This window comes from Pristiophorus japonicus, unplaced genomic scaffold (genome assembly GCF_044704955.1).
Source record: "Pristiophorus japonicus isolate sPriJap1 unplaced genomic scaffold, sPriJap1.hap1 HAP1_SCAFFOLD_29, whole genome shotgun sequence".
Lineage (NCBI taxonomy): Eukaryota > Metazoa > Chordata > Chondrichthyes > Pristiophoridae > Pristiophorus > Pristiophorus japonicus.
This window is the reverse complement of record NW_027252668.1, coordinates 4,702,154-4,846,332: the sequence shown is the minus strand read 5'-3', so window position 1 is coordinate 4,846,332 and position 144,179 is coordinate 4,702,154. Positions and strand designations below refer to the sequence as shown.

Below are 144,179 nucleotides of genomic sequence, written 5' to 3'. Positions count from 1 at the left end.
GACTGAGGGGAGAGGGCTCACGGAGCGATGGGGAATGGGACTGAGGGGAGAAGGGGCGATGGGGAATGGGACTGAGGGAAGAGGGCTCAGGGGGCAATGGGGGGAATGGGACTGAGGGGAGAGGGCCCAGGGGGCGATGGGGAATGGGACTGAGGAGAGCGGCCACTGGGAGCGATGGGGAATGGGACTGAGGGGAGAGGGCCCAGGGAGCGATGGGGAATGGGACTGAGGGGAGAGGGGACGATGGGGAATGGAACTGAGGGGATAGGACCCAGGGAGCGATGGGGAATGGGACTGAGGGGAGAGGGCCCAGGGGACGATGGGGAATGGGACTGAGGGGAGAGGGCTCACGGAGCGATGGGGAATGGGACTGAGGGGAGAGGGGGCGATGGGGAATGGGACTGAGGGAAGAGGGCTCAGGGGGCGATGGGGGGAATGGGACTGAGGGGAGAAGGCCCAGGGGGCGATGGGGAATGGGACTGAGGAGAGAGGGCCCTGGGAGCGATGGGGAATGGGACTGAGGGGAGAGGGCCCAGGGAGCGATGGGGAATGGGACTGAGGGGAGAGGGGACGATGGGGAATGGGACTGAGGGGAGAGGGCCCAGGGAGCGATGGGGAATGGGACTGAGGGGAGAGGGCCCAGGGAGCGATGCGGAATGGGACTGAGGGGAGAGGGCCCAGGGAGCGATGGGGAATGGGACTGAGGGGAGAGGGCCCAGGGCGCGATGGGGAATGGGACTGAGGGGAGAGGGCCCAGGGCGCGATGGGGAATGGGACTGAGGGGAGAGGGCCCAGGGAGCGATGGGGAATGGGACTGAGGGGAGAGGGCCCAGGGAGCGATGGGGGGAATGGGACAGAGGAGAGGGCACAGGGGGCGATGGTGGAATGGGACTGAGGGGAGAGGGCCCAGCGGGCGATGTGGGAATGGGACTGAGGGGAGAGGGCCCAGGGGGTGATGGGGAATGGGACTGAGGGGAGAGGGCCCAGGGGGCGATGGGGGGAATGGGACTGAGGGGAGAGGGCCCAGCGGGTGATGGGGAATGGGACTGAGGGGAGAGGGCCCAGGGAGCGATGGGGAATGGGACTGAGGGAACAGGGCCCAGGGGGCGATGGGGAATGGGACTGAAGGGCAAGGGGACTGAGGGGAAAGGGCCCATGGGGCGATGGGGAATGGGACTGAGGGGAGATGGCCCAGGAGGTGATGGGGAATGGGACTGAGGGGAGAGGGCCCAGGGAGCGATGGGGAATGAGACTGAAGGGAGAGGGGACTGAGGGGAAAGGGCCCAGGGGGCGATGGGGAATGGGACTGAGGGGAGAGTGCCCAGGGGGCGATGGGGAATGGGACTGAGGGGAGAGGGCCCAGAGGGCGATGGGGGGAATGGGACAGAGGAGAGGGCACAGGGGGCGATGGCGGAATGGGACTGAGGGGAGAGGGCCCAGGGGGCGATGGGGTAATGGGACTGAGGGGAGAGGGCCCAGGGGGTGATGGGGAATGGGACTGAGGGGAGAGGGCCCAGGGGGCGATGGGGAATGGGACTGAGGAGAGAGGGCCCAGAGGGCGATGGGGGGAATGGGACAGAGGAGAGGGCACAGGGGGCGATGGCGGAATGGGACTGAGGGGAGAGGGCCCAGGGGGCGATAGGGGAATGGGACTGAAGGGAGAGGGACCAGGGGGTGATGGTGAATGGGACTGAGGGGAGAGGGCCCAGGGGGGGAATGGGACTGAGGGGAGAGGGCTCATGGAGCGATGGGAAATAAAACTGAGGGGAGAGGGCTCAGGGGGCGATGGGGAATAAGAATGAGGGGAGAGGGCTCAGGGGGCGATGGGGAATGGGACTGAGGGAAGAGGGCCCAGGGGGCGATGGGGAATGGGACTGAGTGGAGAGGGCCCAGGGGGTGATGGGGAATGGGACTGAGGGGAGAGGGCCCAGGGGGCGATGGGGAATGGGACTGAGGGGAGAGGGCCCAGGGGGGGAATGGGACTGAGGGGAGAGGGCTCATGGAGCGATGGGGAATAAAACTGAGGGGAGAGGGCTCAGGGGGCGATGGGGAATAAGAATGAGTGGAGAGGGCTCAGGGGGCGATGGGGAATGGGAGTGAGGGAAGTGGGCCCAGGGGGCGATGGGGAATGGGACTGAGGGGAGAGGGTCCGGGGAGCCATGGGGGGAATGGGACTGAGGGGAGAGGGCTCATGGAGCGGTGGGAAATGGGACTGAGGGGGAGAGGGACCAGGGGGCGATGGGGAATGGGACTGAGGGGAGAGGGCTCATGGAGCGATGGGAAATGGGACTCAGGGGAGAGGGCCCTGGGGGCGATAGGGAATGGGACTGAGGGAAGAGGGCACAGGGGGCGATGGGAAATGGGACTGAGGGAAGAGGGCCCATGGGGCGATGGGGAATGGGACTGAGGGAAGAGGGCACAGGGGGCGATGGGAAATGGGACTGAGGGAAGAGGGCCCAGGGGGCGATGGGGAATGGGACTGAGGGGAGAGGACCCAGGGGGTGATGGGGAATGGGACTGAGGGGAGAGGGCCCAGGGGGGGAATGGGACTGAGGGGAGAGGGCTCATGGAGCGATGGGGAATAAAACTGAGGGGAGAGGGCTCAGGGGGCGATGGGGAATAAGAATGAGGGGAGAGGGCTCAGGGGGCGATGGGGAATGGGACTGAGGGAAGAGGGCCCAGGGAGCGATGGGGAATGGGACTGAGGAGAGAGGGGGCGATGGGGAATGGGACTGAGGGAAGAGGGCTCAGGGGACGATGGGGAATGGGACTGAGGGGAGAGGGCTCACGGAGCGATGGGGAATGGGACTGAGGGGAGAAGGGGCGATGGGGAATGGGACTGAGGGAAGAGGGCTCAGGGGGCAATGGGGGGAATGGGACTGAGGGGAGAGGGCCCAGGGGGCGATGGGGAATGGGACTGAGGAGAGAGGCCACTGGGAGCGATGGGGAATGGGACTGAGGGGAGAGGGCCCAGGGAGCGATGGGGAATGGGACTGAGGGGAGAGGGGACGATGGGGAATGGAACTGAGGGGATAGGACCCAGGGAGCGATGGGGAATGGGACTGAGGGGAGAGGGCCCAGGGGACGATGGGGAATGGGACTGAGGGGAGAGGGCTCACGGAGCGATGGGGAATGGGACTGAGGGGAGAGGGGGCGATGGGGAATGGGACTGAGGGAAGAGGGCTCAGGGGGCGATGGGGGGAATGGGACTGAGGGGAGAAGGCCCAGGGGGCGATGGGGAATGGGACTGAGGAGAGAGGGCCCTGGGAGCGATGGGGAATGGGACTGAGGGGAGAGGGCCCAGGGAGCGATGGGGAATGGGACTGAGGGGAGAGGGGACGATGGGGAATGGGACTGAGGGGAGAGGGCCCAGGGAGCGATGGGGAATGGGACTGAGGGGAGAGGGCCCAGGGAGCGATGCGGAATGGGACTGAGGGGAGAGGGCCCAGGGAGCGATGGGGAATGGGACTGAGGGGAGAGGGCCCAGGGCGCGATGGGGAATGGGACTGAGGGGAGAGGGCCCAGGGCGCGATGGGGAATGGGACTGAGGGGAGAGGGTCCAGGGAGCGATGGGGAATGGGACTGAGGGGAGAGGGCCCAGGGAGCGATGGGGGGAATGGGACAGAGGAGAGGGCACAGGGGGCGATGGTGGAATGGGACTGAGGGGAGAGGGCCCAGCGGGCGATGTGGGAATGGGACTGAGGGGAGAGGGCCCAGGGGTGATGGGGAATGGGACTGAGGGGAGAGGGCCCAGGGGGCGATGGGGGGAATGGGACTGAGGGGAGAGGGCCCAGCGGGTGATGGGGAATGGGACTGAGGTGAGAGGGCCCAGGGAGCAATGGGGAATGGGACTGAGGGAACAGGGCCCAGGGGGCGATGGGGAATGGGACTGAAGGGCAAGGGGACTGAGGGGAAAGGGCCCATGGGGCGATGGGGAATGGGACTGAGGGGAGATGGCCCAGGAGGTGATGGGGAATGGGACTGAGGGGAGAGGGCCCAGGGAGCGATGGGGAATGAGACTGAAGGGAGAGGGGACTGAGGGGAAAGGGCCCAGGGGGCGATGGGGAATGGGACTGAGGGGAGAGTGCCCAGGGGGCGATGGGGAATGGGACTGAGGGGAGAGGGCCCAGAGGGCGATGGGGGGAATGGGACAGAGGAGAGGGCACAGGGGGCGATGGCGGAATGGGACTGAGGGGAGAGGGCCCAGGGGGCGATGGGGTAATGGGACTGAGGGGAGAGGGCCCAGGGGGTGATGGGGAATGGGACTGAGGGGAGAGGGCCCAGGGGGCGATGGGGAATGGGACTGAGGGGAGAGGGCCCAGAGGGCGATGGGGGGAATGGGACAGAGGAGAGGGCACAGGGGGCGATGGCGGAATGGGACTGAGGGGAGAGGGCCCAGGGGGCGATGGGGGAATGGGACTGAGGGGAGAGGGCCCAGGGGGTGATGGGGAATGGGACTGAGGGGAGAGGGGACGATGGCGAATGGGACTGAGGGGAGAGGGCCCAGGGAGCGATGGGGAATGGGACTGAGGGGAGAGGGCCCAGGGAGCGATGCGGAATGGGACTGAGGGGAGAGGGCCCAGGGAGCGATGGGGAATGGGACTGAGGGGAGAGGGCCCAGGGTGCGATGGGGAATGGGACTGAGGGGAGAGGGCCCAGGGCGCGATGGGGAATGGGACTGAGGGGAGAGGGCCCAGGGAGCGATGGGGAATGGGACTGAGGGGAGAGGGCCCAGGGAGCGATGGGGGGAATGGGACAGAGGAGAGGGCACAGGGGGCGATGGTGGAATGGGACTGAGGGGAGAGGGCCCAGCGGGCGATGTGGGAATGGGACTGAGGGGAGAGGGCCCAGGGGGTGATGGGGAATGGGACTGAGGGGAGAGGGCCCAGGGGGCGATGGGGGGAATGGGACTGAGGGGAGAGGGCCCAGCGGGTGATGGGGAATGGGACTGAGGGGAGAGGGCCCAGGGAGCGATGGGGAATGGGACTGAGGGAACAGGGCCCAGGGGGCGATGGGGAATGGGACTGAAGGGCAAGGGGACTGAGGGGAAAGGGCCCATGGGGCGATGGGGAATGGGACTGAGGGGAGATGGCCCAGGAGGTGATGGGGAATGGGACTGAGGGGAGAGGGCCCAGGGAGCGATGGGGAATGAGACTGAACGGAGAGGGGACTGAGGGGAAAGGGCCCAGGGGGCGATGGGGAATGGGACTGAGGGGAGAGTGCCCAGGGGGCGATGGGGAATGGGACTGAGGGGAGAGGGCCCAGAGGGCGATGGGGGGAATGGGACAGAGGAGAGGGCACAGGGGGCGATGGCGGAATGGGACTGAGGGGAGAGGGCCCAGGGGGCGATGGGGTAATGGGACTGAGGGGAGAGGGCCCAGGGGGTGATGGGGAATGGGACTGAGGGGAGAGGGCCCAGGGGGCGATGGGGAATGGGACTGAGGGGAGAGCGCCCAGAGGGCGATGGGGGGAATGGGACAGAGGAGAGGGCACAGGGGGCGATGGCGGAATGGGACTGAGGGGAGAGGGCCCAGGGGGCGATGGGGGAATGGGACTGAAGGGAGAGGGCCCAGGGGGTGATGGTGAATGGGACTGAGGGGAGAGGGCCCAGGGGGGGAATGGGACTGAGGGGAGAGGGCTCATGGAGCGATGGGAAATAAAACTGAGGGGAGAGGGCTCAGGGGGCGATGGGGAATAAGAATGAGGGGAGAGGGCTCAGGGGGCGATGGGGAATGGGACTGAGGGAAGAGGGCCCAGGGGGCGATGGGGAATGGGACTGAGTGGAGAGGGCCCAGGGGGTGATGGGGAATGGGACTGAGGGGAGAGGGCCCAGGGGGCGATGGGGAATGGGACTGAGGGGAGAGGGCCCAGGGGGGGGATGGGACTGAGGGGAGAGGGCTCATGGAGCGATGGGGAATAAAACTGAGGGGAGAGGGCTCAGGGGGCGATGGGGAATAAGAATGAGTGGAGAGGGCTCAGGGGGCGATGGGGAATGGGAGTGAGGGAAGTGGGCCCAGGGGGCGATGGGGAATGGGACTGAGGGGAGAGGGCCCGGGGAGCCATGGGGGGAATGGGACTGAGGGGAGAGGGCTCATGGAGCGGTGGGAAATGGGACTGAGGGGGAGAGGGACCAGGGGGCGATGGGGAATGGGACTGAGGGGAGAGGGCTCATGGAGCGATGGGAAATGGGACTCAGGGGAGAGGGCCCTGGGGGCGATGGGGAATGGGACTGAGGGAAGAGGGCACAGGGGGCGATGGGAAATGGGACTGAGGGAAGAGGGCCCATGGGGCGATGGGGAATGGGACTGAGGGAAGAGGGCACAGGGGGCGATGGGAAATGGGACTGAGGGAAGAGGGCCCAGGGGGCGATGGGGAATGGGACTGAGGGGAGAGGACCCAGGGGGTGATGGGGAATGGGACTGAGGGGAGAGGGCCCAGGGGGGGAATGGGACTGAGGGGAGAGGGCTCATGGAGCGATGGGGAATAAAACTGAGGGGAGAGGGCTCAGGGGGCGATGGGGAATAAGAATGAGGGGAGAGGGCTCAGGGGGCGATGGGGAATGGGACTGAGGGAAGAGGGCCCAGGGAGCGATGGGGAATGGGACTGAGGAGAGAGGGGGCGATGGGGAATGGGACTGAGGGAAGAGGGCTCAGGGGACGATGGGGAATGGGACTGAGGGGAGAGGGCTCATGGAGCGATGGGGAATGGGACTGAGGGGAGAAGGGGCGATGGGGAATGGGACTGAGGGAAGAGGGCTCAGGGGGCAATGGGGGGAATGGGACTGAGGGGAGAGGGCCCAGGGGGCGATGGGGAATGGGACTGAGGAGAGAGGCCACTGGGAGCGATGGGGAATGCGACTGAGGGGAGAGGGCCCAGGGAGCGATGGGGAATGGGACTGAGGGGAGAGGGGACGATGGGGAATGGAACTGAGGGGATAGGACCCAGGGAGCGATGGGGAATGGGACTGAGGGGAGAGGGCCCAGGGGACGATGGGGAATGGGACTGAGGGGAGAGGGCTCACGGAGCGATGGGGAATGGGACTGAGGGGAGAGGGGGCGATGGGGAATGGGACTGAGGGAAGAGGGCTCAGGGGGCGATGGGGGGAATGGGACTGAGGGGAGAAGGCCCAGGGGGCGATGGGGAATGGGACTGAGGAGAGAGGGCCCTGGGAGCGATGGGGAATGGGACTGAGGGGAGAGGGCCCAGGGAGCGATGGGGAATGGGACTGAGGGGAGAGGGGACGATGGGGAATGGGACTGAGGGGAGAGGGCCCAGGGAGCGATGGGGAATGGGACTGAGGGGAGAGGGCCCAGGGAGCGATGCGGAATGGGACTGAGGGGAGAGGGCCCAGGGAGCGATGGGGAATGGGACTGAGGGGAGAGGGCCCAGGGCGCGATGGGGAATGGGACTGAGGGGAGAGGGCCCAGGGCGCGATGGGGAATGGGACTGAGGGGAGAGGGTCCAGGGAGCGATGGGGAATGGGACTGAGGGGAGAGGGCCCAGGGAGCGATGGGGGGAATGGGACAGAGGAGAGGGCACAGGGGGCGATGGTGGAATGGGACTGAGGGGAGAGGGCCCAGCGGGCGATGTGGGAATGGGACTGAGGGGAGAGGGCCCAGGGGTGATGGGGAATGGGACTGAGGGGAGAGGGCCCAGGGGGCGATGGGGGGAATGGGACTGAGGGGAGAGGGCCCAGCGGGTGATGGGGAATGGGACTGAGGGGAGAGGGCCCAGGGAGCAATGGGGAATGGGACTGAGGGGAGAGGGCCCAGGGAGCGATGGGGAATGAGACTGAAGGGAGAGGGGACTGAGGGGAAAGGGCCCAGGGGGCGATGGGGAATGGGACTGAGGGGAGAGTGCCCAGGGGGCGATGGGGAATGGGACTGAGGGGAGAGGGCCCAGAGGGCGATGGGGGGAATGGGACAGAGGAGAGGGCACAGGGGGCGATGGCGGAATGGGACTGAGGGGAGAGGGCCCAGGGGGCGATGGGGTAATGGGACTGAGGGGAGAGGGCCCAGGGGGTGATGGGGAATGGGACTGAGGGGAGAGGGCCCAGGGGGCGATGGGGAATGGGACTGAGGGGAGAGGGCCCAGAGGGCGATGGGGGGAATGGGACAGAGGAGAGGGCACAGGGGGCGATGGCGGAATGGGACTGAGGGGAGAGGGCCCAGGGGGCGATGGGGGAATGGGACTGAAGGGAGAGGGCCCAGGGAGTGATGGTGAATGGGACTGAGGGGAGAGGGCCCAGGGGGGGGAATGGGACTGAGGGGAGAGGGCTCATGGAGCGATGGGAAATAAAACTGAGGGGAGAGGGCTCAGGGGGCGATGGGGAATAAGAATGAGGGGAGAGGGCTCAGGGGGCGATGGGGAATGGGACTGAGGGAAGAGGGCCCAGGGGGCGATGGGGAATGGGACTGAGTGGAGAGGGCCCAGGGGGTGATGGGGAATGGGACTGAGGGGAGAGGGCCCAGGGGGCGATGGGGAATGGGACTGAGGGGAGAGGGCCCAGGGGGGGAATGGGAATGAGACTGAAGGGAGAGGGGACTGAGGGGAAAGGGCCCAGGGGGCGATGGGGAATGGGACTGAGGGGAGAGTGCCCAGGGGGCGATGGGGAATGGGACTGAGGGGAGAGGGCCCAGAGGGCGATGGGGGGAATGGGACAGAGGAGAGGGCACAGGGGGCGATGGCGGAATGGGACTGAGGGGAGAGGGCCCAGGGGGCGATGGGGTAATGGGACTGAGGGGAGAGGGCCCAGGGGGTGATGGGGAATGGGACTGAGGGGAGAGGGCCCAGGGGGCGATGGGGAATGGGACTGAGGAGAGAGGGCCCAGAGGGCGATGGGGGGAATGGGACAGAGGAGAGGGCACAGGGGGCGATGGCGGAATGGGACTGAGGGGAGAGGGCCCAGGGGGCGATAGGGGAATGGGACTGAAGGGAGAGGGACCAGGGGGTGATGGTGAATGGGACTGAGGGGAGAGGGCCCAGGGGGGGAATGGGACTGAGGGGAGAGGGCTCATGGAGCGATGGGAAATAAAACTGAGGGGAGAGGGCTCAGGGGGCGATGGGGAATAAGAATGAGGGGAGAGGGCTCAGGGGGCGATGGGGAATGGGACTGAGGGAAGAGGGCCCAGGGGGCGATGGGGAATGGGACTGAGTGGAGAGGGCCCAGGGGGTGATGGGGAATGGGACTGAGGGGAGAGGGCCCAGGGGGCGATGGGGAATGGGACTGAGGGGAGAGGGCCCAGGGGGGGAATGGGACTGAGGGGAGAGGGCTCATGGAGCGATGGGGAATAAAACTGAGGGGAGAGGGCTCAGGGGGCGATGGGGAATAAGAATGAGTGGAGAGGGCTCAGGGGGCGATGGGGAATGGGAGTGAGGGAAGTGGGCCCAGGGGGCGATGGGGAATGGGACTGAGGGGAGAGGGTCCGGGGAGCCATGGGGGGAATGGGACTGAGGGGAGAGGGCTCATGGAGCGGTGGGAAATGGGACTGAGGGGGAGAGGGACCAGGGGGCGATGGGGAATGGGACTGAGGGGAGAGGGCTCATGGAGCGATGGGAAATGGGACTCAGGGGAGAGGGCCCTGGGGGCGATAGGGAATGGGACTGAGGGAAGAGGGCACAGGGGGCGATGGGAAATGGGACTGAGGGAAGAGGGCCCATGGGGCGATGGGGAATGGGACTGAGGGAAGAGGGCACAGGGGGCGATGGGAAATGGGACTGAGGGAAGAGGGCCCAGGGGGCGATGGGGAATGGGACTGAGGGGAGAGGACCCAGGGGGTGATGGGGAATGGGACTGAGGGGAGAGGGCCCAGGGGGGGAATGGGACTGAGGGGAGAGGGCTCATGGAGCGATGGGGAATAAAACTGAGGGGAGAGGGCTCAGGGGGCGATGGGGAATAAGAATGAGGGGAGAGGGCTCAGGGGGCGATGGGGAATGGGACTGAGGGAAGAGGGCCCAGGGAGCGATGGGGAATGGGACTGAGGAGAGAGGGGGCGATGGGGAATGGGACTGAGGGAAGAGGGCTCAGGGGACGATGGGGAATGGGACTGAGGGGAGAGGGCTCACGGAGCGATGGGGAATGGGACTGAGGGGAGAAGGGGCGATGGGGAATGGGACTGAGGGAAGAGGGCTCAGGGGGCAATGGGGGGAATGGGACTGAGGGGAGAGGGCCCAGGGGGCGATGGGGAATGGGACTGAGGAGAGAGGCCACTGGGAGCGATGGGGAATGGGACTGAGGGGAGAGGGCCCAGGGAGCGATGGGGAATGGGACTGAGGGGAGAGGGGACGATGGGGAATGGAACTGAGGGGATAGGACCCAGGGAGCGATGGGGAATGGGACTGAGGGGAGAGGGCCCAGGGGACGATGGGGAATGGGACTGAGGGGAGAGGGCTCACGGAGCGATGGGGAATGGGACTGAGGGGAGAGGGGGCGATGGGGAATGGGACTGAGGGAAGAGGGCTCAGGGGGCGATGGGGGGAATGGGACTGAGGGGAGAAGGCCCAGGGGGCGATGGGGAATGGGACTGAGGAGAGAGGGCCCTGGGAGCGATGGGGAATGGGACTGAGGGGAGAGGGCCCAGGGAGCGATGGGGAATGGGACTGAGGGGAGAGGGGACGATGGGGAATGGGACTGAGGGGAGAGGGCCCAGGGAGCGATGGGGAATGGGACTGAGGGGAGAGGGCCCAGGGAGCGATGCGGAATGGGACTGAGGGGAGAGGGCCCAGGGAGCGATGGGGAATGGGACTGAGGGGAGAGGGCCCAGGGCGCGATGGGGAATGGGACTGAGGGGAGAGGGCCCAGGGCGCGATGGGGAATGGGACTGAGGGGAGAGGGTCCAGGGAGCGATGGGGAATGGGACTGAGGGGAGAGGGCCCAGGGAGCGATGGGGGGAATGGGACAGAGGAGAGGGCACAGGGGGCGATGGTGGAATGGGACTGAGGGGAGAGGGCCCAGCGGGCGATGTGGGAATGGGACTGAGGGGAGAGGGCCCAGGGGTGATGGGGAATGGGACTGAGGGGAGAGGGCCCAGGGGGCGATGGGGGGAATGGGACTGAGGGGAGAGGGCCCAGCGGGTGATGGGGAATGGGACTGAGGTGAGAGGGCCCAGGGAGCAATGGGGAATGGGACTGAGGGAACAGGGCCCAGGGGGCGATGGGGAATGGGACTGAAGGGCAAGGGGACTGAGGGGAAAGGGCCCATGGGGCGATGGGGAATGGGACTGAGGGGAGATGGCCCAGGAGGTGATGGGGAATGGGACTGAGGGGAGAGGGCCCAGGGAGCGATGGGGAATGAGACTGAAGGGAGAGGGGACTGAGGGGAAAGGGCCCAGGGGGCGATGGGGAATGGGACTGAGGGGAGAGTGCCCAGGGGGCGATGGGGAATGGGACTGAGGGGAGAGGGCCCAGAGGGCGATGGGGGGAATGGGACAGAGGAGAGGGCACAGGGGGCGATGGCGGAATGGGACTGAGGGGAGAGGGCCCAGGGGGCGATGGGGTAATGGGACTGAGGGGAGAGGGCCCAGGGGGTGATGGGGAATGGGACTGAGGGGAGAGGGCCCAGGGGGCGATGGGGAATGGGACTGAGGGGAGAGGGCCCAGAGGGCGATGGGGGGAATGGGACAGAGGAGAGGGCACAGGGGGCGATGGCGGAATGGGACTGAGGGGAGAGGGCCCAGGGGGCGATGGGGGAATGGGACTGAGGGGAGAGGGCCCAGGGGGTGATGGGGAATGGGACTGAGGGGAGAGGGGACGATGGCGAATGGGACTGAGGGGAGAGGGCCCAGGGAGCGATGGGGAATGGGACTGAGGGGAGAGGGCCCAGGGAGCGATGCGGAATGGGACTGAGGGGAGAGGGCCCAGGGAGCGATGGGGAATGGGACTGAGGGGAGAGGGCCCAGGGTGCGATGGGGAATGGGACTGAGGGGAGAGGGCCCAGGGCGCGATGGGGAATGGGACTGAGGGGAGAGGGCCCAGGGAGCGATGGGGAATGGGACTGAGGGGAGAGGGCCCAGGGAGCGATGGGGGGAATGGGACAGAGGAGAGGGCACAGGGGGCGATGGTGGAATGGGACTGAGGGGAGAGGGCCCAGCGGGCGATGTGGGAATGGGACTGAGGGGAGAGGGCCCAGGGGGTGATGGGGAATGGGACTGAGGGGAGAGGGCCCAGGGGGCGATGGGGGGAATGGGACTGAGGGGAGAGGGCCCAGCGGGTGATGGGGAATGGGACTGAGGGGAGAGGGCCCAGGGAGCGATGGGGAATGGGACTGAGGGAACAGGGCCCAGGGGGCGATGGGGAATGGGACTGAAGGGCAAGGGGACTGAGGGGAAAGGGCCCATGGGGCGATGGGGAATGGGACTGAGGGGAGATGGCCCAGGAGGTGATGGGGAATGGGACTGAGGGGAGAGGGCCCAGGGAGCGATGGGGAATGAGACTGAACGGAGAGGGGACTGAGGGGAAAGGGCCCAGGGGGCGATGGGGAATGGGACTGAGGGGAGAGTGCCCAGGGGGCGATGGGGAATGGGACTGAGGGGAGAGGGCCCAGAGGGCGATGGGGGGAATGGGACAGAGGAGAGGGCACAGGGGGCGATGGCGGAATGGGACTGAGGGGAGAGGGCCCAGGGGGCGATGGGGTAATGGGACTGAGGGGAGAGGGCCCAGGGGGTGATGGGGAATGGGACTGAGGGGAGAGGGCCCAGGGGGCGATGGGGAATGGGACTGAGGGGAGAGCGCCCAGAGGGCGATGGGGGGAATGGGACAGAGGAGAGGGCACAGGGGGCGATGGCGGAATGGGACTGAGGGGAGAGGGCCCAGGGGGCGATGGGGGAATGGGACTGAAGGGAGAGGGCCCAGGGGGTGATGGTGAATGGGACTGAGGGGAGAGGGCCCAGGGGGGGAATGGGACTGAGGGGAGAGGGCTCATGGAGCGATGGGAAATAAAACTGAGGGGAGAGGGCTCAGGGGGCGATGGGGAATAAGAATGAGGGGAGAGGGCTCAGGGGGCGATGGGGAATGGGACTGAGGGAAGAGGGCCCAGGGGGCGATGGGGAATGGGACTGAGTGGAGAGGGCCCAGGGGGTGATGGGGAATGGGACTGAGGGGAGAGGGCCCAGGGGGCGATGGGGAATGGGACTGAGGGGAGAGGGCCCAGGGGGGGGATGGGACTGAGGGGAGAGGGCTCATGGAGCGATGGGGAATAAAACTGAGGGGAGAGGGCTCAGGGGGCGATGGGGAATAAGAATGAGTGGAGAGGGCTCAGGGGGCGATGGGGAATGGGAGTGAGGGAAGTGGGCCCAGGGGGCGATGGGGAATGGGACTGAGGGGAGAGGGCCCGGGGAGCCATGGGGGGAATGGGACTGAGGGGAGAGGGCTCATGGAGCGGTGGGAAATGGGACTGAGGGGGAGAGGGACCAGGGGGCGATGGGGAATGGGACTGAGGGGAGAGGGCTCATGGAGCGATGGGAAATGGGACTCAGGGGAGAGGGCCCTGGGGGCGATGGGGAATGGGACTGAGGGAAGAGGGCACAGGGGGCGATGGGAAATGGGACTGAGGGAAGAGGGCCCATGGGGCGATGGGGAATGGGACTGAGGGAAGAGGGCACAGGGGGCGATGGGAAATGGGACTGAGGGAAGAGGGCCCAGGGGGCGATGGGGAATGGGACTGAGGGGAGAGGACCCAGGGGGTGATGGGGAATGGGACTGAGGGGAGAGGGCCCAGGGGGGGAATGGGACTGAGGGGAGAGGGCTCATGGAGCGATGGGGAATAAAACTGAGGGGAGAGGGCTCAGGGGGCGATGGGGAATAAGAATGAGGGGAGAGGGCTCAGGGGGCGATGGGGAATGGGACTGAGGGAAGAGGGCCCAGGGAGCGATGGGGAATGGGACTGAGGAGAGAGGGGGCGATGGGGAATGGGACTGAGGGAAGAGGGCTCAGGGGACGATGGGGAATGGGACTGAGGGGAGAGGGCTCATGGAGCGATGGGGAATGGGACTGAGGGGAGAAGGGGCGATGGGGAATGGGACTGAGGGAAGAGGGCTCAGGGGGCAATGGGGGGAATGGGACTGAGGGGAGAGGGCCCAGGGGGCGATGGGGAATGGGACTGAGGAGAGAGGCCACTGGGAGCGATGGGGAATGCGACTGAGGGGAGAGGGCCCAGGGAGCGATGGGGAATGGGACTGAGGGGAGAGGGGACGATGGGGAATGGAACTGAGGGGATAGGACCCAGGGAGCGATGGGGAATGGGACTGAGGGGAGAGGGCCCAGGGGACGATGGGGAATGGGACTGAGGGGAGAGGGCTCACGGAGCGATGGGGAATGGGACTGAGGGGAGAGGGGGCGATGGGGAATGGGACTGAGGGAAGAGGGCTCAGGGGGCGATGGGGGGAATGGGACTGAGGGGAGAAGGCCCAGGGGGCGATGGGGAATGGGACTGAGGAGAGAGGGCCCTGGGAGCGATGGGGAATGGGACTGAGGGGAGAGGGCCCAGGGAGCGATGGGGAATGGGACTGAGGGGAGAGGGGACGATGGGGAATGGGACTGAGGGGAGAGGGCCCAGGGAGCGATGGGGAATGGGACTGAGGGGAGAGGGCCCAGGGAGCGATGCGGAATGGGACTGAGGGGAGAGGGCCCAGGGAGCGATGGGGAATGGGACTGAGGGGAGAGGGCCCAGGGCGCGATGGGGAATGGGACTGAGGGGAGAGGGCCCAGGGCGCGATGGGGAATGGGACTGAGGGGAGAGGGTCCAGGGAGCGATGGGGAATGGGACTGAGGGGAGAGGGCCCAGGGAGCGATGGGGGGAATGGGACAGAGGAGAGGGCACAGGGGGCGATGGTGGAATGGGACTGAGGGGAGAGGGCCCAGCGGGCGATGTGGGAATGGGACTGAGGGGAGAGGGCCCAGGGGTGATGGGGAATGGGACTGAGGGGAGAGGGCCCAGGGGGCGATGGGGGGAATGGGACTGAGGGGAGAGGGCCCAGCGGGTGATGGGGAATGGGACTGAGGGGAGAGGGCCCAGGGAGCAATGGGGAATGGGACTGAGGGGAGAGGGCCCAGGGAGCGATGGGGAATGAGACTGAAGGGAGAGGGGACTGAGGGGAAAGGGCCCAGGGGGCGATGGGGAATGGGACTGAGGGGAGAGTGCCCAGGGGGCGATGGGGAATGGGACTGAGGGGAGAGGGCCCAGAGGGCGATGGGGGGAATGGGACAGAGGAGAGGGCACAGGGGGCGATGGCGGAATGGGACTGAGGGGAGAGGGCCCAGGGGGCGATGGGGTAATGGGACTGAGGGGAGAGGGCCCAGGGGGTGATGGGGAATGGGACTGAGGGGAGAGGGCCCAGGGGGCGATGGGGAATGGGACTGAGGGGAGAGGGCCCAGAGGGCGATGGGGGGAATGGGACAGAGGAGAGGGCACAGGGGGCGATGGCGGAATGGGACTGAGGGGAGAGGGCCCAGGGGGCGATGGGGGAATGGGACTGAAGGGAGAGGGCCCAGGGAGTGATGGTGAATGGGACTGAGGGGAGAGGGCCCAGGGGGGGAATGGGACTGAGGGGAGAGGGCTCATGGAGCGATGGGAAATAAAACTGAGGGGAGAGGGCTCAGGGGGCGATGGGGAATAAGAATGAGGGGAGAGGGCTCAGGGGGCGATGGGGAATGGGACTGAGGGAAGAGGGCCCAGGGGGCGATGGGGAATGGGACTGAGTGGAGAGGGCCCAGGGGGTGATGGGGAATGGGACTGAGGGGAGAGGGCCCAGGGGGCGATGGGGAATGGGACTGAGGGGAGAGGGCCCAGGGGGGGAATGGGACTGAGGGGAGAGGGCTCATGGAGCGATGGGGAATAAAACTGAGGGGAGAGGGCTCAGGGGGCGATGGGGAATAAGAATGAGTGGAGAGGGCTCAGGGGGCGATGGGGAATGGGAGTGAGGGAAGTGGGCCCAGGGGGCGATGGGGAATGGGACTGAGGGGAGAGGGCCCGGGGAGCCATGGGGGGAATGGGACTGAGGGGAGAGGGCTCATGGAGCGGTGGGAAATGGGACTGAGGGGGAGAGGGACCAGGGGGCGATGGGGAATGGGACTGAGGGGAGAGGGCTCATGGAGCGATGGGAAATGGGACTCAGGGGAGAGGGCCCTGGGGGCGATGGGGAATGGGACTGAGGGTAGAGGGCACAGGGGGCGATGGGAAATGGGACTGAGGGAAGAGGGCCCATGGGGCGATGGGGAATGGGACTGAGGGAAGAGGGCACAGGGGGCGATGGGAAATGGGACTGAGGGAAGAGGGCCCAGGGGGCGATGGGGAATGGGACTGAGGGGAGAGGACCCAGGGGGTGATGGGGAATGGGACTGAGGGGAGAGGGCCCAGGGGGGGAATGGGACTGAGGGGAGAGGGCTCATGGAGCGATGGGGAATAAAACTGAGGGGAGAGGGCTCAGGGGGCGATGGGGAATAAGAATGAGGGGAGAGGGCTCAGGGGGCGATGGGGAATGGGACTGAGGGAAGAGGGCCCAGGGAGCGATGGGGAATGGGACTGAGGAGAGAGGGGGCGATGGGGAATGGGACTGAGGGAAGAGGGCTCAGGGGACGATGGGGAATGGGACTGAGGGGAGAGGGCTCACGGAGCGATGGGGAATGGGACTGAGGGGAGAAGGGGCGATGGGGAATGGGACTGAGGGAAGAGGGCTCAGGGGGCAATGGGGGGAATGGGACTGAGGGGAGAGGGCCCAGGGGGCGATGGGGAATGGGACTGAGGAGAGAGGCCACTGGGAGCGATGGGGAATGCGACTGAGGGGAGAGGGCCCAGGGAGCGATGGGGAATGGGACTGAGGGGAGAGGGGACGATGGGGAATGGAACTGAGGGGATAGGACCCAGGGAGCGATGGGGAATGGGACTGAGGGGAGAGGGCCCAGGGGACGATGGGGAATGGGACTGAGGGGAGAGGGCTCACGGAGCGATGGGGAATGGGACTGAGGGGAGAGGGGGCGATGGGGAATGGGACTGAGGGAAGAGGGCTCAGGGGGCGATGGGGGGAATGGGACTGAGGGGAGAAGGCCCAGGGGGCGATGGGGAATGGGACTGAGGAGAGAGGGCCCTGGGAGCGATGGGGAATGGGACTGAGGGGAGAGGGCCCAGGGAGCGATGGGGAATGGGACTGAGGGGAGAGGGGACGATGGGGAATGGGACTGAGGGGAGAGGGCCCAGTGAGCGATGGGGAATGGGACTGAGGGGAGAGGGCCCAGGGAGCGATGCGGAATGGGACTGAGGGGAGAGGGCCCAGGGAGCGATGGGGAATGGGACTGAGGGGAGAGGGCCCAGGGCGCGATGGGGAATGGGACTGAGGGGAGAGGGCCCAGGGCGCGATGGGGAATGGGACTGAGGGGAGAGGGTCCAGGGAGCGATGGGGAATGGGACTGAGGGGAGAGGGCCCAGGGAGCGATGGGGGGAATGGGACAGAGGAGAGGGCACAGGGGGCGATGGTGGAATGGGACTGAGGGGAGAGGGCCCAGCGGGCGATGTGGGAATGGGACTGAGGGGAGAGGGCCCAGGGGTGATGGGGAATGGGACTGAGGGAACAGGGCCCAGGGGGCGATGGGGGGAATGGGACTGAGGGGAGAGGGCCCAGCGGGTGATGGGGAATGGGACTGAGGGGAGAGGGCCCAGGGAGCAATGGGGAATGGGACTGAGGGGAGAGGGCCCAGGGAGCGATGGGGAATGAGACTGAAGGGAGAGGGGACTGAGGGGAAAGGGCCCAGGGGGCGATGGGGAATGGGACTGAGGGGAGAGTGCCCAGGGGGCGATGGGGAATGGGACTGAGGGGAGAGGGCCCAGAGGGCGATGGGGGGAATGGGACAGAGCAGAGGGCACAGGGGGCGATGGCGGAATGGGACTGAGGGGAGATGGCCCAGGGGGCGATGGGGTAATGGGACTGAGGGGAGAGGGCCCAGGGGGTGATGGGGAATGGGACTGAGGGGAGAGGGCCCAGGGGGCGATGGGGAATGGGACTGAGGGGAGAGGGCCCAGAGGGCGATGGGGGGAATGGGACAGAGGAGAGGGCACAGGGGGCGATGGCGGAATGGGACTGAGGGGAGAGGGCCCAGGGGGCGATGGGGGAATGGGACTGAGGGGAGAGGGCCCAGGGGGTGATGGTGAATGGGACTGAGGGGAGAGGGCCCAGGGGGGGAATGGGACTGAGGGGAGAGGGCTCATGGAGCGATGGGAAATAAAACTGAGGGGAGAGGGCTCAGGGGGCGATGGGGAATAAGAATGAGGGGAGAGGGCTCAGGGGGCGATGGGGAATGGGACTGAGGGAAGAGGGCCCAGGGGGCGATGGGGAATGGGACTGAGTGGAGAGGGCCCAGGGGGTGATGGGGAATGGGACTGAGGGGAGAGGGCCCAGGGGGCGATGGGGAATGGGACTGAGGGGAGAGGGCCCAGGGGGGGAATGGGACTGAGGGGAGAGGGCTCATGGAGCGATGGGGAATAAAACTGAGGGGAGAGGGCTCAGGGGGCGATGGGGAATAAGAATGAGCGGAGAGGGCTCAGGGGGCGATGGGGAATGGGAGTGAGGGAAGTGGGCCCAGGGGGCGATGGGGAATGGGACTGAGGGGAGAGGGCCCGGGGAGCCATGGGGGGAATGGGACTGAGGGGAGAGGGCTCATGGAGCGGTGGGAAATGGGACTGAGGGGGAGAGGGACCAGGGGGCGATGGGGAATGGGACTGAGGGGAGAGGGCTCATGGAGCGATGGGAAATGGGACTCAGGGGAGAGGGCCCTGGGGGCGATGGGGAATGGGACTGAGGGAAGAGGGCCCATGGGGCGATGGGGAATGGGACTGAGGGAAGAGGGCCCATGGGGCGATGGGGAATGGGACTGAGGGAAGAGGGCACAGGGGGCGATGGGAAATGGGACTGAGGGAAGAGGGCCCAGGGGGCGATGGGGAATGGGACTGAGGGGAGAGGACCCAGGGGGTGATGGGGAATGGGACTGAGGGGAGAGGGCCCAGGGGGGGAATGGGACTGAGGGGAGAGGGCTCATGGAGCGATGGGGAATAAAACTGAGGGGAGAGGGCTCAGGGGGCGATGGGGAATAAGAATGAGGGGAGAGGGTTCAGGGGGCGATGGGGAATGGGACTGAGGGAAGAGGGCCCAGGGAGCGATGGGGAATGGGACTGAGGGGAGAGGGGGCGATGGGGAATGGGACTGAGGGAAGAGGGCTCAGGTCACGATGGGGAATGGGACTGAGGGGAGAGGGCTCACGGAGCGATGGGGAATGGGACTGAGGGGAGAAGGGGCGATGGGGAATGGGACTGAGGGGAGAGGGCCCAGGGAGCGATGGGGAATGGGACTGAGGGAACAGGGCCCAGGGGGCGATGGGGAATGGGACTGAAGGGAGAGGGGACTGAGGGGAAAGGGCCCATGGGGCGATGGGGAATGGGACTGAGGGGAGAAGGCCCAGGGAGCGATGGGGAATGGGACTGAGGGAACAGGGCCCAGGGGGCGATGGGGAATGGGACTGAAGGGAGAGGGGACTGAGGGGAAAGGGCCCATGGGGCGATGGGGAATGGGACTGAGGGGAGAAGGCCCAGGGAGCGATGGGGAATGGGACTGAGGGAACAGGGCCCAGGGGGCGATGGGGAATGGGACTGAAGGGAGAGGGGACTGAGGGGAAAGGGCCCATGGGGCGATGGGGAATGGGACTGAGGGGAGAAGGCCCAGGGAGCGATGGGGAATGGGACTGAGGGGAGAAGGGGCGATGGGGAATGGGACTGAGGGGAGAGGGCCCAGGGGGCGATGGGGAATGGGACTGAGGGGAGAGGGCCCAGGGAGCGATGGGGAATGGGACTGAGGGAACAGGGCCCAGGGGGCGATGGGGAATGGGACTGAAGGGAGAGGGGACTGAGGGGAAAGGGCCCATGGGGCGATGGGGAATGGGACTGAGGGGAGAAGGCCCAGGGAGCGATGGGGAATGGGACTGAGGGAACAGGGCCCAGGGGGCGATGGGGAATGGGACTGAAGGGAGAGGGGACTGAGGGGAAAGGGCCCAGGCGATGGGGAATGGGACTGAGGGGAGAGTGCCCAGGGGGCGATGGGGAATGGGACTGAGGGGAGAGTGCCCAGGGGGCGATGGGGAATGGGACTGAGGGGAGAGGGCCCAGGGGGCGATGGAAAATGGGACTGAGGGGAGAGTGCCCAGAGGGCGATGGGGGGAATGGGACAGAGGAGAGGGCACAGGGGGCGATGGCGGAATGGGACTGAGGGGAGAGGGCCCAGGGGGCGATGGGGTAATGGGACTGAGGGGAGAGGGTCCAGGGGCTGATGGGGAATGGGACTGAGGGGAGAGGGCCCAGGGGGCGATGGGGAATGGGACTGAGGGGAGAGGGCCCAGAGGGCGATGGGGGGAATGGGACAGAGGAGAGGGCACAGGGGGCGATGGCGGAATGGGACTGAGGGGAGAGGGCCCAGGGGGCGATGGGGGAATGGGACTGAGGGGAGAGGGCCCAGGGGGTGATGGGGAATGGGACTGAGGGGAGAGGGCCCAGGGGGCGATGGGGGGAATGGGACAGAGGAGAGGGCACAGGGGGCGATGGTGGAATGGGACTGAGGGGAGAGGGCCCAGCGGGCGATGTGGGAATGGGACTGAGGGGAGAGGGCCCAGGGGGTGATGGGGAATGGGACTGAGGGGAGAGGGCCCAGGGGGCGATGGGGGGAATGGGACTGAGGGGAGAGGGCCCAGCGGGTGATGGGGAATGGGACTGAGGGGAGAGGGCCCAGGGAGCGATGGGGAATGGGACTGAGGGAACAGGGCCCAGGGGGCAATGGGGAATGGGACTGAAGGGCAAGGGGACTGAGGGGAAAGGGCCCATGGGGCGATGGGGAATGGGACTGAGGGGAGATGGCCCAGGAGGTGATGGGGAATGGGACTGAGGGGAGAGGGCCCAGGGAGCGATGGGGAATGAGACTGAAGGGAGAGGGGACTGAGGGGAAAGGGCCCAGGGGGCGATGGGGAATGGGACTGAGGGGAGAGTGCCCAGGGGGCGATGGGGAATGGGACTGAGGGGAGAGGGCCCAGAGGGCGATGGGGGGAATGGGACAGAGGAGAGGGCACAGGGGGCGATGGCGGAATGGGACTGAGGGGAGAGGGCCCAGGGGGCGATGGGGTAATGGGACTGAGGGGAGAGGGCCCAGGGGGTGATGGGGAATGGGACTGAGGGGAGAGGGCCCAGGGGGCGATGGGGAATGGGACTGAGGGGAGAGGGCCCAGAGGGCGATGGGGGGAATGGGACAGAGGAGAGGGCACAGGGGGCGATGGCGGAATGGGACTGAGGGGAGAGGGCCCAGGGGGCGATGGGGGAATGGGACTGAGGGGAGAGGGCCCAGGGGGTGATGGTGAATGGGACTGAGGGGAGAGGGCCCAGGGGGGAAATGGGACTGAGGGGAGAGGGCTCATGGAGCGATGGGAAATAAAACTGAGGGGAGAGGGCTCAGGGGGCGATGGGGAATAAGAATGAGGGGAGAGGGCTCAGGGGGCGATGGGGAATGGGACTGAGGGAAGAGGGCCCAGGGGGCGATGGGGAATGGGACTGAGTGGAGAGGGCCCAGGGGGTGATGGGGAATGGGACTGAGTGGAGAGGGCCCAGGGGGCGATGGGGAATGGGACTGAGGGGAGAGGGCCCAGGGGGGGAATGGGACTGAGGGGAGAGGGCTCATGGAGCGATGGGGAATAAAACTGAGGGGAGAGGGCTCAGGGGGCGATGGGGAATAAGAATGAGCGGAGAGGGCTCAGGGGGCGATGGGGAATGGGAGTGAGGGAAGTGGGCCCAGGGGGCGATGGGGAATGGGACTGAGGGGAGAGGGCCCGGGGAGCCATGGGGGGAATGGGACTGAGGGGAGAGGGCTCATGGAGCGGTGGGAAATGGGACTGAGGGGGAGAGGGACCAGGGGGCGATGGGGAATGGGACTGAGGGGAGAGGGCTCATGGAGCGATGGGAAATGGGACTCAGGGGAGAGGGCCCTGGGGGCGATGGGGAATGGGACTGAGGGAAGAGGGCCCATGGGGCGATGGGGAATGGGACTGAGGGAAGAGGGCCCATGGGGCGATGGGGAATGGGACTGAGGGGAGAGGACCCAGGGGGTGATGGGGAATGGGACTGAGGGGAGAGGGCCCAGCGGGGGAATGGGACTGAGGGGAGAGGGCTCATGGAGCGATGGGGAATAAAACTGAGGGGAGAGGGCTCAGGGGGCGATGGGGAATAAGAATGAGGGGAGAGGGCTCAGGGGGCGATGGGGAATGGGACTGAGGGAAGAGGGCCCAGGGAGCGATGGGGAATGGGACTGAGGGGAGAGGGGGCGATGGGGAATGGGACTGAGGGAAGAGGGCTCAGGGGACGATGGGGAATGGGACTGAGGGGAGAGGGCTCACGGAGCGATGGGGAATGGGACTGAGGGGAGAAGGGGCGATGGGGAATGGGACTGAGGGAAGAGGGCTCAGGGGGCAATGGGGGGAATGGGACTGAGGGGAGAGGGCCCAGGGGGCGATGGGGAATGGGACTGAGGAGAGAGGCCACTGGGAGCGATGGGGAATGGGACTGAGGGGAGAGGGCCCAGGGAGCGATGGGGAATGGGACTGAGGGGAGAGGGCCCAGGGGGCGATGGGGGAATGGGACTGAGGGGAGAGGGCCCAGGGGGTGATGGGGAATGGGACTGAGGGGAGAGGGCCCAGGGGGCGATGGGGGGAATGGGACAGAGGAGAGGGCACAGGGGGCGATGGTGGAATGGGACTGAGGGGAGAGGGCCCAGCGGGCGATGTGGGAATGGGACTGAGGGGAGAGGGCCCAGGGGGTGATGGGGAATGGGACTGAGGGGAGAGGGCCCAGGGGGCGATGGGGGGAATGGGACTGAGGGGAGAGGGCCCAGCGGGTGATGGGGAATGGGACTGAGGGGAGAGGGCCCAGGGAGCGATGGGGAATGGGACTGAGGGAACAGGGCCCAGGGGGCAATGGGGAATGGGACTGAAGGGCAAGGGGACTGAGGGGAAAGGGCCCATGGGGCGATGGGGAATGGGACTGAGGGGAGATGGCCCAGGAGGTGATGGGGAATGGGACTGAGGGGAGAGGGCCCAGGGAGCGATGGGGAATGAGACTGAAGGGAGAGGGGACTGAGGGGAAAGGGCCCAGGGGGCGATGGGGAATGGGACTGAGGGGAGAGTGCCCAGGGGGCGATGGGGAATGGGACTGAGGGGAGAGGGCCCAGAGGGCGATGGGGGGAATGGGACAGAGGAGAGGGCACAGGGGGCGATGGCGGAATGGGACTGAGGGGAGAGGGCCCAGGGGGCGATGGGGTAATGGGACTGAGGGGAGAGGGCCCAGGGGGTGATGGGGAATGGGACTGAGGGGAGAGGGCCCAGGGGGCGATGGGGAATGGGACTGAGGGGAGAGGGCCCAGAGGGCGATGGGGGGAATGGGACAGAGGAGAGGGCACAGGGGGCGATGGCGGAATGGGACTGAGGGGAGAGGGCCCAGGGGGCGATGGGGGAATGGGACTGAGGGGAGAGGGCCCAGGGGGTGATGGTGAATGGGACTGAGGGGAGAGGGCCCAGGGGGGAAATGGGACTGAGGGGAGAGGGCTCATGGAGCGATGGGAAATAAAACTGAGGGGAGAGGGCTCAGGGGGCGATGGGGAATAAGAATGAGGGGAGAGGGCTCAGGGGGCGATGGGGAATGGGACTGAGGGAAGAGGGCCCAGGGGGCGATGGGGAATGGGACTGAGTGGAGAGGGCCCAGGGGGTGATGGGGAATGGGACTGAGTGGAGAGGGCCCAGGGGGCGATGGGGAATGGGACTGAGGGGAGAGGGCCCAGGGGGGGAATGGGACTGAGGGGAGAGGGCTCATGGAGCGATGGGGAATAAAACTGAGGGGAGAGGGCTCAGGGGGCGATGGGGAATAAGAATGAGCGGAGAGGGCTCAGGGGGCGATGGGGAATGGGAGTGAGGGAAGTGGGCCCAGGGGGCGATGGGGAATGGGACTGAGGGGAGAGGGCCCGGGGAGCCATGGGGGGAATGGGACTGAGGGGAGAGGGCTCATGGAGCGGTGGGAAATGGGACTGAGGGGGAGAGGGACCAGGGGGCGATGGGGAATGGGACTGAGGGGAGAGGGCTCATGGAGCGATGGGAAATGGGACTCAGGGGAGAGGGCCCTGGGGGCGATGGGGAATGGGACTGAGGGAAGAGGGCCCATGGGGCGATGGGGAATGGGACTGAGGGAAGAGGGCCCATGGGGCGATGGGGAATGGGACTGAGGGGAGAGGACCCAGGGGGTGATGGGGAATGGGACTGAGGGGAGAGGGCCCAGCGGGGGAATGGGACTGAGGGGAGAGGGCTCATGGAGCGATGGGGAATAAAACTGAGGGGAGAGGGCTCAGGGGGCGATGGGGAATAAGAATGAGGGGAGAGGGCTCAGGGGGCGATGGGGAATGGGACTGAGGGAAGAGGGCCCAGGGAGCGATGGGGAATGGGACTGAGGGGAGAGGGGGCGATGGGGAATGGGACTGAGGGAAGAGGGCTCAGGGGACGATGGGGAATGGGACTGAGGGGAGAGGGCTCACGGAGCGATGGGGAATGGGACTGAGGGGAGAAGGGGCGATGGGGAATGGGACTGAGGGAAGAGGGCTCAGGGGGCAATGGGGGGAATGGGACTGAGGGGAGAGGGCCCAGGGGGCGATGGGGAATGGGACTGAGGAGAGAGGCCACTGGGAGCGATGGGGAATGGGACTGAGGGGAGAGGGCCCAGGGAGCGATGGGGAATGGGACTGAGGGGAGAGGGGACGATGGGGAATGGAACTGAGGGGATAGGACCCAGGGAGCGATGGGGAATGGGACTGAGGGGAGAGGGCCCAGGGGACGATGGGGAATGGGACTGAGGGGAGAGGGCTCACGGAGCGATGGGGAATGGGACTGAGGGGAGAGGGGCCGATGGGAAATGGGACTGAGGGAAGAGGGCTCAGGGGGCGATGGGGGGAATGGGACTGAGGGGAGAAGGCCCAGGGGGCGATGGGGAATGGGACTGAGGAGAGAGGGCCCTGGGAGCGATGGGGAATGGGACTGAGGGGAGAGGGCCCAGGGAGCGATGGGGAATGGGACTGAGGGGAGAGGGGACGATGGGGAATGGGACTGAGCGGAGAGGGCCCAGGGAGCGATGGGGAATGGGACTGAGGGGAGAGGGCCCAGGGAGCGATGCGGAATGGGACTGAGGGGAGAGGGCCCAGGGAGCGATGGGGAATGGGACTGAGGGGAGAGGGCCCAGGGCGCGATGGGGAATGGGACTGAGGGGAGAGGGCCCAGGGCGCGATGGGGAATGGGACTGAGGGGAGAGGGCCCAGGGAGCGATGGGGAATGGGACTGAGGGGAGAGGGCCCAGGGAGCGATGGGGAATGGGACTGAGGGAACAGGGCCCAGGGGACGATGGGGAATGGGACTGAAGGGAGAGGGGACTGAGGGGAAAGGGCCCATGGGACGATGGGGAATGGGACTGAGGGGAGAAGGCCCAGGGAGCGATGGGGATTGCGACTGAGGGAACAGGGCCCAGGGGGCGATGGGGAATGGGACTAAAGGGAGAGGGGACTGAGGGGAAAGGGTCGCGTGGCGATGGGGAATGGGACTGAGGGGAGAGTGCCCAGGGGGCGATGGGGAATGGGACTGAGGGGAGAGTGCCCAGGGGGCGATGGGGAATGGGACTGAGGGGAGAGTGCCCAGGGGGCGATGGGGAATGGGACTGAGGGGAGAGGCCCCAGGGGGCGATGGAAAATGGGACTGAGGGGAGAGTACCCAGAGGGCGATGGGGGGAATGGGACAGAGGAGAGGGCACAGGGGGCGATGGCAGAATGGGACTGAGGGGAGAGGGCCCAGCGGGCGATGTGGGAATGGGACTGAGGGGAGAGGGCCCAGGGGGTGATGGGGAATGGGACTGAGGGGAGAGGGCCCAGGGGGCGATGGGGGGAATGGGACTGAGGGGAGAGGGCCCAGCGGGTGATGGGGAATGGGACTGAGGGGAGAGGGCCCAGGGGGCGATGGGGGGAATGGGACTGAGGGGAGAGGGCCCAGCGGGTGATGGGGAATGGGACTGAGGGGAGAGGGCCCAGGGGGCGATGGGGGAATGGGACTGAGGGAAGAGGGCCCAGGGGGCGATGGGGAATGGGACTGAGGGGAGAGGGGGCGATGGGGAATGGGACTGGGGGAAGAGGGCTCAGGGGGCGATGGGGGGAATGGGACTGAGGGGAGAGGGCCCAGGGGGCAATGGGGAATGGGACTGAGGGGTGAGGGCCCAGGGAGCGATGGGGAATGCGACTGAGGGGAGAGGGGACGATGAGGAATGGGACTGAGGGGAGAGGGCCCAGGGAGCGATGGGGAATAGGTCTGAGGGGAGAGGGCCCAGGGGGCGATGGGGAATGGGACTGAGGGGAGAGGGCCCAGGGAGTGATGGGGAATGGGACTGAGGGAACAGGCCCCAGAGGCCGATGGGGAATGGGACTGAAGGGAGAGGGGACTGAGGGGAAAGGGCCCATGGGGCGATGGGGAATGCGACTGAGGGGAGAAGGCCCAGGGAGCGATGGGGAATGGGACTGAGGGAACAGGGCCCAGGGGGCAATGGGGAATGGGACTGAAGGGAGAGGGGACTGAGGGGAAAGGGCCCATGGGGCGATGGGGAATGGGACTGAGGGGAGAAGGCCCAGGGAGCGATGGGGAATGGGACTGAGGGGAGAGTGGGCTGAGGGGACAGGGCCCAGGGAGTGATGGGGGGAAGAGGACAGACGGTAGAGGACCCAGGGGGCGATGGAGAATGGGACTGAGGGGAGAGTGCCCAGGGGGCGATGGGGAATAGGACTGAGGGGAGAGTGCCCAGAGGGCGATGGGGGGAATGGGACAGAGGAGAGGGCACAGAGGGCGATGGGGAATGGGATTGAGGGAAGAGGGCCCAGGGGGCGATGGGGGAATGGGACTGAGGGGAGAGTGCGCAGGCGGCAATGGGGAATAGGACTGAGTGGAGAGGGCCCAGGGGCCGATAGAGGAATGGGAAAAGGGGGGAATGAGACTGAGGAGAGAGGTCTATTAGAGAGAGGGCGCATGGGGGCGATGTGGGAATGGGACAGACGGGAGAGGTCAATCAGAGAGAGGGCACATGGGGGCGATGGGGGAATGGGACAGACGGGAGAGGTCAATCAGAGAGAGGGCAGAAGGGTTGATGGCGAAGGAGCGGGGCATTTGACACGGGAGAGGGGCAATGGCGGAACGGGCGGGGGATATGACACAGGGGAGAGGGGTGATGGGGAATGGGGAACGGGTGGGGGATATGACACAGGGGAGTGGGGTGATGAGGGAATGGGGAACGGGCAGCGGATATGACACAGGGGAGAGGGGTGATGGGGGAATGGGCGGGGGATATGACACAGGGGAGACGGGTGATGGAGGAATGGGGAACGGGTGGGGGATATGACACAGGGGAGAGGGGTGATGGGGGAATGGGCGGGGGATATGACACAGGGGAGAGGCGTGATGGGGAATTGGGGAACGGGCGGGGGATATGACACAGGAGAAAGGGAGAATGGGGGAATGGGGAACGGGTGGGGGATATGACATAGGGGAGAGGGGTGATGGGGAATGGGCGGGGGATATGCCACAGGGGCGAGGGGTGATGGGGAATGGGCGGGGGATATGACACAGGGGAGAGGGGTGATGGGGATTGGGGAACGGGCGGGGGATATGACACAGGGGAAAGGGACGATGGGGGAATGGGGAACGGGTGGGGGATATGACACAGGGGGAGAGGGGTGATGGGGGATTGGGGAACGGACGGGGGATATGACACAGGGGAGAGGGACGATGGGGGAATGGGGAACGGGCGGGTATATGACACAGGGGAGAGGGCGTGATAGAGAATTCAAACAGGCTGCATACATCCTCCAACAGTTGAAAGAATACATAGAGCAACAATTCAACTTATCTAAAACCTGTATTAAGATCGAACAAAAGGACGGAACCTCCAAAGGACAATGATCCTTGGACGAGATCAAAAGGGTCTGGGGAAAAACGACCCGTATGAAAAATAAAGAGCGAACTCGATGGTCCCTAACCGTTATGGGACAGATTGACAGCGGAATGAAATTATAATGCGTTCCCAACATGATCAGGCCTGACCAGTACAAAGGACCAATTGCAAGCTGTTTGTGCACAGCTGCGACAGAAAAGACTTGAACGTGAAAAGTCAGAAGCGGAAGTTAAAGGTGAAATTAAAGAATGGAAAAAATCATTGGGTCAAGTGACAGTAATAGGAAAAGAAAAATGTATCGGTCCATTCCCAGGGTACCCATGTTTGGATAAATTAAAAGCGCAAACCCGAAGACACGACCAAGGAATAGGTACGGATTCTGAATCCTCTGGCGATACAGGGTCGGAGGATGAAGAATTAGGGGTGCGCTTTGCCCATTTTAAAAAAAGATGAGTTGTAGTCAAATCAGAAGAGACTGCAGATCAGGGCGGAACCAAAAAATCGAGGAAAAGGGTGTATGCAGAATACTTATTTCATGATCCGGCAGACCCAGAGAAAATTGATAAATGGTCCAAGGAATTGCCCAATCCAAAGAAAGGGGGAGTAAAAACGCGGGACCAATTGGACCCCTTAAGAAATATATATCAACTTCATCCCTAGGACGGAGTGCAAATTTTGACCATAATGGTGCCAAAAACACAGGGAAGAAAATTGCACGACAAGGTAGAAGAAGCTTTGGGGCAGGATGAGCAAGAATTAGACGCAGGATGGGAGGCGATTAAACACTGGCTGCAAGCCTTCAGTCCAGCTAAGACAGACTGGGGAAAAATTGCAGCGTGCCAACAGAAAGGAACAGAGGAGGTCCTGGAGTATAATGAGCGGTTTAGATGCACGTGGCTCGAACATTCGGGTATGAATAATACGGATGAGGAAATGGATGAACAAGTGTTTGGACCCCTGAAAGCAGCTTTCGTGGCAGGTCTAAAGCCAGAACTGTCCAAAATGCTTAAGGTAGTGTTACTGGACTGGGAAGGTAGTGAACTACCTTTGCAGCATTGGTGGATCGATGTAACCAATTAGATCGGGATATGGGAGCTAATGTCCGAGCTGTACAGGCTATGGGATGGAAATCCCAGGATTCCGATAAACAGTCATTAGGAAAATTATCCGGAAAATGTCATTATTGTGGGAAAGAAGGTCACTGGGCCAAGACGTGTAGGGCAAAACAGCAAGGTCATGGCTGGGGAAGAGGACGCAGCCAGGGATACAATTCAGCCAACAAACCAGGCTTGTCACAAGATAACGACCTTATAGAAGCATTTAAGTGACTGACAATACAACAACAGAAGGAGTTACTTGGGATAGCAAAATACGATTAGAGCCCGCCCTGGCCCCCCTCCTCGCACTAATACAACAGAGTGGAGATGGGCTAATATATATAACTGTGAGGGTGGGTGATAAGGATGTTGACTGTCTTTTAGACACAGGGGAGGAATTAACATGCTTACCCCTACAATATGGAGACTTTTTGCCGTTGGATGGTAGGGCACGTACAGCCTATGGAGTTGGGGACCATAAAATGGAAATTAAAAGGACAACACCGGTACTTATAGGGCTGGGTCCACATGAAATAACCACGCTGGTCTGGATAGTCCCAGTAGATCAACCTCTTTTGGGAATGGACGTTCTAATCCAAGTAGATTCCTTGTTGCATTTTGAGGATGGTCGGGTGACATGGTCAATTAGAACTTTGAAGAAAGAAGAATTGAAGGAACACCCGATATGGGCTAAAGATAAGAACGATTGTGGCCTACTCCAGATGGAGCCTGCGTCATTTACCAGGACCAAGCCTCCATGCACTAAACAGTATCCTATCAGTCCAACTGCCATCGCGGGAATCTTACCGGTTATTCAGCAATTGGAGAAACAAGGGGTGTTTATTAAAACGCATAGCTCCTCCAATAGCCCTGTGTGGCCGGTACAGAAATCTAATGAGACTTGGTGTTTGACTGTCGATTATAGGAAAGCTAACCAGTGTATTGATCAAAAAGCTCCTTTGGTCGCAGATTCCTCCACCATTTTTAATGCCCTCAAACCGGAACATAAATATTTCTCGGTTATAGATATGGCCAACGGATTTTGGTCGGTGCCTCTGGCACCGGAGGTTCGACAGTTTTTTGCTTTCACGGTCCAAGGGCAACAGTATACTTGGACCCGGTTACCGCAGGGTTTCCACAACAGCCCTACGGTATTACACATGGCTTTACAAAGCCATTTGCGAGAATCACCTCCCCGGTCATCCACAATCATCCAATATGTCGACAATATCCTGCTAGCTTCAAACACGGAAGAACAGCATGAACAAGATTTACGAGCTTTGCTGGACCACCTTCGGCTGAAAGGCCATAAAGCCAGCATCGACAAAGCACAAATATCCCAAGAAGAGGTTGTATACCTGGGACAAAAGATTTCACAAGGAAAGAGAGAACTTACCCAGGATAGAACTGCAGCCATTCAGGCTGCTAAAAAACCCACCACTATTCAGGAACAAGGTCTTTTTTGGGATTGTGTAACTTTAACAGAAATTGGATTGACTCCTTCACACAGCTTGCTCAGCCATTGAATGATATTTTAAAGGGGAAACGTGCCTCTAAAAAGCCATCACCCTCACTAAGGAAAAGCAAGAGGCCTTCCTGAGTTTGAAAAAGGCTTTGTGTTCGGCACCAGCTCTGGGAATCTCCGACAGTGGTAAGCCATTTACCCTGTTTGTCCATGAGAAAGAAGGATATATGACAGCTATACTGACACAAGAACATGGGGATCGGCAAAGACCTATTGGCTATTATTCGGCAAAGCTGGATGCAGTAGCCCTCGGATGGGGAAATTGCCTCAGGGCCATGGAAGCTACATGTCGAGCGGTAATGATCACTGCGGGTCTAGTCCTCGACCAAAAGCTGATTGTCAAGTGTCCCCACACCGTATATGCTTTGTTATCTATGAATAGAATGTTTCAGGTGACGGCAGCTAGATGGACCCGCTGGACAGCAGTTTTGGAAGTTCCTAATCTCCATATCGTCCGGGCCAGCCTGATTATCCCACAACTATTCTCCCGATGTCAGAATCGAGGGAGCAAGAGGGGGGGAGAATGTGAAGAGCATGACTGCGTGGAGATTTTAAAAGAAACAGAAGAAGCAACCTTAGCAGCAGAGGAGCCTCTGCACAACCCTGACCTCATCCTGTTTACAGATGGTTCCTCCTTTGTTGACAATGGTACCAGAAAAGCAGGATGGACAGTTACAACCTTATATGAGGTAGTGGCAAAAGGATGTTTACCCTCAGGAAGGTCAGCATAACAGGCCAAGTTAGGGGCCGTGTCAGAAGCATGTCGAATAGCAGAAGGACAGACAGCTAATGTCTACACAGATTCGCGTTATGCTTTTGGAGTCGCTCACGACTTTGGTCTGTTATGGCGGAAAAGAGGATTCCTCACTGCTGCTGGTACACCTATCCGAAATGGAAAAGAAGTCCGAGACTTACTGGAGGCCATACAATTACCTCAGGAAGTGTCCATCCTGAAGTGTAAGGCCCATACCAAGGAAAATACCATGGAAGCACAGGGAAATGCCCTAGCCGACCAGGCAGCTAAAGATGCCGCCTCACAGGGTGTTCCCACAGAAGAACCAACACAGATCTGCAGATTGAAAGCACTCAGGACTCTGACACGAGACCTTCAAACAATGCAAGGCGAGTGCTCCCGAGGGGAAAAATCGACATGGATTGAGGCAGGAATTAAGCTGTTGAAGATGGTGTCTGGAGACAAAGAATTACCGACAAGCCAGTCGCACCACAAGCACTTATCCCTTTTTTAGCCCGACAGATCCACACGTGGGGACACTTGGCCTCACAACAGATGACGGCACGGTTCCAGAAAAGCTGGTGGGGTTGGGGATTTAAAAAACATGCCCAGCTGGTAGCAGACTGCTGTGTGGTCTGCCAGAAAAATAATTGTGGACCCATCACGGTACACCTGTCATTTCCCTGTGCTTCCATGGTATTTTCATTAGTGTAGGCCTTACACTTCAGGATGGACACTTCCTGAGGTAATTGTATGGCCTCTCTTAAGTCTCTGACTTCTTTTCCATTTCGGATTGGTGTACCAGCACCCAACTGAGGCCCCCTGCCCCTGTCGGACCATTCCAGCATCTGCAGGTTGATTATATATCTCTTCCTCCATGCCAAGGATACACTAACATTCTTGTCATGGTCGACAGATTCTCTAGATGGGTAGAAGCTGTCCCAACTAAAAGAGCCACAGCCAATCACACTGCAAAGGTCTTGTGTAAGGATTACATTCCCCAGTGGGGAGTCCCGAGTAGCATTGACTCAGATCAGGGAACACACTTCACAGGTGCTGTCTGCCAAGAAGTCTGTAGGTTACTGAACATTACGTGGGACTTACACTGTCCTTATCATCCACAATCATTAGGACAAGTAGAGCGAATGAATCGAACTCTGAAAAAACGGCTCGCCAAATATCACCAAGAAGGAACACCATGGCCCCAGTTACTACCAATAGTGCTATGTAGTATTAGGGCAACCCCAAACAGAACTACAGGTCTAAGCCCATTTGAAATTATAACAGGAAGACCCATGACGTTGCCAGGAACTATCGATTTACGGAAACTTAATGAGTGACACTTTGTTATCATACTGTCAGAACTTAACCAATGCTATTAGTTCTGTTTCCCGACAGGTATCGGCAGCTTGGGGTAATCCACCCGAAGGAGGACATGACATCATCCCGGGGGTCTGGGTGTATGTGAAAAAGTTACATAAAGAACCTTTGGGTGCCAAATGGGAAGGACCTTACTAAGTGTTATTGACCACCCAGGCAGCTGTTAAAGTCCAAGGAAAGAAAGCCTGGATCCACGCTTCACACGTTAAATGAGCACCCACAAATGAAGCTGAAATCTAATAAGGACAATTACTTTTTTCCAAAATGTATAAATTTACTGTATTACTGACTGTAGGTATTCTAGGCATAGGCCTACTTCTTACTGGCCGACCCTCTGCACCAAAGGGAAATAGTAGGGTAGCCAGGGTATTACATGTAAATACATTTTTATATATGTCATACATTTATGCCAAACAAGGTAACATTTCTAGTTGTTGGGTGTGTGCGCATATTCTTATTCACTCAAAGGGAGGGATTCCCTTGAGGCCAGTTCCCCTGAATATCTCGGAAATGGCTGAGTGGATAATTAATCAAAACAAAACAGGCAATGCGTTTCAGGATACGGAAAACTGGGCACGTAAATGGAAGTCAGCAGGTTACAATCTGACTACCTTTGAAGGGGGATACCAACCATGGTACAATAATTTCAAACGGCCCCCATTTTTTGTTATCACTAATACAATGGGAATAGGAAGACCGGGGGAATCGGTCTGTCTGATTAGAAACATTAAAGGAGGCCAAAATATGGGGTATAGTAACTGCTCCCGGAATTATAATGTAATCAAGCCACGGAACCGTCCAAACTGGGCCGATGTGGGAATTGTTAACGTAACGGGGATTCTGAATAAAACAGATGGAAAAGCCTGGACAGGCCCCAGAGTGTTGCTGACAAAGAAACAGCTAACATTCATTGCCTATAATGGCACCTATTGGTTGTGTGGCCACAAGGCCTACCCTTGGCTGCCCCAGAATTGGATGGGATCCTGCTATTTAGCCTATATTGTGCCATATATGTATCATATAAAGTCACTGTCAGAACATTTACACCGTCCTAAGAGAGCTATCACAGAAACAGAGAGGTTCTTTGCCATTCTGATCCCCAGATATGGGACCACCAGATTGGCAAGGGAATCCATTAACATGGCATCCGTTGTGGAACGGGTAGCCAATGATACCTCAGAGGCCCTAGTTAAAATCAATGCAGAAATGGTAGCAATCCGCACAGTAGCCCTACAGAATAGACTGGCCCTTGACTACATCCTGGCTGAAAAGGGAGGTACTTGCGCCCTACTCGGAACTGAGTGTTCACGTAAATCCCAGATAGCTCCGAAAAAATTATCCACTTAGAGGAGCATATCCAAAAGGAGATAGAAAAACTTAAGCAACCCCCATCATTCACTTTGTGGAGCGGAGCCACTGAATGGCTAGGTTCAATAGGAACTTCATTGGTGGAAGGTTTAATTCTATTTGTTGTAATTATTTTACTTTTATATTGTTTGTTTATGTTGATTAAATGTAGTTGCGACCAGGCGGCTGCAGCTGTTGTCCCGCATGTGAGACACCTTGCAGGTCCCAGCAGACCGTCTGTACATGGCACAGGGGTACGTTATGCTGAAGGGAATGTTGTTTACTGGTTGGTTTAAGATATTAATTTGGATTCAATTGGAATAAGGTTAATTAACCTACTAAAACCAGACTTCCATTGTGGCCATGATGGAATTCGGATTGGTGTAAATTTGTGTGGAAGCTACTAGTCCGGACATGTGGCGAAACACATCAACAAATTTTAGAAGGAAACTCGATTAACATGTATGAAATTATTTTGTAGAATGTTTAACCAGTGATAGCTGATGTTTTATGATTCAGTTTGAGAAAGAATCAAAGGGGGGATTGATAGAGAATTCAAACAGGTTGCATACAGCAGTCTGTGAGAAGCACAGACTCCCAGTCAGAGCTGCTATGTGAGTGGGAGCATGTTGCATTAAGTCATCAATCAATTTGTCATTTTAGGACCTTTGGTAGCGAGCCAATTAAAGGTTAACAGAATAGCAATTGAGCCAATAAGGTCAAAGAAGGCGCCTTCTTTTCTGATCATGTATATGAACAGCCATTTTGGCCGTGTGTTCTCAGTAAGACAAAGGAACTGGCAATCAGCCAGAAGCTTGTTGCTGCTGCCAGAATAAAAGTTATGTCAAAACTACAACCAGAGTTCGCATTTCATTGAAAATTAAGAGATCTAACAGGGGAAAAGGGGGAATGGGGAATGGGGGGGGGATATGAGAGAGGGAAGAGGGACGATGGGGGAATGGGGAATGGGTGGGGATATGGCACAGGGGAGAGGGATGATGGGGGAATGGGGAATTGGTGGGGGATATGACACAGGGGAGAGGGATGATGGGGGAATGCGGAACGGGCGGAGGATGTGACATGGGAGAGGGACGATGGGGGAATGGGGAATGGGTGGGGGATATGACACAGGAGAGGGGTGATGGGGGAATGGGGAACGGGCAGGGGATGTGACACAGGGGAGGGGGATGATGGAGGAATGGGGAATGAGTGGGGGATATGACACAGGGGAGAAGGGTGATGGGGGAATGGGGAACGGGCGTGGGATATGACATGGGAGAGGGACGATGGGGAATGGGCGGGGGATATGACACAGGGGAGAGGGACGATGGGGAATGGGTGGGGGATATGACACAGGGGAGAGGGACGATTGGGGAATGGGTGGGGGATATGACACAGGGGAGGGGGATGATGGGGAAAAGGCGTGGGATATGACATGGGAGAGGGACGATGGGGGAATGAGCGGGGATATGACACAGGGGAGAGGGGTGATGGGGGAATGGAGAACGGGCGGGGGATATGACACAGGGGAGAGGGGGATGATGGGGTATTGTGGAACGGGTGGGCGATATGACACAGGGGAGAGGGGTGATGGGGGTATGGGGAACGAGCGGGGGATATGACACAGGGGAGAGGGGTGATGGGGGCATGGGGAACGAGCGGGGGATATGACACATGGGAGAGGGTTGATGGGGGAATGGGGAAAGGGCGTGGGATATGACATGGGAGAGGGACGATTGGGGAAAGGGTGGTGGATATGACACGGAAGATCGGGAATGGGTGGGGGATATGACACAGGGGAGAGGGACGATGGGGAATGGGCGGGGGATATGACACAGGGTAGAGGGACGATGGGGAATGGGCGGGGGATATGACACAGGGGAGAGGGACGATGGGGAATGGGTGGGGGATATGACACAGGGGAGAGGGACGATGGGGAATGGGCGGGGAATATGACACAGGGGAGGGGGACGATGGGGAATGGGCGGGGGATATGACACAGGGGAGAGGGACGATGGGGAATGGGCGGGGGATATGACACAGGGGAGAGGGACGATGGGGAATGGGCGGGGGATATGACACAGGGGAGAGGGATGATGGGGAATGGGCGGGGGATATGACACAGGGGAGAGGGACGATGGGGAATGGGTGGGGGATATGACACAGGGGAGAGGGACGATTGGGGAATGGGTGGGGAATATGACACAGGGGAGGGGGATGATGGGGAAAAGGCGTGGGATATGACATGGGAGAGGGACGATGGGGGAATGGGCGGGGATATGACACAGGGGAGAGGGGTGATGGGGGAATGGAGAACGGGCGGGGGATATGACACAGGGGAGAGGGGGATGATGGGGGATTGTGGAACGGGTGGGCGATATGACACAGGGGAGAGGGGTGATGGGGGCATGGGGAACGAGCGGGGGATATGACACAGGGGAGAGGGGTGATGGGGGCATGGGGAACGAGCAGGGGATATGACACAGGGGAGAGGGTTGATGGGGGAATGGGGAAAGGGCGTGGGATATGACATGGGAGAGGGACGATTGGGGAAAGGGTGGTGGATATGACACGGGAGATGGGGAATGGGTGGGGGATATGACACAGGGGAGAGGGACGATGGGGAATGGGCGGGGGATATGACACAGGGGAGAGGGATAATGGGGAATGGGCGGGGGATATGACACAGGGGAGAGGGACGATGGGGAATGGGTGGGGGATATGACACAGGGGAGAGGGACGATGGGGGAATGGAGAACGGGCGGGGGATATGACACAGGGGAGAGGGGGATGATGGGGGATTGTGGAACGGGTGGGCGATATGACACAGGGGAGAGGGGTGATGGGGGCATGGGGAACGAGCGGGGGATATGACACAGGGGAGAGGGTTGATGGGGGAATGGGGAAAGGGCGTGGGATATGACATGGGAGAGGGACGATTGGGGAAAGGGTGGTGGGTATGACACGGAAGATGGGGAATGGGTGGGGGATATGACACAAGGGAGAGGGACGATGGGGAATGGGCGGGGAATATGACACAGGGGAGAGGGATGATGGGGACTGGGCGGGGGATATGACACAGGGGAGAGGGACGATGGGGAATGGGTGGGGGATATGACACAGGGGAGGGAGATGATGGGGAAAAGGCGTGGGATATGACATGGGAGAGGGACGATGGGGGAATGGGTGGGGATATGACACAGGGGAGAGGGGTGATGGGGGAATGGAGAACGGGCGGGGGATATGACACAGGGGAGAGGGGGATGATGGGGGATTGTGGAACGGGTGGGCGATATGACACAGGGGAGAGGGGTAATGGGGGCATGGGGAACGAGCGGGGGATATGACACAGGGGAGAGGGGTGATGGGGGAATGGGGAAAGGGCATGGGATATGACATGGGAGAGGGACGATTGGGGAAAGGGTGGTGGATATGACACGGAAGATGGGGAATGGGTGGGGGATATGACACAGGGGAGAGGGACGATGGGGAATGGGCGGGGCATATGACACAGGGGAGAGGGACGATGGGGAATGGGCGGGGGATATGACACAGGGGAGAGGGACAATGGGGAATGGGTGGGGGATATGACACAGGGGAGAGGGACGATTGGGGAATGGGTGGGGGATATGACACGGGGGAGAGGGTTGAGGGAGGAATGGGGAACGGGTGGGGGATATGACACAGAGGAGAGGGGGAATGGGGAACGGGTGGGGGATATGACACAGGGGAGAGGGGTGATAAGGGAATGGGGAATGGGTGGGGAGATGACACTGATGAGAGGGGGAAAGGGGGAATGGGGAACGGGTGGGGGATATGACACAGGGGAGAGGGGGAGACATAGAAACATAGAAACAGAAAATAGGTGCAGGAGTAGGCCATTCGGCCCTTCGAGCCTGCGCCACCATTCAATGAGTTTATGGCTGAACATGCAACTTCAGTACCCCATTCCTGCATTCTCGCCATACCCCTTGATGCCCCTAATAGTAAGGACTACATCTAACTCATTTTTGAATATACTTAGTGAATTGGCTTCAACAACTTTCTGTGGTAGAGAATTCCACAGGTTCATCACTCTCTGGGTGAAGAAGTTTCTCCTCATCTCGGTCTTAAATGGCTTACCCCATATCCTTAGACTGTGACCCCTGGTTCTGGACTTCCCCAACATTGGGAACATTCTTCCTGCATCTAACCTGTCTAAACCCATCAGAATTTTAAACGTTTCTATGAGATCCCCTCTCATTCTTCTGAACTCCAGTGAATACAAGCCCAGTTGATCCAGTCTTTCTTGATATGTCAGTCCCGCCATCCCGGGAATCAGTCTGGTGAACCTTCACTGCACTCCCTCAATAGCAAGAATGTCCTTCCTCAAGTTAGAAGACCAAAACTGTACACAATACTCCAGGTGTGGCCTCACCAAGGCCCTGTGCAACTGTAGTAACACCTCCCTGCCCCTGTACTCAAATCCCCTTGCTATGAAGGCCAACATGCAATTTGCTTTCTTCACCGCCTGCTGTACCTGCATGCCAACCTTCAATGACTGATGTACCATGACACCCAGGTCTCGTTGCACCTCCCGTTTGTGGGAATTGGGAACAGACGGGGGATATGACACAGTGAAGAGGGGGGAATGGGCAACGGGCAGGGGATATGACACAGGGGAGAGGGGGAAAAGGGGAATGGGGAACGTGCGGGAGTTATGACACAGGGAAGAGGGGAAAAGGGGGAATGGGGAACGGGCGGGGGATATGACATGGGGAGAGGGGGAAAGGGGGAATGGGGAATAGGTGGGGGATATGACATAGGGGAGAGGGACGATGGGGGAATGGGGAACAGGTGGGGGATATGACACAGGGGAGAGGGGTGATGGGGGAATGGGAAACGGGCGGGGGATATGACACAAGGGAGATTTCACTTGAATGCAGTGGATGTGGTGACAGGATGTTGGTTGGATTTGTCCACCTCTCCTCACCCTTAGAGCCCCTGGATCAGCTGAAATATCTGCCGGCCTGATTTATTGCTGATCCACTTCTCCCTCTCTGAGGGAAAGCACAGTAATGTTCTGTCATACCACAGCAGCCAGCTCACTGCCTGCCAGAGTGGTGGGGGAAGGGAGCAGGGAGGGATCTCAGAGGCAATGTCTCCATCAGAGGATCCTGGAGACAGAATCGCAGACTGACACCCTTCACACACAGCGCTTTACTCTGTATCTAACCCATGCTGTACCTGCCCTGGGAGTGTTTGATGGGACAGTGTAGAGGGAGCTTTACTCTGTATCTAATCCTGTGCTGTACCTGCCCAGGGAGTGTTTGATGGGACAGTGTAGAGGGAGCTTTACTCTGTATCTAACCCATGCTGTACCTGCCCTGGGAGTGTTTGATGGGACAGTGTAGAGGGAGCTTTACTCTGTATCTAACCTGTGCTGTACCTGCCCAGGGAGTGTTTGATGGGACAGTGTAGAGGGAGCTTTACTCTGTATCTAACCCATGCTGTACCTGCCCTGGGAGTGTTTGATGGGACAGTGTAGAGGGAGCTTTACTCTGTATCTAACCCGTGCTGTACCTGCCCTGGGAGTGTTTGATGGGACAGTGTAGAGGGAGCTTTACTCTGTATCTAACCTGTGCTGTACCTGCCCAGGGAGTGTTTGATGGGACAGTGTAGAGGGAGCTTTACTCTATATCTAACCTGTGCTGTACCTGCCCAGGGAGTGTTTGATGGGACAGTGTAGAGGGAGCTTTACTCTGTATCTAACCTGTGCTGTACCTGCCCAGGGAGTGTTTGATGGGACAGTGTAGAGGGAGCTTTACACTGTATCAACCCCTGCTGTACCTGCTCTGGGAGTGTTTTATGGGATAGTGTAGAGGGAGCTTTACTCTGTATCCAACCCCTGCTGTACCTGCCCTGGGAGTGTTTGATGGGACAGTGTAGAGGAAGCTTTACTCTGTATCCAGCCCGTGCTGTACCTGCCCAGGGAGTGTTTGATGGGACAGTGTAGAGGGAGCTTTACTCTGTATCCAGCCCGTGCTGTACCTGCCCAGGGAGTGTATGATGGGACAGTGTAGAGGGAGCTTTACTCTGTATCTAACCCGTGCTGTACCTGCCCAGGGAGTGTTTGATGGGACAGTGTAGAGGGAGCTTTACTCTGTATCCAACCCGTGCTGTACCTGCCCAGGGAGTGTTTGATGGGACAGTGTAGAGGGAGCTTTACTCTGTATCCAACCCCTGCTGTACCTGCCCAGGGAGTGTTTGATGGGACAGTGTAGAGGGAGCTTTACTCTGTATCCAACCCCTGCTGTACCTGCCCAGGGAGTGTTTGATGGGACAGTTAAATGCTGTTGTTTATCATCACTCTCAGTAATGGTCACTAATATGTCTCTACTTATCTGTAGAATAACTCCACATAGCCTAGTGCTGTGCTTCAACTGCTGTGACCTTAGTCTCTTTATTGTAACTGCAGAGTGCCTTCACCGTGTGGTGACCAGCCTTTTATACAGCTCCTTCCTGGGCCTCCAATAGTTGCACCCTCTAGTGGTACCAGCGTATTATATACACAGAGTATACATATATGACAACATTCCCCCCCCCACCCCCACCGCCCAAAGTCTTTGATGCGAGTTAGTTAGAGGTTGAGGAGATCAGGATCTCTGCGCTCCCTGGTTGATCGTCTGAGTGTCATTTCTGGCATGAGTGAGTTGGTCGGGCCACTGCTGTCTTGCAGTGCTGTTGGTCTGACAGGACTGTTGGAGATGGTTTGATTTTGCTGATTACACCTGGTTTCCACTTGATCGTTAAGGTCAGGGTGGACTAAGGAGATCCTGGTTTTGAGTGCACGTTTCATTAGTAACTCCGTTGGGGCAACCCCGGTAAGCGAATGGGGTCTTGGATCAGCACCCGGGATAGGCAGGTTTATAAGGAGCCTTCCGTGACATGTTTCAAGCTCTGCTTTATGGTTTGGACTCTACTTGGCCGTTGGATGCGGGCTTGAATGGGGCAGACCTGACATGCTTGATGCTATTGCGGGTCATGAATTCATTGAATTCCGAGCTGGTGAAACACGGACCATTGTCGCTGACCAGAATGTTGGGCAAGCCATTGGTGGCGACCATGGCCCTGAGGCTTTCAATGGTGGCAGTGCATGTGCTGGATGCCATTATTACACATTTGATCCACTTAGAGTAGGCATCTACTACAACGAAGAACATTTTTCCTAGAAATGGGCCCTATAATCTATGTGGACCCTGGACTATGGTTTTGAGGTCCAGGACCACAGACTAAGTGGAGCCTCCCTGGGGGCATTGCTCAATTGTGAGCAAGTATTACACTGGCGCACGCACGACTCCAAGTCCGAGTCAATGCCGGGCCACCAGATGTGGGATCAGGCGATAGACTTCATCATGACTATGCCTGGGTGTGCACTGTGTAGATCGCGTATGAAGGTTGCCCTGCCTTTTTTTGGCAAGACAATGCAGTTGTCCCATAAGAGGCAATCTGATTGGATGGACATTTTGTCTTTACGACGGTGAAACAGCTTTATCTCGTCTTGCATTTCTCTTGGGACCACTGATCAGCCCCCATTGAGGTCACAACTTTTTAGAAGAGATAACACAGGGTCCTGGTTGGTCCAGGTCCTGATCTGGCAGGCCGTTATGGGTAACCCTTCGCTTTTGACGAGGTCCATGACCAGGGCACAGGTCTGCGGGTTGTGCCATTTCCACCCCAGTGGTGGGCAACGGTAGCCGGCATTGGTGCAGTTCTCAGTGCCTGGCCTGTGGCGGATCGTATAATCATAGGCCGACAGTGTTCGTGCCCACCTTTGGATTCACGATGAAGCATTGGTGTTTGTGCCCTTGCTTTCCGAAAACAGTGAGATTAGGGGCTTGTGGTCGGTTTCTAACTCGAACCTGAGTCCGAACAATACTGGTGCATTTTTTTTTACCCCATAGACACAGGCCAAAGCCTCCTTCTCGACCATACTGTAGGCTCTTTCGGCCTTGAATAGACTTATAGACACATATGCAACTGGTTGGAGTTTGCCCGCTACATTTGCTTGCTGTAAAACACACCCGACACCGTATAATGACGTGTCACATGCTAAAACTAGACGTTTACCTGGGTCATACAATACAAGCAACTTGTTCGAACACAGCAAGTTTCAGGCCTTTTTGAAGGTGGCCACTTGATTTTGGCCCCAAACCCAGTCGTCTCACTTGCATAGCAACTTGTGCAATGGTTCGAGAAAAGTGCTCAACCCTGGAAGAAAGTAATCGAAATAGTTGAGGAGTCCCAGGAATGAGCTTAGCTTCATTGCATTTCGTGATCTGGATGCATTCTTGATGGCCTCTGCTTTCGAGTCCGTGGGCCTGATGCCATCTGCCACAACCTTCCTCCCCAGGAATTCTACCTCTGCAACCAGGAAGAGACATTTGGATCGTTTCAGCCAGAGTCCGACTCTGTTTAGTCGACTTAAAACCTCTTGCAGGTTGTGCAGGTGTTTGCTGGTATCGCGACCAGTGATTAGGATGTCATCCTGAAATACAACGGTGCGTGGAACCGATTTCAACAGTCTCTCCATGTTCCTTTGGAAGGTGGCTGCAACTGAGCGGATCCCGAACGAGCACCTGTGATACAAAAATAGTTCCTTCTGTGTGTTAATGCACGTTAATTTTTTCGATGACTCAGCCAGCTCCTGGGTTATGTAAGCGGAGGTTAGATCCAGCTTGGTGAACACCTTTCCCCCTGCTAATGTTGCAAAGAGATCATCGGCTTTGGGTAGCGGGTATTAGTCCTGTAATGAAACTCGGTTGATTGTTACCTTGTAGTCGCCGCAGATTCTGACCATCTCCCTTTAGTACCGGAACAATCGGGCTGGCCCACTCGTTGAATTCAACTGGTGACATGATTCCCTCGCATTGAAGTCTGTCCAATTCGATCTCCACTTTCTCCCTCAACATGGAAGGGACCGCTCGAGCCTTGTGATGAACATGCCATGCCTCGGGGTCCAAGTGGATCTGCGTGCAGGCTGCACTTGCACACTCTCCACTTTGTCACCCTCGGCTGCTGTCCAGGCACAATCTTGCCAACCAGAGCAGGCGGGGTCCCAGTGGAGGGCTCCACATGCGGGAGTCCTCCCCTTTCCTAGTGGGGACTTGGCGTTGGGGGTTTGCATGGAGCAGTCCTATGCAACAAATCTTTAAGTAGGTTCACGGACTCCCAGGCTGCCTGCAATTTCTGCGGTCTGGAGGAGTCTGTGTCCCATGCATACGTTAAGTGTGAGAGGTTGTAGCCCTCTTCCAATTTTTGAAGGGACTGCTCCTCAATCCTTGTTTGTACTTCAGTCCCACGCTCCCGATCCTTGTTCACCCGGTGCAGAGGGAAGCGGGGCAGGTTGGAACGCCACCTTATAGGACTGCTCCTGGGCCTGGCCAAGGTGGCTATTAACAGGTCCGGGCAGATCAGTGGGACACCTTGTGGGGCTGCTCCTGGCCAGGCCAAGCTGGCCATTAACAGGTCTGGGCAGCGGGTAGGTTGGTGGACACCTTGTGGGACTGCTCCTGGGCTTAGCCAAGGTGGCCATTAACAGGTCCGGGCAAGTCAGAGTACCTCCTCGTGGGTCTACTCCCAGGCCTGGCCAAGATGGCCATTATCAGGTCCGGGCAGGTCAGGATACCTCCTCGTGGAACTGCTCCCGGGCCTGGCCAAGGTGGCCATTAACAGGTCCCGGCAGGTCGGTGAGTCACTTCATGGGACTGCTCCTGGGCTAGGCCAAGGTGGCCATTAACAGGTCCGGGCAGTGGGCGGTTGAGGGACCTGGCTGACTGCGTCTCTTCCATGGTTATGTTCACGCCCGGGTGTCCCTGGAGATGGAGCACACAGTGTCCATCGCCATGCTTGAGGTGTTCCGTGACCGGTGGGCACTGGAGTGATTTCACCACCCTCAAAAACAAAATTCTGATTTTATTTGTTGTTTCACTTAAATTGGGTTTAATTTCATTTAACTTGCGATTTATTGGTTGAGCTCTATTAAAGGGGGCACTTGCTGACTGGTTTGTTAGTGATGACCGAATTCAACATAAAAAGTGTGTATCTGAAGATTAGACTCCGGTATTCTATCCTACACCACCTGGCTTTCTGACTTTGACAGGATGGACACAAAAGGGTGAGTATACGGGCACTGGACCCTATAGGGGTGGATATAGGGGCACGGGACTCTATTGGGGTGGTTATAGGGGCACGAGACCCTATTGGGGTGGGGTTACGGGCACGGGACCCTATGGGGTGGGTATAATTGCACGGAACCCTATAGCGGAGGGTATAGGGCCACTGGACCATATAGGGGTGGGTATAGCGGCGGGCATAGGGAACACGGGACCCTATAGGGGTGGCTATAGGGGCGCGGGACCCTGTAGGGGTGGGTATAGGGTGCGGGACCCTGTAGGAGTGGGTATAGAGGCACGGGACACTATAGGGGTGGGTATAGGGGTATGGAACCCTATAGGAGTGGGTATAGGGGCACCAGATCCTATAGCGGTGGGGAAATGGGCACGGGACCCAATTGGGTCGGGTATAGAGTCACAGAAACCTATAGGATGGGTAGAGGGGCACGGGACCCTATAGGGTCACAGGGCCCTAGAGGGGTGCGTATAGGGACACAGAAACATATAAGGTGGGTATAGGGGCACAGGACCCTATAGGGTTGGGTATCAAGCACAGGACCCTAGAGAGGAGGTAAGAGGGCCATGGGACCCTATAGGAGTGGGTATAGGAACACAACACCCTATAGGATGGGTATAGGGCACAGGACTCTATAGGGGTGGGTAAAGGGGACACAAGACTCTATAGGGGTGGGTAAAGGGGGCACGATACCCAATAGGAGTGGGTAAAGGCCCCCATGAACGAGGGTCAGCAGACCTATAAGGTGATGTAACGGCACTGAGAATGCAGGGCGGCGCTTCTTGTTTTCCCCGCAACTGTGGGTCAGGGAGTGAATTCTGAGCATGTGAAAGTGAAAGTGATAGAGGTGAGTGAGCGCAGCACAGTACAGCTTCCTTCCCTTGGCACAGCACTGTGTCGCTCAGCACTACCTGGGACATTCTCACTACTTGTTGGAGCGGATTTTTGGACATATACTTGATGAGTATACGGGACCAAACATTTGTTTTATTTTCCCCTTTAATGAATTTTATAAGGGACAATACTGATGCATTATGCTTTATATAAAAAAAACAGTTAGACTTCAAGGTATGCTGGCCTTGAGTTATGGAGGTAGGAAAGTGAGATAATGAACACCGGAGAGTTAAGTGCTGGGTATGTTTGTTTATACCGGTGCCAAAAGCCTGCACTTGTTTATACTGCCCTGTCACAATGCAGGATGGTTTATATCAAAAGCTTAGCCTTCGATAGTAAAAGCTTTGTAGTGCTAAAGCATGTGTTGTAAAGTGACGTAATTTGTAAGATAAAAGAACTTCACTGGAGATACCAATTTGAGAAGCTGGTTAAAGACAGGGGTCTTTAACACTTCTCCCAAAGCTTTGTCTCCGATTTAATAAACCTCTCTTTATATATTATACAGTCTCGGAAATATTTTTCCACAACACTACTGGTGAGAGTTCGGGCAGAGTGTGAGGAGGGTTCACAGCTGGGTCTGTCTGGGTCCACCTTACTGCCCCATTCCCACCAGCTCCGGGTAAACCTGCTGCGTTCCTGTTGCTGCTCCTGAGGGTAATCATGGGTCAGGTACAGACATCTGAGCTCTCAAGGAGCAGGCTTCACTGTCTCCCTGTCTCTGTCCCTTCTCCCCACACCCGCCTGTCTCTCTATCCCTGCCTGTCTCTCTCCCCCTGCCTGTCTCTCACCCCTGCCCTTCTCTTCCCCGCGGTTACGTTCACGTCCGGGTGTCCCTGGAGATGGAGCACACGGTGTCCACCTCCACGTTCGAGGTGTTCCGTGACCGATGGGCACCGGAGGGGCTTTATCACCCCCAGAAACAAAATTCAGATTTAATTTCTTAAGTTTCATTTAAATTGGGTTTAATTTCATTCACCTTGCTGTTTATTGGTTGAACCCTATTAAAGGGGGCACTTGCTGACTGGTTTGTTAGTGATGACCGAATTCAACATAAAAATTGTGTGTCTGAAGATTAGGCTCCGGTATTCTATCCTTCACCACCTGGCTTTCTGACTTTGACAGGAGGGACCCTAAAGGGTGAGTATAGGGGCATGGGAAAATATAGGGGAGGGTATAGGGGCACAAAACCCATAGGGGTGGGTATAGGGACACGGGAACCTATAGGGTAGGTAAAGGGGCACGGATCACTATAGAGGTGGATATAGGGCACATGCCCATATAGGGGTGGCTACAGAGGCACTGGACCCTATAGGGGTGGGTATAGGGGCATGCAACCCTATTGGCGTGGTTATAGAGGCATGGGACCCTATAGGGGTGAGCATAGGGGCACGGGATCCTATAGGGGTGGATATGGAGGAAATGGACCCTATAGGGGTTGATATAGCGGCACGGAATCCTATTGGGGTGGGTATAGGGGCACGGAACCCTATAAGGATGGATATAGGGGCACGGGACCTTATAGGAGTGGATATAGGGGCACGGGACCCCATAAGGATGGGTATAGGGGCACAGGACCCAATAGGGTCATTAAAAGGGCACAGCACCCTTTTGGGGCGGATGCGGGGAATAGGACCATATAGGGGTGGGTATAGGGGCACAGGACCCTAGAGGGTTTGGAAGAGGGGCGCGGGATCCTATAGGGGTGGATATAGGGGCACAGTACCCAATACGGTTGAGTATATGGGCACAGGACACTATGAGGTTCGTATAGGGGCAGGTGACACTCTCGGGGTTGGTGTAAGGGCACGGAACCCAATAGCAAAGGGTATAGGGGCATTGAACCCCATAGGGGTGGGTATAGGGGCACAGGACTCTATATTGGGTGGGGGGTGAATAGGGACACGGGACCCTTTAGGGGTAGGTATAGGGACACAGAACCCTACAGGGGCAGAGCACCATATAGGGGCGGGTACGGGGAACAGGGCTATATAGGGTTGGGTATAGGGGCAGAGGACCCTACAGAGTGGGTATAGGGGCACGGAACCCTATAGGGGTGAGCTTAGGGGCACGGGACCCTATAGGGATGGATATAGGGGCACAGCACCCTATGGGGCGGGTACTGGGAATAGGACCATATAGCGGTGGGTATAGGGGCACAGGACCCTAGATGGGAGGGAAGAGGGATGTGGGATCCAATAGGGGTTAGTATAGGGGAACAGGACACTATGGGGTGCGTATAGGGGCAGGTGACACTGTAGGAGTGGGTGTAAGGGCACGGAACTCTATAGAGGTGGGTATAGGGTCACGGGACCCCATAGGGGCAGGTATAGGGGCACAGACCCCTATAGGGATGGGTCCGGGGGAACAGGAACATAGAGGGGTTGGTTATAAGGGCACAGGACCCTAAAGGGGAGGGAAGAGGGGCGTGGGATCCGAGAGGGGTTGATATAGGGGCACGGGACCCAATATAGGTGGATAGAAGGGCACAGGATTCTAGACGGGCGGATACATGTCCAAGGAACCCTATAGGGTGGGATTAGGGGCACAGGACCCCATAGGGTGTGTATAGCAGGCAGGACGCTATAGGGGCGAGCATAGGCGGCACGGGAGCCTATAGGAGTGGGTAAAGGGGCACGAGACCCTTTAGGGGTGGGAAAGGGGGCACAATACTCTATAGGGGTGGGTATAGGGGCCCCATGAACGAGGGTCAGCAGACCTATAAGGTGATATCTCTGCACTGAGAATGCAGGGCGGCGCTTCTTGTTTTCCCCGAAACTGGGTCAGGGAGTGAATTCTGAGCATGTGAAAGTGAAAGTGAAAGAGGTGAGTCAGCACAGCACAGTACAGCTTCCTTCCCTTGGCACGGCACTGTGTCGCTCGGCACTGCCTGGGACGTTCTCACTACTGGTGAGAGTTCGGGCAGAGTGTGAGGAGGGTTCACAGCTGGGTCTGTCCGGGTCCACCTTACTGCCCCATTCCCACCAGCTCCGGGTAAACCTGCTGCGTTCCTGTTGCTGCTCCTGTGGGTAATCGTGGGTCAGGTACAGACATCTGAGCTCTCAAGGAGCAGGCTTCACTGTCTCCCTGTCTCTGTCCCTTATCCCCTACACCCACCGCCCCTCACCCCCACCTGTCTCTCTACCCCTGCCTGACTCACTCCCCCTGCCTGTCTCTCTCCCCCTGCCCTTCTCTTGCCCGCGGTTGAGATGGAGCACACGGTGTCCACCGCCACGCTCGAAGTGTTCCGTGACCGGTGGGCACTGGAGGGACTTCATCACCCCCAGAAACAACATTCTGATTTCATTTGTTAAGTTTCATTTCAATTGGGTTTAATTTCATTTAACTTGCAGTTTATTGGTTGAGCCCTATTAAAGGGAATACTTGCTGACTGGTTTATTAGTGATGACCGAATTCAACATAAAAAGTGTGTGTCTGAAGATTAGTCTCCGGTATTCTATCCTACACCACCTGGCTTTCTGACTTTGACAGGAGAGACACTAAAGGGTGAGTATTGGGGCACAAGACCCTATGGGAGTGGGTATAGGGGCACGGGACCTATAGGAGTGGGTATATGGGCACAGGATCATATAGGGCTGGGTATAGGGACACGGGTCTGTATAGGGGTGAGTATAGGGGCAAAGGACCCTATAGGGGTGGGTATATGGGCACTGTATCATATAGGGCTGGGCATAGGGGCAAGGGACCCTATAGGGGTGGGTATAGGGGCACGGGACCCTATAGGGGTGAGTAAAGGGGCAAGGGATCTTATAGGGATGAATATAGGGGCACGGGACCCTATAGGTGTGGGTATAGGGTCACAGAACGCTATAGGGGTGGGTATAGGGGCACAGGACCCTATAGGGGTGGGTATAGGTGCACAGAACCCTATAAGGTGGGTATATGGGAACGGGACTATATAGGGCTGTGTTAATGGGCAACGGTCTCTATAGTGGTGGGTATAGGGACACGGGACCCTATAAGGATGGGTATAGGGCTCAGGACACTATATGGTGAGTATAGGTGCACATGACCCTATAGTGTGAGTATTGGGGCACGGGACACTAAGATGAATACAGGGAGCACAGGACCCTATAGGATTTGCTATGGGGCACGGGACTCTCTAGGGTGGTTATAAGGGGCACTGGGCCCTCTAGTGGTGGGTATAGGGGCACATGCGCCTATAGAGAATGCCATAGGGGTCACAGGACCATAAAGGGGTGGGTATATGGGCACAGGATCATATAGGGCTGGGTATAGGGGCACAGTACAGCTTCCTTCCCTTGGCACGGCACTGTGTCGCTCGGCACTGCCTGGGACGTTCTCACTACTGGTGAGAGTTCGGGCAGAGTGTGAGGAGGGTTCACAACTGGGCCTGTCCGGGTCCACCTTACTGCCCCATTCCCACCAGCTCCGGGTAAACCTGCTGCGTTCCTGTTGCTGCTCCTGAGGGTAATCGTGGGTCAGGTACAGACATCTGAGCTCTCAAGGAGCAGGCTTCACTGTCTCCCTGTCTCTGTCCCTTCTCTCCCACACCCACCCTCCACCTGTCTCTCTCCCTGCCTGTCTCTCTCCCTCTACCACTCTGCCTGTCCCTCTCCCTCTGCCTGTCCCTTTCTCCCCCCGCATGTCTCTCTCCCCCTGCCTGTCCCTCTCCCTCTGCCTGTCTCTCTCCCTCCACCACACATGCCCTCTGCCTGTCCCTCTCCCTCTGCCTGTCCCTCTCTCCCCCCGCATGTCTCTCTGCCCCTGCCTGTCCCTCTCCCTCTGCCTATCCCTTTATCCCTGCCTGTCTTTCTCCCCTGCCCTTCTCTTCCCCGCGGTTACGTTCACGCCCGGATGTCCCTGAAGATGGAGCACACGGTGTCCAACGCCATGCTCGAGGCGTTCCATGACCAGTGGGCACCGGAGGGACTTCATCAGCCCCAGAAACACATTTTTGATTTGATTTGTTCAGTTTCACTTAAATTGGGTATAATTAGATTTAACTTGCGGTTTATTGATTGAACCCTATTAAAGGGAACACTTGCTGACTGGTTTGTTAGTGATGACCGAAATCAACATAAAAAGTGTGTGTCTAAAGATTAGGCTCCGGTATTCTATCCTTCACCACCTGGCTTTCTGAAATTGACAGGAGGAACCCTATAGAGGTGGTTATAGGGGCATGGGACCTTATAGGGGTGGGTATAGGGGCACGGGACACTATAGGGGTGGGTATAGGGCACGGCACGATATAGGGGTGGGTATACAGGCACGGGAACCTATTGGGGTGGATATAGGGCCATGGGACCCTAATGGGGTGGGTATAGGGGCACGGGAGCCTATCGGGGTGGGTATAGGGGGCACAGGACCCTAAAGGGTGGGTATAGATAAGAACATAAGAATATAAGAAGTAGGAGCAGGAGTAAGCCATACTCCACCATTTAATACGATCTTGGCTGATCTGATCATGGACTCAGGTCCACTTCCCTGCACGCTCCCCACGGGATCCTATTGAGATGGGTATAGGGTACTGGACTATGGAGAAAAATTGCAAAGTGCTGCAATACAGCAGGACCTGGGGGTATTTTTGCATAAATCACAAAAAGTTAGTATGCAGGTACAGCAAGTGATCAGGAAGGCCAATGGAATCTTGGCCTTTATTGCAAAGGGGATGGAGTATAAAAGCAGGGAAGTCTTGCTACAGTTATACAGGGTATTGGTGATGCCACACCTGGAATACTGCATGCAATTTTGATTTCCATATTTATGAAAGGATATACTTGCTTTGGAGGCTGTTCAGAGAAGGTTCACTCGGTTGATTCCGGAGATGAGGGAGTTGACTTATGAGGAAAGGTTGAGTAGGTTGGGCCTTTACTAATTGGAATTCAAAAGAATGAGAGGTATATTATCGAAACGTATAAGATTATGAGGGGGCTTGACAAGGTGGATGTAGAGATGATGTTTCCACTGATAGGGGATACTAGAACTAGGGGGCATAATCTTAAAATAAGAGGCCGCCCATTTAAAACTGAGGTGAGGAGAAATTTCTTCTCTCAGAGGGTTGTAAATGTGTAGAATTCACTGCCTCAGAGAGCTGTGGAAGCTGGGACATTGAATAAATTTAAGACTGAGATAAACAGTTTCTTAACCGATAAGGGATTAAGAGGTTTTGGGGACCGGGCAGGGAAGTGGACCTGAGTCCATGATCGGATCAGCCATGGTCTTATTAAATGGCGGAGCAGGCTTGAGGGGCCGTATGGCCTGCTCCTGCTCCTATTTCTTAAGTTCTTATAGGACCCTGTAGGGTGGGTATAGGGGCAGGACCCTATACAGGTGGGTATATGGGCATGGGATCCTATAAGGCTGGGCATAGTGGCACAGGAACCTATAGGGGTGTGTATTGGTGCACGTGACCCTATAAGGTGAGTATATGGGAATGGGGCCATATAGGGCTGTGTATAGGTGCACCAGTCCCAATAGTGCTGGGTATAGGGGCACGAGACCCTATAGGGGTGTGTATTGGGGGACAGGACACTGCATGGTAGGTATAGGTGCACATGATCCTATAGTAGGTATAGGGGCATGGGACACTATAAGGTGGGTATAGGGGGCACAGGACCCTAAAGATGGGTAAAGGGGCACAGGACCCTATAGGAGTGATTATAGGGAGTATGGGACCCTATAGGGTGGCTATAGGGGGCATTGGACCCTATAGTGGAGGGTACAGGTGCACAAGAGCCTATAGAGAAGGGTATAGGGGGCTCGGGACCCTATAGGTGTGGGTATAGGGGCACAGGACTCTATAGGGCTGGGTATAGGGGCATGGGACCCTATAGGGTAGGTATAGGGTCACGGGATCCTAAAGGGTAGGTATAGGGTCACGCCTGCAGAAAAAAGTGTTTGAAGACCAGGCCCTCAAATTACCACCAAGCTCATGGTTTACAGGGCTGTAGTAATACCCACCCTCCTGTATGGGTCTAAGACATGGACGATGTACAGAAGGCACCTCAAGTCACAGGCGATATATCACCAACGATGTCTCCGCAAGATCCTGCATATCTCCTGGGAGGACAGGCGCACCAACATCAGTGTCCTTGACAAGGCTAACATCCCCAATATTGAAGCACTGACCACACTCGATCAGCTTCGCTGGACAGGTCACATAGTCCGCATGCCCGACACAAGACTCCCTACGCAAATGCTTTATGTGGAGCTCCTTTATGGTAAACGAGCCAAAGGAGGACAGCGGAAACATTATAAGGACACCCTCAAAGCCTCCCTGGTAAAGTGCGACATCACCACTGACACCTGGGAGACCCTGGCCGCAGACCGCCCGCGGTGGAGAAAGTCCATCCGGGAGAGTGATGAACTCTTTGAGGCTCGACACAAGGACCATGAAAAGGCCAAGCGCAGGTAGCGGAAGGAGCGCATAGCAAACCAGCCCCACCCACCCCTTCCCTCGACGAATGTCTGTCCCACCTGTAACAGGGTCTGTGGCTCTCGCATCGGACTGTTCAGCCATCAGAGAACTCACTTTGGGAGTGGAAGCAAGTCCTCCTCAATTCCGAGGGACTGCCTATGATGAGAGTCACGGGACCCTATGGACGTGGGTATAGGGGCACGGCACGCTATAGGAATGGGTATAGGGGGAACGGGACGCTAAAGGGTGGATAGAGGGCACAGGACCCTATGGGGTGGGTATAGGGTGCACGGAACCCTATAGGGGTGGGTATAGGGACATATGACCATATAGGGGTGGATATAGGGGCACCTATCGGGTTGGGTATAGAGGCACGGTACCCTATAGGGTTGGTATAGGGGGCACAGCAACCTATAGGAGTGGGTATTTGGGGACGGGACCATAAAGGAGTGGTATCGGGGGCACGGGACCCTAAAGTGTGAGTATATGGGTACGGGGCCCTATAGGATGGGTATAAGGGCATGGACCCAAAAAGGGTGGCTATATTGGGCATGGGACCCTAAAGGGGTACAGAGGCATGGGACCATATTGGGCGGGTATAGGGGAACGGGACCATATAGCAGTGGGTATAGGCGGCACTGGACCCTAAAGGGTAGATATAGGGACACACGACCATATAGGGGTGGATATAGGGGCACCCGACCCTAAACGGGTGTGTATAGGGGGCATTGGAACCTGTAGGGGTGGGTATAGGGGAATGGGCACCTATCGGGTTGGGTATAGAGTCATGGTACCCTATAGGGTTGATATAGGGGGCACAGCACCATATAGAAGTGGGTATTTGGGGACGGGACCATAAAGGGATGGCATCGGGGGCACATGACCCTAAAGTGTGGGTATATGGGTAAGGGACCCTATAGGTTGGGTATAGGGGCACTGGACCCTATGGGGTGGGTATAGGGGCACGGATCCTAAAAAGGGTGGCTATATTGGTCATGGGACCCTATAGGGGTGGGTACAGGGGGCACGGGACCTATTGGGCATTTATGGTGGAACGACAACTTATCGGAGTGGGTATTTGGGCACTGGATCCTATAGTGGTGGCTATAGGGGGCACAGGACACTATAGTGTGGGTATATGGGCACGGGAACCTGTAGGATGTGTATATGGGCACGGGACCCTACTGGGGTGGGTATAGGGGCACAAGATCCTATAGAAGAGTTATAGGGGCACAGGACCGTATAGAGGTGTGTACAGGGGGCATGGGACCCTATAGGAGTGGGTAAAGGGCTCATGAACGAGGGCCAGCAGACATATAAGGTAATGTAACTGCACTGAGAATGCAGGGCGGCGCTTCTTGTTTTCCCTGAAACTGTGGGTCAGGGAGTGAATTCTGAGCATGTGAAAGTGAAAGTGAAAGAGGTGAGTGAGCACAGCACAGTACAGCTTCCTTCCCTTGGCACAGCACTGTGTCGCTCGGCAGTGCCTGGGACGTTCTCACTACTGGTGAGAGTTCGGGCAGAGTGTGAGGAGTACTGTCAGAGGGTCAGTACTGAGGGAGCGCTGCACTGTCTGAGGGGCAGTACTGAGGGAGTGCTGCACTGTCGGAGAGGCAGTACTGAGGGAGCGCTGCACTGTCTGAGGGGCAGTACTGAGGGAGTGCTGCACTGTCGGAGTAGAAGTACTGAGGGTGCGCTGCACTGTCTGAGGGGCAGTACTGAGGGAGCGCTAGACTGTCGGAGGGGCAGTACTGAGGGAGCACCGCACTGTCAGAGGGTCAGTACTGAGGGTGCGCTGCACTGTCGGAGGGGCAGTACTGAGGGAGCGCTAGACTGTCGGAGGGGCAGTACTGAGGGAGTGCTGCACTGATGGAGGGGCAGTACTGAGCGAGCCTCCGCTGCACTGTCAGAGGGGCAGTACTGAGGGAGTGCTGCATTGTTAGAGGGGCAGTACTGAGGGAGCCTCCGCTGCACTGTCGGAGGGGCAGTACTGAGGGAGTGCTGCACTGATGGAGGTGCAGTACTGAGGGAACGCTGCACTGATGGAGGGGCCATCTTTCCTGTGAATTATTAAACCGATGGCTCTGTTTGCTCCCTCACAACACTTTTGGAAGAAGAGCAGCGGAATTCGCGCCAGTTTCTTGAGCAGTATGTAACGGAACCAACCAACGGGCAGGCTATATTAGATCTGGTCCTGTGTAATGAGACAGGATTAATAAACAATCTCCTAGCAAAGGATCCCCTTGGAATGAGTGATCATAGCATGGTAGAATTTCAAATTCAGATGGAGGGCGAGAAAGTTGGATCTCAAACCAGCGTACGAAGCTTAAATAAAGGAGACTACAAAGGTATGAGGGCAGAGTTGGCTAAAGTGGACTGAGAAAATAGATTAAAGTATAGGACGGTTGATAAACAGTGGTGTACATTTAAGGAAATATTGCATAACTCTCAAGAAAAATATCTCCAGTGAGGAGGAAATTGTTTAAATGAAACAATAGTCATCCATGGCTAACTAAAGAAAAAAAGTATGGTCTCCAATTAAAAACAAGGGCATACAAAGTGGCCAAAACTAGTGGGAGGACAGAAGATTGGGAAGCTTTTAAAAGCCAGCAAAGAACGACGAAAAAAATGATTAAGGAAGGGAAGATAGACTATGAAAGTAAACTAGCACGAAATATAAAAACATATAGGAAGTGTTTCTACAGGTATATAAAAAGGAAAAGAGTGGCTAAAGTAAATATTGGTTCTTTAGAGGATGAGACCGGGGAATTAGTGATGGAGAACATGGCGATGATAGAAACTCTGAACAAATATTTTGCATCAGTCTTTACGGTAGAGGGCACTAAAAATATCTAAACAGTGGATAGTCAAGGGGCTATAGCGGGGGAGGAACTTAACACAATCACAATCACTAAGGAGGTGGTACTCAGTAAGATATTGGGATTAAAGGCGGATAAATCCCCTGGACCTGATGGCTTGTATCCTAGGGTCTTAAGAGAAGTAGCGGCAGGGATAGTGAATGCATTGGTGTAATTTACCAAAATTCCCTGGATTCTGGGGCGGTCCCAGCAGATTGAAAAACTGCAAATGTAACGCCCCTATTTAAAAAAGGAGGCAGACAAAAAGCAGGAAACTATAGACCAGTTAGCCTAGCATCTGTGGTTGGGAAAATGTTGGAGTCCATTATTAAAGAAGCAGTAGCAGGACATTTGGAAAAGCATAATTCAGTCAGGCAGAGTCAGCATGGATTTATGAAGGGGAAATCATGTTTGAAAAATTTGCTGGAATTCTTTGAGAAAGTAATGAACAGGGTGGATAAAGGGGAACCAGAGGATGTGGTTTATTTGAACTTCCAGAAGGCATTTGGCAAGGTGCCACATAAAAGGTTACTGCACAAGATAAAAGTTCACGGGGTTGGGAGTAATATATTAGCATGAATAAAGGTTTGGCTAACTAACAGAAAACAGAGAGTCGGGATAAATGGTTCATTCTTGGATTTGCAATCAGTAACTAGTGGGGTGCTGCAGGGATCAGTGCTGGGACCCCAACTATTTACAACCTATATTAACGACTTGGATGAAGGGACCAAGTGTAATGTAGCCAAGTTTGCTGATGATACAAAGATGGGAGGAAAAGCAATCTGTGAGGAGGACACAAAAAACCTGCAAAAGGGCGTAGACAGGCTAAGTGAGTGGGCGAAAATTTGGCAGATGGAGTATAATGTCGGAAAGTGTGAGGTTATGCACTTTGGCAGAAAAAAAATTGAAGAGCAAGTTATTATTTAAATGGAGAAAATTGCAAAGTGCTGCAGTACAGCGGGACCTAGGGGTGCTGGTGCATGAAACACAAAAGGTTAGTATGCAGAAAGGCCAATGGTATCTTGGCCTTTATTGCAAAGGGGATGGAGTATAAAAGCACGGAAGACTTGCTACAGTTATTCAAGGTATTGCTGAGGCCACACCTGGACTACTGCATGCAGTTTTGGTTTCCATATTTAAGAAAGGATATACTTGCTTTGGAAGCAGTTCAGAGAATGTTCACTAGGTTGATTCTGGAGATGAGGGGGTTGACTTATGAGGAAAGGTTGAGTAGGTTGGGTCTCTACTCATTGAAATTCAGAAGAATGAGAGGTGATCTTACTGAAACGTATAAGATAATGATGCAGAGAGGATGTTTTCACTGATAGGGGATACTAGAACTAGGGGGCATGATCTTAGAATAAGGTGCCACCCATTTAAAACTGAGATGAGGAGGAATTTCTTCTCTCAGAGGGTTGTAAATCTGTGGATTCGCTGCCTGAAAGAGCTGTGGAAGCCGGGACATTGAATATATTTGTACAGAGATAGACAGTTTCTTAACCGATAAGGGGTTAAGAGGTTATGGGAAGCGGCAGGGAAGTGGACCCGAGTCCATGATGAGATCAGCCATGATCAGATTAAATGGCAGAGCAGGCTCGAGGGGCTGTACGGCCTACTCCTGCTCCTATTTCTTATCTTATCTTCTTATGTTCAATATTTATCCCTCAACCAACATCACTAAAAAAAGATGATCTGGCCCTTTTCATTGAATTAGAGAAATTTACATTCGAGAAGGCAGCTATTCGGCCCATCGTGTCGATGCCGGCCAACCAAGAGCTACCCAGCCTAATCCCACTTTCCAGCTCTTGGTCTGTAGCCCTGTAGGTTACAACACTTTAGGTGCACATCCAAGTACTTTTTAAATGTGGTGAGGGTTTCTGCCTCGACCACCCTTTCAGGCAGTGAGTTCCAGACCCACCACCCTCTGGGTAATGAAATGTCCCATCAAATCCCCTCTAAACCTCTGCCCAGTTACTTTAAATCTATGCCCCCTGGTTGTTGACCACTCTGCTAAGGGAAATCGGTCCTTCCTATCCTCTCTATCCAGGCCCGTCAAAATTTTATACACCTCAAATCTCCCTTCAGCCTCCTCTGTTACAAACATTGCTGTTTGTGGGATCTTACTGTGCGCAGCTTTGTTGCCGAGTTTCCACATGACAATAGTGACTAAACTCCAAAAGTGCTTAATTGGCTGTAAAGCGCTTGGAGACGTGCTGAGGTTGTGAAAGGCGCTATATAAATGTCTGATTATAGCGTAAGATGTTTGGGATTCCACACGGGCTGTATTCCTTGTGGGCTGCAGCACAGAAAACAGGCAATGACCAATCAGCAGCCCATTTTACCCCCCACCCCACCCCCGCAGGATATTCGCTTCCATTGAGGCCACCCAAAGTCGGAGATGAATTTCACCCCTCCCATCCGCCCAACCCTCCATGGTCTTCAGGGGTGGCCAACCAATGAATGATGGCGTAGGCCACACAAACAGACAGGTTGATGGAAACAGAGGGCCAAATTTCCTCAGGCTTTTCCTGCACCGCTGTGGTAAACGGGGCTTTGATCCGGCGATGGAGTGGGAGACACCCCGAGGGAATTTATCCCCATGGTAGGCAAACAGGCCAGCTCAGGCTGGTGGCTTGGTGTTTGAGCTTTGGGAGTTATGGAATTACGTGCTGATTCTAGCAATGCAAAAATACAAGTGTACGAATTCAAGGCAGTTTGTGCCACACTGACCTTCTGTCTCCACTTACAGATCCACAATGGCCAATGTCACTGAAGAACAGGATTTAAAGGCTCTGTACAACAGCAGTGGGCTGGGCGCGGTCATTCAGCAACTACAGTCAGACTTGGGAAAATCCGAGCGTATCACCCTTCATATCGCAGTGACAGGAGAATCTGGTACTGGTAAATCAACCTTGGTCAATGCTGTACAGGGTATTGGTGATGGTGAACCAGGGGCAGCTCCAACAGGGGAAACAAGAATGGAACCGACAATGTATCAATACCCGAACAAAGACATGGTCAAAATCTGGGACCTCCCTGGGATTGGAACCCCAAACTTTCAAGCCAGTGATTATTTGGAGCGCATTAAGTTTGAGCGATACGATTTCTTCAGTATCCTCAGTGTTACTCGCTTTACAGAGAATGATTTATTTCTGGCCAAGGAAATTCAGCAGAGGAAGAAAACATTTTATTTTGTCCGAAGCAAAATAGACCAGGACCTGGAATCAGACAAACGACGTGAGAAGTCCCGTTACGATGAGAACAAAACTCTGGAGAAACTTCGGAACGCCAGCGTGGAGAGTTTGAAGAAGGGGGGGATAGAATCTCCACAAGTCTTCCTCATGTCTGGTCGGAACCTGGAGAAGTTTGACTTTGAGAAACTGCAGGAGGTTCTGGAAGGGGATCTTCCTGCTCTGAAGAGACGAGCCTTTTTGTTGTCTCTCTCCAACATCACCTCATCCATCATAGAGAAGAAGAAAGAAGTCAAGATGGGTGAAATTTGGAAGGTTGCCCTTGTGTCGGCTGCTGTTGCCGCATTGCCGATCGTAGGACTCTTTAATGGGTTTAACATTAGTCGGCTGGTCCACTGGCTCACCTCCTGCCGCACACACTTCGGTCTGGATGACCATTCTCTCAGGAAAATGGCAGAGAGTGCAGGGAAGACAAGGGAGGAGATCAAATCCGCAGTAAAGTCCACGTTTGGGACTGAGGTGTCAGAGAAGAACGTCGAGAAGGGGCTGGAAGAGATTGAAAACAAGGAGCACGTGATATACAGATTTTTAAAATATGTGCCATTCCTTGGAGCTGCCTTCAGTGCAAAAATCTCCTACACCTCCAGCTCCACCTTGCTGGAGACGGCTGTGTGGGAGATGGCGGAGGACAGCAAAAGGGTGCTGAAGAAGACCTTCCCCTTATCGGACTAGAGGAAACAGAGCTGATCCACTTCCCAGCTCCTGATTGTCCAGAACACAGGAATACCCACATACACACTCTCAACACACACTCTCACACACACACTCATGCAATAATACATTCTCACACACAAATTCACTCACAAAACATACATACTCACTCACGATCATACATAGACAAACTCACACACCTCCATACTCAAAAATCTAATACTCACACTCTCACTCAGTCACTCACACAAACACACAATCATACTCAAAGACTCACACACATCCATACTAACACACCTCACACTCAATCATACACATAAACACACACGCTCACAAACACGTACACACACCTCACTCATACACACCTCACTCACACACTGATACTCAAGCTCCAACAAATATTCATCCTCTCATACATACTCACTCATAATCACTTACATTAATAATCACGCACTTATGCACAGACACACAGACAAACAAATTCACACACACAATGACATACACACAGATACATCATGTTGTTAAGATTAGCATGTTTGAATATCTCTGTAATTAACATTCAACAATCATTTTGGTGCATCAGAGCGGAGCCAGCTGAGGGAAAGACTGAGAAGCAGGGAGAATGAGACTCAACGAGAGAGGGAATGGGACACCGAGGGAGAGAGGGAATGAGACACAGGGAGAGAGGGAATGAGACACTGAGGAAGAGAGGGAATGAGACACTGAGGGAGAGAGGGAATGAGACAGTGAGGGAGAGAGGGAATGAGACACTGAGGGAGAGGGGGAATGAGACACTGAGGGAGAGGGGGAATGAGACAGTGAGGGAGAGAGGGAATGAGATAGTGAGGTAGAGAGGGAATGAGACCCTGAGGAAGAGAGGGAATGAGACAATGAGGGAGAGAGGGAATGAGACAGTGAGGGAGAGAGGGAATGAGACACTGAGGCAGAGAGAGAATGAGACAGTGAAGGAGAGAGAGAATAGGGCATTGAGGGAGAGAGGGAATGAGACACTGAGGGAGAGAGGGAACGAGACACTGAGGGAGAGAGGGAATGAGACATGAGGGAGAGAATGAGACACTGAGGGAGAGAGGGAATGGGGCACTGAGGGAGAGAGGGAATGAGACACTGAGGGAGAGAGGGAATGAAATACTGAGGGAGAGAGGGAATGAGACACTGAGGGAGAGAGTGAATGAGACACAGGGAGAGAGGGAATGAGACACTGAGGGAGAGAGAAATGGTTTACCCAGGATAGATAACTCACTATCTGGGCTCCACAAGAGTGCTGAGCTGTGAATGATCAGACTGTGTGTGGGGAGAGGGGATTCAATGTCTGCATTCTCTGGATATTTAAAATAAAAGTGCCCATGACTGGGGAGGGGGAAGAGAAGGGCAGATAACTGGCATCAATATGACTCCAAGTTGAAGGTTAGTCCTTAGCTCCACGTTCGACTATCTAACATGACATTCCTTGTCTTTGCTGCTGGATGTATCGAAGCTTTACTCCTCATCCTTTTATGTTGAAACACGGGAAGTTGTGAGAAAGAAAACCAGTACCTTTAACCAGCATGCTTTGGGAAATGGGTCAAGTTGCACAGCAAAGGTCCATGGGATGTGACTTAAAACGACCAGCACATCAGCTGGAAGCTGCAGCGACACAATCTATAGGGGGAAAGGGAGGTTTATGTTCTCTGCCTCAAGGTCTGCTCTACAAGTTCAACATCATGTGAAGGCCTTGGGACTGTAAGCATCCCTTGCCCTGGTGGGTGGGATCATCATAACTGCACAACCAGTATATAAAATGTCCGTCATAAGACATTAGGACAAACATCTCTCGAGCACAGAATTATACTGTAGAGGGCTGCAAGGTGGGGTTATTGACCAGAAACTTAACTGGACCAGCCACATAAATATTGTGGCTACAAGAGCAGGTCAGAGGCTGGGTATTCTGTGGCAGGTTTCTCATCTCCTGACTCCGCAAAGTCTTTTCACCATCTACAAGACACAAGTTAGTAGTATGATGGAACAATCTCCACTTGCCTGGATGAGTGCAGCTCCAACAACACTCAGGAAGCTCAACACCATTCAGGACAAAGCAGCCCACTTGATTAACATCCATCCACCACCTTAAACATTCACTCCCTCCACCACCGGTGCACCGTGGCTGCGGTGTGCACCATCTATACAATGCACTGCAACAACTCCCAAACCCGTGACTTCTACCACCAAGAAGGACAAGGCAGCAGGCGCATGGGAACACCATCATCTCCAAGTTCCCCTCCAAGTCACACACCATCCTGACTGAGAAATATATTGGCCAATCCTTCATCGTCGCTAGGTCAACATCCTGGAACGCCCTCCCTGACAGCACTGTGGGAGCACCTTCACCACACGGACTGCAGTGATTCAAGAAGACGGCTCACCACCACCTTCTCAAGGGCAATTAGGGATGGGCAATAAATGCCGGCCTTGCCAGCGACGCCCACATCCCAGGAATTAATTAAAATAATGCATTGCTTGTATTTAGGAGCAAAATTTATGTTTAATACATTGCATTTAATTGGTAGCAACATTTATGTTCAAGTAGATCAATAAAACTTTCTTCATCGACTCCAGTGACAGAACTCCTCATTTAATCGATACCAAGTGGGCGGGTAAGGATAAAGCTTACATATTGGTAGATCGAACATGGTACTGAAAGAGATGGGGATAACTTAGATAACCCCCGAAAATGGTCGTGGGATCGCCTTGGACGATTAATCTACACCCGTTTCCTTTATTGCTGGTAAATTGGTGCTGCCTGCAATTTGAAATGATTGCTATGTGCAGCCAGCGCTCTCCGCACTGTTTATTGGCTGCACACATTAGCAAGGATCCTGCTATCGCAAGTGCCTGGTGCTACTCAAAGGTAGCCTGCAACTGTGAAAGGGGAGGTGCATTGTGGCTGCAGGAAGTGGTGGGAGGCATTTCAGAAGTGAATCTGTGCTGTGAAAGAGTGAAGAATGGCTGACCATGCGAGAGAGCGTGTACCAAGGGTTTCTGACACCGCACTGCAGGCCTTGCTGGAGGAGGTGGAATGGAGGAGAGTTGACTCTATCCACAGGGGGGGGGGGGGGGGGGGAGGGATGGGCAGGAGGCCCTCCAGACACATGATCAGGAGGCAGTGGGAAGAAGCAGTGGGGAGGTCAATGCCAGCAATGTTGCTCCTGGAACCTGGATGCAGTGCAGGAAGAAATTCAATGATCTCACATGAGTAGTCAAGGTGAGTGAGTTCATCATCAAATGGTAAATCCTACCAACTACACCACTAGCCTCATCCACTACTCCATCCACTACACCCCCATCACCCTCCTCCCAATAATCTCCATCAATCTGTGCTCAACACCAACATTCATAGACTTTACCTCACCCTCACACAATTAGCACTACTGCAAGCCTTGCTCCCACAATTCACAGCTCGCACACACTGGTAGCTATTCAACCATGACAGTCACACCACCCAAACATATAATTAAAAGCCGGTTAGCCTGACATCAGTAATGGGGAAAATGTTGGAATCAATTATTAAAGATGAATTAGCAGCACATTTGGAAAGCAGTGATGGGATCGGTCCAAGACAGAATGGATTTATGAAAGGGAAATCATGCTTAACAAATCTTCTAGAATATATCCAATGAACTGGTAGAGTGGACAAGGGAGAACCAGTGGATGTGGTGTATTTGGACTTTCAAAAGGCTTTTGACAAGGTCCCACACAAGAGATTGGTGTGCAAAATCAAAGCACATGGTATTGGGGGTAATATACTGACGTGGATAGAGAACTGGTTGGCAGACATGAAGCAGAGAGTCGGGATAAACGGGTCCTTTTCAGAATGGCAGGCAGTGACTAATGGTGTGTTGCAGGGCTCAGTGCTGGGACCCCAGCTCTTTATAATATACATCAATGATTTGGATGAAGGAATTGAGTGTAATATCTCCAAGTTTGCAGATGACACTAAACTGGGTGGCGGTGTGAGCTGTGAGAGGGACGCTAAGAGGCTGCAGGGTGACTTGGACAGGTTAGGTGAGTGGGCAAATGCATGGCAGATGCAGTATAATGTGGATAAATGTGAGGTTATCCACGTTGGGGGCAAAAACACGGACAAAATATTATCTGAATGGTGGCAGATGGGAAAAGGGGAGGTGCAACGAGACCTGGGTGTCATGGTTCATCAGTCATTGAAAGTCGGCATAGAAGGCAAATGGTATGTTGGCCTTCATAGCTAGGGGATTTGAGTATAGGAGCAGGGAGGTCTTACTGCAGTTGCACAGGGCCTTGGTGGGACCTCACCTGGAATATTGTATTCAGTTTTGGTCTCCTAATCTGAGGAAGGACGTTCTTGCTTTTGAGGGAGTGCAGCGAAGGTTCACCAGACTGATTCCCGGGATGGCAGGACTGACATGTGAGGAGAGACTGGATCGACTCTGCCTGTATTCACTGGAGTTTAGACGAATGAGAGGAGATCTCATAGAAACATATAAAATTCTGACGGGACTGGACAGGTTAGATGCAGGAAGAATGTTCCCGATGTTGGGGAAGTCCAGAACAGAGGATATAGTCTAAGGATAAGGGGTAAGCCATTTAGGACTGAGATGAGGAGAAACTTCTTCACTCAGAGAGTTGTTAACCTGTGGAATTCCCTGCCGTAGAGAGTTGTTGATGCCAGTTCATTGGATATATTCAAAGAGGGAGTTAGATGTGACCCTTACAGCTAAAGGGATCAAGGGGCATGGAGAGAAAGCAGGAAAGGGGTACTGAGGGAATGATCAGCCATGATCTTATTGAATGGTGGTGCAGGCTCGAAGGGCCGAATGGCCTACTCCTGCACCTATTTTCTGTTAACATATTGCACAACACTCACTGACACAATCTGTCTTGCAGAATGTGGCACATAACAACAGGCAGCATGAAAGAAGTGGAGGAGGACAAACACACCTGCATGGTTTAAGCCCCGTGGAAGAGACAGTGCTGGGAAGGGGTCCCGCTGATACTGTGCCCAGTGGCGGGGCTGCAGGGATCGATGGTGAGGGTATCAGTAGACCTAATCCTCCTTCTCTCATCTCACTTCACCCTATTCCCTCAATCGCTTCTGAGTGAGAGGCTGTAAGCAGCACTCCTTACTGTCTCCTGTCCCTTACCCCAACCCAATCCTTCTCCCTTTCTCATTTCACACACACAGGAACTGGAAGCTGCCCAGTCAGTGGAGACTCCGTCACTCGATCCTACATTCGCAGCCACATGCTCAGTGACCGACACGGCACAGAGCTTCCACTGCAACACAAACAGCTTCCATCACAGGGCTGAGGGCTCAAATTCACCTTTTTTGCAATGTTCGTTAGCGCCTCTGGGGGCGCTAATTGGGTGTGAAATACCTTCACCTGGGGTGGGGAGGGGGGGTGGGGGCTACCGGCTCCTGCAAAATTGTGCAGGAGTCAGCAGAATCTCTTCCACAGTAGCGCTGCGCGGCAACCCCTTTCCGTCCCGCGGCAGATATTGCCCTCCACTCCCTCAGTACTGCCCCTCCGACAGTGCAGCGCTCCCTCAGTACTGCCCCTCCGACAGTGCAGTGCTCCCTCAGTACTGCCCCTCCGACAGTGCAACACTCCCCCAGTACTGTCCCTCCGACAGTGCAGCGCTCCCTCAGTACTGTCCCTCCGACAGTGCAGCGCTCCTTCAATACTGTCCCTCCAACAGTGCAGTGCTCCTTCAGTACTGCCCCTCCGACAGTGCAACACTCCCCCAGTACTGTCCCTCCGACAGTGCGGCGTTCCTTCAGTACTGCCCCTCTGACAGTGCAACGCTCCCTCAGTACTTCCCCTCCAACAGTGCGGCGCTCCCTCAGTACTGCCACTCTGACAGTGCAACATTCCCTCCGTACTGCCCCTCTGACAGTGCAGTGTTCCCTCCGTACTGCATTGTCGTGTCAGTCTAGATTATTGTATTTAATTCACTGGAGTGGGACTTGAACCCACAAACTTCTGACACAGAGGCGTGGGTGCTGCCACTGAGCCACTAGCTGACACTAGGAGATGGGTGCCCTGGGGCCAATATCTGTCCCTCAAGCAACACCTGAAACATTGATTCTCTAATCATTTATCTCAGTGTTGTTTGCGGGACTTTGCTGTGTGTAAATTGGCGTGAAAGACACCCTATGAATGCAAATCATTCTTTTTTATCTTGAAATGATGGGCTAAACTGAACAGTGAAGTTACCTTTCCCAGATGCAGCGGACTGTTGTTTGGGAGTCTCTCCTCGTGCTGCTATGATTTGGGAGATGTTTGACTGTCCGTGTGGCCTCCAGTTCATCATCAGAGGCAGTCGCTCTAAATCGAGGAAGACTTGCTACCATTCTTAAAATGAGTCCTTAGGTGGCTGAACAGTCCAACACGAGAGCCACAGCCCCTGTCACAGGTGGGGCAGATAGTCGTTGAGGGAAAGGGTGGGTGGGACATGTTTGCCGCATGCTCCTTCCATTGCCTGCGCTTGATTTCTGCACGCTCTCGGCGACGAGAATCGAGGTGCTGAGCGCCCTCCCGGATGCATTTCTTCCAGTTAGGGTGGTCTTTGGCAAGGGACTCCCAGGTGTCAGTGGGGATATTGCAATTTTTCAGGAGGCTTTGAGGCTGTCCTTGTAACCTTTCCTCTGCCCACCTTTGGCTCATTTGCCGTGAAGGAGTTCCGAGTAGAACGCTTGCTTTGGGAGTCTTGTGTCTGGCATGTGAACTATGTGGCCCGCCCAACAGAGCTGATCGTGTAGTCAGTGCTTCAATGCTGGGGATGTTGGCCTAGTCGAGGACGCTAATGTTGGTGCATCTGTCCTCCCATTGGATTTGTAGGATCTTGCGGAGACATCATTGGTGGTACATCTCCAGCGAATTGAGGTGTCCACTGTACATAGTCCATGTCTCTGAGACATACAGAGGGCGGGTATTACTGCAGCCCTGCAGACCATGAGCTTGGGGCAGTTTTGAGGGCCTGGTCTTCAAACACTCTTTTCCTCAGGCGGCCGAAGGCTGCACTGGTGCACTGGAGGCAGTGTTGGATCTCGTCGTCAATGTCTGCTCTTGTTGATAAGAGGCTCTCGAAATTTGGGAAATGGTCCACGTTGTCCAGGGCCGCGCCGTGGATCTTGATGGCTGGGGGGCAGTGCTGTGCAGCGAGGACAGGCTGGTAGAGGACCTTTGTCTTATGTTTAGCGTTAGGCCCATGCTTTCATAAGCCTCAGTAAATATATTGACTATGTCCTGGAGTTCAGCCTCTGTTTGTGCACAGACGCCGGCATCATCCGTGTACTGTGGCTCAATGACTGAGGTTGGGGTGGTCTTGGACCTGGCCCGGAGACGGCGTAGGTTAAACAGCTTCCCACTGGTTCTGTAGTTTAGTTCCACTTCAGCGGGGAGCCTGTTGACAGTGACGTGGATCATGGCAGCGAGGAAGATTGAGAAGAGGGTTGGGGCGATGGCGCAGCCCTGTTTGACCCCGGTCCGGACGGGGATTGGGTCTGTGATGGATCCGTTGGTAAGGATCACGGCCTGCATGTCGTCCTGGAGCAGGCTGCAAATGGTGACGAACTTTTGGGAACATCTGAAACGGAGGAGGACGCTCCACAGGCCCTCACGGTTGACAGTGTCAAAGGCCTTTGTAAGGTCGAAGAAGGCCATGTATAACAGCTAGTGCTGTTCCCTGCATTTTTCCTGCAGCTGTCGCGCTGCAAAGATCATGTCCGTTGTGCCCCTTAGGGGCAAAATCCGCACTGTGACTCCAGGAGGAGCTCCTCTACACACACACACACAAGTAGAGACATCTCCCCAAACACATATACATATATCACAGACATATATCACACACACAGGTAGAGGCATCTCCCCAAATACATATACATATATCACAGACATATATCACACACACAGGTAGAGACATCCCCTCAAACACATATACATATATCAGACATATATCACACACACAGGTAGAGACATCCCCTCAAACACATATACATATATCAGACATATATCACACACACAGGTAGAGACATCCCCTCAAACACATATACATATATCACAGACATATATCACACACACAGGTAGAGACATCCCCTCAAACACATATACATATATCACAGACATATATCACACACACAGGTGGAGACCTCCCCTCAAACACATATACATATATCACAGACATATATCACACACACAGGTGGAGACATCCCCTCAAACACACACATAAAAATATCACAGACATAGAAACATAGAAAATAGGTGCAGGAGTAGGCCATTCGGCCCTTCGAGCCTGCACCACCATTCAATATGATCATGGCTGATCATGCAACCTCAATACCCCATTCCTGCTTTCTCTCTCTACCCCTTGATCCCTTTAGCCGTAAGGGCCGCATCTAACTCCCTTTTGAATATATCTAACGAACTGGCCTCAACAACTTTCTGTGGTAGAAATTTCCACAGGTTCAAAATTCTCTGAGTGAAAAAGTTTCTCCTCATCTCGGTCCTAAATGGCTTACCCCTTATATTTCGACTGTGATCTCTGGTCTGCACTTCCCCAACATCGTGAACATACTTCCTACATCTGTCCAATCCTGTCAGAATTTTATATGTTTCTATGAAATCCCCTCTCATTCTTCTAAATTCCAGTGAATATAAGCCTAGTCGATCCAGTCTATTTTCATATGTCAATCCTGCCATCCCGGGAATCAGTCTGATGAACCTTCGCTGCACTCCTTCAATAGCAAGAATGTCCTTACTCAGATTAGGAGGCCAAAACTGTACACAATATTCCAGGTGTGGCCTAACCAAGGCCCTTATTATAACTCCAGTAAGACCTCCCTGCTCCTATACTCAAATCCTCTCGCCGTGAAGGCCAACATGCCATTTGCCTTCTTCACCACCTGCTGTACCTGCATGCCAACTTTCAATGACTGACGTACGATGACACGCAGGTCTTGTTGCACCTCCCCTTTTCTTAATCTGTCACCATTCAGATAATAGTCTGCCTTCCTGTTTTTGCCAGCAAAGTGGATAACCTCACATTTATCTACATTATACTGCATCTGCCATGCATTTGCCCACTCACCTAACCTGTCCAAGTCACCCTGCAGCCTCTTAGCATCCTCCTCACAGCTCACACCGCCACCCAGCTTAGTGTCATCTGAAAACTTGGAGATATTACATTCAATTCCTTTGTCTAAATCATTAACAGCTGCCTGCCATTCTGAAAAGGACCCGTTTATTCCGACTCTTTTCTTCCTGTCTGCCAACCAGTTCTCGTCCATGTCAATACATTACCCCCAATACCATGTGCTTTAAGTTTGTACACTAATCTCTTGTGTGGGACCTTGTCAAAAGCCTTTTGAAAGTCCAAATACACCACATCCACTGGTTCTCCCTTGTCCACTCTACTAGTTACATCCTCAAAAAATTCTAGATTTGTCAAGCATGATTTCCCTTTCATAAATCCGTGCTGACTTGGACCGATTCTGTCACTGCTATTACATATTTTGTCATGTATTCAACCAGCATTGTAACCCATGTATAAACTGACAAGTTGTACACTGTGAGATCAATGACCACTAGGTGGTAAACTTGTGGGAGACACTCCTAACCTGGACCTTCAGGTATAAAAGGGGAAGCTCCACCCACCTTCATCACTTGAGTGCTATGGAACAAAGGACAGGTCACAGACTGACCTTCTCTCAAGCATGGGCCTCGTGTGCATCTATACTGTAGAGTAAAGATGTATCAATGGCGACGAGAAACTGGGATTTAAACCACATGAGCATGGCCAATAGCAGAACAGATAAGAGGTACTGTGTAAAGGAATGGTTGGGACAGAGAATCAACATTGTTAAAGCAGCACGCAGTTCTCCAGGCAGACAAGGGCAATTGGGCATGCCCCAATATGTAGTCGAGCCCAGAGGGGGAGTTCGACCGAGATAATGTCTAAGCGAAGGGTGATTCACACCATTGCAAGGGACAATGCGGCCAGTAATGGGGCCATCAACACCTGTTACTGGCGCACTTAAGGTCGGTCACAGAGGCAGTCAGAGACGATCGACTGGCAAGGGGCCTTTTGTTTCCAACAACAGCTCATGTTGGAGGTGTGGAGGCACACACTCAACCGGAATTTGCAGAGATGAGCAAAATACCTGCAGAAATTGCAGAAATGAACGCTGGGGGAAATCGCTGGAAGCTGAAGTTCAGCGAGTTCATGTGGAGCACGTATACAGTTCATACACCAGGACGCCACCGATAATGATGAAAGTGCTCCTCAATGGCATCCCAGTATCAATGGAGCTAGACATGGGGGCCAGCCAGTCCCTGATGAGTATCAAACAGTTCAAAAAGTTGTGGGCGTCCAAGGCCGGGAGGCCAAAATTATCGCCGATTGATGCACAGCTACGGACTTACCGAAAGGAGATCATTCCAGTGCTCGGCAGCGCTATGGTAGTCATGACGCACAAAGGTTCGGAGAACAGGTTGCCACTCTGGATTGTCCCGGGGGACGGGCTCGCACTACTGGGGAGGAGTTGGCTTGCTGTCATGAACTGGAAATGGGACGATGTCAATGCAATTTCCTCTGTGGAGCGAGTATCATGCTCACAGATCCTGGACAAATTTGACTCACTGTTTCAACCCGGCATTGGCACTTTCATGGGGGCCAAGGTAGTGATTCACATAAACCTGGTCGCCAGGCCAGTACACCACAAGGCCAGAGCGGTGCCGTACTTGATGCAGGAAAAGATAGAAGGCGAATTGGACCGCCTGCTGAGGGAAGGCATCATCTCGCCAGTCGAATTCAGTGACTGGGCAAGCCCAATTGTGCCGGTGCTCAAGGCGGATGGGTCGGTCAGGATATGTGGCGATTACAAGGCCACCATCATTCGGGTGTCACTCCAAGACCAGTACCCGCTACCGAGAGCGGAGGACCTCTTTGCGACGCTATCCGGTGGCAAACTTTTTTCAAAATTGGACCTGACCTCAGCTTACATGACCCAGGAGCTGGCGAGTGAGTCAAAGAAGCTGACCACCATCACGACACACAAGGGGTTGTTTGAGTACAACAGATGTCCGTTCGGGATTTGCTCGGCCACCGCGATCTTCCAACGAAATATGGAAAGCCTCCTCAAGTCGATTCCAGGGACGGTGGTTTTTCAAGACGACATCCTCATCACGGGTTGCGATACTGAAGAACACCTTCACAACCTGGAGGAGGTGCTACGCAGACTGGACCGGGTAGGGCTGCGACTGAAAAAGGCAAAGTGTGTCTTCCTAGTTCCAGAGGTAGAATTCCTGGGGATGAGGTAGCAGCAGATGGGATCAGCCCTACTGCGTCCAAGACGGAAGCGATCCAGAGAGCACCCAGACCCCGTAACACGACGGAGCTGCGTTCATTCCTGGGGCTCCTGAACTATTTTGGGAACTTTCTTCTCAAATTGAGCATGCTGCTAGAGCCGCTACACATGCTCCTACGCAAAGGTCGCGAATGGGTCTGGGGGGACAGCCAGGAAAGGACTTTTGATAGAGCACACAATTTGTTATGTTCCAACAATCTGTTAACGCTATATGACCCCATGTAAGAAACTTGTGTTAACGTGCGATGCATCGTTCTATGATGTCGGGTGTGTGTTGTAGCATGTCAATGCCAAGGGTCAGTTACAGCCGGTAGCTTATGCCTACAGAAGTCTGTCCCAGGCAGAAAGGGGCTACAGGATGGTAGAAAAGGAGGCGCTTGCATGTGTCTTTGCGGTAAAGAAAATGCACCAGTACCTGTTTGGCAGGAAATTTGAGCTGGAGACAGATCACAAACCCCTAACGTCCCTTTTTGCTGACAACAAGGACATAAATGCAAACGCATCGGCCCGCATACAGAGGTGGGCACTCACGTTAGCCGCCTATGACTATACAATTCGGCACAGACCGGGCACCGAAAACTGCGCCGATGCACTCAGCAGCCTCCCACTTACCACCACTGAGGGGGCTACCGAGCATGCTGCTGAGATGGTCATGGCTGTTGAAGCTTTCGGAAGTGAAGGTTCACCCGTGACAGCCCGTCAGATTAAAGTCTGGACAAATAGAGACCCGCTATTGTCTTTAGTCAAGAAATATGTCCTGAATGGGGACTGGGCAGCCACGTATGGGGCATGCCCTGAGGAATTTAAATCATTTCACAGGTATGAACTCTCGATTCAGGCCGATTGCCGACTGTGGGGAAACTGCGTAGTCATGCCCCAGATGGGCAGAGAGGTGTTCATCAGAGAACTTCACAATGAGCACCCGGGCATTGTCATGATTAAGGCAATTGCCAGGTCACACGTTTGGTGGCCAGGGATAGATGCAGAAATGGAACTTTGTGTTCGCAGGTGCAACACATGTGCCCAGCTGGGCAATGCGCCCAGGGAAGCCCCCCTTAGTCCCTGGTCCTGGCCCGCCAACCCTTGGTCACGCATCCATGTGGACTACGCAGGTCCTTTCATGAGAAAAATGTTTTTGGTTGTAGTAGACACCTACTCCAAATGGATCGCGTGTGAAATTTTAAATTGAAGCACATCCTCTACCACGGTAGAAAGTCCACGGGCAATGTTCGCCGCCCACGGTCTACTGGATATCTTGGTCAGCGACAATGGTCCGTGCTTCACAAGCACTGAATTGCAGGACTTCATGGCAGGCAATGGAATTAACTATGTCAGAACGGCACCGTTCAAGCCGGCCTCAACCGGCCAGGCAAAACAAGCAGTACAGATAATCAAACAGGAGATGCTCAGAATCCAAGGGGATTCCCTACAAACCCGCTTATCACGCCTGCTGTTGGCCTACAGATCCTGACCACACTCGCTCACAGGGGTTCCACCTGCAGAGTTGCTAATGAAAAGGACGGTCAAAACCAGGTTATCCCTTATACACCCCACCATGAAAGAAATTGTCGAGAGCAGGCGCCAGTCACAATGTGACTACCATGACAGGAATGCGAGGGCGTGATGTATTGATGTAAATGACCCTGTCTTTGTCCTCAACTACGCTGCAGGCACCGTGATTGCAAAAGAGGGGAATAGGATTCTGGTAGTTAAACTTACCAATGGAAAAATCTGCTGCAAACATGTGGATCAAACAAAAAGGAGGTTCAGCAACCCCATAGAAGAAGCTGAGGAAGAACATGATATAGAGTTTACTCCACCACAGGTGGCCGAACACCGGAACCAAAGGGAGGAGAGCCCAGTCACTGTGGGCAGTCCGGACAGGCCTGAGGCACCACAAACAGCAGACACTCAGGCCAGCGCCCAACAACCGGAGCCCCAACTCAGGCGCTCTACAAGAAAGCGTAAACCACCAGAGAGACTCAACCTGTGATCCCAATAAGACTTTGGGGGGCAGAGGTGATATCATGTATTCAACCAGCATTGTAACCCATGTATAAACTGACAAGTTGTACACTGTGAGAACAATGACCACTAGGTGGTGAACCTGTGGGAGACACTCCTAAGCTGGACCTTCAGGTATAAAAGGGGAAGCTCCACTCAACTTCATCACTTGAATGCTATGGAATAAAGGACAGGTCACAGATTGACCTTCTCTCAAGCATGGGCCTCGTGTGCATCTATACTGTCTAATAAGGATGTATCATATTTAATAATTGATTCCAACATTTTCCTCACTACCGATGTCAGGCTAACCGGTCTATAATTCCTTGTTTTCTCTCTCCCTCCTTTTTTAAAAAGTGGGGTTACATTAGCTACACTCCAATCCATAGGAACTGATCCAGAGTCTATAGAATGTTGGAAAATGACCACCAATACATCCACTATTTCTAGGGTCACTTCCTTAAGTACTCTGGGATGCAGACGATCAGGCCCTGGGGACTTATCGGCCTTCAATCCCATCAATTTCCCTAACACAATTTCCTGACTAATAAGGATTTCCTTCAGTTGCTCCTTCTCGCTAGACCCTCGGTCCCCTAGTATTTCCGGAAGGTTATTTGTGTCTTCCTTAGTGAAGACAGAACCAAAGTATTTGTTCAATTGGTCTGCCATTTCTTTGTTCCCTATTATAAATGCACCTGATTCTGACTGCAAGGGACCTACATTTGTCTTCACCAATTTTTTTCTCTTCACATAGGTATAGAAGCTTTTGCAGTCAGTTTTTATGTTCCCTGCAAGCATACTCTCATACTCTATTTCCCACTCCTAATTACACCCTTTGTCCTCCTCTGCTGAATTCTAAATTTCTTCCAGTCCTCAGGTTTGCTGCTTTTTCTGTCCAATTTATATGCCTCTTTCTTGGATTGAACACTGTCCCTAATTTCCCTTGTTAGCCATGGTTGAGCCATCTTACCTGTTTTATTTTTACTCCAGACAGGGATGTACAATTGTTGAAGTTCATCCATGTGATCTTTAAATGTCTGCCATTGCCTATCCACCGTCAACCCTTTAAGAATTAACTGTGTCACTCTCCATCTTAATAAAGAATTCTACCATATTATGGTCACTCTTCCCCAAGGGCCCTCGCACAACAAGATTGCTAATTAATCCTCTCTCATTACAGAACACCCAGTCTAGAATGGCCAGCCCTCTAGTTGGTTCCTCGACATATTGATCTAGAAAACCATCCCTAATACATTCCAGGAAATCCTCCTCCACCGTATTGCTACCACCTTGTTTAGCCCAATCTATATGTAGATTAAAGTCACCCATGATAACAGCTGTACCTTTATTGCACGCATCCCTAATTTCCTGTTTGATGCTGTCCCCAACCTCACTACTACTGTTGGGTGGTGTGTACACAACTCCCACTAGCGCTTTCTGACCTTTGGTGTTCCGCAGCTCTATCCTTACAGATTCCACATCATCCAAGCTAATGTCCTTCCTTACTATTACACACACAGATAGAGACATCCCCCAAACACACACACAGTCCGTACACAGACATATATCACACACACAGGTAAACGCACCAACCGCTATCCTGTGGGCTCGCGGCCCTCCCCTCCCCTGCTGTCAGCTTACATGACGTCACACAGACTGGTTGCCAGGTTACCGACGTCACACACCTGGCGTTGCTGGGTTACGGACGCCACTGACGGTCAGTCCGGTAAAGTGCGGCGCGGATTCGCTTTAGGAGAGGGGTGCGCCAGGGATGCCCCATGTCCGGCCAGTTATACGCCGTTTGCGTGGAGCCTTTCCTGCGCCTCTTGCGGACGAGGTTGACGGGACTGGCTCTGCAAGGGCCGGGCGTGGAGGTCGTCCTCTCGGCTTACGCCAATGACGTGCTCCTCGCGATAGAGGATCCCGCTGACCTGCGGAGGATGCGTGAGTGCCAGGAGATTTACTCGGCCGCGTCCTCCGCCAGGATCAACTGGGAGAAATGTTCCGGACTCCTGGTGGGTCAGTGGCGGGTGGACTCCCTGCCGGAGGAGCTCAGGCCTTTTGCCTGGAGCACGACCCATCTCCTCTATCTGGGAGTCTACCTTAGCCCCGACGAGGGAGCCTGGCCGGCGAACTGGCAGGAGCTGGAGGCCAAGGTCGCCGCTCGCCTAGGGCGCTGGACAGGACTGCTCCGAGTGCTGTCCTACAGGGGTCGAGCGCTAGTCATAAACCAGCTGGTGGTCGCAATGCTGTGGTACCGGCTGGTCACTTTGACCCCTCCCCCTGCGTTTGTCGCCAAGATACAGAAGAAGCTGGTGGACTTCTTCTGGAACAACAGGAAGCACTGGGTCTCTGCCGCGGTCCTGAGTCTCCCGCTTGAGGAGGGCGGTCAGTCGTTGGTGTGCGTCAGCGCCCAGCTCGCGACTTTCCGTCTTCAGACCCTGCAGAGATACCTTTACGTCGAGCCCCCTCCTAGGTGGTGTGCTCTGGCGAGGTATTTCTTCCGCCAGCAGTGCGACCTCAATTATGACACGCAGCTCCTGTTTGTGAACTTGGGGGGTGCCAGGACCGCCCTCCGGGAGCTGCCTGTCTTTTACAGGGAACTCATCAGGGTCTGGAACAAAGTCTCCACCAAGCGCAGCTCTCCTCCGGCTGGAGTGGCGGCCGTCCTGCAGGAACCGCTGCTCGGGAATCCGTACCTCCACGGCCGAGGTTTTATGTGGCGGTCGGAAGAGAGGGCAGTGGCTGGTGAGGTGACCAGGGTCAGGGACCTGCTCGATGGCGGAGGAGCGGGCTGGATGGCGCCAGACACGCTGGCGCGGCTCCTTAATTCTGCCAACGTCCGCCACGCGGCCGATGCCATCGAGTCGCTAAAAACAGCTCTGGGCCCTGACTCCGTTAGATGCATCGAGGAGGCTCAAGCACGTGGGGAGATCCCGTCCGAACTGACCCCCGTCCGGACGGAATTCCTCATCGGCGCCAAACCCCGGAACCGCCCTCGGGGGCCGGCGCCTCACAACTTGAGCCGCCTCGGGGAAATCCCCTCCGTGCCTTTCAGTTCCGCGCGGAGGGGTTTCCTGTACGGGCTGCTCCTGCACACCCTCAACTTTGCCATCCTCGCCGGCCGTCCGGACACGCCATGGCGTACCATCTTGCCGTCCGGAGGAGGCGGGGGTCCCCGATGGAGGGCACTCTACGCAGGGGTCCTCCCACTATTCATCGGGGACTTGGCCTGAAGGGTGGTGCACGGAGCAGTGCCGTGCAACAAATTTTTAAGCCGGTTCACGGACTCCCAGGCCGCCTGCAATTTCTGCGGTCTGGAGGAGTCCGTGTTCCATGTTTTTATTGAGTGCACAAGGTTGCAGCCCCTGTTCCATTATTTGAAGGGGCTGCTCCTGAAATTCTGGCTGCACTTCAGTCCCACTCTCCTGATCTTTGGGCACCCTGTGCGGAGGGGAGCGGGTAGGTCCGAGGGCCTCCTCGTAGGACTGCTCCTGGGCACGGCCAAGGGTGCCATCAGCCGGTCCAGGCAGCGGGCGGTCGAGGGGGTCGTTCAACCTGACTGCCTGCCTCTCTTCCGCTCTTACATCCGGTCCAGGGTGTCCTTGGAGATGGAGCACGCGGTGTCCACCGGTACGCTCGCAGCCTTCCGCGAGAGGTGGGCACCGGAGGGACTGGAGTGCATCATCACGCCCGGCAACCAAATTTTAATTTGATTTTACGTTTTAAAGTTTAATTTGTTTTCATTGCCGGTGCTTTTAGTGTCCCCCTCCACTTTTATAGGGGGCACTGGAAAAATTTGATTTTAGCGCCCCAAAAAAACCACAAAAAAAAAAAAGGGGCCTTGAAAATGTCTGCTGTGTCACCCAGGTCGGGTGGCATGGTTTTAATGTTTATGTTTTTGCAGGTAAACTCAAAAGAGTTTCAAATCAGGAGCCACGTGACTGGGAGCGGCCCCGCCTCCGCCTGTGGGAGTGGGCGGGGCCCTTGTCGAACTGTGCCGGGCTGCGATTGGTGCGGTGAGCTGACAATCAGCTGCTTGCACCCAATAGCAGCGACGGATCACGTTTGACTCGCTAAGCGCGTTCTGCGCATGTCCTGTATCCCCGAATGTTGACGGTTGGTGAAGGAAAAATCAAAATGGCGAAAGTGAACGGAGGGAGCGTGGCAGGAGGCTGAGTGTCCCGGGGGGAGAGGGAGCTGAGGGTGAGTGTGCCGGAGTGGAGTGGGTGCTGGGGAATGAGGGTGAGTGTGCCGGGGTGGAGAGGGGGCTGGGGGCTGAGGGTGAGTGTCCGAGAGGGAGCCGGGGGCTGAGGGTGAGTGTCCAGGGGCTAGAGGGAGCTGGGGGCTGAGGGCGAGTGTCCCGAGGGGAGAGGTAACCGGAGGCTGAGTGCGAGTGTCCCGGGGGGGGGGAGAGGGAGCCGGGGGCTGAGGGTGAGTGTCCCGGGTGGAGAGGGAGCCGGGGGCTGAGGGTGAATGTCCCGGGAGCTGAGGGCGAGTGTCCCGGGGGGCGGGGGGGGAGAGGGAGCCGGGGGCTGAGGGTGAGTGTCCCGGGGGGGGGAGGGAGCCGGGGGCTGAGGGTGAGTGTCCCGGGTGGAGAGGGAGCCGGGGGCTGAGGGTGAGTGTCCCGGGAGCTGAGGGCGAGTGTCCCGGGGGGGGAGAGGGAGCCGGGGGCTGAGGGTGAGTGTCCCGGGTGGAGAGGGAGCCGGGGGCTGAGGGCGAGTGTCCCGGGAGCTGAGGGCGAGTGTCTCGGGGGGAGAGGGAGCCAGGGGCTGAGGGAGAGGGTCCCGGGGGAAGAGGTTCGGGTTTAACTCACACTCATATGCTAGAAACTGACAGGTACAGAGTCTTCAGAGAAGTAGCGGCAGGGATAGTGGATGCATTGGTAGTAATTTACCAAAATTCTGGGGATGTCCCGACAGATTGGAAAGCTGCAAATGTAATGCCCATACTTTAAAAAAAGGAAGCAGACAAAAAGCAGGAAGCATTCGACCAACATCTGTGGTTGGGAAAATGTTGGAGCCCATTATTAAAGAAGCAGCAGCAGGACATTTGAAAACGCATAATTCAGTCAGGCAGAGTCAGCATGGATTTATGAAGGGGAATTCATGTTTGAGGAATTTGCTCGAATTCTTTGAGGATGTAGAACAGGGTGGTAAAGGGGAACCAGTGGATTTTGGTGTATTTGGACTTCCAGAATGCATTTGACAAGGTGCCACATAAAAGGTTACTGTACAAGAAAAAGGTTCACGGGGTTGGGGGTAATGTATAGAGGATTGGCTAACTAACAGAAAACAGAGAGTCAGGATAAATGGTTCATTCTCGGGTCGGCAATCAGTAACTAGTGGGGTGCCGCAGGGGCCAGTGCTGGGACCACAACTATTTACAATCTATATTAACGACTTGGATGAAGGGACCGAGTGTAACGTAGCCAAGTTTGCTGACGATACAAAGATGGGAGGAAAAGCAATGTGTGAGGAAGACACAAAAAACCTGTAAACGGACATACAGGCTAAGTGAGTGGGCAAAAATTTGGCAGACGGAGTATAATGTCGGAAAGTGTGAGGTTATGCACTTTGGCAGAAAACAATTGAAGAGCAAATTATTATTTAAATGGAGAAAAATTGCATAGTGCTGTAGTACAGCGGGACCTGGGGGTCCTGGTGCATGAAATACAAAAGGTTAGTATGCAGGTACAGCAAGTGATCAGGAAGGCCAATGGAATCTTGGCCTTTATTGCAAAGGGGATGGAGTATAAAAGCAGGGAAGTCTTGCTGCAGTTATATTGGTGAGGCCACACCTGGAATACTGCGTATAGATTTGGTTTCCATATTTACGAAACGATATACTTGCTTTGGAGGCACTTCAGAGAAGGTTCACTAGGTTGATTCCGGAGATGAAGAGGTTGACTTATGAGGAAAGGTTGAGCAAGTTGGGCCTCTACTCATGAGAATTCAGAAGAATGAGAGGTGATCTTACCGAAACGTATAAGATTATGAGGGGACTTGACAAGGTGGATGCAGAGAGAATGTTTCCACTGATAGGGGATACTAGAACTAGGGGGCATAATCGTAGAATAAGTGGCCGCCCATTTAAAACTGAGATGAGGAGGAATTTCTTCTTTGAGGGTTGCAAATCTGTGGAATTCGCTGCTTCAGAGAGCTGTGGAAGCTGGGTCATTGAATAAATTTAAGACAGAGATAGACAGTTTCTTAAACGATAAGGGGCGAAGGGGAGCGGGCAGGGAAGTGGAGCTGAGTCCATGAACGGATCAGCAATGATCGTATTAAATGGCGGAGCAGGCTCGAGGCGCCGTATGGCCTACTCCTGCTCCAATTTCTTATGACGACAGATACACACTCCCATACCAGACACTGACAGGCACAGAGATAGATACATGCTCTCATACCAGAGACTGATTGCAGAGAGATAGATACATACTCCCATGCCAGAGAATGACAGGCACACAGATAGATACATATTCCCATACCTGAGGCTTTGAATCAGCACTAGGCCTAAAAAAACTAATATGGAATCGAACAGCCCAAAGGATTCCCAAAAGCCACAAAAATTAACCCCCCCACACACCCTAACTAGTACCCCGTAACAAGGTACAAACACACACAAATACAAATAAAAGTAAAAATAATGTTTTAGAATGTTTTCAAATTGACAAACTCGGCAATATAAAGGGCCAGAGCAAACCGCGGCAAGCCACCGCTCGCTACGAGCCCGATAATCAAATAACAGACCCCTTTTCCAGCAACAAATAACCGTAACAAACCCACCCCCCCCACCCCCCAAATACAACCGAAACATAACTAATAAATTCACAAATTGTTCATTTAATAAAATCGGCGGATACAGACCGACAGACACAACTAAGGCATAAGTGTCCACAAAGACACACAAAGCCCCAGCAACCCAGATATAACAAATAGGGGACGGAGGGAATCCCAAACAGGCAAAAACAGTAAACAAGAGTAGAATGTACCAGACGAAAAGAGTTTAAAACAAGGAAAACAATGAAGGATGACGAATCAGGGGGTCAAAAGCAAGAAAGGCTGGGTAGTAAACTTCGGAAAGTGTGAGCCGACCAAAGTGGCAGTAACGAATAGAAAATTCCAACGGGACGTTACCCGCTGTCCGAAACATCAAAAACCATACCAGAAACTGAACGGCACACAGATAGATACATCCTCCCATACCAGAGACTGACCGGGACAGAGATAGGTACATACTCCCATACCAGAGACTGACAGGCACAGAGATAGATACATACTCCCATACCAGAGACTGACAGGCACAGAGATAGATACTTACTTCCATACAGAGACTGACAGGCACACAGATAGATACATACTCCCATACCAGACATTTGACAGGCTCAGAGATAGATACATACTTCCGCACCAGAGACTGACAGCATAGAGATCGAAACATACTCCCATACCAGAGACTGACAGGCGCAGTGATAGATGCATAACTCTCATACCATGGATTAACAGCCACACAGATAGATACATACTCCCAGATCAGAGAATGACAGGCCCAGAGATAGATACATACTCCCATACCAGTGACTGACAGCACAGAAATAGATACATATTCCCATACTACAGACTGACAGGGACACAGATAGATGTATATTCCCATACCGGAGACTGACAGGGACACAGATAGATACATAGTTCTATACTGGACACTGATGGGCACACAGATAGTTTCGAGTATGGGATTCTGTATCTGTCAGGCACACAGATAGATACATAGAAACATAGAAAATAGGTGCAGGAGCAGGCCATTCAGCCCTTCTAGCCTGCACCACCATTCAATGAGTTCATGGCTGAATATGAAACTTCAGTACCCCCTTCCTGCTTTCTCGCCATACCCCTTGATCCCCCGAGTAGTAAGGACTTTATCTAACTCCCTTTTGAATATATTTAGTGAATTGGCCCCAACCACTTTCTGTGGCAGAATTCCACAGGTTCACCACTCTCTGGGTGAAGAAGTCTCTCCTCATCTCGGTCCTAAATGGCTTACCCCTTATCCTTAGACTGTGACCCCTGGTTCTGGACTTCCCCAACATTGGGAACATTCTTCCTGCATCTAACCTGTCTAAACCCGTCAGAATTTTAAATGTTTCTATGAGGTCTCCTCTCATTCTTCTGAACTCCAGTGAATACAAGCCCAGTTGATCCAGTCTTTCTTGATAGGTCAGTCCCACCATCCCGGGAATCAGTCTGGTGAATCTTCGCTGCACTCCCTCAATAGCAAGAATGTCCTTCCTCAAGTTAGGAGACCAAAATTGTACATAATACTCCAGGTGTGGCCTCACCAAGGCCCTGTACAACTGTAGCAACACCTCACTGCCCCTCTACTCAAATCCCCTCGCTATGAAGGCCAACATGCCATTTGCTTTCTTAACCGCCTGCTGTACCTGCATGCCAACCTTCAATGACTGATGTATCATGACACCCAGGTCTCGTTGCACCTTCCCTTTTCCTAATCTGTCACCATTCAGATAATAGTCTGTCTCTCTGTTTTTACCACCAAAGTGGATAACCTCACATTTATCCACATTATACTTCATCTGCCATGCATTTGCCCACTCACCTAACCTATCCAAGTCACTCTGCAGCCTCATAGCATCCTCCTCGCAGCTCACACTGCCACCCAACTTAGTGTCATCCGCAAATTTGGAGATACTACATTTAATCCCCTCGTCTAAATCATTAATGTACAATGTAAACAGCTGGGGCCCCAGCACAGAACCTTGCTGTACCCCACTAGTCACTGCCTGCCATTCTGAAAAGTACCCCTTTACTCCTACTCTTTGCTTTCTGTCTGACAACCAGTTCTCAATCCACGTCAGCACACTACCCCCAATCCCATGTGCTTTAACTTTGCACATTAATCTCTTGTGTGGGACTTTGTCGAAAGCCTTCTGAAAGTCCAAATATACCACATCAACTGGTTCTCCTTTGTCCACTTTACTGGAAACATCCTCAAAAAATTCCAGAAGATTTGTCAAGCATGATTTCCCCTTCACAAATCCATGCTGACTTGGACCTATCATGTCACCATTTTCCAAATGCGCTGCTGTGACATCCTTAATAATTGATTCCATCATTTTACCCACTACTGAGGTCAGGCTGACCGGTCTATAATTCCCTGTTTTCTCTCTCCCTCCTTTTTTAAAAAGTGGGGTTACATTGGCTACCCTCCACTCGATAGGAATTGATCCAGAGTCAATGGAATGTTGGAAAATGACTGTCAATGCATTCGCTATTTACAAGGCCACCTCCTTAAGTACTCTGGGATGCAGTCCATCAGGTCCTGGGGATTTATCGGCCTTCAATCCCATCAATTTCCCCAACACAATTTCCCGACTAATAAAGATTTCCCTCAGTTCCTCCTCCCTACTCGACCCTCTGACCCCTTTTATATCCGGAAGGTTGTTTGTGTCCTCCTTCGTGAATACTGAACCAAAGTACTTGTTCAATTGGTCTGCCATTTCTTTGTTCCCCGTTATGACTTCCCCTGATTCTGACTGCGGGGGACCTACGTTTGTCTTTACTAACCTTTTTCTCTTTACATACCTATAGAAACTTTTGCAATCTGCCTTAATGTTCCCTGCAAGCTTCTTCTCGTACTCCATTTTCCCTGCTCTAATCAAACCCTTTGTCCTCCTCTGCTGAGTTCTAAATTTCTCCCAGTTCCCAGGTTCGCTGCTATTTCTGGCCAATTTGTATGCCACTTCCTTGGCTTTAATACTATCCCTGATTTCCCTAGATAGCCACGGTTGAGCCACCTTCCCTTTTTTATTTTCACGCCAGACAGGAATGTACAATTGTTGTAATTCATCCATGCGGTCTCTAAATGTCTGCCATTGCCCATCCACAGTCAACCCCTTAAGTATCATTCGCCAATCTATCCTAGCCAATTCACGCCTCATACCTTCAAAGTTACCCTTCTTTAAGTTCTGGACCATGGTCTCTGAATTAACTGTATCATTCTCCATCCTAATGCAGAATTCCACCATATTATGGTCACTCTGCCCCAAGGGGCCTCGCACAATGAGATTGCTAATTAGTCCTCTCTCATTACACAACACCCAGTCTAAGATGGCCTCCCCCCTAGTTGGTTCCTCGACATATTGGTCTAAAAAACTATCCCTTATGCACTCCAGGAAATCCTCCTCCGCCGTATTGCTTCCAGTTTGGCTAGCCCAATCTATGTGCATATTAAAGTCACCCATTATAACTGCTGCACCTTTATTGCATGCACCCCTAATTTCCTGTTTGATGCCCTCCCCAACATCGCTACTACTGTTTGGAGGTCTGTCCACAACTCCCACTAACGTTTTTTGCCCTTTGGTGTTCTGCAGCTCTACCCATATAGATTCCACATCATCCAAGCTAATGTCTTTCCTATCTATTGCATTAATCTCCTCTTTAACCAGCAATGCTACCCCACCTCCTTTTCCTTTTATTCTATCCTTCCTGAATGTTGAATATCCCTGGATGTTGAGTTCCCAGCCCTGATCATCCTGGAGCCACGTCTCCGTAATCCCAATCACATCATATTTGTTAACATCTATTTGCACAGTTAATTCACCCACCTTATTGCGGATATTCCTTGCATTAAGACACAAAGCCTTCAGGCTTGTTTTTTTTAACACCCTTTGTCCTTTTAGAATTCTGACGCACAGTGGCCCTTCCTGTTCCCCGCCCCGGGCCTCTCCGCCCCCCACCCCCCCCCTCCCCTCCGTCTCCTGCCTCTGCCTCCCTTTTGTCTCCCTCTGTCTCCCTGCATTGGTTCCCATCCCCCTGCCATATTAGTTTAACTCCTCCCCAACAGCACTAGCAAACACTCCCCCTAGGACATTGGTTCCGGTCCTGCCCAGGTGCAGACCGTCCGGTTTGTACTGGTCCCACCTCCCCCAGAACCGGTTCCAATGCCCCAGGAATTTGAATCCCTCCCTGCTGCACCACTGCTCAAGCCACGTATTCATCTGCGCTATCCTGCGATTCCTACTCTGACTAGCACGTGGCACTGGTAGCAATCCCGAGATTACTACTTTTGAGGTCCTACTTTTTAATTTAGCTCCTAGCTCCTTAAATTAGTTTCGTAGGACCTCATCCCTTTTTTTACCTATGTCGTTGGTACCAATGTGCACCACGACAACTGGCTGTTCTCCCTCCCATTTCAGAATGTCCTGCACCCGCTCCGAGACATCCTTGACCCTTGCACCAGGGAGGCAACATACCATCCTGGAGTTTCGGTTGCGGCCGCAGAAACGCCTATCTATTCCCCTCACCATTGAATCCCCTATCACTATCGCGCTTCCACTCTTTTTCTTGCCCTCCTGTGCAGCAGAGCCAGTCACGGTGCCATGAACTTGGCTGCTGCTGCCCTCCCCTGATGAGTCATCCCCCCCAACAGTACTCAAAACGGTGTATCTGTTTTGCAGGGGGATGACCATAGGGGACCCCTGCACTACCTTCCTTGCACTGCTCTTCCTGCTAGTCTTCCATTCCCTATCTGGCTGTGGACCCTTCTCCTGCGGTAAGACCAACTCACTACATGTGATACTCACGTCATTCTCGGCATCGTGGATGCTCCAGAGTGAATCCACCCTCAGCTCCAATTCCACAACGCAGACCGTCAGGAGCTCGAGGCGGATACACTTCTCACACACGTAGTCGTCAGGGACACCGGAAGAGTCCCTGAGTTCCCACATGGTACAGGAGGAGCATATCACGTGACCGAGCTCTCCTGCCATGCCTTAACCCTTAGATACCCTTAAATTGGTAGTAACAATGTTACAGTTCACTTACTGATATAAAAAAGAAAAAGAAAAGCTACTCACCAATCACCAGCCAATCACTTACCCCATTGGCTGTGACGTCACCTTTTGATTCCTTTCTACTTCTATTTTGCTTTCTCTCCCGCTGTAGCTGCACCGGTATGCCTTTTATAGGCCGCTCCGACGCTGCTCCCGCCTCTCCCCAACTGCCGCTGGTACTCGAGCTCCCGCTGGACCTTTTATAGGCCGCTCCGACGCTGCTCCCGCCTCTCGCCAACTGCCGCAGGTACTCGAGCTCCCGCTGGGCCTTTTATAGGCCGCTCTGACACTGCTCTCGCCAACTGCCGCTGGTACTCGAGCTCCCGCTGGGCCTTTATAGGCCGCTCCGACGCTGCTCCCGCCTCTCCCCAACTGCCGCTGGTACTCGAGCTCCCGCTGGGCCTTTTATAGGCCGCTCCGACGCTGCTCCCGCCTCTCCCCAACATAATCCCATACCAGAGACTGACAGCGCAGAGATAGATACTTACTCCCAAAGCAGACACCGACAGGCACACAGATACATACTCCATACCTGACATTCACAGGCTCAGAGTTAGATACATACTCCCACATCAGAGACTGACAGCACAAAGATAGACACATACTCCCATACCAGAGACTGATAGCACCGATAGATACACAATCCAATACCAGAGACTGACGGGCACAGAGATAGATACATACTCCCATACCAGAGACTGATATGCACAGAGATAGATATATACTTCCATACGTGACACTGACAGGCACAGTGATGGATGCTTACTCCCATACCAGAGACTGACAGGCACACAGGTAGATACTTACTCACATACCAGAGAATGACGAGCACAGAGATGGATACATACTCCATACCAGAGACTGACTTGCAGAGAGTTAGATACATACTCTCATACCAGGGACTGACAGCACAGAAACATAGAAAATAGGTGCAGGAGTAGGCCATTCGGCCCCTCGAGCCTGCACCACAATTCGATAAGATCATGGCTGATCATTCCCTCAACACCCCTTTCCTGCTTTCTCTCCATACCCCTTGATCCCCTTAGCCGTAAGTATCATATCTAACTCCCTCTTGAATATATCCAATGAACTGGCATCAACAACTCTCTGTGGCAGGGAATTCCACAGGTTAACAACTCTCTGAGTGAAGAAGTTTCTCCTCATCTCAGTCCGAAATAGCCTACCCCTTATCCTAAGACTGTCCCCTGGTTCTGGACTTCCCCAACATCGGGAACAATCTACCTGCATCTAACCTGTCCCCTCCCATCAGAATTTTATATGTTTCTATGAGATCCCCTCTCATCCTTCTCAACTCCAATGTATAAAGGCCCAGTTGATCCAGTCTCTCCTCATATGTCAGTCCAGCCATCCTGGGAATCAGTCTGGTGAACCTTTGCTGCACTCCCTCAATAGCAAGAACGTCCTTTCTCAGATTAGGAGACCAAAACTGAATACAATATTCCAGGTGAGGCCTCACCAAGGCCCTGTACAACTGCAGTAAGACCTCCCTGCTCCTATACTCAAATCTCCTAGCTATGAAGGCCAACATACCATTTGCCTTCTATGCCGACTTTCAATGACTGATGAACCATGACACCCAGGCCTCGTTGCACCTCCCCTTTTCCTAATCTTCCACCATTCAGATAATATTTTGTCCGTGTTTTTGCCCCCAAAGTGGATAACCTCCACATTTATCCACATTATACTGCATCTGCCATGCATTTGCCTACTCACCTAACCTGTCCAAGTCACCCTGCAGCCTCTTAGCGTCCCCCTCACAGCTCACACCGCCACCCTGTTTAGTGTCATCTGCAAACTTGGAGATATTACACTCAATTCCTTCATCCAAATCATTGATGTATATTGTAAAGAGCTGGGGTCCCAGCACTGAGCCCTGCGGCACTCCACTAGTCACTGCCTGCCATTCCGAAAAGGACCCGTTTATCCCGACTCTCTGCTTCGTGTCTGCCAACCAGTTCTCTATCCACATCAGTACATTACTCCCAATACCATGTGCTTTGATTTTGCACACCAATCTCTTGTGTGGGACCTTGTCAAAAGCCTTTTGAAAGTCCAAATACACCACATCCACTGGTTCTCCCTTGTCCACTCTACTAGTTACATCCTCAAAAAATTCCAGAAGATTTGTCAAGCATGATTTCCCCTTCATAAATCCATGCTGACTCGGACCGATCCTGTCACTGCTTTCCAAATGCACTGCTATTTCATCTTTAATAATTGATTCCAACATTTTCCCCACCACTGATGTTAGGCTAACCAGTCTATAATTACCCGCTTTCTCTCTCCCTACCTTTTTAAAAAGTGGTGTTACATTAGCTACCCTCCAGTTTATAGGAACTGATCAAGAGTCGATAGACTGTTGGAAAATGATCACCAATGCATCCACTATTTCTAGGGCCGCTTCCTTAAGTACTCTGGGATGCAGACTAATCAGAGATAGATACTTACTCCCAAATCAGATACCGACTGGTACACTGATAGATACATACTCCCATACCAGAGACTGACTTGCACATAGATAGATACATACTCCCAGATCAGAGACTGACAGCACAGATATATACATACTCCCATACCAGAGACTGACAGGCACAGAGATTGATACTTACTCCCAAACCAGACACCGACAGGCACACAGATAAATCCAGACCAGAGAATGACAGGCACAGAGATAGATACATGCTCCCATACCAGAGACTGACAGGCACACAGATAGATACATACAGGCAACTCTCGATTATCCGCATACGGATGCAACGGGAAATTGTTGTAACGGCATTCACTTTGAAACACTGATGTTCCTTTCGAATGTTGCATGTTGAGCCTTGCGTTTAAGCGCTCTACCTTGCCTCGGCTCGCGCTGCTGCTCGCACACAGGTCCACTGTCTCTCATAATTCATTAAAATGCCATGAACAGTTACAGGAAGTAATCAACAAGCATAATGGTCTGTAGATCTAGAGGACTAGAATTCAAGGATTAAAAGATACGCTACAGCTATTGGTTAGAGAACACCTGCAGCACTGTAAGCATTAACTGTAATGTCAACTCGCTCAAACAGAAATCGTTTACCCGGCATAGCCCAATCCCCGAGGGACCCGGATAATCGGGAGTTGCCTGTACCCCTGTACCAGAGACTGACAGGCACACAGATAGATACATACTCCCATACCAGAGAATGACGGGCACAGAGATGGATACATACACCCATACCAGAGACTGACTTGCACAGAGTTAAATATATACTCTCAAAGGAGATATCGACAGGTACACAGATGGACGCATACTCCCAGACCAGAGATTGACAGCACAGCGATAGATACATGCTCCTATCCCAGACACTGACAGGGACAGAGATAGATATATACTTTAATACTAGAGACTGACAGGTACAGAGGTAGATGCATACTCCCATACCAGAGACTGACAGGCACAGAGATCGATACTTACTCCCAAAGGAGATACCGACAGGCACACAGATAGATGCATACTCCCAGACCAGAGAATGACAGACACAGAGATAGATACATACTCCCACACCAGACACTGATAGTGACACAAATAGATACATACTCCCATACCAGACACTGATAGTGACACAGATAGATACATGCTCCCATACCAGACACTGATAGTGACACAGATAGATGCATACTCCCACACCAGAGACTGACGGGCACAGAGATAGATACATACTCCCATACCAGATGCTGACAGGAACAGAGTTAGATACATACTGCCATACCAGAGAATGATGGGCACAGAGTTAGATACATACTCCCATACCAGAGACTGACAAGCACACAGATAGATACATACTCCCATACTAGTGACTGACTGGGACAGAGATAGATACATACTCCCATAGCAGACCCTGATAGTCACACAGATAGATGCATACTCCCATACTAGTGAATGACTGGGACAGAGATAGATACATACTCCCATACCAGGCACTGACAGCATAGAGATAGATACATACTCTCATACCAGAGATTGATAGCACAGATAGATACACAATCGAATACCACTGACTGACAGGGACAGAGTTAGATATATACTATCATATCTGACACTGACTGGCATAGAGATAGATACATACTCGCACATCAGAGACTGACCTGCACAGAGTTAAATAAATACTCTCATACCAGAGAATGACAGGACAGAGATAGATACATACTCCCATACCAGACACCGACAGGCACAGTGATGGATACATACTCCCACACCAGAGACTGACAGGGACAGAGATAGATATATACTTCCATACCAGAAACTGACTGGCACAGAGACAGATGCACAATCCAATACCAGAGACAGACAGGCACAGAGATAGATATATACTTCCATACCTGACACTGATAGGCACAGTGATGGATGCTTACTCCCATACCAGAAACTGACTGGCACAGAGACAGATGCACAATCCAATACTCGACACTGACAGGCACACAGATAGATACATACTCCTATACCAGAGACTGATAGGCACACAGATAGATACATACTCTCATACCAGGGACTGACAGGCACCGAGATAGATACATACGCCCATACCAGAGATTGACAGCACAGAGATAGATACATACTCCAATACCAGAGAATGACAGGCACGGAGATAGATATATACTCCCATACCAGAGACTGACCCCACAGAAATCGAAAAATACTCCCATACAGAGACTGACAGCACAGAGATAGATACTTACTCCCAAAGCAGATACCGACTGGTACACAGATAGATACATACTCCAATACCAGAGACTGACAGACACAGAGATAGATATATACTTCTATACCTGACACTGACAAGCACAGTGATGGAAGCTTACTCCCATACCAGACACTGACGGGCGTTCATCATCATGATCATCATAAGCAGTCCCTCGGGATCGAGGAAGACTTGCTTCCGCTCTCAGCATGAGTTCTTAGGTGGCTGTACAGTCCAATACGAGAACCACAGTTTCTGTCACAGGTGGGACAGATAGTCGTTGAGGGAAAGGGGGAATAGATACTTACTCCCATACCAGGGAATGACGGGCGCAGAGATGGATACATACTCCCGTACCAGACACTGACAGCACAGAAATAGATACTTACTCACATACCAGAAACTGACAGCACAGATCGATACATACTCCCATACCAGGGACTGACAGCACAGAGATAGATACATACACCCATACCAGAGATTGACAGGGCCAGAGATAGATGCATACTTCTATACTGGACACTGACAGGCACACAGATAGATACATACTCCCATACTAGAGACTGACAGGGACAGAGATAGATACATACTCCCATACCAGACATAGCAACAAAGACACATAGAAAATAGGTGCAGGAATAGGCCATTCAGCCCTTCCAGCCTGCACCACCATTCAATAAGATCATGACTGATCATTCCCTCAGTATCCCTTTCCTGCTTTCTCTCCATACCCCTTGATCCCCTGAGCCGTAAGGGCCATATCTAACTCCCTCTTGAATATATCCAATGAACTGGCATCAACAACTCTCTGCGGCAAGGAATGCCACAGGTTAACAACTCTCTGAGTGAAGAAGTTTCCTCATCTCAGTCCTAAATGGCCTACTCCTTAGTCTAAGACTGTGTCCCCTGGTTCTGGACTTCCACAACATCGGGAACAATCTATCTGCATCTAACCTGTCCCGTCCCGTCAGAGACGTGGAGAGACGTGAGTCCGGGGTCAGCGAGAGGCCTACAAAAGGCCGCGAGAGGCGTCGGGAGGTGCGTGGAGAGGCGTGAGTCCGGGGTCGGCGAGAGGCGAGCCGGTGCAGCTACAGGGAGAGGGCAAAAAAGAAGTAGAAAGAAACAGAAAGGTGACGTCACAGCCAAGGGGGTAAGTGATTGGCTGTTGATTGGTAAGTAGCTTTTCTTTTTTCTCTTCTATAACCGTGAGTAAACTTTAGCATTGTTGCCAATTTAAATTAATCTAAGGGTTAAGTCATGACAGGAGAGCTCGGTCATGTGTTATGCTCCTCCTTTACCATGTGGGAACTCAGGGACACTTCCGGTGTCCCTGACGACTACGTGTGCGGGAAGTGTATCCGCCTCCAGCTCCTGACAGACTGCGTTGCGGAATTGGAGCTGAGGGTGGATTTACTCTGGAGCATCCACGATGCTGAGAATGACGTGAGTAGCACGTGTAGCGAGTTGGTCTTACCGCAGGTGAAGGGTCCACAGCCAGCTAGGGAATGGAAGACCAGCAGGAAGAGCAGTGCAAGGAAGGTAGTGCAGGGGTTCCCTGCGGTCATCCCCCTGCAAAACAGATACACCGCTTTGGGTCCTGTTGAGGAGGATGACTCATCAGGGGAGGGCAGCAGCAGCCAAGTTCATGGCACCGTGGCTGGCTCTGCTGCACAGAAGGGTGGGAAAAAGAGTGGGAGAGCTATAGTGATAGGGGACTCTATTGTAAGGGGAATAGATAGGAGTTTCTGCGGCCGCAACCGAGACTCCAGGATGGTATGTTGCCTCCCTGGTGCAAGGGTCAAGGATGTCTCGGAGCGGCTGCAGAGCATTCTGGAGAGGGAGGGTGAACAGCCAGTTGTCGTGGTACATGTAGGTACCAACGATATAGGTAAGAAGCGGGAAGAGGTCCTACAAGCTGAATTTAGGGAGCTAGGAGTTAAATTAAAAAGTAGAACCTCAAAGGTAGTAATCTCTGGATTGTGACCAGTGCCACGTGCTAATCAAAGTCGAGGGAGCAGGATAGTTAGAATAAATACGTGGCTTGAGGAGTGGTGCAAGAGGGAGGGATTCAAATTCCTGGGACATTGGAACCAGTTCTGGGGGAAGCGGGACCTGTACAAAAGGGACGGTCTGCACTTGGGCAGGACTGGAACTGATGTCCTAGGGGTAACATTTTCTAATGCACTTCGGGAGTGTTTAAACTAATATGGCAGGGGGATGGGAACCAATGCAGCAAGATAGGGCGAAGTAGTATGGAGTCAGAAACAGATGGTAGAAAGGTAAAAAGCAATAGTGGAAGGCCGAGTAAACAAAGGCAAGAAACAAAAAGGGCTACACAACATCATAATTCTAAAAGGACAAAGGGTGTTAAAAAAACAAGCCTGAAGGCTTTGTGTCTTAATGCAAGGAGTATCCGTCATACAGAGTGACTTGGATAGGTTAGGTGAGTGGGCAAATGCGTGGCAGATGAAGTATAATGTGGATAAATGTGAGGTTATCCACTTTGGTGGTAAAAACAGAGAGACAGACTATTATCTGAATGGTGACAGATTAGGAAAAGGGAAGGTGCAACGAGACCTGGGTGTCATGGTACATCAGTCATTGAAGGTTGGCATGCAGGTACAGCAGGCGGTTAAGAAAGCAAATGGCATGTTGGCCTTCATAGCGAGGGGATTTGAGTACAGGGGCAGGGAGGTGTTGCTACAGTTGTACAGGGCCTTGGTGAGGCCACACCTGGAGTATTGTGTACAGTTTTGGTCTCCTAACTTGAGGAAGGACATACTTGCTGTTGAGGGAGTGCAGCGAAGATTCACCAGACTGATTCCCGGGATGGTGGGACTGACCTATCAAGAAAGACTGAATCAACTGGGCTTGTATTCACTGGAGTTCAGAAGAGTGAGAGGGGACCTCATAGAAACGTTTAAAATTCTGACGGGTTTGGACAGGTTGGATGCAGGAAGAATGTTCCCAATGTTGGGGAAGTCCAGAACCAGGGGTCACAGTCTAAGGATAAGGAGTAAGCCATTTAGGACCGAGATAAGGAGAAACTTCTTCACCCAGAGAGTGGTGAACCTGTGGAATTCTCTACCACAGGAAGTAGTTGAGGCCAATTCACTAAATATATTCAAAAGGGAGTTAGATGAAGTCCTTACTACTCGGGGGATCAAGGGGTATGGCGTGAAAGCAGGAAGTGGGTACTGAAGTTTCATGTTCAGCCATGAACTCGTTGAATGGCGGTGCAGGCTGGAAGGGCTGAATGGCCTGCTCCTGCACCTATTTTCTATGTTTCTATAAGGTGGATGAATTGACTGTGCAAATAGATGTTAACGGATATGATGTGGTTGGGATTACGGAGACGTGGCTCCAGGATGATCAGGGCTGGGAACTCAACATCCAGGGGTATTCAACATTCAGGAAGGATAGAATAAAAGGAAAAGGAGGTGGGGTAGCATTGATGGTTAAAGAGGAGATTAATGCAATAGTTAGGAAGGACATTAGCTTGGATGATGTGGAATCTATATGGGTACAGCTGCAGAACACCAAAGGGCAAAAAACGTTAGTGGGAGTTGTGTACAGATCTCCAAACAGTAGTAGTGATGTTGGGGAGGGCATCAAACAGGAAATTAGGGGTGCATGCAATAAAGGTGCAGCAGTTATCATGGGTGACTTTAATATGCATATAGATTGGGCTAACCAAACTGGAAGCAATACGGCGGAGGAGGATTTCCTGGAGTGCATAAGGGATAGTTTTTTAGACCAATATGTCGAGGAACCAACTAGGGGGGAGGCCATCTTAGACTGGGTGCTGTGTAATGAGAGAGGATTAATTAGCAATCTCGTTGTGCGAGGCTCCTTGGGGCAGAGTGACCATAATATGGTGGAATTCTACATTAGGATGGAGAATGAAACAGTTAATTCAGAGACCATGGTCCAGAACTTAAAGAAGGGTAACTTTGAAGGTATGAGGTGTGAATTGGCTAGGATAGATTGGCGAATGATACTTAAGGGGTTGACAGTGGATGGGCAATGGCAGACATTTAGAGACCGCATGGATGAACTACAACAATTGTACATCCCTGTCTGGCATAAAAATAAAAAAGGGAAGATGGCTCAACTGTGGCTATCAAGGGAAATCAGGGATAGTATTAAAGCCAAGGAAGTGGCATACAAATTGACCAGAAATAGCAGTGAACCTGGGGACTGGGAGAAATTTAGAACTCAGCAGAGGAGGACAAAGGGTTTGATTAGGGCAGGGAAAATAGAGTACGAGAGGAAGCTTGCAGAGAACATTAAGACGGACTGCAAGAGTTTCTATAGCTATGTAAACAGAAAAAGGTTAGTAAAGGCAAACGTCGGTCCCCTGCAGTCAGAATCAGGGGAAGTCATAATGGGGAACAAAGAAATAGCAGACCAATTGAACAAGTACTTTAGTTCGGTATTCACTAAGGAGGACACGAACAATCTTCCGGATATAAAAGGGGTCAGAGAGTCTAGTAAGAAGGAGGAACTGAGGGAAATCCTGATTAGTTGGGAAATTGTGTTGGGGAAATTGATTGGATTGAAGGCCGATAAATCCCCAGGGCCTGATGGACTGCATCCCAGAGTACTTAAGGAGGTGGCCTTGGAAAAAGCGGATGCATTGACAGTCATTTTCCAACATTCCATTGACTCTGGATCAGTTCCTATCAAGTGGAGGGTAGCCAATGTAACCCCACTTTTTAAAAAAGGAGGGAGAGAGAAAACAGGGAATTATAGACCAGTCAGCCTGACCTCAGTAGTGGGTAAAATGATGGAATCAATTATTAAGGATATCATAGCAGCGCATTTGGAAAGAGGTGACATGATAGGTCCAAGTCAGCATGGATTTGTGAAAGGGAAATCATGCTTGACAAATCTTCTGGAATTGTTTGAGGATGTTTCCAGTAGAGTGGACAAGGGAGAACCAGTTGATGTGGTATATTTGGACTTTCAGAAGGCTTTCGACAAGGTCCCACACAAGAGATTAATGTGCAAAGTTAAAGCACATGGGATTGGGGGTAGTGTGCTGACATGGATTGAGAACTGGTTGTCAGATAGGAAGCAAAGAGTAGGAGTAAATGGGGACTTTTCAGAATGGCAGGCAGTGACTAGTGGGGTACCGCAAGCTTCTGTGCTGGGGCCCCAACTGTTTACATTGTACATTAATGATTTGCACGAGGGGATTAAATGTACTATCTCCAAATTTGCGGATGACACTAAATTGGGTGGCAGTGTGAGCTGCGAGGAGGATGCTATGAGGCTGCAGAGTGACTTGGATAGGTTAGGTGAGTGGGCAAATGCATGGCAGATGAAGTATAATGTGGATAAATGTGAGGTTATCCACTTTGGTGGTAAAAACAGAGAGACAGACTATTATCTGAATGGTGACAGATTAGGAAAAGGGGAAGTGCAACGAGACCTGGGTGTCATGGTACATCAGTCATTGAAGGTTGGCATGCAGGTACAGCAGGCGGTTAAGAAAGCAAATGGCATGTTGGCCTTCATAGAGAGGGGATTTGAGTACAGGGGCAGGGAGGTATTGCTACAGTTGTACAGGGCCTTGGTGAGGCCACACCTGGAGTATTGTGTACAGTTTTGGTCTCCTAACTTGAGGAAGGACATTCTTGGTATTGAGGGAGTGCAGCGAAGGTTCACCAGACTGATTCCCGGGATGGCGGGACTGACATATCAAGAAAGACTGGATCAACTGGGCTTGTATTCACTGGAGTTCAGAAGAATGAGAGAGGATCTCATAGAAACGTTTAAAATTCTGACGGGTTTAGACAGGTTAGATGCAGGAAGAATGTTCCCAATGTTGGGGAAGTCCAGAACCAGGGGTCACAGTCTAAGGATAAGGGGTAAGCCATTTAGGACCGCGATGAGGAGAAACTTCTTCACCCAGAGAGTGGTGAACCTGTGGAATTCTCTACCACAGAAAGTTGTTGAGGCCAATTCACTAAATATATTCAAAAAGGAGTTAAATATAGTCCTTACTACTCAGGGGATCAAGGAGAATGGCGAGAATGCAGAAATGGGGTACTGAGGTTGCATGTTCAGCCATGAACTCATTGAAGGGCCGAATGACCTACTCCTGCACCTCTTTTCTATGTTTCTATGTTAATCTTGTATGTTTCTATGAGATTTCCTCTCATTCTTCTAAACTCCAATATATAAAGGCCCAGTTGATCCAGTCTCTCCTCATATGTCAGTCCAGCCATCCCGGGAATCAGTCTGGTGAACCTTCGCTGCACTCCCTAAATAGCAAGAACGTCCTTCCTCACTTTAGGAGACCAGCTCTCCTAACTAACTCTCCGATTCCAATTCAACTCAGGCCCTCCAGATTCCCAGACTGGCCTCTTTCTGTCCCGAAGACCGGGATGTTTCCTGGTGAGAAAGTTTAATCTGAATTGAAGGCAGCAATTTCGATTTAAACCCGTTTCATTGCTGCACTGGTCGTGCTCTCTCAGCCGATCGCGGATATTTTCTCTGTTTTTTGACTGAAATTTGAAATCAAATCAAACTTTCTGTTTCATTCCCACTTCAGGCCTGAGCAGGGCAGCAGGGCGATCCTGTGACGGGGAAATCTTTGAATTTTACACAAGAGGGACTCTGAAATCCGGCGATGAGAGCGGACACACAAACACAGTGACATTAGTCTAACCCGCCCGTCCCTTCAACATACACTCGCTCACACAATGTTGAAATCTGCACATTCACAGCACAAACTGTTCCCAGATTTACAGTTCCCAGCACAGGTTTTCCTCTCCGCTCGGCTGTGCTGCCGATTCTCGGGTCAGTTGTAGTTTCCCAGCTCAGTAAGTGTTAAACACTCTGAGGCCGGCGCTCCTCACAGTGTCTGTTCCCAGATTCAGGGGCAGGAGCCAATCACAGCTGTGGCTGGCTTAACCCATATCTGCTTTTAAGTTGTTATTGTTCTAATGCAGAAATATGTTTGACTAACATGAAAATACAAATTATGAGCTCACTGTCCCTGCAGCCTCTCTCTGTCTCTCTCTCCTCTGAAAATGAGGGACATATAAGAGTAACTGGTGCCCTATCCATCCCATACTCAACACCCAGAGATGGCTATCAGAGAGAGCGGCAGAGAGACAGACACAGTATCAATCTTAAACTACCGAACTGTGTCTCCATATTACGCTCAATAATATTATCACACATTAATGTACAGCACCAGCGGAAAAGACACAGAGACAGATACAATATCAGTTTTACACTTTGTATCAGTGTCTCCATAATACGCTCAGTAACAGTGCCACACCTTCACGTATTGCACCAGAGAGAAACAGAGACATTATCAGTCTTGCACTTCCATCAGTGTTTCCACATCACGATAAATAACAGTATCCGGCCTTCACAAACAGTACAAGAGAGAGCGGATAGAAACAGAGAGAGGGGAGAGGGCTGAGCGAGAGATAGGAGAGTGCGAGATTGGGCGGTGAGACACATAAAGACATGCACAGTCTCAGTTCTAGACTGATCTGTGAAGTCCTGTTTTATTCTGAAAGTTCTCACTGGAGAGACAGAAGATGCAGTCTCCTCTCACTGATATTGTACCAGAGACAGACACATTATTAAATTCACTCTGCGGGACAGTGTCAGAGAGTGAGAGAAACAATGTCCCACATTTAACCCTCGCCTGCCTAGTGTACTCTCTGCAATCTTGCAGCTCAGGGGCGTTCGGTGTTACTCTCAGTGACAGAGTGTTTGACTCTAATTAAACTAATCTCGGACTGTTTCTGTCAGATATTGACTTCTGCACGGTCCCAGCAAACACTCCCACTCCCTCGTGACAGGTAAAGTGTAAATCCCATGTGCACATATCCAAAAACTGAAAGGTAGTAAGTAAAATTGGTACTTGCATTGCAGAAACTGATAGGGGCAGAGTAAAACCCACACGCACAAATCAGAAAAATGACAGGTAGAAGGCAAAATCTTCACTCACATATCAGAGAAATGCAGGTAAATGTAAAATTGATACTCACATTCACATACCAGAGACGGGCAGATACAGAGTAAATTCCAAACTTACATAGCAGGAACTGAGAGGTACAATCTAAAACACACAATCAAGTAGCAGGAACAAATAGGTACAGTTTAAACCCAGACCAACATAGCAGAAACTGAGAGGCACAGATTAAACCTCAACACACATACCAAAACCTGACAGTGGGGGATGGGAGAGGCCATTCTCAGGGTGTGTGCGCACAATGCAAGGTAACAGAATAAACTCCACACCCACATACCAGAAACTGACAAGTACAAATTAAATCAACATTCATATACCAGAAACTGACAGGTGCAGATTAAGCAGCACACTCATCTACCAGAAACGGATATGTACAGATTAAAACCCACACTTATGTACCAGAAACTGACAGTACAGAAACAATCCATACTCACATACCTGAAACTTACTTGTACAGATTAAAACACACATTCACAGACCAGAGACTGAAAGGTACAGATTAAACCCGACACTCATATACAATAAACAGACAGGTACAGAATAAACCCCTCACTCTCATACCAGAAACTGATAGGTATATATTAAACCCCACACTCACATACCAGAAACTGATCGGTACCGATGAAATATCACATTCAAACTGACAAGTACAATTTAAACCCACACTCACTTACCGGGGACTGACAGCTGGAGTAAATCCACACTCATATATATGAGTCCAACAGATACAGATTAAAACTCACACTCACAACCCAGAGAGCGACAGCTAAAATACAATAAGAAATAAGAGCAGGAATAGGTCATACAGCCCCTTGAGTCAGCTCCATCTTTCAATAATATCTGAACTGAACTTCTATCTCAGCTCCATTTACCCACCTTATCCCCATAACCCTTAGTGCCCAAAAATCTCCCGATCTCAGTCTCTAATACAGTCATCGACTGAGCATCCGCTGCCCTCTGCGGTAAAGAATTCCAAAGATTCACACTCCTCTGAGTGAACAAGTGTCTCCTCATCTCAGTCCTAAATGGCCGAGCCCTTATCGTGAGTCTATCGCTCCTAGTTCTACACCCCAGCCAGGAGAAGCAGCCTCTCAGCATCTACCCTGTAAATCCCCCTCAGAATCTGATGTTTCATTGAGATCACCTCTCATTCTTCTCATCTCCAAGGGTATAGGCTCAAAACTTTTACCTTCCTAATTGCTTCCTGTTCCTGCACATTAACTTTCTGTGATGTGTTTACTGAGACGTTCAAATCCCTCACAATAACAGCATTGACTAGTCTCTCACCTTTTAATAAATATTCTGCTTTTCACACTCCCATAACAGAAACTGACAGGTACAGAGTAACCCCCACACTCACATATCAGAACATGACATGTACAGAATAAAACCCAGAGTCTCATAACATAAACTGACAGATACAGAGAAAAGACCATACTCACAAACCCGAGACAGACAGATACAGAGTGAAACACACACTCACATACAGTAGGCTGACAGGTATGAAATAAAATCCACACTCATCCCAGAAGCTGACAGATAGAAGGAAGAAAAAACAGTCACACACCAGAGACTGACAGATAAAGACGAAAGCCCACACTCGCGTACTAGAAACGGACAAATTAGGATTAAGCCCTCTCTTCCACAGCAGAAATTGACAGTTAGAATGGACATTGACTGGTCCACTGTGAATCAGTACTAACATACTGAAAAACGATGAGTATAGAGTAGAACCCGCATTCACATAACAGAGGTGGACAGATACAGAGTAAACCCACACTTACACACCAGAGATTGAAAGATACAGAGTGAAACTAACACTCAAGTAACAGAAATTGACAGGTCCAGAATAAAACCCACACTCTCATATCCGACACTGAGAGGTACAGAGTAAAAGCCACATTGGCATATCAGAGATAGACAGATGCAGTGTGAAACCTACACTTACATACCAGATACTAACAGGTACAGAGAAAACCCCACACTCCCAGATCAGAGACTGACAGATACAGATTAAGCACACACTTACTTATCAGTAATTGCAAGGTAGAGGGTAAAAAAAACTCTCCTATACAAGAAACCAAAATGTTCAGAATAAAGCCTCTACTTGCATACCAGACACGGACAGGCACAGAGATAGATACATAAGAACATAAGAAATAGGAGCAGGAGCAGACCATTTGGCCCCTCGAGCCTGCTCCGCCATTAAATAACATCATGGCTGATCTGGTCTTGGCCTCAACTCCACTTCCCTGCTCGCTCCCTATAACCCTTGACTCCCTTATCATTCAAAAATCTGTTTATCTCCACCTTAAATATATTCAATGACCCAGCCGCCACAGCTCTCTGGGGCAGATAATTGCAAAGTCTCATGACCCTCAGAGAAGAAAGTCCTCCTCATTTCCGTTTTAAATGAGCAACCCCTTATTCTGAAACTATGCCCCCAGTTCTAGATTCCCTTTTTTAATTTTTTCTACCAAAGTGGATAACCGTACATTTTCAAACATTATACTTCATCTGCCAACTGTTTGCCCAGTCACTTAGATTATATCCCTTTGCAGATTCTTTGCCACCTCATCACAACTAGCTTTCCCACCTATCTGTGTGTCATCAGCAATTTGACTACATTACACTCGGTCCCTTTATCCAAGGCATTAATATAGATTGTAAATAGTTGAGGCCCCAGCAATTGATCCCCATGGCACCCCAGCAGTTACGGTTATAGTTTGCCACCCTGAAAATGACCCGTTTATCCTGACTCTGTTCTTTAGCCAATCCTCTATGCATGCTGATATATTACCCCTAACCCCCTGAGCGCTTTATCTTGTGCAGTGACCTTTTATGTAGCACCTTACCGAATGTCGACTGGAAATGCAAATACATTGTACACAGCATCTACTGGTTTCCCTTTATCTAACCTGCTCATTAAATTCTCAAAGAACTCCAGGAAATCTGTCAAACATGATTTCCCTTTCATAAAACCATGTTGACTCTGCTTGACTGTATTATAATTTTCTAAATGTCCTGCTATTGCTTCCTTAATAATGGACTGCAGCATTTTCCCAATGACTGAAGTTCGGCTAACTGGTCTATAGTTTCCTGCTTTCTGTCTCCCTCCTTTTTTTAAATAGGGGCATTATGTTTGCGGTTTACCAATTTGATGGGACCTCTCCAGAATCCAGGCAATTTTGGTAGGTTACAATCAATGCATCCAATATCTCAGCATCCATGCCTTTTAAGACCTTAGAATGCAGGCCATCAGGTCCAGGGGACTTGTCCACCTTTACACCCATTAATTAGCCTAGTACTTTTTATCTAGTGATCATGATTGCTTTAAGTTTACCCCCTCCAAATAGCCCCTTGATTATCAGTTATTTTAGTGTCTTCTACCATGAAAAGCAATACAAAATATTTGTTCCAAGTCTCTGCCATTTCTCTGTTTCTTATTATTAACTCCCCAGTCTCATTGTCTAAGAGACCAACTTTTACTGTAGCTATACCTGTAGAAGCTCTTACTGTCTGTTTTTATAATTCTTGCTAGTTTACTCTCGTAATCTATCTTCTCTCTTTATTATTTTTATAGTCGTCCTTTGCTAGTTTCTAGGCGCCCGAAACTGTGTGGGAGGTGCCGAAGCACGCAGCCCCTAGCCCTGGCCGAATGGCCTCACTGGGGCTGCGTGAATAAGGCTCCTCCCACGGCCAGCTCCTGCTTCCTCCCGACCCGACTCGACTCCCGCTTCCCGCCTCCGGATCGGACCCGACACCCGCTTCCCCCCCACCCCCCGGACCGGACCCGATACCCGCTCCCCCCCCCCCAACCCCGCCCCCGACACCCGCTCCCCCCCCCCACCCCCCGGACCGGACCCGACACCAGCTCCCCCCCCACCCCGCCCCCCGACACCCGCTCTTCCCCCCACCCCCCCGGACTGGACCCGACACCCGCTCCCTCCCTCCCCGGCCCCCCCCGGACTGGATCCGACCTGACCTCCCTCCCCAAGACCTGACCTCTCCCTTCCCCCGAACCGAACCGACCTCTCTCCCACCAGCCCCCCGATCCGACCCAACGCCACCTACCTGTAAATCTGGTGCTGGGGACGGGCCATGCCCGAAGTCTCGGGCCCGGCCCGTTCAGCCTCTCTCCCCCTTGTCCTTCCTTTCTCCCCCCCCCCTCCCCCCCAACTCCTTTCCTCCCCCCCCCATCTCCTTTCCTCCCCCCCCCATCTCCTTTCCTCCCCCCCCCCACATTCTTTCCCCCCATCTCCTTTCCCCCCCATCTCCTTTCCCCCCATCTCCTTTCCCCCCCATCTCCTTTCCCCCCCATCTCCTTTCCCCCCCATCTCCTTTCCCCCCCCATCTCCTTTCCCCTTTCCCCCCCATCTCCTTTCCCCCCATCTCCTTTCCCCCCCCATCTCCTTTCCCCCCCATCTCCTTTCCCCCCCATCTCCTTTCCCCCCCCATCTCCTTTCCCCCCCCATCTCCTTTCCCCCCCCATCTCCTTTCCCCCCCCATCTCCTTTCCCCCCCCATCTCCTTTCCCCCCCCCATCTCCTTTCCCCCCCCATCTCCTTTCCCCCCCCATCTCCTTTCCCCCCCCCATCTCCTTCCCCCCCCATCTCCTTCCCCCCCATCTCCTTTCCCCCCCCATCTCCTTTCCCCCCCCATCTCCTTTCCCCCCCATCTCCTTTCCCCCCCCATCTCCTTTCCCCCCCCATCTCCTTTCCCCCCCCATCTCCTTTCCCCCCCCCATCTCCTTTCCCCCCCCATCTCCTTTCCCCCCCCATCTCCCCTTCTCCATCCCTCCCCCTTGTCCCCCATCCCTTGTCCCCCATCCCTTGTCCCCCATCCCTCCCCCCTTGTCCCCCATCCCTCCCCCCTTGTCCCCCATCCCTCCCCCCTTGTCCCCCATCCCTCCCCCCTTGTCCCCCATCCCTCTCCCCCTGCTCCCCCCCTCCCCCTGCTCCCCCCCTCCCCCTGCTCCCCCCCTCTCTCCCTCCCCTCGCTGTCAGAAACACACACACTGACAGACAGAGAATGAGAAACGCACAGACAGAGAGATAGAGATACTGACAGAGACACACTGAGGGGGGAATCCCAGCACGCTGTTGGAGGGCTCCCGGTGCTGCAGTCGGTAAGTAGAAAATGTTTTATTTATTGATTTTTTAAAAAATTATTTCTTCTTAATTTTTTTTTGATTGATTTATTGGTTGATTTATTGATGTATTTATCATTTATTATTGATGATGGCTCTTTATTTGTAAAACTGAAGTGTTTAATGTTTGTAAACTTCCCTTTAAACCCCCCCCCCTCCCTACGCCTGATTTGTAACCTACGCCTGATTTGTAACCTACGCCTGATTTGTAACCTACGCCTGATTTTCTAAAGTGTAGACGAGGTTTTTTCGAGCATACAAAAATCTTCACTTACTCCATTCTAAGTTAGTTTGGAGTAAGTTTTCACTCACAAAACTTTGAAAACAGGCGTAAGTGGCCGGACACGCCCCCTTTTTGAAAAAAAAATTATGTTCCAAAGTGAAACTGTTCTAACTGACGAGAACTGGAGCAAACTAAATGACGAGAATTCCGATTTCTAAGATACTCCGTTCTACACCAGTTGCTCCTAAAAATCAGGAGCAAATCATGTGGAAACTTGGGGCCAATGTGTTCAGTTTTGGTCTCCTAATCTGAGGAAGGACGTTCTTGCTATTGAGGGAGTGCAGCGAAGGTTCACCAGACTGATTCCCGGAATGGCTGGACTGACATATGAGGAGAGACTGGATCAACTGGGCCTTTATACATTGGAGTTTAGAAGGATGAGAGGGGATGTCATAGAAACATACAAGATTCTGATGGGACGAAACAGGTTAGATGCGAGTAGATTGCTCCCGATGTTGTGGAAGTCCAGAACCAGCGGACATAGTCTTAGGATAAGGGGTAGGCCATTTCGGACTGAGATGAGGAGAAACTTCTTCACTCAGAGTTGTTAACCTGTGGAATTCCCTGCTGCAGTGAGTTGTTGATGCCAGTTCATTGGATATATTCAAGAGGGAGTTAGATATGGCCCTTACGGCTAAGGGGATCAAGGGGTATGGAGAGAAAGCAGGAAAGGGGTACTGAGGGAATGATCAGCCATGATCTTATCCAATGGTGGTGCAGGCTTGCAGGGCCGAATGGCCGACTCCTGCACCTATTTTCTATGTTTCAATCCTTCTCTTAAGAGTCCTTCTTTCTCACTGGAATATATATTTGTTGAGAGATATGAAATATCTCCTTAAATGTTTGCCACTGCTCATCTATCATCTTACCCTTTAGTCTATTTTCCCAGTCCACTTTAGCCAACTCTGCCTTCATACCTTTGTAATTGCCTTTATTTAAGTTCAGGACACTAGTTTGAGATTCTCACCCTCAAACTGAATTTTAAATTCTAACATGCTATGATCACTCTTCCCAAGGGGATCCTTTACTAGGAGATTATTAATTCATCCAGTCTCGTTACATATTATCAAATCTAAAATAGTCTGCTCCCTCGTTGGTTCCACAACGTATTGTTCTCAGAAACCATCCCGAATACACTCTATGAACTCTTCCTCAAGGCTATATTTTCCAATTTGATTTATCGATCAATATTAAGATTAAAATCACCCATGATTATTGCCGTACCTTTATTACAAGCCTCCATTATTTCTTCATTTATAGTCTGTGCTTCAGTGCAGCTACTGTTAGGGGGCCTATAGACCACTCCTACCAGTGACTTATTTTCCTTATTATTTCTTATCTCCACCAATACTCCCATACCAGAAACGCAGATACAAAATAAAATTGAATCTCACATATCAGAAACTGACAGGTAAAATAAAACCGACACTTGGATACTGACAGATACAGAGTAAATGCCACATTCGTGTTCTAGCGAAAGATACATAGTGTAAATTACTAGCTCACTAACTTGAAATTAACAGTTGCAGAATCAAGCACCCAATCACATACCAGAAAGTGACATGTACAAAGTAAAACCCACACTCACATAACAGATACTGACAGATAGAGTAAAGACCATCCTCACTTACCAGTTATTGACTGGATCAGGGTTATAACGTCTCGCCCATACCTGAAACTGACAGATACCCCCAAGAAAAAGCAACTTCCAATTAAACAGTAACTTGCAGTTATAGGGTAGGACACTCACTAACATATCAGAACATAACAAGTAAAGAATAAAACCCAGACTCCCATAACAGATACAGAGAAAAGCATATACGCACATACCAGAGACAGATGGATACAGAATGAACTCTCACTCACAGACCAGAGACAGATAGATACAGAGTGAAACTCACACTCATATAAGAACATAAGCAATAGGAGCAGGAATTGGCCATTTGAGGGACAGGATAAATCTTCATTTGGAAAGACATGGATTAATCAAGGACAGTCAGCATGGATTTGTTAAGGGAAGTCGTGTCTGACTAAATTGATCAAATTTTTCGAGGAGGTAACTAGGAGGATCGATGAGGGCAGTGCATGTAATGTAATGTATATAGATTTCAGCATAGCTTTTGATAGGGTCCAACATATCAGACTGGTCACGAAAGTAAAAGCCCATGGGATCCAGGGCAAAGTGGCAAGTTGGATCCAAAATTGGCTCAGATGCAGGATCGCACTGAGCTCCCGGGTTACACACTGTCTAATCTCACTGGGCCCCCAGGTTACACACTGTCTGATCTCACTGGGCCCCCGGGTTACACACTGTCTGATCTCACTGGGCCCCCGGGTTACACACTGTCTGATCTCACTGGGCCCCCGAGTTACACACTGTCTGCTCTCACTGGGCCCCCGGGTTACACACTGTCTGATCTCACTGGGCCCATCGTCCCCGGGTTACACACTGTCTGATCTCACTGGGCCCCCGAGTTACACACTGTCTGCTCTCACTGGGCCCATTGTCCCCGGGTTACACACTGTCTGATCTCACTGGGCCCATCCTCCCCTGGTTACATGCTGGCTGATCTCACTGGGCCCATCCTCCCCGGGTTACACACTGTCTGATCTCACTGGGTCCATCGTCCCCGGGTTACACAGAAACATAGAAAATAGGTGCAGGAGTAGGTTATTTGGCCCTTCGAGCCTGCACCACCATTCAATATGATCATGACTGATCATGCATTTCAGAACCCCATTCCTGCTTTCTCTCCATACCCCTTGATCCCTTTAGCCGTGAGGGCCACATCTAACTCCCTTTCGAATATATCTAACGAACTGGCCCTAACAACTTTCTGTGGAAGGTAATTTCACATGCCGACAACTCTCTGAGTGAAGAAGTTTCTCCTCATCTCGGTCTTAAATGGCTTACCCCTTATCCTTAGACTCTGAGCCCTGGTTCTGGACTTCCCCAACATCGGGATCATTCTTCCTGCATCTAACCTGTCCAATCCCGTCAGAATTTTACATGTTTCTATGAGATCCCTTCTCATTTTTCTACATTCCATTGAATATAAGCCTAGTCGATCCAGTCTTTCTTCATATGTCAGTCCTGTCATCCCAGGACTCAGTCTGGTGAATCTTCGCTGCACTCCCTCAGATTAGGAGACCAAAACTGTACACAATATTCCAGGTGTGGCCTCACCAAGGCCCTGTACAACTGTAGTAAGACCGCCCTGCTCCTATACTCGAATCCTCTCGCTATGAAGGCCAACATGCCATTTGCTTTCTTTACTGCCTGCTGCACCTGTACGCCAACCTTCAATGACTGATGTACCATGACACCCACGTCTTGTTGCTTTTTGAATGTTCCTATGTAGTTTGCTTCCATCGGTCTCTCAGGTGGTGCATTCAGATCTGAAACCTCTGCATAAAACACATTCTCCTAATTCCACTCTCGTTCTTTTGCCGATTATTTTAAAACTGTGACCTTTGTTTTCCGCCCAACTGGTCAGAGGAAATATTTCTTCTAACTTGCTCTATAAAAAATCTTTCCCAATTTTGAATAACTCTGTTGGATCTCCCCTTAACCGTTTCTGCTCTAAAGGCAACAATCCCAACTTATCTAATCTCTCCACATGATTGAAGTCTTGGGTATCATCCTGGTAAACCTCCTCTGTACCCTCTCCAACGCCTTGTCATTCTTCCAAATGTGTGCTGCTCAAAATTGTACACAATACTCCAGCCTCACCACTGATTTTTAATGGGTTAGCATTGAACTCCGTGTTTTTATGTTCAGTGCTGCATTTACAAAGTGAAATATCCCATACACTCTCTTAAATGCCTTATCAGTTTACCCTTCCATCTTCAAACATTTGTGAATATTTTCCCCCAGGTCTCTCTGCTCTTGCATCCCCTCAAAATAGTATCATTTGCATTATACTGCCTCTCCATGGTGTTCTTTCCAAAGTGTATCACTTCACACTGGGCTATAATAAATTGCATCTGCCATGTTTCAGTCCAGTTCACCAGTCTGTCTGTGCCTTTCTAAAGTCTGCTGCGATCCTGCTCACCATTTACTACCATCAACTTTCTTGTCCTCAGCAAACCTCGAAGGTCCACTCCCGATAGCGAAGACCAGGTCATTTAAAATATAACCAGAAAAGCAAAGGCATCAATTGCGACACTTGGTTGACCCAATGTAAACTTCTCCGCAGTTGGAGAAACATCGGTCCACCACTGCTCTCTGACCCCTGTCCCTCAGCTAATTACATATCCAATTTACCACTGTCCCTTTAACACCATGTGCTTCAATTTTACAAACAAGTCCATTATGTAATTCTTTATCAAATGGCTTTTGAAAGTCCATGTATACAACCTCTACTGCACTTACCTCAACACTGTGACTTAATTTACTCTAAAAACACACATGATTCAATGCGACTGTGTGTTCAGAGACAGAAATTGATCTTATTTCATGTCCCACTGCACGACCTCCTGCTGGATAATTGTGCTCGGTGGTCAGACTCTCCCAATCTCATTCCCATCATTTCCTGCCTTACCTTGTAATCTTTGTGTACTGTCTACAGGACCAGTGTGTATCTGAGTCAATGGGGCTCTCTCTGACCTTTCTCCCCAGTCCATCACCAGGACCAGCGTGTATCTGAGTCAATGGGGCTCTCTCTGACCTTTCTCCCCAGTCCATCACCAGGACCAGCGTGTTTCTGAGTCAATGGGACTCTCTCTGACCTTTCTCCCCAGTCCATCCCCAAGACCAGGGTGTATCTGAGTCAATGGGACTCTCTCTTACCTTTTGCCCCTGTCGATTTATGGAAGCTCTTTGAATCAGAAGGGTTATCTCTGGTTGGTTCTCTCACAATCCTGTGCTCGTTCACGTGCCGTTGTTCCTCAGTCTACAGTCCCTATTTCCTTCCACCTATGGAACTTTCTCAATCACTCCATCATTCACCGGAAGATCTAATATTGGCAGGGCAGAAAATGAGACAAATATTGACGGTGTGAAGTGGAATGTAATGTATACTTTTCTGACGCTTAATAAAACTGAAAGTTCAGGGTCGAATATTCTTGTTGGAGTTTGTCATTTCCCCTGCAAGCCCACGGGAGCATCACACAAATCTCCAGAGTTCTTGACAAAACTGCGGAATTTACTGTCTATTGCTGAGACCAACCGGCACTCTGTGATCTCACTGAGCCCATCCTCCCCGGGTTACACAATGTATGATCTCACTGGGCCCATCCTCCGCGGGTTGCACAATGTCTGATCTCACTGGGCCCATCCTCTGCGGGTTACACACTGTCTGATCTCACTGGGCCCATCCTCCGCGGGTTACACACTGTCTGATCTCATTGGGCCCCCGGGATACACACTGTCTGATCTGACTGGGCCCCCGGGTTACACTGCCTGATCTCACTGGGCCCATCCTCCCCGAGTTACGCACTGTCTGATCCCACTGGGCCCATCCTCCCCGAGTTACGCACTGTCTGATCCCACTGGGCCCATCCTTCCCGGGTTACACACTGTCTGATCTCACTGGGCCCCCGGTTACACTGTCTGATCTCATTGGGCCCCCGGGTTACACATTCTCTGATCTGACTGGGCCCCCCGGGTTACACACTGTCTGATCTCACTGGGCCCCCGGGTTACACACTGTCTGATCTCACTGGGCCCATCCTCCCCGAGTTACGCACTGTCTGATCCCACTGGGCCCATCCTTCCCGGGTTACACACTGTCTGATCTCACTGGGCCCCCGGGTTACACACTGTCTGATCTCACTGGGCCCCCGGGTTACACACTGTCTGATCTCACTGGAACCCCGGGTTACACACTGTCTGATCTCACTGGGCCCCCGGGTTACACACTGTCTGATCTCACTGGAACCCCGGGTTACACACTCTCTGATCTCACTGGGCCCCCCGGGTTACACACTGTCTGATCTCACTGGGCCCCCGGGTTACACACTGTCTGATCTCACTGGGCTACACACTGTCTGATCTCACTGGGCCCATCCTCCCCGGGTTACACACTGTCTGATCTCACTGGGCCCCCGGGTTACACACTGTCTGATCTCACTGGGCCCCCCGGGTTACACACTCTCTGATCTCACTGGGCCCCCGGGTTACACACTGTCTGATCTCACTGGGCCCCCGGGTTACACACTGTCTGATCTCACTGGGCCCATCCTCCCCGGGTTACACACTGTCTGATCTCACTGGGCCCCCGGGTTACACACTGTCTGATCTCACTGGGCCCCCGGGTTACACACTGTCTGATCTCACTGGGCCCCCGGGTTACACACTGTCTGATCTCACTGGGCCCACCCCCGGGTTACACACTGTCTGATCTCACTGGCCCCCGGGTTACACACTATCTGATCTCACTGGCCCCCGGGTTACACACTGTCTGATCTCACTGGGCCCACCCCCGGGTTACACACTGTCTGATCTCACTGGGCCCACCCCCGGGTTACACACTGTCTGATCTCACTGGGCCCACCCCCGGGTTACACACTGTCCGGGTCAGCACATTTCCCGGGACCTGATGATGACAGTAATCTAACCTCGGTTTCTGTGCTCACTTACAAACACTTTAATTTAAACTTTAAAGTCCCGCCCTGTGTGACAGCAAACATCAGATCTGACACTTCCGCATTTTCCCTCATGCAGATGGCAATTGCCATTTTCTGTGCACAGTTACAAAGCGGCACTGTCACACATTAAAGTCCCTCCCGGTGTTTGTTCAGCTCTCGGGCTGAGCCGCCCGCTCTCAGTCCGTGAGCCCAGTTCCCCCAGTGACAGAGCGCGGCCCCGGTAACCCTGGCTGCACACAGGAGATTGACAGCCCCTTGCACCAATCCCAGTTCCGCTCCACCACAGAGCCCCGCCCAGAGGACTGCAGAAGGAACCACGCGGGGTCACGTGGCTCCTGATTTGAACCCGGGGCAGTTGAACTGTCACTTCGCGAGCCCGGCAGCGCGCGGGACATGGCCCCGCCCGCTGTGTGTGACGTCAGGGCCCCGCCCACACAGCCCCTGAGCTCAGCAGCGGGAATGCTGCAATCTGAGAGAATAAAGACAGAAGGTGCTGGAACCACTCAGCCGCTCAGGCAGCTTGTGTGGGGGGACAGAGAGAGAATTAACCTGAGGGAAGCTCATTGTTATTACCCTGACATTCAGGGGCACGCTGCTTTACCTGCTGTTGGGGGAAGTGCAGCTGAAAGATTTATTGACAATATACAGAACTGTTTCCTGACTCAACATGTTAATGAAGTAACTGGGGAAAGTTATATATTGGACCTGGTGTTTAGTAGTGAGCCTGACCTGGTGTGGGGGAACATCTGGGCAACACTGATCACATTATACGCTCCCAATTGGCCGGGAGAACCAAATGAACTGAGAACCTGCGACTCGCACCACATTTCAGACGGGCAAACTTCTCCAAAATGGCAGAGGACTTGCAACAGGTAAATTAGCCAACCCCCCTCGGTGCTGATGCGACCGATGTTGAATATAAATGGAAAGTTTTTCAGAATACGATTAAAAATGTTGAAAACCAACATGTAGACAAAATCAAAAGATAGACATGTGGTGAGAAAAAGCCAAGGTGGCCGACTGGCTCTGTACAAAGACAAATCAGATATAAACAGAAATGTCTCTATAAATTAAATCATTTAACACTCAAATAAATAGGGTGAATACAAGGAACAATTAAAGAAAACGAAGGCTGCTATTCGATCAGCAAAAAGGCTAATGGGAAAAAGGATTGTGGACAACTGTGGCAGTCATGGGAAGAGCTTTTTGAGTTATGTGAAGAGTCAGAGAACTATCAAAGACTGTTTTGGGCCACTGAAGGGTGTTCAAGGACAGGTTACAAAGGACTCACTGAGTATGGCGGAAATATTAAATGAGTACTTTGCATCAGTCTTCACCCTTGAAAATGATGCTCAAATATTAGAATTTAATAATACTAGTTTTATCAGTAACATTAACTTATATAAGCAGATTGCTTTAGAAAAAATTAAGAACTTGAAAATAGATTGAGCAGCAGGGCCGGATAATACCCCCCCCGAGGGTCCTCCGGGAGATGGGACATGTGCTGTGCGAGCCCCTGGCCTGTATTTTAAATAGCTCACTGCAATCTGGAATGGTTCCTACAGACTGGAAGGAGGCTAAGGTAGTCCCCATTCAAAAAAATTGTGACAAGGCAGACCCGGGTAACTATAGGCCCATCAGTTTAATATCAGCAATAGGCAAGATGCTTGAATCAGAAGGGATGCAATATATGAATACTTGAATAGGGAGGGACATATTGGGGACACCCAATATGGCTTCATAAAAAAAAAAGAGTTCATGTCTCACTTTAATTGTATTTTTTGAAAAAGTTACAAAGTTGGTGGATGAGGGAAGCCCAGTAGACATTGTCGACTTAGATTTTCAAAAAGCTTTTGAGAGGATTCCACACAAGAAGCTTCTCTGTGAGATGGGAGCCTCTGGTATTAGTGGAAATATATTGAGCTGGATACAGATCTGGCTGGCAAGATGCAGGTAAAGAGCAGTTATAGATGGATTTGGATCTGTTTGGAGATCGGTCACCAGTGGTGTCCCACAGGGATCAGTGCTGGGACCATTGCTTTTCACTAATTATATTAAGGATCTGGATTTTGGGGTTGGGGGCACAGTTTGCAAATTTGGAACTGATACCAAGATCTGTGCAAGTGCTAGAACTGTGGAAGAGGCTCGTCTGATTCAGGCAGATCTTAAAGTGTTGGGAGTCTGGCCTCATGACTGGAAAATGATGCATAACTTGGATAAGTTCAGTGGTATGCATGTGGGCAGGGCAAATGCTCAACATTCGTAAACCCTCTCGGGAAAGGCATTAAAGATGGTGGAGATAGAAAGAGATTTGTGCATTCTAGTGCTTACATCCTTAAATGTACATGAGCAATGCTGTTCAGCGATAGCTAGAGCAAATAGGATGTTGGGTGTATCCATAGGACAATGGAGTATAAGACGAGGCGTACTGTTTTGTCCTGATACAACATAGAAACATAGAAAATAGGTGCAGGAGTAGGCCATTCGGCCCTTCTAGCCTGCACCGCCATTCATTGAACATTCAACTTCAGTACCCCATTCCTGCTTTCTCGCCATACCCCTTGATTCCCCTAGTAGTAAGTACCTCATCTAACTCCTTTTTGAATATATTTAGTGAATTGGCCTCAACAACTTTCTGTGGTAGAGAATTCCACAGGTTCACCACTCTCTGGGTGAAGAAGTTCCTCCGCATCTCAGTCCTAAATGGCTTACCCCTTATCCTTAGACTGTGACCTCTGGTTCTGGACTTCCCCAACATTGGGAACATTCTTCCTGCATCTAACCTGTCGAACCCCGTCAGAATTTTAAATGTTTCTATGAGGTCCCCTCTCATTCTTCTGAACTCCAGTGAATACAAGCCCAGTTGATCCAGTCTTTCTTGATAGGTCAGTCCCGCCATCCCGGGAATCAGTCTGGTGAACCTTCGCTGCACTCCCTCAATAGCAAGAATGTCCTTCCTCAGATTAGGAGACCAAAACTGTACACAATACTCCAGGTGTGGCCTCACCAATGCCCTGTACAACTGTAGCAACACCTCCCTGCCCCTGTACTCAAATCCCCTTGCTATGAAGGCCAACATGCCATTTGCTTTCTTAACCGCCTGCTGCACCTGCATGCCAACCTTCAATGACTGATGTACCATGACACCCAGGTCTCTTTGCACCTCCCCTTTTCCTAATCTGTCACCATTCAGATAATAGTCTGTCTCTCTGTTTTTACCACCAAAGTGGATAACCTCACATTTATCCACATTATACTTCATCTGCCATGCATTTGCCCACTCACCTAACCTATCCAAGTCGCTCTGCAGCCTCACAGCATCCTCCTCGCAGCTCACACTGCCACCCAACTTAGTATCATCTGCAAATTTGGAGATACTACATTTAATCCCCTCATCTAAATCATTAATGTACAATGTAAACAGCTGGGGCCCCAGCACAGAAGCTTGCGGTACCCCACTAGTCACTGCCTGCCATTCTGAAAAGTCCCCATTTACTCCTACTCTTTGCTTCCTGTCTGACAACCAGTTCTCAATCCATGTCAGCACACTACCCCCAATCCCATGTGCTCTAACTTTGCACATCAATCTCTTGTGTGGGACCTTGTCGAACGCCTTCTGAAAGTCCAAATATACCACATCAACTGGTTCTCCCTTGTCCACTCTACTGGAAACATCCTCAAAAAATTCCAGAAGATTTGTCAAGCATGATTTCCCTTTCACAAATCCATGCTGACTTGGACCTATCATGTCACCTCTTTCCAAATGCGCTGCTATGACATCCTTAATAATTGATTCCATCATTTTACCCACTACCGATGTCAGGCTGACCGGTCTATAATTCCCTGTTTTCTCTCTCCCTCCTTTTTTAAAAAGTTGGGTTACATTGGCTACCCTCCACTCTATAGGAACTGATCTAGACAACATAGAAACATAGAAACATAGAAAATAGGTGCAGGAGTAGGCCATTCGGCCCTTCTAGCCTGCACCGCCATTCAATGAGTTCATGGCTGAACATTCAACTTCAGTACCCCATTCCTGCTTTCTCGCCATACCCCTTGATCCCCCTAGCAGTAAGGACCTCATCTAACTCCTTTTTGAATATATTTAGTGAATTGGCCTCAACAACTTTCTGTGGTAGAGAATTCCACAGGTTCACCACTCTCTGGGTGAAGACGTTCCTCCGCATCTCGGTCCTAAATGGCTTACCCCTTATCCTTAGACTGTGACCCCTGGTTCTGGACTTCCCCAACATTGGGAACATTCTTCCTGCATCTAACCTGTCTAACCCCGTCAGAATTTTATATGTTTCTATGAGGTCCCCTCTCATTCTTCTGAACTCCAGTGAATACAAGCCCAGTTGATCCAGTCTTTCTTGATAGGTCAGTCCCGCCATCCCGGGAATCAGTCTGGTGAACCTTCGCTGCACTCCCTCAATAGCAAGAATGTCCTTCCTCAGGTTAGGAGACCAAAACTGTACACAATACTCCAGGTGTGGCCTCACCAATGCCCTGTACAACTGTAGCAACACCTCCCTGCCCCTGTACTCAAATCCCCTTGCTATGAAGGCCAACATGCCATTTGCTTTCTTAACCGCCTGCTGCACCTGCATGCCAACCTTCAATGACTGATGTACCATGACACCCAGGTCTCTTTGCACCTCCCCTTTTCCTAATCTGTCACCATTCAGATAATAGTCTGTCTCTCTGTTTTTACCACCAAAGTGGATAACCTCACATTTATCCACATTATACTTCATCTGCCATGCATTTGCCCACTCACCTAACCTATCCAAGTCGCTCTGCAGCCTCACAGCATCCTCCTCGCAGCTCACACTGCCACCCAACTTAGTGTCATCCGCAAATTTGGAGATACTACATTTAATCCCCTCATCTAAATCATTAATGTACAGTGTAAACAGCTGGGGCCCCAGCACAGAACCTTGCGGTACCCCACTAGTCACTGCCTGCCATTCTGAAAAGTACCCATTTACTCCTACTCTTTGCTTCCTGTCTGACAACCAGTTCTCAATCCATGTCAGTACACTACCCCCAATCCCATGTGCTCTAACTTTGCACATCAATCTCTTGTGTGGGACCTTGTCGAACGCCTTCTGAAAGTCCAAATATACCACATCAACTGGTTCTCCCTTGTCCACTCTACTGGAAACATCCTCAAAAAATTCCAGAAGATTTGTCAAGCATGATTTCCCTTTCACAAATCCATGCTGACTTGGACCTATCATGTCACCTCTTTCCAAATGCGCTGCTATGACATCCTTAATAATTGATTCCATCATTTTACCCACTACCGATGTCAGGCTGACCGGTCTATAATTCCCTGTTTTCTCTCTCCCTCCTTTTTTAAAAAGTTGGGTTACATTGGCTACCCTCCACTCTATAGGAACTGATCTCGACAACATAGAAACATAGAAACATAGAAAATAGGTGCAGGAGTAGGCCATTCGGCCCTTCTAGCCTGCACCGCCATTCAATGAGTTCATGGCTGAACATTCAACTTCAGTACCCCATTCCTGCTTTCTCGCCATACCCCTTGATCCCCCTAGCAGTAAGGACCTCATCTAACTCCTTTTTGAATATATTTAGTGAATTGGCCTCAACAACTTTCTGTGGTAGAGAATTCCACAGGTTCACCACTCTCTGGGTGAAGACGTTCCTCCGCATCTCGGTCCTAAATGGCTTACCCCTTATCCTTAGACTGTGACCCCTGGTTCTGGACTTCCCCAACATTGGGAACATTCTTCCTGCATCTAACCTGTCTAACCCCGTCAGAATTTTATATGTTTCTATGAGGTCCCCTCTCATTCTTCTGAACTCCAGTGAATACAAGCCCAGTTGATCCAGTCTTTCTTGATAGGTCAGTCCCGCCATCCCGGGAATCAGTCTGGTGAACCTTCGCTGCACTCCCTCAATAGCAAGAATGTCCTTCCTCAGGTTAGGAGACCAAAACTGTACACAATACTCCAGGTGTGGCCTCACCAATGCCCTGTACAACTGTAGCAACACCTCCCTGCCCCTGTACTCAAATCCCCTTGCTATGAAGGCCAACATGCCATTTGCTTTCTTAACCGCCTGCTGCACCTGCATGCCAACCTTCAATGACTGATGTACCATGACACCCAGGTCTCTTTGCACCTCCCCTTTTCCTAATCTGTCACCATTCAGATAATAGTCTGTCTCTCTGTTTTTACCACCAAAGTGGATAACCTCACATTTATCCACATTATACTTCATCTGCCATGCATTTGCCCACTCACCTAACCTATCCAAGTCGCTCTGCAGCCTCACAGCATCCTCCTCGCAGCTCACACTGCCACCCAACTTAGTGTCATCCGCAAATTTGGAGATACTACATTTAATCCCCTCATCTAAATCATTAATGTACAGTGTAAACAGCTGGGGCCCCAGCACAGAACCTTGCGGTACCCCACTAGTCACTGCCTGCCATTCTGAAAAGTACCCATTTACTCCTACTCTTTGCTTCCTGTCTGACAACCAGTTCTCAATCCATGTCAGTACACTACCCCCAATCCCATGTGCTCTAACTTTGCACATCAATCTCTTGTGTGGGACCTTGTCGAACGCCTTCTGAAAGTCCAAATATACCACATCAACTGGTTCTCCCTTATCCACTCTACTGGAAACATCCTCAAAAAATTCCAGAAGATTTGTCAAGCATGATTTCCCTTTCACAAATCCATGCTGACTTGGACCTATCATGTCACCTCTTTCCAAATGCACTGCTATGACATCCTTAATAATTGATTCCATCATTTTACCCACTACCGATGTCAGGCTGACCGGTCTATAATTCCCTGTTTTCTCTCTCCCTCCTTTTTTAAAAAGTGGGGTTACATTGGCTACCCTCCACTCCATAGGAACTGATCCAGAGTCAATGGAATGTTGGAAAATGACTGTCAACGCATCCACTATTTCCAAGGCCACCTCCTTAAGTACTCTGGGATGCAGTCCATCAGGCCCTGGGGATTTATCGGCCTTCAATCCCATCAATTTCCCCAACACAATTTCCCGGCTAATAAGGATTTCCCTCAGTTCCTCCTCCTTACTAGACCCCCCGACCCCTTTTATAACCGGAAGGTTGTTCGTGTCCTCCTTCGTGAATACCGAACCAAAGTACTTGTTCAATTGGTCCGCCATTTCTTTGTTCCCCGTTATGACTTCCCCTGATTCTGACTGCAGGGGACCTACATTTGTCTTTACTAACCTTTTTCTCTTTACATATCTATAGAAACTTTTGCAATCCGTCTTAATGTTCCCTGCAAGCTTCTTCTCATACTCCATTTTCCCTGCCCTAATCAAACCCTTTGTCCTCCTCTGCTGAGTTCTAAATTTCTCCCAGTCCCCAGGTTCGCTGCTATTTCTGGCCAATTTGTATGCCACTTCCTTGGCTTTAATACTATCCCTGATTTCCCTTGATAGCCACGGTTGAGCCACCTTCCCTTTTTTATTTCTATGCCAGACAGGAATGTACAATTGTTGTAGTTCATCCATGCGGTCTCTAAATGTCTGCCATTGCCCATCCACAGTCAACCCCTTAAGTATCATTCGCCAATCCATCTCAGCCAATTCACGCCTCATACCTTCAAAGTTAGCCTTCTTTAAGTTCTGGACCATGGTCTCTGAATTAACTGTTTCATTCTCCATCCTAATGCAGAATTCCACCATATTATGGTCACTCTTCCCCAAGGGGCCTCGCACAACGAGATTGCTAATTAATCCTTTCTCATTACATAACACCCAGTCTAAGATGGCCTCCCCCCTAGTTGGTTCCTCGACATATTGGTCTAAAAAACCATCCCTTATGCACTCCAGAAAATCCTCCTCCACCGTATTGCTTCCAGTTTGGTTAGCCCAATCTATGTGCATATTAAAGTCACCCATTATAACTGCTGCACCTTTATTGCACGCACCCCTAATTTCCTGTTTGATGCCCTCCCCAACATCACTACTACTGTTTGGAGGTCTGTACACAACTCCCACTAACGATTTTTGCCCTTTAGTGTTCTGCAGCTCTACCCATATAGATTCCACATCATCCAAGCTAATGTCCTTCCTAACTATTGCCTTAATCTCCTCCTTAACCAGCAATGCTACCCCACCTCCTTTTCCTTTTATTCTATCCTTCCTGAATGTTGAATACCCCTGGATGTTGAGTTCCCAGCCCTGCTCATCCTGGAGCCACGTCTCCGTAATCCCAATCACATCATATTTGTTAACATCTATTTGCACAGTTAATTCATCCACCTTATTGCGGATACTCCTTGCATTAAGACACAAAGCCTTTAGGCTTGTTTTTTTAACACCCTCTGTCCTTTTAGAATTTTGCTGTACAATGGCCCTTTTTGTTCTTTGCCTTGGGTTTCTCTGCCCTCAACTTTTCCTCATCTCCTTTCTGTCTTTTGTTTTTGCCTCCTTTTTGTTTCCCTCTATCTCCCTGCATTGGTTCCCATCCCCCTGCCATATTAGGCTGCACTTGGAAAACTGTGTCCAGTTTTGGTCTCCTCACATGGTGGGTGATATTGAGGCTCTGGAAAAGGTGCAGAAGAGGGCCACTAGACTAATTCCAAGTCTAAAGTATCTTAGTTATCAAGATCGGTTAAAAGAGTTGGGACTCTTTTCCTTAGAGCAGCGTAGACTTAGGGGGATATGATTTAGGTTTATAAGATAATGAACATGAAAGTTTTCCAGCTGACCGTTTATTTCAATGAAGTAGGTTAGGCAGGACCAGGGGCACAAATTTAAGTTGTATAAGGCTACATCTAGGTTAGATGTCAGGAGGTGGTTCTTTTCCCAGAGAATAGTAGACCTCTGGAACAAGCTGCCCTCTCATGTGGTGGATACAGACTCATTGAATTCCTTCAAGTAAAAGCTGGATTTGTTTGTGGCTGGGGCGGAGATTAACACTTACAGAAGGTAGGTACTGCAGAGAATTTAATGGCCAGAGTGATCTGGACTAGTTTCGATCGCTTAGATGGGTCGGAGAGGAATTTCCCATATTTTATTTTCCCAAATTGGCCTGGGTTTTTTTAATGTTTTTTTGCCTCTCCCAGGAGATCAAATGGATTCGGGTTGAGTGGAATGTATATGCTGTGATATATCGCAATTGTGTGGGACAGGCTTGATGGACCAGATGGTCTTTCCCTGTCCGTCATTTTTCATATGTATTGAAACACTTCCTCGACAGCTTCCTGTCGAAGACTACCAGAGCAGGTGCAGCACTGGTTAGATTCAGAGTAAAGCTCCCTCTACACTATCTCTTCAAACAATCCCAGGGCAGGTACAGCACGGTTTAGATACAGATAAATTCCAGACCCCAAATTAGAGCCCTCATGCCCCATGGTGACAGGCCCGGGTGAGCAGGGTCACTGGCCGCCATCTTGCACAGGGCGGGATCAGGGCGCATGCATGGCCATTTTGGTTCAGGAACAGAGAATGGACCGGGCTTCAGGGTCTCTGTTCCCAACTGGGTCCCAGTGCCCGGGAGATGGAGCATCCTGGGTAACAGGTTTTCATCATCTTAGAATCAGAGACTGGTTACAACACGGAAGGAGGCCGTTTTGCCCATCGAGCCCATGCCGGCTATCTGCAAGAGCGTCAGCTAATCCCACTCCATCTACTCTGTCCAGACCCTTCATGATTTTGAATACCTCTGTCAAATCTCCTCTCAATCTTCTCTGCCCTGAGGAGAACAACCCCTGCTTCTCCAGACTATCCACGTAACTGAAGTCCCTCACCCTTGAATCATTCTCATAAATCTTTTCTGCACCCTCTCCAAAGCCTTCTCATACTTGCTAAAATGCGGTACCCAGAATTGCTCCATCTCAGTAAACAAGCTCCTTGCTGGAGTGGAACTAAACTACAGAACCAGTGGGAACCTGTTCAACTTTCGTCGTCTCCAGGCCAGGTCCAAGACCACCCCAACCTCGGTCGTCGAGCTACCATACGCGGACGATGACTGTGTCTGCGGAAATACAGAGGCTGAACTTCCAAATCATAGTCAACGTATTTACTGAGGCGTACGAAAGCATGGGCCTTACGCTAAACATCCGTAAGACAAAGGTCCTCCACAAACCTCCCCCCCCCCCGCCCCCCAGTCATCAAGGATCCACGGCGCGGTCCTGGACAACGTGGACCATACGGGAACCTCTTATCAACAAGAGCAGACATTGACAACAAGATTCAACACTGCCTCCAGTGCACCAGTGCAGCCTTCGGCCGCCTGAGGAAAAGTATGTTTGAAGACCAGGCCCTCAAATTTGTGACCGAGCTCATGGTCTACAGGGCTGTAGTAATACCTGCCCTCCTGTATGTCACAGAGACATGGACCATGTACAGTAGACACCTCAAGTCGCTGGAGAAATACCACCAACGATGTCTCCGCAAGATCCTACAAAGCCCCTGGGAGGACAGATGCACCAACATTAGAGTCATCGACCAGGCCAACATCCCTAACACTGAAGCATTGACCACACTTGATTAACTCCGCTGGGCAAGCCAGACATGAGACTCCCAAAGCAAGCGCTCTACTCGGAACTCCTTCACGGCAAACGAGCCAAAAGGTGGGCAGAGGAAATGTTACATGGACATCCTCAAAGCCTCCCGGAAAAAGTGCAACATCCCCACTGACACCTGGGAGTCCCTGGCCAAAGACCGCACTAAGTGGAGGAAGTGCATCCGGAAGGGCACTGAGCACCTCGAGTCTCATCGCCGAGAGCACACAGAAATCAAACGCAGGCATGGGAAAGAGCGTGCGGCAAACCGGTCACACCCACCCTTTCCCTCAACGACTATCTGTCCCACCTGTGACAGGCTGTGGTTCTCATATTGGACTGTTCAGCCACCTAAGGATTCATTTTTAGAGTGGAAGCATGTCTGCCTCGATTCAGAGGGGTGCCTATGATAATGACCCAGAATTGGACACAATATTCCAGTTGAGGCCGAACCAGTATTTTATGCAGGTTCAACATAATATCCACACTTCTGTACTCTATACTTCTATTCATGAAGCCTAGGATCCCATAAGCCTTTCTAACTGCTTTCTCAACCTGCGCTGCCACCTTCAGCGATTGGTGCACATATACTCCTGGGTCTCTCTATTCATGCACCCCTTTAAAATTGTATTCTTTAGTTTATATTTCCACTCCTCTTTCTTCCTACCAAAATGTATCACTCTTGAACTTTTCTATGTTAAATTTCATCTGCCACATGTCCATCCATTCCACCAGCCTGTATATGTCTTTCAAGATCTATCACTATCCTCCTCACTGTTCACTGTACTTCTAAGTTTTGTGTCATCTGCAAATTTGGAAATTGTGCCCTGTACACCCAAGTCTAAGTCATTAATATAGATCAAAAAAAGCAGTGGCCCCAGTACTGACCCCTGGGGAACACCACTTCCTCCAGTCTGAAAAACAACCGTTCACCACTAACTACTCTGTTTGTGTCACTTAGCCACTTTCATATCCATGCTGCACTGTCCCGATTTTGCTGGTATTGGTAACACGCCCAGGCTCACTAAACACAAAATCTAGTCTGTTAATCACTTTCAGCTACTGAAAGTACCTCACAGCATCTCTTCTACCTCCAATATGTGAATAGAGCATCACGCCTGCAAACCTGGATAAGTTTATATCCACTCAGCAAATCTATTTAAGAAAAGCCTGCAGACCGATGAGACACTGTTAAGGTGCCAGTGTGCTGCTGGTTTGCTCGGCATTTTGCCTGTAATGGACTCTGTATTTTGGTCTCCATATTTAAGGAAGGATATACTTGCATTGGAGGCTGTTCAGTGAAGGTTCACTAGGTTGATTCCAGAGATGAGGGGGTTGACTCATCAAGAAAGGTTGAGTAGGTTGGGCCTATACAAATTGGAGTTCAGAAGAATGAGAGGTGATCTTATCAAAACATATAAGAGGAGGGGGCTCAACAAGGTGGATGCAGAGAGGATAGTTCCACTCATATGGGAAACTAAAACTAGGGGACGTAGTCTTAGAATAAGGGGCTGCCCAATTAAAACTGAGGTGATGAATTTCTTCTTTGATGGTTGTAAATCTATGGAATTCTCTGCCCAAGAGAGCTGTGGAGGCTGGGTCTTTGAATATATTAAGGCAGAGATAGACAGATTTTTGAGTGATAAGGGAGTAAAGGGTTATGGGGAGCGGGCAGGGAAGTGGAGCTGAGTCCATGATCAGATCAGCCATGGTCTTATTGAATGGCGGAGCAGGCCTGAGGGGCCAAATGGCCTACTCCTGCTCCTATTTATGTTCTTATGTTCTAACTGAACATTTCTCCCAGTGTAACCTTGTCTGTAATGAAATGTGTCTTTTAATAAGCCTCAGGTCCTTGCTCATGTCTGCTGTAGATTCCGGAGTTGATTCCGGAGATGAGGGGGGTCGACTTATGACGATAGGTTGAGCCTATACACATTTGAGTTCAGAGGAATGAAGTGATCTTAGTGTGGCCCTGAAGGAATGTGTCCAGGCTGAAATTCTGTTCCCCCTGTATGATCCTCCCCCCAGATTGTCCTTTCTCAGCTCCAGCCAGGTGATGCGAAACATTCAGGGTGGGAAAGACAAAAATCGACAGCAATATGTTGAAAGCAACACTAATTTATGTGTCTATATATCAAATATTAAATTCCAGTTCAGCTACAGGAGTTATTAACATCAGCGTTACAAGAGATATAAACCCCAACTGTCAGAATTAACACAATTCAGTCCAGGATGTGATTAACAGCAGCAACAGCAGAATCCAAACCCCTGCAGTCACTTGTGAACTCGCTGGTGGCTCAGCAGGTTGGATGACCGAGTGAATCCCTTCCCACAGTCGAAGCAGGTGAACGGCCTCTCCCCAGTGTGAATTCGCTGGTGTCTCAGCAGATGGGATGACCGAGTGAATCCCTTCCCACATTCAGAGCAGCTGAACGGCCTCTCCCCAGTGTGAACTCACTGGTGTCTCAGCAGGTGCTGTTTGCTTTTAAAACTCTTCTCACAGTCAGAACATTTAAAAGGCCTCTCCCCAGTGTGAACTCGTTGGTGTATCAGCAGGTGCTGTTTGCTTTTAAAACTCTTCTCACAGTCAGAACATTTAAAAGGCCTCTCCCCAGTGTGAACTCGTTGATGTATCAGCAGGTGCTGTTTGCTTTTAAAACTCTTCTCACAGTTAGAACATTTAAAAGGTCTCTCCCCAGTGTGAACTCGCTGGTGTCTCAGTAGGGCGGATAACTGAGTGAATCCCTTCCCACACTCCGTGCAGATGAACGGCCTCTCCCCAGTGGGAACTTGCTGGTGTGTCAGCAGGTGGGATGATGCAGTGAATCCTTTTCCACAGTCAGAGCAGGTGAACGGACTCTCTCGAGTGTTAACTCGCTGGTGTGTCAGCAGGCTGGATGATACAGTGAATCCCTTCCCACACTCCGTGCAGATGAACAGCCTCTCCCCAGTGGGAACTTGCTGTGTCAGCAGGTGGGATGATGCAGTGAATCCCTTCCCACAGTCGGAGCAGGTAAATGGCTGGTGCATTTTCAGCTGGGACGGGTAGTTGAATCGTTTCCCCACAGTCCTCACATTTACATGGTTTCTCCCCAATGTGACTGTGCTTGTGTCTCTCCAGGTTGGATGATTGGCTGAAGCCTTGTCCACACACAGAGCACGTGTACCGTTTCTCCCCACTGTGAACGGTGCCTTCTGCTTCCATGGTCAAAAGCTGATGATATTCCGGTCCCGATGTATCGAGTGACTGTCAGATCTTGAAGTGATGTTTGATTTGAGCTTCCAGTCTACAAATCCTCCCCTTTTAATACCCTATAAAGTGAATTTCAAACAGGTAAAAGGGAGTGTGAGAGAGAACCCACAAAAACACAAAGGCAGGTTGTGAAATTGAGCTTGATGAATCTGGTCATTTGTGGGGCCGGCACTAAAAAAAAGTGACAATGAAAGCTGCCGGATTATCATAAAAACACATCTGGGTCACGACTGTCCTTCAGGGAAGGGAACCCACCTCCCGTGACAGTCCCACCGGGCCCAGAAGTACTGGAGGTAAAACCCAGCAGCTTCTCCCTCCTCCCCACTCCAGCTCAAACTGATGCAACAAACAGACCCACACAGGAGGTCAGGGAGAGACTTCCACATCCAGCGCCCTCCCTGATAGAGCGACTGGGAATTGCTGGGCCTTCTGCATAAATGCAAGTGGTGTGCGGGTGGCACTGCCCCCGGGGTTTGCTGGTGCCAGGCTTGGCGACTCTGACTCAGGGCCTGAGAGCCGCACTGGATGTTGCCCGGGGCCCAAGAGCTGCACTCGGTGTTATCCGGGGCCTGAGAGCCGCACTCGGTGAAAAAACAGGCAGACAAAAAGCAGGAAACTGTAGACCAATTAGCCTAACATCTGTTGTTGGGAAAATGTTGGAGTCTATTATTAAAGAAGCAGCAGCAGGACATTTGGAAAAGCAAAATTCGGTCAGGCAGAGTCAGCAAGGATTTATGAAGGGAAGTTAAGTTTGACAAATTTGCTGGAATTCTTTGAGCATGTAATGAACAGGGGTGGATAAAGTGGATGTGGTGTATTTGGACTTCCAGAAGACATTTGACAAGGTGCCACATAAAAGGTTACTGCACAAGATAAAAGTTCACGGGGTTGGGGGTAATATATTAGTTAGCCAATCCTCTATCCATGCTAACAGAAAACAGAGAGTCGGGATAAATGGTTCATTCTCGGATTGGCAATCAGTAACTAGTGGGGTGCCACAGGGATCAGTGCTGGGACCCCAACTATTTACAATCTATATTAACGACTTGGAAGAAGGGACCGAGTGTAACGTAGCCAAGTTTGCTGATGATATAAAGATAGGAGGAAAAGCAATGTGTGAGGAGGACACAAAGAATATGCAAAATGACACAGTTAGGCTAAGTGAGTGGGCAAAAATTTGGCAGATGGAGTATAATGTTGGAAAGTGTGAGGTCGTGCACTTTTGCAGAAAAAAATCAAAGAGCAATTTATTATTTAAATGGAGAAAGATTGCCAAGTGCTGCAGTACAGCGGGACCTGCGGGTACTTGTGCATGAAACACAAAAGGTTAGTATGCAGGTACAGCAAGAGATCAGGAAGGCCAATGGAATCTTGGCCTTTATTGCAAAGGGGCTGGAGTATAAAAGCAGGGAAGTCTTGCTACAGTTATACAGGTTATATACTGTGTGCAGTTTTGGTTTCCATATTTATGAAAGGATATACTTGCTTTGGAGGCAGTTCAGAGAAGGTTCACTAGGTTGATTCCGGAGATGAAGGGATTGACTTATGAGAAGAGGTTGGGCCTCTACTCATTGGAATTCAGAAGAATGAATGAGAGGTGATTTATCGAAACGTATAAGATTATGAGGGGGCTTGACAAGGTGGATGAAGAGAGGATGTTTTCACTGATAGGGGAGACTAGAACTAGGGGGCATAATCTTAGAATAAGGGGCTACCCATTTAAAACTGACAGGAGGAGAAATTTCTTCACTGAGGGTTGTAAATCTGTGGAATTCGCTGCCTCAGAGAGCTGTGGAAGCCAGAACATTGAATATATTTAAGATCGAGATAGACAGTTTACTAACCGATAAGGGAATAAGCGGTTATGGGGAGCGGGCAAGGAAGTGGACCCGAGTCCATGATCGGATCAGCCATGATCGTATTAAATGGCGGAGCAGGCTCGAGGGGCCATATGGCCTACTCCTGCTCCTACATTTTATGTTCTTATTTTCTTATATTGTGCGTGTCTGGTATATGAATGTGGATTGACTCTGTATCTGCCCATCTCTGGTATGTGGATGAGGGTTAACATAGAAACATCGAAAATAGGTGCAGGAGTAGGCCATTCGGCCCTTCAAGCCTGCACCGCCATTCAATGAGTTCATGGCTGAACGTGCAACTTCAGTACCCCATTTCTGCTTTCTCGCCATACCCCTTGATCCCCCTAGTAGTAAGGACTACATCTAACTCCTTTTTGAATATATTTAGTGAATTGGCCTCAACAACTTTCTGTGGTAGAGAATTCCACAGGTTCACCACTCTCTGGGTGAAGAAGTTTCTCCTCATCTCAGTCCTAAATGGCTTACCCCTTATCCTTAGACTGTGACCCCTGGTTCTGGACTTCCCCAACATTGGGAACATTCTTCCTGCATCTAACCTGTCCAGTCCCGTCAGAATTTTATACGTTTCTATGAGATCCCCTCTCATTCTTCTGAACTCCAGTGAATACAAGCCCAGTTGATCCAGTCTTTCTTGATATGTCAGTCCCACCATCCCGGGAAACAGTCTGGTGAACCTTCGCTGCACTCCCTCAATAGCAAAAATCTCCTTCCCCAAGTTAGGAGACCAAAACTGTACACAATACTCCAGGTGTGGCCTCACCAAGGCCCTGTACAACTGTAGCAACACCTCCCTGCCCCTGTACTCAAATCCCCTCGCTATGAAGGCCAACATGCCATTTGCTTTCTTAACCGCCTGCTGTACCTTCAATGACTGATGTACCATGACACCCAGGTCTCGTTGCACCTCCCCTTTTCCTAATCTGTCACCATTCAGATAATAGTCTGTCTCTCTGTTTTTACCACCAAAGTGGATAACCTCACATTTATCCACATTATACTTCATCTGCCATGCATTTGCCCACTCACCTAACCTATCCAAGTCACTCTGCAGCCTCATAGCATCCTCCTCACAGCTCACACTGCCACCCAATTTAGTGTCATCCGCAAATTTGGAGATACTACATTTAATCCCCTCGTCTAAATCATTAATGTACAATGTAAACAGCTGGGGCCCCAGCACAGAACCTTGCGGTACCCCACTAGTCACTGCCTGCCATTTTGAAAAGTACCCATTTACTCCTACTCTTTGCTTCCTGTCTGACAACCAGTTCTCAATCCATGTCAGCACACTACCCCCAATCCCATGTGCTTTAACTTTGCACATTAATCTCTTGTGTGGGACCTTGTCGAAAGCCTTCTGAAAGTCAAAATACACCACATCAACTGGTTCTCCCTTGTCCACTCTACTGGAAACATCCTCAAAAAATTCCAGAAGATTTGTCAAGCATGATTTCCCTTTCACAAATCCATGCTGACTTGTACCTATCATGTCACCTCTTTCCAAATACGCTGCTATGACATCCTTAATAATTGATTCCATCATTTTACCCACTACCGATGTCAGGCTGACCGATCTATAATTCTCTGTTTTCTCGCTCCCTCCTTTTTTTTTTTAAAAAGTGGGGTTACATTGGCTACCCTCCACTCGATAGGAACTGATCCAGAGTCTATGGAATGCTGGAAAATGACTGTCAATGCATCCGCTATTTCCAAGGCCACCTCCTTAAGCCCTCTGGTGGCTGTACAGAGTAAATACAAGTATACAGAGGAACAAAAGGGTTATAGAAACATAGAAACATAGAAAATAGGTGCAGGAGTAGGCCATTCAGCCCTTCTAGCCTGCACCGCCATTCAATGAGTTCATGGCTGAACATGCAACTTAAGTGATCTTCCTCCCTGGGTATTTTGCCTCTGTCGTCGGGAAGGATTATGGGATCCTTGGGACTCCAGGGGATGAGCCCTCTGGTGGCTGTACAGAGTAAATACAAGTATACAGAGGAACAAAAGGGTTATAGAAACATAGAAACATAGAAAATAGGTGCAGGAGTAGGCCATTCAGCCCTTCTAGCCTGCACCGCCATTCAATGAGTTCATGGCTGAACATGCAACTTCAGTGATCTTCCTCCCCGGGTATTTTGCCTCTGTCGTCGGGAAGATGCATTCGAATTGTTTCGGCCGGAGTCCCACTCCGCATGGTCGACTCTTCCATCATCGTGAAGTGGCCGTCTACTTTGGGTGGTGGGTACATCTGTACCCCTGCTCGGTTGAACTTTTCTTCCTCATGGTTGTGATGAGCGGCCTATGCCTTGGGGATCTACAAATGGATCTGCACTTCGATGTCTGGTTCAGCTAAAAGTGGGGGTTTGCTCAGTCTTTGAGAATGTGAGGCCTCATTCGCAGGAGAAGGTACGCTGCGGTCTTCCCAGTTCCATCGAATCTTCCCCCATCTACCTCCTGCCAAGCAGCGTTGGCCCATCACCTGAAATAATCCACAGTGGTAAATCGTGCACTGCTCCCTCATGGGATACTCTTATGTCCGCACTACCAATAACTGGTGTCAGTTCCTTGGTGTAGGTATGCAGCTTTTCCTGAATCGGGATCAGCTTGGGTCGCTGTGCTTCGTCGCTCCACAGCCTCTCGAAAGTCTTCTGGCTCATAACTGATTGACTCGCGGAGCGGGCAGGGAAGTGGAGCTGAGTCCATGATCAGATCAGCCATGATCTTTTTGAATGGCAGAGCAGGCTCGAGGGACCAAATGGCCTACTCCTGCTCTGATTTGTTATGTTCTTGTGGCCCTGAACGGCAAGATTGCAGATAGTACAACAGACAAGCGAGTGACAAATGTGAGACACTGTTTCTCTCACTCTCTGACACTGTCCCGCAGTGTGGGATTCATAACGTGTCTGTCTCTGGTACAATATCAGTGAGAGAGGAGACTGCATCTTCTGTCTCTCCAGAATAAAACGGGACTTCACAGGTCAGTCTGGAACTGATACTGTGCATGTCTTTCTGTGCCTCACCGCCCTACTTCGCACGCTTCTGTCTCTCGCTCAGCTCTCTCCCCTCACTCTGCCTCTCTGTTGCTATCCGCTCTCTCTTGTACTGGTTGTGAAGGCGGGATACTGTTATTTAGCGTGATGTGGAAACACTGTTGGAAGTGCAAGACGGATAATGTCTCTGTTTCTCTCTCTGGTGCAATACGTGAAGGTGTGGCACTGTTACTGAGCGTATTATGGAAACATAAGAACATAAGAATTAGGAACAGGAGTAGGCCATCGAGCTCCTCGAGCCTGCTCCGTCATTCAACAAGATCATGGCTGATCTGGCCGTGGACTCAGCTCCACTTACCCGCCCGCTCCCCGTAACCCTTAATTCCCTTATTGGTTAAAAATCTATCTATCTGGTACAAAGTGTAAAACTGATACTGTATCTGTCTCTGTGTCTTTTCCGCTGGTGCTGTACATTAATGTGTGATACTATTATTGAGCGTAATATGGAGACACAGTTCAGGAGTTTAAGATTGAAACTGTGTCTGTCTCTCTGTCGCTCTCTCTGATAGCCATCTCTGGGTGTTGAGTATGGGATTGACAGGACACCAGTTACTGTTATATGTCGCTCAATTTCGGAGGAGAGAGACAAAGAAAGGCTGCAGGGGCGGTGAGCTCATAATTTGTATTTTCATGTTAGTCAAACATATTTCTGCATTTGAACAATAACAACTTAAAAGCAGATATGGGTTAAGCCAACCACAGCTATGATTGGCTCCTGCCTCTGAATCTGGGAACATACACTGTGAGGAGCGCCGGCCTCAAGAGTGTTTAACAATTACCGAGCTGTGAAACTGCAACTGACCCGAGAATCGGCAGCAAATCCGAGTGGAGAGGAAAACCTGTGCTGGGAACAGATTTCTCATTCCCAGAAAGTGCTGTGAATGTGCAGATTTCAACATTGTGTGAGCGAGAGTGTGTTAAAGGGGCGGGCGGGTTAGACTAATGTCACTGTGTTTGTGTGTCCGCTCTCATCGCCGGATTTCAGAGTCCCTCTTGTGTAAAATTCAAAGATTTCCCTGTCACAGGATCGCCCTGCTGCCCTGCTCAGGCCTGAAGTGGGAATGAATCAGAAAGTTTGATTTGGTTTCAAATTTCAGTCAAAAGACAGAGAAAATATCTGCGATCGGCTGAGAGAGCGCGACCAGTGCAGCAATGAAACGGGTTAAAATCGAAATTGCTGCCTTCAATTCGGATGGAACTTTCTCGGCAGCAAACATCCCGGTCTTCGGGACAGAAAGAGGCCAGACTGGGAATGTGGAGGGCCCGAGTTGAATTGGAATCGGAGAGTTAGTGAGGAGAGAGAAACACAGAGAGGCTGGAGGGGCCGGGAGCTGACAGCAGGATGTCTCCTCCCCGTCCGCTCGCTGCCTTTAAGTTGCTCTGTGTCGCCGCCTCTCGTTTCATTTCTGACCCAGCTCTGACTGTCAGAGAGATTTTCCAGAGTCGCGGACATGACTGATACTGCAGCCGCCGAAACGGCTCCTCCTGCCGCCGTCGCTCAAATTAAGGCTCCGAGCAAGAAGAAGAAGGCGGCTCCCCGCTCCGGGCCAGCCGGTCCCAAGTTGGGCGACCAGATCCTCAAGGTTGTGGCCGATGGCAAGGATCGAAGGGGAATGTCCCTGGCCGCGATAAAGAAGGCTCTGGCGGCCAAAGGCGTCGATGTGGAGAAGCGCGGCTTCCAGATCAGGTTCAGTATCAAGAAGAATGTAATGAATGGCTCCCTGAAGCAGATCAAGGGCACGGGCGCCTCGGGCTCCTTCAAAATCGCTAATACAGATCCCCAGGGGAAAGTGGGAAAGAAGGTGAAGAAGCCAGCAGCCAAGAAATCTCCAGCAAAGAAAGCAGCAGCCAAGAAATCTCCAGCAAAGAAAGCAGCAGCCAAAAAATCTCCAGCAAAGAAAGCAGCAGCCAAGAAATCTCCAGCAAAGAAAGCAGCAGCCAAGAAAACGAGCACCAAGAAGGCGCCAACTGCAAAAAAGACTGCAAAAAAGACAGCGAAAGGGCCGGCTGGGAAGAAGGCGGCGGCGAAGAAGCCCAAGAGCCCCAAGAAAGTGAAGGCGGCCAAAAAGGTGGAGAATCCGAGGCTGAAGGCCGCGCCCAAATCAACAAAGGCCAAGAAAGCAGCGCACAAAAAGTAAATAAAAAGGCAACTTCGAAACGTTTAAACCCAAAGGCTCTTCTCAGAGCCACCCACGCTTCTCAGAAAAGAGCTGATCGCCTCCCCCAGTGCCTGAACCCACCCCTCCCCCAGTGTCTGCACCCACCCCTCCCCCAGTGCCCACAATAAAACACAGAGAATGGGATGTCCGGCCCGGGCCTCACTGTAACTGGGGTTTGAGTCCGGCTCCAGTCTCAGTTCCTGGTCACTTGTCATTTCACAGATTCAGGGGGAAGAGTCTCTGAGACAGTGGGACTGGCGGCGATACCCCGCCTCACAACTCAAACCCCAAACACCAGATTCTCCAAATCAGCTGGAATAAGGTGTTTGTAAAGTGCTGAACCGGTCTGAGAGGAGATGGAATAAGGTCTGAGATTGACAGGGAACGGACTATATAGGCGGGAATATTTCTGATTGTTAATTGTACCGGGACCTTATTTAAAAGCTTCTGGTCCCTGGAAGCCTTGAATATGAATTCCGAGTCTGTAAGGGTTTGTGCAGAGCGCTGTGTATCGGTTGTATTGTGGAGAAAACAATTTGAAATTGGCGGTTGCAGAAAGCTGGAAGATCAGAGGCCGCGCTCTGCTCTGTCTCTCAATCTTGATTCTGTCTCCTCCCCTGCCGCGCTCTCTGTTTAACCTCTCACTCTGTCTCTTCCACTTCCCGCCTCTCTCACTCTGCGCTTTCTCAGTCAGGTCGGGGCCAGTCCTGTAACAAAGAAGCCAGGAGCAGTTGGTTCCTCATTCAGGAACAGTTTGAGTGAAGAATCATCATGTCTGGACGAGATAGGATTGTGGGAGCAGCACTCCCTCTCCATTGCAGGAAAGAACCTGGTAACCAGGAGTAAAGTGCTCTCAGTGTTGTACGTAGCGCAGGTCTGGCCCATCTCACGCTCCTGTGCCGCGGTAGTCACCCGGGCTGTCTTCAACTTTGTCTGGATGTCCAAAATAGACTGTCCGCAGAGACACGATGTAAAGTCTCTGGACAGTGGAAGAAAGGATGTTCCGAAGTGGCCCTCTGCGGCTGCATCAAGCTGTGCATGAACCCCCGGTACGCAAACACCAAGTGTTACTACGTGCTCAGGTTCTACCTGTTCCCGAAGGATGGGTCTGGCCATGTTGCTGCGAAATGCCCCCACCAGTTGGACCATGCCTGTCCACCTGGCCCGTGGAAAAGATTTTCAGAAAAAAACCCTTTGACCACATGGCCATAAAGCAGTGGTCAGCACATAAGGTCCTGGACACCCTATGAAAGAAGGAGTGGGTGGACCCTGTCGGGTGGTTCCCCGAGCAGACTGTCGAACTCGTTTGGCAGAACGTCTCATCACCGGAGCTTTCACACAAGCACCAAGATGTAGCTTGGTTGGCGGTGAGGAGGGCCCTACCCGTCAGATCCTTCATGCACAGCCGGCGTCTCAGCAGCACTGCATGGTGCCTCTGAGTCAGCTGCGGGACGGACGAAACTGTCACCCATGTCCTTCAGCATTGCGCCTTTGCAAGGCAGGTCTGGAAAGAGATGCAGTGGTTGCTGTCGAGGTTCATCCCAAGCAGTTCTGTAACACAGATGGACTGTTCCCAGCGACACACACCGAACAGACATTATCTGCTGCTGGAGGGTCATCAACTCGGTGAAAGACGCACTTTGATCTTACCGAAATTTGCTGGTCTTCTAGAGCAAGGAGATGTCCACGTCTATGTGTTGCAGACTAGCGCACTCCAGGATCCAGGAGTACGGACTGAGGGACGCACTAAAAATTGGTACAGTCGCTGCAAAGGCACGTGGGGAAGAGCCACAGTTTAAAGCCCTTCCGCCAAGATAAACTCAGGGGCTGAAATCAGTATAAAACTCCCCTCGGGCTGTACTTGTAAACTTTCTGTATACATAGAGCACCATGATCTGAAAACACCTACGTAGTGCCATGTATAATGCAAGTTCTCTTTAGTAATGTATGTTGTAAAGAATTGTAACTGTACCCTCAATCATTCTGTGTACCTAAAGTGCCACATGTAACGTAACTTGATGACTGTATTACGGATTGCACTCAATTGTACCTTGTAATGTAAAGCAAGCAAATGTATTGAACGGAACTGCCGTCAGCATCCAAATGCATTGTATGGAATTGCTGACCGCATCCAAATGTACTGAACTGCTTTCCAATGTATAGTGCAATTTTTTATATGAATAAAGTATATTTTGAAATAAAAAAAATGTCTGGACGAGGTAAAGGAGGCAAAGGACTGGGCAAAGGCGGAGCCAAGCGGCACCGTAAAGTGCTCCGTGATAACATCCAGGGCATCACCAAACCCACCATCCGCCGCCTGGCTCGCCGTGGCGGTGTCAAGCGGATCTCGGGCCTGATCTACGAGGAGACCCGCGGGGTGCTGAAGGTTTTCCTGGAGAATGTCATCAGGGACGCCGTCACCTACACCGAGCACGCCAAGCGCAAGACGGCCACTGCCATGGATGTGGTGTACGCTCTCAAACGGCAGGGCCGCACTCTCTATGGATTCGGCGGCTGAACAACTCCACCCTTTCCACCCAGCACAACACAAAGGCTCTTTTAAGAGCCACCCACCGCCTCACAGAGAGAGCAGTGACCTGGGGATGGCAGTGTGGACAGTTTGGTTGGGAAATTATTTCAGCTATTTAATCAAAGGAAAGAAACACTTGGATATATATAGCGCCTTACACGGCCATCGGACTTCTCAAAGCCAATGAAGTAATTTTGGAGTGCAGTCACTACAGGAATATGAGATTATTAAATATTTGAGAACGATATTTTTATATGAGATCAGAAACTCCGGGTGTACCGGTCACAATGAGCGGGCGGGGATACACAGTCTCCCCTCACAGATAATTCTGTTATGTTGTGAGCTTTGTGTGAGAATCGGTGAAACGGGACGGCACTGGCGGGATGGATGCGGGACTTTGTGTTTACAGGATGCAGTGACCGGGGAATTATTCCCGCCCGGTACAGACCCATCAGGGAATGGGACAGAATTAAAACCGGAATGTTAAAGAGAATGGGATTGGTGATTTATAATGGGGCACCATCGAGGTTATAAAGAGCCGGATTCTTAAATTGCTGGCGGGAAATTAGAGTTTCTTTAATCTCTGTTCGTTGAGACTCTGAAATTGGCGGGCTGTTTGAAATTGACGAACTGTCAGTTTCATTTCAGTCAATCATGGCCCAGTAATCCCCGCCCTTCCCTTTCGCTCTCGGTGATTGGTTGAAACATGATTGGCGGTCGGGCTGTGACCAATCACAGCCCAGGGGCGGACCCTGACAGACACTTTAAAAGGACCATTCCCAGTCCATGTGTCCCAGATTGTGCTGAGATCCGTTCAGAAGATGGCCAGGACCAAGCAGACAGCGCGCAAATCGACTGGAGGGAAAGCTCCTCGCAAACAGCTGGCGACCAAAGCTGCCCGGAAGAGCGCTCCGGCCACGGGCGGAGTGAAGAAGCCTCATCGCTACAGACCCGGCACCGTGGCTCTGAGGGAGATCCGCCGCTACCAGAAATCCACCGAGCTGCTGATCCGCAAGCTGCCCTTCCAGCGCCTGGTACGGGAGATCGCTCAGGATTTCAAGACCGACCTGCGCTTCCAGAGTTCGGCCGTCATGGCCCTGCAGGAGGCCAGCGAGGCTTACCTGGTGGGGCTCTTTGAGGACACCAACCTGTGCGCCATCCACGCCAAGCGAGTCACCATCATGCCCAAAGACATCCAGCTGGCCCGCCGCATCCGCGGGGAGCGGGCCTAGACTCTCCCTGCCCGGGCTCCAAGCTTTCGCACCAAGTGCAACAACGGCTCTTTTCAGAGCCACCTAATCAGCAATAGAAAGAACTGCGACCGTCTCCACGCAAACTGGCCTGTGTACACATCGTGCACGTCTTGTAGTGTTACTATAATTGGGGCTTTATGCAGTGCAGGCGGTGAATATCTGACAGTGCGGCTTTGATCCAGGTATCGATGCGAGTCACATGCCCAGTATACCGACTACACCCGCCCAATGTGGGTCGCTAACTATAAGTGGGAGATCTGATAGTGAATTGATCCCACTGCACATACCGGGATAGATTCCAGAGAGGGGACGAGCTGTCTGTAATCTGTATATCACCTTTAACCCAGCTCTTCACGCGGGCACAGGTCGGATACTATTTGTAATATTTTAAATTAGCCATGAGCTGGAATTCCATCCTTTATGTACGCAAATTTTTAAAAAAAGGGTAAAAGTCCTCATGGATCAATGTGTTCAGAATGTATATATTTCTCCCTGTGGAATTATTGCCCTATAAAAGTCAGTGAGCCCACCAACCGCTCATTCCTTTGTACTCGGCTCTTATCATCCGGTTCATATTCGGCTGTCCCAACATGTTCAATGACTAGCGGTCTCACGTTCAGTTTCTGTCTATTTTGTATAAAATTAGATCAGGGACAATTGTGTTCCACAGAACAGAAAGCAGCCCTTTCACAGATAGTGTGGGTGGCTCTGAAAAGAGCCTTTGGGTTATTACATTAAATCCTGTCCTCTTTACTTGCTCTTGGGCGCATTGGCGGTTTTCTTGGGCAGCAGCACAGCCTGGATATTAGGCAGCACTCCACCCTGAGCGATGGTCACCTTTCCCAGTAGCTTGTTGAGCTCCTCGTCGTTGCGGATGGCCAGCTGCAGGTGTCTGGGGATGATGCGGGTCTTCTTGTTGTCGCGGGCCGCGTTGCCGGCCAGCTCCAGGATTTCAGCGGTCAGATACTCGAGCACAGCAGCCATGTAGACCGGGGCTCCGGCACCCACACGCTCAGCGTAGTTACCCTTTCGCAGGAGCCTGTGAACACGGCCCACAGGGAACTGCAGTCCGGCCCGGGAGGAGCGAGACTTGGCCTTGGCCCGAACTTTACCGCCGGTTTTTCCTCTCCCAGACATTTCCACAATCCACACGTTCAGAGAAAGAATGAGAAACTCCTCCCACATCTGCCTTTCTTGTACCTTCTGAAGGAATGCAGCGAGCGAATTTGTGATTGGTCGCTCGGTGGTGAATTTCATTGGTCTTTTCAGTTGACCAATCACAGTCTGTTTAGCCCACCAATGAAAGTAGGGCGGAAATGACTGTCTCCATCAGTCAGAATAACGATTTTTAATTCAAAAACCCCGCCAAGAAATTTTGATATAGCGGATGATGTTAGTATAAATTCACCATTATTCAAAGATTTCCCAACACGTTTTAATTAATTTTGTCTTATTCCATATTCCCCTTGCAAGTTCCAGGCTGTTACAATCAGGATTAAATTCGGGTACTATTTCAAACGGTCTAATGGGCGGAATCAATCCCCACCGATTCTGCAACGGGACACATTCCAACTCAATCTTTGTAAAGGTTGGGTTTCACAGATTATCGATCGATCCCCTGCAAAGGCGGGAGTGAGCCCAGAACTGGGAGTCCTTCTGTGAAAAGAGAAGAGGGACAGAGTGTTCAAACTGCCCCGGTTCTGGTCTCTAAGAACTCCCATTCTGGGTTGTTACACTGCGGGGAGTGTCGGCTTAATAAACGGACTGACCCGCAACAGGAATTGAAAAATAAACTTGAAAAGGGCTTGCGAGAGAGAATGTGTGATTGAAATCTGAGTCTCAGCCCCTAAACAAGCTCTTAATTCGGCAGGCGGTGTAAATGAACGGGTCTGAGAGCAAAGGGAAACATCGACCAGGTACTGTGTTTGTAGTTGGCGGAAAATTCCAACGATGCTAAGGTTGAACCGGACAGTGAAATTGATATGAAAATTCAAAACTAAATCTATAGCTGGAAGTGTAAAAGTTCTCAAATATACTTGTACAGGAAATAATTACAGTAAACGGGAGTGTAAAGGGAGATGCGTTTGTGCAGCTCTTTCAGAGAGGTTGTGGGTGGCTCTTAAAAGAGCCGTTGTGTTTAAGGTTTGATCTCAGGGAAACGTGCAGTCTCACTTGGAGCTGGTGTACTTGGTCACCGCCTTTGTCCCTTCCGACACGGCGTGCTTGGCCAGCTCCCCGGGCAGCAGCAGGCGCACGGCGGTCTGGATTTCCCGGGAACTGATGGTGCGGCGCTTGTTGTAATGGGCCAGGCGGGAAGCCTCACCCGCGATGCGCTCGAAAATATCGTTCACAAACGAGTTCATGATGCCCATGGCCTTGGAGGAGATGCCGGTGTCGGGGTGAACCTGCTTCATCACTTTGTAGATGTAGATGGCGTAACTCTCCTTCCTCGACCTTCTGCGCCTCTTACCGCTCTTTGCTGGGGTTTTCTTAACTATTTTTTTGGCGCCTTTCTTGGCGGGACCTGTTCTCTTTTCGTCAGCCATCGTCTCGTTCAGTCAGGCGCAGATTTGGGGAAACTCTGCTCCGAGCCCGTATTATACCAGCAGCCCCACACTCCGCCCACAGCCCTATGCTAATGAGGGATGGGCGAAGGCGATGGTTGTGATTGGCTTGTCAAAACCATTGTTCTGTATCACTCTGATTCGATGTTTAAAGAGACCAATCAGATTTGTGCTCGCCACAATCTAACATTCTTGAATGAGGTCATGTGTTGCAACACCTCCTGATTTACACTCTGTTCTTTATGTGTTTCTGTTCTGCTTTCAGGCAAAAATCTTATGAGCAAGGTTCATAAATCTTTTAGTATATATTCAATAAGCTGAACAGCAAACTCGCTGCTCTGTTTGTCGATCTAGATTTTTACATGTTCAACAGACATTGACCGGTTTATAACCGAGATTGACTGAGGGTGACTTCTGGTCAGGAAACTCCCAGTTTATCAACCGTAGGGATTTAATATCAAGTAGAGAAATAGTGACCTGGATTTATATCGCTCCTTTCACGACCATCGGACTTCTGAACGTGCTTCGCAGCCAATGAAGTGCTTTTTGAAGTGTAGACACTGTAGTAATGTAGGAACGGCGGCAGAAATTTCACGCACAGCAAGCTCCCATAAACAGCAATGTGATAATGACCGGATAATCTGTTGTGTTGTATTGATCGAGGGATAAGTATTGGCCAGGACACCGGGGATAACTGACCTGCTATTCTTCAAAATAGTGGCCGTGGTATCTATTACATCCACCTGAGAGAGCGACGGGCCTCAGTTTAACGTCTCTTCCTACAGATGGCACCTCCGACAGTGCAGCAGTCCCTCAGCACTGCACTGGCATGTCAGATTAGATTTTTGTGCTCAAGTCCCTGGAATGGGACTTGAACCCACAACCTTCTGACTCAGAAGTGAGGGTGCTACCAACTGAAGCACAGCTGATAAGATTGTGATCAATAGATCAGTTTCTTCAGAAAGTCACCAGCCCTTTCACAGATAGAGTGCGTGGCTCTGAAAAGAACCGACGTGGTATTAGATTAAATCTTGTCCACTTTACTTGCTCTTGCTGGGGCCAGCATTGGATTTCGTTGTCAGGAGCACCGCCTGGATTTTTGGCTGTTCAGCCATGGTCCTATTGAATTGTGGAGCAGGCTCGAGGGGCCTTATGGCCTTCTCCTATTTCTTACAGCTGTCAGTCTCTGGTATGTGAGTGTTGTTTTTTCTTCAGTTTCTGCTTGGCGAATTTGGGTTTCATTATATACCTGTCAACTTCGAGTATGTGAGTGTGATTTTCACAGTATCTCACTGTCCCTGGGATGTGTGTGTGGGTTTTATTCTGTACCTGTCAGTTTCTGTTGTGCAAATGCGTGTTTTACTCTCTACCTGCAAGTTTCTGTTATGTGAGTGTGGGTTTTATTGTGTATTGTTCAGACTCTGAGGTGTGTGTGTGGATTTTATTTTATATGAATGTAACTAATCTTTTTTACAAAGAGAAAGACGAGTAAATGTTATTGAGTGGAATCTGAGTGTCCTTGTACATGAATCACAGAAAGTTAACATGCAGTTACAGCAAACAATTCTGAAGATAAATGGTATGTTAGCCCTTAATGCAAATGGGTTGGAGTAAGGTAGCGTTGGTACAATGATATAGAACTGAGATTGGGAGAAATTTGTTCACTCAGAGGGTTGTGAATCACTGGAGTTGGGATTTTAACCTGCATCTGTCAGTTTCTTGTTTGCGAATCGTGATGTTTTCTGGTTTTTTGTCAGTAATTTGTGGAGATTTACTTGGAGCTGGTGTGCTTGGCCAGCTCCCCGGGCAGTGCCAGACTAATGCCCGTCTCAATGTGTGGACACAACCTGCACACTCCGAACTGTTCGAGGTTGCTGCCATCTCCTGGCTGCAACAAGTGACAATCATTCAGCAGAACCCATTTTAAATTCCAGAGATTGCTCAGAACCATGTTTATGTTCAGCTTAAACTATTGCGAAGTATTTTATTGGTCCAGCTGAAAACTCCAAACAACCATTAAAAGCAGGTGGAGGCGCTCATCTGATTCTAGTGTGAACAGTGGGATTAATCACTGGTGTGGGATAGACATTACTGGGCAATCCATTTCAACCAAACGTGCCTTTGCAGAGCCGTCTACTGTGCTGGGGTTAATCATCGAGTGTGGGACAGGCACTGCCTCTGTCACTCAGGTGCTGTGTGCTATTGTGGGATTCACTTGTCAGTGTAGGATAGATACTGTATCTGTCACTGTCTGGTACAGTGTGTCAGTGTGGGATTGACTGGGGAGTATAATAAAGACACTATCTGTTACTGTCTGGTACAGTGTGTCAGTGTGGGATTGACTGGGAGTATAGTAAAGACACTATCTGTCACTGTCTGGTACAGTGTGTCAGTGTGGGATTGACTGGGAGTATAGTAAAGACACTATCTGTCACTGTCTGGTACAGTGTGTCAGTGTGGGATTGACTGGGGAGTATAGTAAAGACACTGTATCTGTCACTCTCTGGTACAGTGTGTCAGTGTGGGATTGACTGGGGAGTATAGTAAAGACACTGTATCTGTCACTCTCTGGTACAGTGCGTCAGTATGGGAGTGATTGGGTGTATAGTGAAGACACTATCTGTCACTGTCTGGTACAGTGTGTCAATGTGGGATTGACTGGGGAATATAGTAAAGACACTGTATCTGTCACTCTCTAGTACAGTGTCATAGAAACATAGAAAATAGGTGCAGGAGCAGGCCATTCAGCCCTTCTAGCCTGCACCGCCATTCAATGAGTTCATGGCTGAACATGAAACTTCAGTACCCCCTTCCTGCTTTCTCGCCATACCCCTTGATCCCCCGAGTAGTAAGGACTTCATCTAACTCCCTTTTGAATATATTTAGTGAATTGGCCTCAACTACTTTCTGTGGTAGAGAATTCCACAGGTTCACCACTCTCTGGGTGAAGAAGTTTCTGCTCATCTCGGTCCTAAATGGCTTACCCCTTATCCTTAGACTGTGACCCCTGGTTCTGGACTTCCCCAACATTGGGAACATTCTTCCTGCATCTAACCTGTCTAAACCCGTCAGAATTTTAAACGTTACTATGAGGTCTCCTCTCATTCTTCTGAATTCCAGTGAATACAAGCCCAGTTGATCCAGTCTTTCTTGATAGGTCAGTCCCACCATCCCGGGAATCAGTCTGGTGAATCTTCGCTGCACTCCCTCAATAGCAAGAATGTCTTTCCTCAAGTTAGGAGACCAAAACTGTACACAATACTCCAGGTGTGGCCTCACCAAGGCCCTGTACAACTGTAGCAACACCTCCCTGCCCCTGTACTCAAATCCCCTCGCTATGAAGGCCAACATGCCATTTGCTTTATAGTAAAAACCGCCTGCTGTACCTGTATGCCAACCTTCAATGACTGATGAACCATGACACCCAGGTCTCGTTGCACCTTCCCTTTTCCTAATCTGTCACCATTCAGATAATAGTCTGTCTCTCTGTTTTTACCACCAAAGTGGATAACCTCACATTTATCCACATTATACTTCATCTGCCATTCATTTGCCCACTCACCTAACCTCTCCAAGTCACTCTGCAGCCTCATAGCATCCTCCTCGCAGCTCACACTGCCACCCAACTTAGTGTCATCCGCAAATTTGGAGATACTACATTTAATCCCCTCATCTAAATCATTAATGTACAATGTAAACAGCTGGGGACCCAGCACAGAACCTTGCGATACTCCACTAGTCACTGCCTGCCATTCTGAAAAGTACCCATTTACTCCTACTCTTTGCTTCCTGTCTGACAACCAGTTCTCAATCCACGTCAGCACACTACCCCCAATCCCATGTGCTTTAACTTTGCACATTAATCTCTTGTGTGGGACCTTGTTGAAAGCCTTCTGAAAGTCCAAATATACCACATCAACTGGTTCTCCTTTGTCCACTTTACTGGAAACATCCTCAAAAAATTCCAGAAGATTTGTCAAGCATGATTTCCCTTTCACAAATCCATGCTGACTTGGACCTATCATGTCACCATTTTCCAAATGCGCTGCTATGACAACCTTAATAATTGATTCCATCATTTTATCCACTACTGAGGTCAGACTGACCGGTCTATAATTCCCTGTTTTCTCTCTCCCTCCTTTTTAAAAAAGTGGGGTTATATTGGCTACCCTCCACTCGATAGGAACTGATCCAGAGTCAATGGAATGTTGGAAAATGACTGTCAATGCATCCGCTATTTCCAAGGCCACCTCCTTAAGTACTCTGGGATGCAGTCCATCAGGCCCTGGGGATTTATCGGCCTTCAATCCCATCAATTTCCCCAACACAATTTCCCGACTAATAAAGATTTCCCTCAGTTCCTCCTCCTTACTAGACCCTCTGACCCCTTTTATATCTGGAAGGTTGTTTGTGTCCTCCTTCGTGAATACTGAACCAAAGTACTTGTTCAATTGGTCTGCCATTTCTTTGTTCCCCGTTATGACTTCCCCTGATTCTGACTGCAGGGGACCTACGTTTGTCTTTACTAACCTTTTTCTCTTTACATACCGATAGAAACTTTTTCAATCCGACTTAATGTTCCCTGCAAGCTTCTTCTCGTACTCCATTTTCCCTGCCCTAATCAAACCCTTTGTCCTCCTCTGCTGAGTTCTAAATTTCTCCCAGTCCCCGGGTTCGCTGCTATTTCTGGCCAATTTGTATGCCACTTCCTTGGCTTTAATACTATCCCTGATTTCCCTAGATAGCCACGCTTTCCTTTTTTATTTTTACGCCAGACAGGAATGTACAATTGTTGTAATTCATCCATGCGGTCTCTAAATGTCTGCCATTGCCCATCCACAGTCAACCTCTTCAGTATCATTCGCCAATCTATCCTAGCCAATTCACGCCTCATACCTTCAAAGTTACCCTTCTTTAAGTTCTGGACCATGGTCTCTGAATTAACTGTTTCATTCTCCATCCTAATGCAGAATTCCACCATATTATGGTCACTCTTCCCCAAGGGGCCTCGCACAATGAGATTGCTAATTAATCCTCTCTCATTACACAACACCCAGTCTAAGATGGCCTCCCCCCTAGTTGGTTCCTCGACATATTGGTCTAGAAAACCATCCCTTATGCACTCCAGGAAATCCTCCTCCACCGTATTGCTTCCAGTTTGGCTAGCCCAATCTATGTGCATATTAAAGTCACCCATTATAACTGCTGCACCGTTATTGCATGCACCCCTAATTTCCTGTTTGATGCCCTCCCCAACATCACTACTACTGTTTGGAGGTCTGTACACAACTCCCACTAACGTTTTTTGCCCTTTGGTGTTCTGCAGCTCTACCCATATAGATTCCACATCATCCAAGCTAATGTCTTTCCTAACTATTGCATCAATCTCCTCTTTAACCAGCAATGCTACCCCACCTCCTTTTCCTTTTATTCTATCCTTCCTGAATGTTGAATACCCCTGGATGTTGAGTTCCCAGCCCTGATCATCCTGGAGCCACGTCTCCATAATCCCAATCACATCATATTTGTTAACATCTATTTGCACAGTTAATTCATCCACCTAATTGCGGATACTCCTTGCATTAAGACTCAAAGCCTTCAGGCTTGTTTTTTTAACACCCTTTGTCCTTTTAGAATTTTGCTGTACAGTGGCCCTCTTTGTTCTTTGCCTTGGGTTTCTCTGCCCTCCACTTTTCCTCATCTCCTTTCTGTCTTTTGCTTTTGCCTCCTTTTTGTCTCCCTGCATTGGTTCTCATCCCTCTGCCATATTAGTTTAACTCCTCCCCAACAGCACTAGCAAACACTCCCCCTAGGACATTGGTTCCGGTCCTGCCCAGGTGCAGACCGTCCAGTTTGTACTGGTCCCACCTCCCTCAGAACCGGTTCCAATGCCCCAGGAATTTGAATCCCTCCCTGCTGCACCACTGCTCAAGCCACGTATTCATCTGCGCTATCCTGCGATTCCTACTCTGACTAGCACGTGGCACTGGTAGCAATCCCGAGATTACTACTTTTGAGGTCCTACTTTTTAATTTAGCTCCTAGCTCCTTAAATTCGTCTCGATGGGATGTGAATGGCAGAATCATCAACTGCCATGGGAAAGAGGAAAAAAAGGGGCGGGGGGGAAATTATAACAAAAAAAGGGAGGAAAGAGTAAAAAAAAATATGGGTCGAGGTTATGGTCTGAAATTGTTGTACTCGCTGAGTCCAGAAGGCTGTAAAGTGCTTAAATGAAAGATGAGGTACTGTTCCTCGAGCTTGCGTTGAGCTTCATTGAAACGGTGTAGGAGGCCGAGGACAGAGAGGTCAGAGTGGGAGTGGAGCGGAGAATTAAAGTGACAGGTGACCGGAAACTCGGGGTCATGCTTACGAAATGAACAAAGGTGTACTGCAAAGCGTCACTCAATCTGTGTTTGGTCTTCCCAATGTAGAGATCATCACATCATGAGCAGCGAATACAGTATACTAAATTGAAAGTAGTACAAGTAAATCGCTGTTTCACCTGAAAGGAATGTTTAGGGCTCTGGATAGTGGGAAGGGAGGAGGTAAAAGGGAAGGTGTTGCACCTCCTACGCTTGCATGGGAAGGTGCCGTGGGAAGGGGAGGGAGGTGCTGGGGGTGATTATGGAGTGGACCAGGAGGGAGCGATCCCTTCGGAATGCTGAGAGGGGAGGGAGGGGAAGATGTGATTGGTGGTGGGATCACACTGGAGGTGGCGAAAAATGGCGGAGGATGATCCGTTGAACATGGAAGCTGATGGGGTGAAGGTGAGGACAAGGGGAACCATGTCAGGGTCCTGGGAGGGAGGGAAGGGGTGAGCAGAAGTGCAGGAAATAGAATGGACATAGTCGAAGGCCATGTTAACCACGGTGGAGGGGAATCCTCGATTGAGGAAAATGGAAGACATGTCAAAGGCACTAGTGTGTGGCAGGTGGTGTCGTCAGAGCAGATGTGACGGAGACGGAGAAACTGGGAGAATGGAATGTAGTCCAGGTAGCTGTGGGAGTCAGTGGGCTTATAGTGAATGTTTGTCAATAGACTTTCCCCAGAGAAGTCGAGGAAGGCAGAGTCGGAGATAGACCATGTGAAGGTGAGGAAGGGCAAATAAATGTTTTAGTTCAGGGTGAGAGCAGGAAACGGCACCAATACAGTCATCAATGTACTGCAAAAAGAGGTGAGGGAGGGGACCAGAGTAGGACTGGATCAAAGAATATTCCACATATCACTCGAAAAGGCAGACATAGCTAGGATCCATGCGGGTTCCCATAGTAACACCTTTCATTTGTAGGAAGTGAGTGGAGTCAAAGGAGAAGTTTTCAATGTGGGATTGACTGGGAGTATAGTAAAGACACTATCTGTCACTGTCTGGTACAGTGTGTCAGTGTGGGATTGACTGGGGAATATAGTAAAGACACTATCTGTCACTGTCTGGTACAGTGTGTCAGTGTGGGATTGACTGGGAGTATAGTAAAGACACTATCTGTCACTGTCTGGTACAGTGTGTCAGTGTGGGATTGACTGGGAGTATAGTAAAGACACTGTATCTGTCACTGTCTGGTACAGTGTGTCAGTGTGGGATTGACTGGGAGTATAGTAAAGACACTATCTATCACTGTCTGGTA

General features: G+C 52.0%; 4 protein-coding genes and 1 long non-coding RNA gene across 8 annotated transcripts; 3 read left to right on the top strand and 2 right to left on the bottom strand.

Annotated features, from left to right (window-relative positions):
• Window positions 1-48,019: 48,019 nt before the first annotated feature.
• Window positions 48,020-59,500, top strand: LOC139248240 (interferon-inducible GTPase 5-like). Of its 4 annotated transcripts, XM_070871991.1 has the most exons (3): window positions 48,020-48,208; window positions 48,518-48,671; window positions 58,174-59,500. In XM_070871991.1, exon 3 carries the CDS (start codon window positions 58,181-58,183, stop codon window positions 59,345-59,347), a length of 1,167 nt encoding a protein of 388 aa, XP_070728092.1. In that variant the 5' UTR covers window positions 48,020-48,208; window positions 48,518-48,671; window positions 58,174-58,180; the 3' UTR covers window positions 59,348-59,500. The 4 variants fall into 4 exon arrangements, with proteins under 4 accessions (XP_070728092.1, XP_070728089.1, XP_070728091.1 ...); XM_070871988.1 differs by lacking the exon at window positions 48,518-48,671; XM_070871990.1 differs by lacking the exons at window positions 48,020-48,208; window positions 48,518-48,671 and adding an exon at window positions 49,510-49,631.
• Window positions 58,607-109,563, bottom strand: LOC139248241 (uncharacterized). Its single transcript, XR_011591019.1, has 3 exons — window positions 109,332-109,563; window positions 107,541-107,707; window positions 58,607-59,161 (listed from the first exon to the last, which is right to left on the bottom strand). It is a non-coding gene; the product is annotated as an uncharacterized lncRNA (long non-coding RNA).
• Window positions 109,564-129,479: 19,916 nt separating this feature from the next.
• On the top strand, window positions 129,480-130,335 carry LOC139248229 (histone H1-like). Its single transcript, XM_070871974.1, has one exon. The coding sequence runs from the start codon at window positions 129,503-129,505 to the stop codon at window positions 130,187-130,189; it is 687 nt and encodes a 228-aa protein (XP_070728075.1). The 5' UTR covers window positions 129,480-129,502; the 3' UTR covers window positions 130,190-130,335.
• Window positions 130,336-132,416: 2,081 nt separating this feature from the next.
• LOC139248244 (histone H4-like) lies at window positions 132,417-132,716 on the top strand (the record flags this gene model as incomplete). Its single annotated transcript, XM_070871995.1, has 1 exon — window positions 132,417-132,716. A coding segment is annotated over exon 1 (300 nt), but the record flags the coding sequence as incomplete, so codon positions are not given.
• Window positions 132,717-136,161: 3,445 nt separating this feature from the next.
• Window positions 136,162-136,539, bottom strand: LOC139248188 (histone H2B 1.2-like). The gene has a single exon (XM_070871926.1). The coding sequence runs from the start codon at window positions 136,537-136,539 to the stop codon at window positions 136,162-136,164; it is 378 nt and encodes a 125-aa protein (XP_070728027.1).
• Between the last annotated feature and the right edge of the window lie 7,640 nt (window positions 136,540-144,179).

What these genes read in the sequence shown, in the direction of transcription:
- LOC139248240 (XM_070871988.1), top strand. Translation starts at nt 58,181, where the DNA reads ATGGCCAATGTCACTGAAGAACAGGATTTAAAGGCTCTGTACAACAGC.
- LOC139248229 (XM_070871974.1), top strand. Translation starts at nt 129,503, where the DNA reads ATGACTGATACTGCAGCCGCCGAAACGGCTCCTCCTGCCGCCGTCGCT.
- LOC139248188 (XM_070871926.1), bottom strand. Translation starts at nt 136,539, where the DNA reads ATGGCTGACGAAAAGAGAACAGGTCCCGCCAAGAAAGGCGCCAAAAAA.